Here is a 144,179-nt window from a genome sequence, read left to right as displayed (position 1 = left end):
TTCGGGGGGGGGATCCAAAACCATCCGGACCTTCCCCCTCGCTACTTCACTAACCAGACCTAAAGTAATCTAATTTAAATCTACAATAATTTTGGAGACGTAATAACTACGCCAATTATTTGCTCTTCAGTACTGTGCTACACTGTATATCGATACGTCAACAATGGAAGAACATAGAAGAATTTTACTTACCGGGTACTTACTTAAAAGTACTAGTAATATTGCGATTTTAGTTAGTTAACTTTACTTAAAAACACACGATAAAAACTGCTCCTCAAACGGAGAGTGGAAGTTCACTGTGGTCGACTGGAGTGAGTTGAGTGGAGGGGGTGGTGGGCGCCAGACACAATTCAAGTCTTGACGCACTGGGTAGCATAGTTAACAAAGTATTCACAATGTACGAACATGCCTCTGTACCCAAATAGCCATAATAGGTCTCGCCTATTGTTTGAATATGCTTGGAATGAGAGCGCTCACGGTGGATAGGCAGTGACCAAAAGCTTAGGCCCACAATGAAACATCATATTTAGCATCACAAAGCGTTATGGAAAAAGTCAACAAATGAAATACTGAAAAATGGATTTAATTCAATCTTGCTTGATAAAATGCTGATACTTCTCTCCTTCTTTATGAGCATCATATTTAATGGAATTAAAATTTCCAACGGAAAAAAAGGATGGATCTAAAATGTGGTCAGCCAATAAGACCCAAGCGATCGATTGTGTGATGTCAGATTTTGCTATTATATCTCAGTCATATGCACAGAAACCGTCTATTACACTTGCTTGAATTTCATTCGATTGCCTCTGCTAGTGTCCGGTTCTGTTATTCATTCTCTAACTTCGATAATCAACCTGGATGATGGTATTCAAGTGAGAGAAGTATGTTTTCAGCGAGAGAAGAGCTCACCCCTAACTAAGCTACAGGTGTAAAAGCCGCTATACACGGTGAATAATCATGCGCATGATCATGCTAATGAAATCATTTGCCGTGTATAGCGGCCTTAAGAGTTTCACGAATTAAGAATAGGGTGGCATTGGGACAGTTCCTTTCTCTGGATTACGGGCCTGTTTGTTATGGCACGTCCGAGGGATTCAAACTCGGGACATTCCCATTAATCGCCAAAAAGCCTCGAAGGTAAAACGCTCCCTAACCTTTTGACTGGAAATCTTTTATTCAAACAGGCACACTCAGAGAATTCTCCGCCTCACACTCCTCCGACGCACTCCGTTCGAGTGAAATTGGCACGCGTCCTCGTCCGGCTCTGGACTGGGGATTCCCCGACGAACGAACCTGTATGCCCACATGAAGGAGCATTGCCCTCGCACGGTGATATAACTGGGTATGGAGCCAAGTCAGGTGGGAGAAAACTCGTTCCAATTCCATTCTTTCTATCGTTTTTATTTTGCGTGCGTCACATGTGTACGAAGGACGCAATGCAACGAAGGTTGTACGCAAGAGAAAAACATTGAGAGGCCCCCGATATTTCCCGAATTGTAGCTTGATTTACGCTGCCACTACATTCAATTTTTAAATTATGAGCGCAGGTTATTATATAGCGCAAATATCCATTCATTCCCAAGTACTTCAGTTTAGTGTAATTTTATGTAAAAATAAAATGCAAAATTTTGTGCATGAAATCTCAAGAAATAGCGCTGAAATGCTTTGATATAGATATGATAGATTACATCGTCTCGAGAATAAATTTTGGCACAATTTCCCTTTTTTTCCCCAGTAAAAATTTGGATCGTTCTACATTTTAAACATCCGTGGTTGCATGTCTACTACATTTTATTGTCGTCACGCACCTTTTTTTTCTGGAAATACCCGTGAAAAAAGGGGGTGCTCGGCTTACACGAATCCTCAAAATTTTAAAGTAAGCCGCGCAACATTTTCCGTCAAACTCCTATCATTTGCTTCTTCATAGTTAAGCATTGGTGTTCATAGGTATCTATATAAATTGGTAAGTGTGGCGCAGTAGTGAACTTGTATAGCATTTGGAAGTTATTTGAAAGAAAAACCGTCGTTCATCTAAGTCTGGGCGTACAACGATACTAAAAGAAAGGCTACAACAGAAATACTACGCTGCAAAGTTTTAATCAGCTGTGTGTATATCCTACGAAATATGACACATTTTAGGACTGATATATATTCATATCTGTTTATACATTGTATCCTGTTAGCTCAAAGCTAAGTCAATTCAAAGTCGTAATCGGAGTTTGCTTCGGAATCTGCGGCAAGAAGTCTCACGTAATAGTTTGTCACTTCAGCGTAAACATTAAAGCTACATTGATAACACAACAAAGTATTAGTTTTGTAGTGCCAAGACTCGTATGCTATGAGATTATAACTTATTACTTTCCGCGCCTTCCGTTTTAAGCGTGAATTCATTTAATCATTGAAAATAATTGCAAATACCATCCTAAAATTGATTTCTGAAGTGAAAATACGATATTATCCTATGATTAAAAAACTACCTATTATAAGCGATGCTGACAAAAATTGGAAATCGTGCAGCAGGAAGGAAATATGGTGGGTCTGAATCAAGAATCAGAGACTGGAGAAAGATGAAGGAGATATAAAGTAGACTAGAATAACCCAGGGCATGATATAATCATAAATAGAATACTATTTAATCAAGAAAAATGGTTTTGATGAAATCACACCAGGGGAAAGTGTTGGATATTAACGATAAGAAATGGGTTGGATATAAAATGTAATCGATAAAAATTCGAACGCATTTAGTAAATGCAGAGTTGAATTGCGTTCTATTTCGACAAAAAATACTTTTATCGCCACTACGATCCTTGTCGTTCAATTCAGTTAAGCATTTTGAGTCCATAGATATTAAATTACGAATTCAGGATGAATGAGACTACCAATTTCCGTCAATAAGACCAAATGTATCTCCGATTCAGAGTAAGATCATTGCCCTTCATCGAATAAGGAGAGCTAAAATGTTGGAATGAAATTTTGTCTTTCGACTGGCGTCCTGAAATTTTGCTTTTATACCAAGTTCAAGCCTTGATATCACACCCAAATATATTTCCATAAATTCTCCGAGATGAGGGAAAGGTTGGAGTTCACGTGAGACATTTATCGCAGGAAACAATGACAGCAGCACATATGGAAATATTCGATCTCGAAGACTCATTTCACGAGTCATAAAAATATCAGCTCTGTAATGTAAACATTTTCCGGTCCACCCTCGAGCGTTTTCATTCATGCAGGGAGAAAAAAAGTTGTTGAACGTGTCGCTTTCCTGGAGAAATATTTGCCTTCCGGGAAATTTACTAAAATTAGACCGAAGTTTGAGAGCGAAATTAGTATCTGGATTAGGATTCTGCTTGCTGAAAATGCGAACCATAAACTCAATAGAGAAAGGACTAATTCATGTCTGAAATCTTTCAGGGAAATATCTTGTGGAGATAAATTAAAATCTTCTACCCGAAATACATCATTCGATTAGAATACTTTTCTATCAAATAAAAATCACTCATAAAATACATAAAAATTACCGGATGTCGGGGAATTCAATTCCCTAAATGTGAGTGAAAAAATTTCCTGCCGCATAAGCTTCGGTGAAGTTGCGAATAATAATGTTGACATTTTGATCATATATGCTGTGTAATATTACACCAACTTAAGCAAAAACGTAAGAAGCCATCACAAAAGCCAATACAGAAGGCTAATTGGAGTTATTTGAGTTCTTTCTCATAAAATAATTATAACCTAAGCGGCTAAATGCAATTAAAACAACCCACAATTCCACCTAACAATTTCTAGATGTGAAACAGGAGCAAGCAAACAAAAAACTCATAATTTTTCTGAAATACGACAGAGAATTTTGAAACACAACATATTTGATGTGGTCTAATTATAAAGATGGAATTTTCACCAATAAGACCAAAAAAACTTGATGCTGTGGAATGTGAATCCAATGTACGAGCATTCTCTCATACCTGATGAAGAACACCTCGTCATTGCCAAAGTTTACAAGCTTACTATGTAATGAAACTGATTGGACCATAAAAAATACATAATAAATCATTACAAAGAAATATTTATTTCACATTTCCCTCGAAAAAAGAAAGTCGTCGGATGAATATTGCAAGCAAGAATATTTTCTACTGAAAATGAGCGTCATTATAATTGGCTCATGCAATTTAAAAGTTTTGAGGCTTCGCAAATTGCAGAGTAAAAATTATAAAAGAAATAAATTATGTATTCAGTTAATAGGCATTCAAGGGGTAAACGCTTAGGCAAAAAAATAAATGTTTATAATATGGTGAATTTTCGCACTAATTTCCCGTATAAATGGAATGAAAGACAGCTTAGAGTGAGATTGTGGAAGTAAAATACGGATAGATAAGTGTACTCGTACAAATGGAGGAGGAGAAGTTGAGTAAGTGGAGAGATGGAGGTTAGGGAAAGAAAACATGGAGAGGAAAGTGGACTTGAGTTAGTGGAAGAGATAAAGAGATGGAGTTATGTTAACAGAAGATATATACGAGAAGGCTCAGTAAAAAGATTTACTATCATCGATTTTTCTGTGAAGCTGATCAGTCAGTAAAATCTAATTCCCTGAATACACATCGTACATTCTTTCTCAATAGGAAAATTTTGATTTAGATCCCTCTGAACAAGCTTTCACATTCGAGGCACTTAGTTCTTTAGCATTACTTCAATGAAGTATATCACTAAAATCAACTTTTTCTAGACTAGTTAGCGATGCTGCAAATCTAAGATCAGGGATAAAATCGAGAAAGTATTCGAAAAAGTGTTAATCCGCACTTAAAGCCAATAAAATATTCGTGCTGGATAAAGATCTCATTCATTCCAGACCTTAGCGACACCATTACAGACTGGAAAATCACAAAGCCCATGTCGGAAAATTTCTTAATTATCATGTAATAACGATTGAAGGAAAACTCCAAAAGTTGAGTAAAAGCACTTTTCATGAACTTGAGAAGTGACTACACTCTTTCTTGCGAGATATTACGAACTATAAATAAATATTTTAGAGATTAGAATTTTGAAATTTTACAAATAAATGGTAAGAATGCTACATAGAATCTTAAAATTAAATTGAAATTGTCAACAGTCCTCATGTTTTAAGCAATAATCATTTCCTCCAAGCCCATTCACCCACTCAATATAGGCGTAGCCCACCCGAAGCCAGTTATCGGCCCTAGGCGCTAATTATCAGTATTTCCCATCGATTACTCGCCATCCTTCCTTTAAAACTCTATCATCATCATAAACCATCTATTGACGGAGCCATCGACCCAACCCCATATCAATTCTGATCTCTCCCACTTTAATCTTATTCTTACACGTTCATCCGAAAACAAATGTTACCCAGATAATAGAAGAACAGGTAAACTGAAACCTAAGTCACTTTATAAATTTGAAGAGTGGGTTTAAAACTAAATATGTGTCATAATGAATATTTATTTGCATTAGATTTTTTCCGAAAATTAATAAATCAAAAGAACAAAGGATGAATATGTACGATATGAATAATGAGAAACATGGAATCACCTTTTAAACTGGATATTATCCCCAGAATAAACACTTTGGCAGCATTTTATGTCGAGTGCAGATGGGAAGGGCGGCGAGAAAGAGAGGGGGGAAATGTGTTGATAGCGGTTATGAATGATGAAATAAATGAAGCTGTATCAACAGAAAGGGCACTGGGGGGTTCAAAAACAAATGGTAGTCTTAATGGAAAAGATAACGTGAGGAGGAGGAGGAGCAGGGAGATGACATAAAGACAAGGTGGACTGTTTGCATGAAAAACTAAATAAGTGTGGGTGATTTCGGGATAATGAACGTGTAAAACTCACATTAAAGAGCTGGTTCAGAATGAGTTATTTCCCCCACCTCATCGCAGAAATTATTATATTTTCTCCATGAACGGAACCTGGAATTGAATATGACTCATCAAATGCGAAGGAGAAAAGTAAAGCAATTCGAGTTACAAACTTGAAAGAAAGCGATGTATGCCATTCGACAAGGAATTTTTTATTGAACAAAAGAAATATTTCCATTTGAAAATCAATACTCTATTGAAGAACTTTTGAGACCAATGCTATACTTTAACATTTAAAAACGCAATTACACGTTCTAAACGCCAAAGCTCATAAAACTAAAAGTATCGTCATCATGGGTTTTTACTCATGATGCGCTTACCCATACATTTAATTGTATTTTACCTCAGGGTATTCATCAGGTACCCCTCATGATTCAATAGGCCATCGATTTCCTCCCAGGGAAAACCACATTCGTTATTCGTGGCTGGGCAACGTACCGCACTTCATGTGAATGGGGTCATCTCCATAGAATGTATGTACCCACAAATTCAAATTGGCCTCCAAGACGGAGAAGTACATATATGTTTTCTCAAGGCAGGGAATGTTTCCGCTTCCATAAACTTTGCCTCTAGAATGCGGTTCGGTTCACTGGACTGTGTCAGACCTCTCGACCGTACGAAACTACTTCATATGAAGCCGGCGGAAATTTTCCGTCGAACAACCTAAATTATGTAGGTTTTCGTTGCTTGCGGTTCTTCGCTTAGGAGAGTATTCCATTGAAATATACTCAAATGAGAAATTTCATTCCAAATAATCCATGAGGCAGTTGACTATTTGCAAAACAAATTGTATAAGGCATCTACACTTCACTAGTATCAACTGCTACACTAACACGGCCATAGGTCAAAGCAATTTCATTCACTTGAAATTAAATTTCTTACTTCAAGCATAGCGCCATAGATTAGGTTGATCCAGAAATATTTCCTGAGGAACTAGGTATTTTATCCATCGTTTTACAGTCAAATTTTTTCTCTAGATCAGCCTCGGCTATGATTCAGTAAGATTCCAAATGATCAAACATTTCCGCCTGCAAATTCTCCAAATCCTGAACATATTTGAGGCTAACGTCAACTTTTCACTTGAAATTACGGGACAGGAATAGAAGTCAAAATATTGAATTTTCTATAGAATATCTCATCTCTCCAGTTTTAAAACGGATTCTGAACAGAGTTTTCGTTTTCGAAAAGTGAGATTCACGCCTAAAAAATTATTTTCCGCTGAAAAAAAAAGGATTCACAAAATAGAAAACAAGCAAACGTATCTTGCAAGTTAATAGCCCACCTGAGGCAATGTATACCAACTTTTGAGAGCATTGCTAGATTGTAAAAACAACGAATACCGACACTCAGAAAATAACCTCCAGAATTTAAATATAACTTTCAATTTTCATTATCATTTTGAAATAATGAATCCCTCAAACAATGCATTCGCGTTCAGTACAATCACGATGGTATCATGGCCGAACGCTCTTGCATTCCCCAGTGAGAAAAGTCCTTAGATACCTTCCTTTTTTTAAATTTCCCATTATTTTATGCTTTCTTCAATAGCGTATTTTTAAATTACAGCAATTTACAATATTTTCCGCTAGTGAGGCATTATTTTGTATCCCTTTTAATCCTTAAATTTCTCTTGCTATTTTTTTAGATAATGTTTTGCAAGACGATCGTTATCCCCGAAAAACTCCAGTCATAATCAAAAAGGGAAAGAAATAAAAACAGATTCAATATCACTGTCGTTGATGAGACATTACGGACTGTCAGTACCACCAGTATTCTAACCAAAATATTCACGTCTTCGAATGATGACTTAAAATTTATTAATTACCATAACGGATTTCTAAAGCAAATACGAGTGTTATTAGATATATATTCTAAGCACGAATTACACAAAATTTTGTGAACAATATATCATTTTATTACTACGATAAATATAGGTAAACTATAAATGCCACTTTTCAGCATAATCATGGCAAACATTAGAGAATTTATCACACCGGAGGATGATATATGCCCTCTTCACAATGGCTGCCGCAAGTACAGTAACACAGGATTAAGAACAGATAATGGAGAAAGTATTCAGTAGGACCATTGTCTTGGATGGAAGAAGAGAAAGAAGCATAAATCGTCGTGTAGCCCAAGATAAGAGGGCATTCATAACTAATAGGCCGCTATTCTGCACCAAAAGTATTATATTACAAGAGCATGCGAAAATATCCCCCATTCAATTTTCAAGTCTGAAGAGGCTGAAAAAATAATACCCGAACATGTTATTTTTCCCCAATTTTATTCCCTTCTACAATTTACATGGATTTCAAAAATATTTTTACGACAACTGGTTTACTTACAATAAGCAACGACGGTATTCCTTATCAAATCATGGGAATCACTCCAATGCCTCAAAATCTTTTTAAAGTTAACTTTAATTTATAGATAGGGATTAATAGGGATCAAACAAGGCCAAGAAATAAGCGATAACGTACATTTCAGACTAAGTCAGTGGATAGCAAATTGAAGTCCGCACGGCATAAAAATCAGCAGGAATCCCAGCCATAAATAGCCTTACGAGCAGATGATAGAAAATATTAATCAAGCTCTACACCTAATTGAATTATTTAAAAAATTTTAAAGAGCAATGGAGTATAATTCACAAATTACTTCAAAGGAGGTGGAGGAACAGAATGACTTCTCAATATTCCGATGAATAGGGAGGCGCAGAAAATTTACTCGAATTTTATCAGGTCTCCGTAATAATGGGGCAATTACGTGGTAATTAACTGAACTACCGCTACTGAGGCTACGTTCCGATCTTAAATTTTTTAAGCGAAAAATACATTATACCTTAGAGATGGATCAGATCGGAGAATTTCGAAACTGAGCGCATTGTGGCTAACTTAAGAGGAATCACAACTCCCGTTTGACCATTCTTTTTTTCAACGAATCACTGATTAAAAAATTACAAAATTGTTTAAAATTTCACAGGGTAAAGATTAAAGAGCCTTGGTATTATTTTCCTAGAACTCAAATTTGAGATTTTACGGGGTAAATTTCTCATAGAATAAAATTCTTCCAAATCACTATAATTCTAAATAATAGATTACTGTTGAAAAAGCTTTGCATTATATACCCTGTAAATTTAAGAGGGAAAATATATGTTAAAAAAATAATTTTCAATAAAAAAGACAAAATACGGTCAGAGGATCAGATGTGAGGGTAATGTCAGATTAAGAAGTTCATTGATATTCATTATCGAACGATTGTTATAATCTTGGTAAAAGGCCACTCACAATAAGTACACACTCAGAGAGCAGGAAGCTTCAAAATTTGCTTATTATTTCTTGGCAGACAGTTTACGCTCTGGGATGAGAGAAGAGGGTTTTTTTCAGACAGGTCAGCTCGAAAGTGACAAAGATCAAACTTGATTGCATAGATAACGCGGACCCGATGAAAAAAGCATAAGAATAAATGAAGGCCTAATGCTTGCACTGCAATCATCGGCTAACGACCAATTCGCAAGAGAAAATTACGTCCACACTGCCGCCTCAGTTCCGAGAAGCAGTGTCGATCGGTCGCCTTCCGCATTTGCTCCCGAACATACAGAAGGGTCGCCAGAAAGAGGAAAAGCTACGCAAAAGTTTCCTGAAACATGATAACGTGAATTTTTATCCAGGTCCTTTCGTCCCATCTATCGAATTTCATACTTTAGTTATTAGTTTGATTGGCAAACTCAGTAATGTATGCTTTGCCTAGAGAATTTCCTGTGGGCGGATATGATCAATATAATGGGATTTTTGGAGGACATTGAGAGGTAATGATATTGGAGCAAATAAAACTATTATAATTTGGTAATTATAGACTTCTAGTTACGATTAAGGCTTGAATACTTCATCAAATAGAAATACAAAGAAAAATTGATCAAAGTCCTTTCAAATTTATCAACAAAAAATATTTCCACTAAATGATATTTCATAAAATTAAGTTATTTTTACACAATAAAACTACCTACAGTGTGATTTTTAATCGAGCAGAGGAGTAAATTTGATTTCAATCGGAAGTTAAGGTGCACAGCTACAAACACATAATTGTTCTGATCTTACTCCTAAAATTCAAAGTTACATTGTCATTAGAAAGAAATATAAAATTAAACAGACGAATATATTTTTAATTTTTGCCAAAAATGAAAATTATGATTCCTCTAAAATTACATTTAAAGGCAGAGAATCATGCATGTAAGTTGTCCGGTGAATGGAAACATTTCCTGAAATAAAATACATTGCATACCTCAGTTGATGGCTTGCTGTACCCAGAAGATGGAGTGCTGCATCGCCTCCAAAACTTCGGTCAGGTATGTGGATAGTGACAACTCAACGCGGTTTCACCCCCAAGACAGAGATAATGCAGTGAAAATATTCGTGATATGTGAAGATACTCGTGTTTGATGAAAAAATAAAGGAAAAGAATGGTAGTCAACTTCTATTAGCTAATAGTCTAGAGAGATATTGTTCCAAATTAAATGACTTGACACATAAATAAAGGGGTGGAATAGTGATATGACCATAAAAATCTGTTCTACATACCTAAAATCAAGCGCCACTGTATTTATATGTATCTACAATGCATAACAACTAGGTAAATTTTTGATCAGGTTTACGGAACGCATCGATTTCAATCGCTCGGTTAGATCCCTTGCTAAAAAAACCCAATTTTTATACTCTTTCTGAAATATAAAACTTCTCGAGAGTAAAGACCAATATCGTATTGATATTAGAATAAAATATATGCGTAATATATTTTATCTAAAAAATCGAAGGAATGATAAAGATATTAAAAATAATTTTTTTATTGACAGAAATGAATAGAATTGAAAGCACTTCGTACGCTATATCAGTATCCCTCGTATACTGAATGATTCAACATGTATTTGTTAGGTTGAAGCTATATTAGTATATAAGTGAAATAATTTATGGGCCTCCTTGCACTGTTCGCCATCCAATGCCTAACTCCAGTAGTCATTACTACTTAATTGATTTAATAATTCACAATATGTCGTACAAGTCCGGCATAGATAACTTTTTCATTCATTTAAAAAGATGATTGAATAATATTTGTTCACCCTTTGAGCCTTCTACATAAATCGCAGGACAAATGTCAAAAATTTCTATTTCCTCTCTCATTATAGTTCTCCTTTATTATTCCTTTTGAATATCAATGAAATCACTACAGTTGTAGCTAGTACAACTCGACTATTCGCCCTCGACGATGTCTGAGTGAAGATGCTTTATGATTCTCAATGCTTTAAACCGTTGATGTGGCACTTGGCAATTAGAGTTAAATCCAAACAAATGTCTATTAACGAATTTTTGAAAAAAAAAACTTTCCCAACGAAATTTGTTCAATTAATCATCAAAAGTTTAGCTAATTTCGTAGAGAGAGATAGTGTTCCGAATTGTATGACTTGACACAAATTCGAGTGTAGGGAGTATTTAGGAGAACCTCTTAGTCAGGACTTATCTTGGGGAAATGAAATTCAGGAAATTCGTGGGTCGGCAAATCGTAAATTGGGAGTTATTAAAAGTATTCTGGACAAATACGATGCAACAGTAAAAGGAATGATGAAATTATTCTTTCGTGAGACTCCATTAGGAGTAGGTACACCCCTAGTGTATGGGACCCGTATGAAAATGGAATGGTTTCACATATAAATAGAATACAGGAGCAGGCAGTATCGATTTTTTTTATTGCTACGATAAACATTGCAGTGTTACCGAATTATTAGGAATTAAAATATCAAAGGGAAAACTCTTTAGTTTCCGTTACGATGACGTGTCGTTAAGCTGTGTGCATAGATTGTGTCCGTCAGGTAGCGCATTTCTGATAAAAGCAAGGATGAATGCTGCATTCATGATGTGGATTGACCCCGCGCGATGCACCCTGGTGGTGGCTCTGACGGTACCTCGTGGATGTAGATGAACGTTTGAAATGCGAATTATCATACTCCATCAATACCATAAAATGTTAACGCGTTTATATTTTCAATTTTTACACTCATTACTAGACGGAATTGACGGAAAGACCCGGCTTGTTGGAAATTAACAGCATTCGCGTAAACAAAGAAAATGATCTACCTTCAGTGTACTTATTGTTTACTATGACTCCGCTAACGTTGTTTTCCCCAATTTAGGGGTTGCGTAAAAATGGAGGGTGATAGAAAAAAACGGAGGTCATTTTCGGATTCAGCGACCAAAAATTAGCCAGAAACATCGTACATTGTAGCGAGGCAATTTTTGAACTATTGTTTTGCAGAACAGTGTAATCAGCTTATTTAGCGCTTCTTATAATTTTAAATGCAAGAATATAGTGTGACACCTGGTCTTTAGAGTAAAATTAAGTCTTTAATTAAATGTCATGGCTTGGGATAGTTCTGTTGTGCTCATAGGTGTATCGAGGGGTTTCAGAAGATTGTTAGTACTTCCATCAAATGTGGAAAACGTGTATACTTTAGTTTATATTTATTTAAATATATTTAGGATTCTCCATATTTTACACTAATTTAATTTTAAGCTGCAGTGAAAAACCATACCTATCAAGGAATGTGATGAGAGCATTATCTTAAGGTCTTTCCACAGTTGTTCTACCCTATTTGTGATGTGCTTGAGCATCGTGTATAAAATACTTTAGTTCTATGAAAATGTTTAAATAACACTCAAATATGAAAATAAAACTCAGATATTTTGTCTAACCAAGGCTGTCATACTCTACTGAGATGTTTACACTATGCTTGAAGAAGCAGTTCATGTTTATCATCTTTATCTTTCTACCTTCCGTTGACACACTGACTAGGCCTAACGGCGTCTGGGTAGGAATGAGACTTATGGGCGAGCCCATCAGGGCGCGGTCTCTCTCGGCGATGTCTTCTTGACGCGAGTCGGCGTTGGGCGAGCGGCCGAAAGATGGCCCAGGAAAACTTGATTGAACTATCCCAAGCCATGACATTTAATTAAAGACTTAATTTTACTCTAAAGACCAGGTGTCACACTATATTCTTGCATTTAAAATTATAAGAAGCGCTAAATAAGCTGATTACACTGTTCTGCAAAACAATAGTTCAAAAATTGCCTCGCTACAATGTACGATGTTTCTGGCTAATTTTTGGTCGCTGAATCCGAAAATGACCTCCGTTTTTTTCTATCACCCTCCATTTTTACGCAACCCCTAAATTGGGGAAAACAACGTTAGCGGAGTCATAGTAAACAATAAGTACACTGAAGGTAGATCATTTTCTTTGTTTACGCGAATGCTGTTAATTTCCAACAAGCCGGGTCTTTCCGTCAATTCCGTCTAGTAATGAGTGTAAAAATTGAAAATATAAACGCGTTAACATTTTAAATAAATAAATACAAAACCAACTAAATAAAAATTGAAGAGATTTATCTTTCGGGAGAGATGCTCTTGAGGAGTTCCATGAACACCTGGTCAGTATTTATGATAACATGATGTTCACCAAAGAGATCTAATGAGACGTCTCCTTATCGTTTCTTGATGTATTAGTGTAGAGGGAGTGGAACGGTGGCTTGCGATATTCTCTCTATGGAAAGAAGACTTACACAAACAGGTACTTGAATGTGGTTTACCATCACCTAAGTCGGAAATACTGCGTTATGGAGACCTTAAGAGTCCTTGCCGTATCTGATGAAGAAAGCGTTGACAATAAAATGGAACATCCCTTTTTAATCTTGAAAGTAAATTGTGCTAAAATTCCACAGAGAAAAACTCGTTCGCCTAGACCAGGATTCGAACCCGGATTCCCCGATTTCCGGGCCACTGCTTTAGGCAGTTAAGTTACCGAGGCGTCATTCTTCCCTGTGGAAATTTTAATCCAACTCAAAATCCAATTTAAAATTGAGTATCACTCCACGCAGCGATAAGCCCGAAAATGGATGATACTACTAAATAGTCCATAAGGTTTACGAGTAGTGCATGCATCTTTATTATTTTCCAAAGGGTAAATTTTAATAACAATTTGCTTGTGGAGCATAATCAGGGCCTGAGAAACACTGCACAATTGATCGCGCAGTCATTATTTTTGCTTTGAAAAAATTTATGATGGCTTTGAGGTCTTTCTTATCGTTTACGACGTAGAAATTACAGCTACGAAACAGCCATGCTAAGATGTCCGAAACCTATTTCGGGAATATATTTAGTACGTCTAAATGGGCTCCTAAATTATTGTGCTTTTGCACCCTTAAGGCCGTTTTACACGGGGCACGGAATCGCGCAGGTTGGAGCAGCATTAATTTCTAAAATGGCGTGGAATTGCACGAATGCGTGAACGAAATTAGAACAGGGGCTATTTTGCCGTCTCGCATCCGCGCATTCTCGCATGTGTTCTAGCAATTCACCGCTTTACACGACGCAATTTTGATTGCGCCTTCGCACGTACGTCAGATTGCGCAATTCTTAGTACCGTGTAAAACGGCCTCTACCCTAAGTCTGAAAATAATATTATAAAACTAAAAAATTTAAAAACGTTTTTCTCGACTACTTAAAAGAAGGAAATAAATTTCTCCATCCATATCTCAGTATCGGTATGAATTGTTACTCAAATGGTGACATACTTTATGACAACCATTACGACCAAGACGAAAAACGTTGGGCGCATGTAAGGTTACATTTAGTGTTTGCAATAATTATGAATTTGGATTAATATCATTCCCAGTTGGGTTTTCCATCGTTAAGTATGTAAATTGATAGTATCTGCTACTATTTGATACTATTCACTATTAATGTTATTAATGTTATATCACTATTATTAAGGTTATTTAAAATTCAGTTTACATTGAATGAGAAAGTAAAGCTCAGTACTTACCATCTGAACGTATTATAAATTATCACCTAATGAGTTGATTGATTAATGTTAATATTCAAGAAGTCGTCAGTTAATGTTTAATTACTCAGCAATTATGCATGAATTTGTTATTACCTGACACGCTAAGTTTGAAGATTTAATATCTGAACGTTTTTGATTTAGTTTTATTTCTCAAAGATCTACTATGCGAGCATTCAACTACACGATTGTGTTGATTTTAGATGATAATATGGTTGGTAAATCAAGTCGCAGTTTAGCAGGAATTTTCAAGGGTAATGTCACCTATTGCAAATAATAAATGTAATGTTACATGCGCCCAACGTTTTTCGTTTTGATCGTAATGATTGTCATAAAATATGTCACCATTTGAGTACTAATTCATATCGAGACACGGATATGGACAGAGAAATTTATTTTCTTATTTCTGGTTGGCGAGAAAAACGTTGCTTAAACTTTTTTAAATTTATAGTATTATTTTCTTCTTTTTAATTTTAAATGACTTAACTATCACTAACACAATATAATAGTTTTAATTGAATCAAAATACGCATTTTATATTATATTTTGAATAAATTTGTCACACATTTCTTAAAATATTATAATACATTATTTTTATAAAATTTTTCTGAGAAATGCGCTTATATGTTGCACAACATTCAACATGTCACTTAACAAATTCGCTGAAATGTGATTGCAGCGGCACCGGTGGCAAAATGTGGAATTAATTTTCCATACCAAATTAATTTTGCTAATATTTTTTTAAATCTAGCCAGAGTCATGAGAGAAAGCATATAATTATGCATTGTCATCAAGGTCTGAGGTATATATAAAGTTTCAATGCTCTAGCTAGTCGTTAAGTGTGTTAAAATTGAGTCACAAAATTCCACCATAGCAAATATACGGACACAAAAGTAAGTTAAGAAAAAGAAGCGTTGTAATAAGTAGAAATAAATGAGCATAGTAAACAATAGTGTTATTTACGAGTAATTTTACTCCATGCAAATACGTGTTCTCTAAGAATAATTTCGAAATATTCTGATAACTAATCAGATTAGACTTTTTACAAGAAAAATGGTGCATAATGGAAAGCGAAGAGTAATTTTACTCCATGCAAATGCGTGTTCTCTAAGATTAATTTCGAAATATTCTGATAACTAATCAGATTAGTCTTTTTCCAAGAAAAATGGTGAACAATGGAAAGTGAAGACCTTGATCTGGCCTATAGACAAAGAAATCGTCAAATTATGAATTGATTTCAATATCTACAATCTGTTATATAAAAAAATCCAATGTACTCCGAAGTTACATTCTATAAGTGGCACACGAAAATTAGAAATACAGGTAGCTTACATATTCTCAGGATCTGGTAACATTTTTCTTGTATAAAAATAAGTCCTCTCTTCAAGATTGCGAAATTCAGGAATCGATTTTTACTGTACGCCTATACCACAGCTGCACAAAACAAGAATTTAAAATTAGCAACCCCTCAAAATCTTTAGAAATACGTTGAATTTCATGTATTTGGTCACATTATTTATCATTTATGTGTCAATAAAGATGCGTCACAATTTTAACTAGGCCCAGGAAGTAACTGCAGCTGATTCGACGAACAGTTCAAAAGCGTCATGAGACCTTTTACTCCATAAAAATCCTCGTTTAATACGCAGGATATCGAAATATATCGCTTATCACTTCCCGACTTCCAGGAAATGGGTTGCGGTAGCGACAGCAGAAGCAAACGTTTATTTTGTCATTGAGATAAAGTACAAGTAGGATGTTAGTTAAAGCCATATAAAAATAGATTCAAGTGTTTGCTAACAATTTTAAAAATAAATTCGAATGTTATACGCAGTTATGTTACGTCAGATGAAGTCGGAGTCGGAAGTAGTGACGTGTTAACATTCTCTTGTCGTATTCGTCCACAAGAAATACACCATGACGTTCACCCTCCGAAAAAAATATTGCGGCTTCTTAGTTCTCTAGGGATACACAGCAGTTATAGTTCAAAAGAGATAAGATACCATTCGAGCACATGGTGATGACATTCGACCATCACTCGAAACGGCAAGAGGTAGGTGCGTTTTTTGCACAGCATAATCCAAATAATGAATGTTAAAGTAGCTGCTTCACAAGTTTTCTTTGCTTGGATGAAAGATATATGCAATATGGCATCATGAAATTTTTAGTTGTTTTGAGAGCAAAACGTACAAAAAAAAAGTTCCACGGATGGAGTCCTCTTTCAAAGTCTTATACAGTGTTTCTCAGGCCCTGATTATGCTCCACAAGCAAATTGTTATTAAAATTTACCCATTGGAAAATAATAAAGATGCATGCCCTACTCGTAAACTTTATGGACTATTTAGTAGTATCATCCATTTTCGGGCTTATCGCTGCGTGGAGTGATACTCAATTTTAAATTGGATTTTGAGTTGGATTAAAATTTCCACAGGGAAGAATGACGCCTCGGTAACTTAACTGCCTAAAGCAGTGGCCCGGAAATCGGGGAATCCGGGTTCGAATCCTGGTCAAGGCGAACGAGTTTTTCTCTGTGGATTTTTAGCCCAATTTCCTTTCAAGATTAAAAAGGAATGTTCCATTTTATTGTCAACGCTTTCTTCATCAGATACGGCAAGGACTCTTAAGGTCTCCATAACGCAGTATTTCCGACTTAGGTGATGGTAAACCACATTCAAGTACCTATTTGTGCTAGTCTTCTTTCCATAGAGCGAATATCGCAAGCTATCGTCCCACTGCCTCTACACTTATAATTCAAGGAACGATAAGGAGCCGTCTCATTAGATCTCTTTGGTGAACATCATGTTATCATAAATACTGACCAGGAGTTCATGGAACTCCTCAAGAGCATCTCTCCCGAAAGATAAATCTCTTCAATTTTTATTTAGTTGGTTTTGTATTTATTCATTAAATTTTTGAATCCAGGAAAACAACGGTCAGCATTACAACTAAAAAAACCGAAGAAAAACTGCCTACATAAAAACGGATTAGTCTTCAGTCTCTAGATGACGTACCCTGCAGGAGGAACGAAAGGTTGAGCAATAAAATTTCATTCCACGCAGCAATAAGCACCAAAATGGATCATACTAGTGCATAAATCCTTGCTATTTTCCGGAGGGTAAATTTCAATGACAATATGCTCATGGAGCATAAGCAGGTGACTGTGAAAGAGGAATCGATTCGCGAAACCTTTTTCTTGTACGTTTCGCTCTCAAGACGGCTAAAAATTTCACGTTTTCATACTGTATAAATCTTTAATCCAAGCAAAGAAAATTCGTAAAGCAACTAGTTCATCAATTGGACTAAGAGGTGCAAAACTCCGACCAACCGCTTGCCGTCTCGCGTGCTGTTCGCATGTCATCACAAAAGGCTCGACTGGTATCTAATCTCTTTTGAGCAACAACTGCTGTGCATCCAAAGAGAACTAAGAAGCCTCAATATTTTTCTGAAGAGTGAACATCATGGCGTAGTTCTTGCGGGGGAAATGCTCCCACAGCATGTCAACGCATCACTACATCTGATTCTGACTTAATCTGACATCATAGAACTTCGTATAACGTTCGAAATTATTTTTTTATCAGTTCAGGAACACTTGAACCAATTTTTATGTGGCCTGATTCAACACTCAACTTGTTCTTTATCTTAACGGCAAAACAACATTTTTCCTATGATGTCACTAGCGCAATCAATTTTCTTGGAAAAAAGAAAGTAATGATTCCTATATTTCGATATCCTACGTATTAAACGTTCGTTTTCGTAGAGAAAAGTCTTATGACGCTTTTGAGCTGTGCAGTGAGTCAGTTGCGGTTACTTTTGAGGGTAAAATAACTTGATATTACCACAATAGTTATACTTTATTGGAGATGTGCTCATGCATTGTTTTCAAAATTTTACTTATCTAGAAATATTAAATTTAAAAAATTCTTCCGTTTGAAAAAAGTCCTCATTTACAACGTTATAGACGGTATATACCTGGTTTGTGTGTTAAATCTGGTTTTCCTCTCGCTTTTCAGAGGAAGTGATTTCCTCATTCCAAGTAATACTCTACTATTTTATCGAACCAAGGACATCATACGCTACCGAGATGTTTACTCTATGCTGTAAGGAGCAGTTCGTGTTTGTCATCTTTATCTATTTGCCTTCGGTTTACACACTGATTAGGCCTAGAAGTGTCTGGGAAGGAGTGACACTTATGGGCGAGCCCGTCTTGGCGCAGTCTCTTGACGCGAGACACTGTGGCGCAGGGAAGCGTTGTGCAAGTGATCGCATAATCATTACTTTTGCTTTTCTACGATATTTAATGATAGCTTTGAGACTTTTCTCGTTGTAATTTAAACGGGCTCGTCAAAATTACCGCGATGAAGTAATTGATGTTATACCATTTATTAGCGATCATTCAATTTAGCACGCCTAACTTGACGATGTCCAATAAATTTAGTTTTGCCTGCAGTAGTAATAATTTGACTCTTATTAAACTATCTCTATTATTGACGTAGGTTATTTTGTAATATACCGCCTCCATCATCTTCTTTCCCCATTGCACTACAACAAATACAATCATCTGCAAACATAAAAATAGGGCTCTTTATATTCTCACTCATATCATTTGGGAAGATTATGAATATTTAAGGTCCCAGCACACATTGTCGCAGCTCCCCGTCCTAGCACTTTACCTTATAATTGAAGAGGGAACGGAATTCAATACCTTAAGTATGTTTATACATCACTAACGCTACATTTCCTTTATCGGCTGATAATATGAGACAGTTATTTTGTACAATAATTTCTTGATGGCGTATATTAAGGCTTGTTTACACGATATATTTACACGTACGAGTTAGGTACGTTACGTTACGTGATATGTACGTTTGCGTGAATGATTTCGGTGGACCGGAACGGAACATGTACGAATGCATGAACCAATTTAGAACAGGTTCTATTTTCTGTGCATGCATTCGCACAAGTTGGGTGGTTACATTTTGGCGTTCATTCTCGCGTTCATACATTTAGACATTAACTCGTACGTGTTAATGTAACGTGTAACCAGGCCTTTACAGCCGCAGGTAAGTTAGGTGAAGGTGGCTTCCTTTTTTGCAGAGTTTGAACACCTTCATGGCGGATATATTCTGCTTTTCTAAAGGAAAGTACGCGTATTGCTGATTCCAGAATGCATTTGATGCCGAAACATTTGCAATGCGACCAATAAGATTCCAATTGCCTATCGATAGAACACTCGATAATTGTAAATGTAGGTCGGAAAATTCCTTAGAGTTATTCAGGAGAGGCGTGAAGAAGGTTTTAGTGCTTTCGTACCATGGGCAGTATGTATTTCAGGAATCGTAATGTGGCTGTAGCGTTCCATCGATTGTGAGCACCACCGGGGAATAAGAAGGATCGATAGCCAATGAATGAGATCAAATTACTAACTAATGAAACTAATCAGTAGAGCGGTCAAGACCGACCGCCTCTATGTGGTCAAAGTTTGGGCTTTTCTCTCCGGCTGTGGCGCTGTGCCCAAGATTTGGACTGCTTGTGGCATCATATGCTCAGCAGTCCAAAAGAAGATTTAAGGTATATTTTCATGAATGCGTCTGGGGCGCACGCGTGCGACGAGACGCGTGAACTGTTCTCATGAATGCGAACCTACGCGTTGGAGTCTCGCGCGATCTTCGCTTTCGCGAGTCTGCAGCAGAGAAATGATAATAAAACAAATGAAACGTGACGACCATGAATACTTGCACAGTGGTGGTGTTGTAATTATCTTATGATAATTATTTTTTATCCTTATCTTGACCTCTTTTAATTCATGTTAAAATATTTCTTGGAGTGTAGGTCAACGTACGTTATGCAAAAAAGTTAAAGCCAACGTTTCTGTTTATTTTAAACCATCATCAGGGCTTAACTTTGTACATATTTACTGATAAAAAAAGAAACATATCAATACATATGATAAATATAAATAACTTTGTATCTATAATAATGCAATATAAATTTTGTAATAGTACTTTTGTAATATAACTTTGTACATATCTATAAATATGTACAAAGTTAAGCCCTGATTATGGTTTAAAATAAACAGAAATATTGGCTATAACTTTTTTGCATAACAAACGTTGACCTACAGTCCAAGAAATATTTTAACATGAATTATCTTCTGTGGATCATCCAACCCAAATAATAAAAATTCTTCCATTTCTCTCGTAGCCCATTATTCTCATCCACACGTACAAGGTGTGATATTAGTCACGTAGAGACTTTCATCTGCAGCTCGATTCTGTAAATGTGATATGGCCGTCACAAGCGGATTTCGTCAATGTATTCACGGCTTTCACGCTGGAGTGATTCTGAAACTTTTTAGTGACGTCACTCTCACTGCCGCGTCCGTGAAAGTATTCACGCCCAAGAGGGCCCGTGGTAGCTTCGTCGCGGCAATGCGCTCTAATTTTTCATTATGAATTTACGCTGTGATTGATAATTAATAGCACATTATTCATTAATTACGATGGTGACTATTTTATATAGTCACTTCCCATAAATAATATGTATTAAAAACAAATAAAAGAAATGCGTAAAGTTAAATTTACATCCGCGTACTATTTTAATTGATTGGCCTTTATTGCGATTGAAGTTGGTGAGAAGTTAAACTTTGCGCTGAGGGTTTGACAATTATCTTATATTTGTGCATCTGCTAGAATGTACAAGTCAAACACTCACAACTTAATGTTCATAATAATTTGGAGTAGAACCAATGGTAAAAGTATTGTACGGTATTGAATGTTAACAGATTTATTTAATATTTGTTTCGTAAGTTCAAGCCTTCGATTTGTTTTTATTAAGGAGAATGGAGGCTCTTTACATAGCTCCGCTACTGTTGCATGAGCATCAATGTCGACGGAGGCAATAGATGCACGTACTTCAGCGGCAGATACGCGATATCAACAATCCCTTCGAGATGCGGGAAGAGGATTCAAGAGGTTTGTCCCGCGTATCTCGAGGATTGGCGATGGATATTGTCACTGAGCTCACACCACTATTAATTCGTAGACGTTTAGGTGGCTTGCCGGGGCATGATTTAGTACGTTAAGGTAAACATTAATCATCCATTCCATCTCTTCTATGCATTATTGCTGCCGACGTTCAGTAACACGACCAACATGATTCTTTTTTCTGTTGACATAATAGAAATACTAAGACATGTAAACATCTCGTCCTCTAGCAGAAACTTTTAATAATCAACTCGTATTCGCGCCAGAAACATTTTCACCAGTATAAATCGTGAATAGTGGCATGTGCTTGCACAATCAGACATATTTATATATGCACCACAGCGCATTTAGAATTATTTACTGAAATGATGAGAACAGCTCAAACGCAAACGAGAATGAACCATTATTAAATAATAAAATAACACTTGTTCTCATTCCGCGTAAGTATTTGCTCCATATTATGAGAAAATTAGTGCTAATTGTGCAATTACGAGCCTGCTACGTGATAACTGGCTTTGATACGCAGCACTTGGCAACATATAAAAGAGGTAATATGCAGTTATTAGCTATAAACTAATTAAGCAACCGTAACTTATCAATAATAGGTACTTTTAAAAGAAAAGACCTCACTCAAAATTGAGTGAAGAAGTATTATTTACTTTGGGAGTGAATATTCCACGGCATTGTATATGTTTCTCTATGGTAACTGAAGTTGCAGTTGGCCGCTGAAGTAAGTTTGTGTCGGAGATTCTGATTCGTTCCTCGCATCCGCACAGCTACCAACATAAGAAACTGAAGTGATCGTTCGCAATCCGTCAAATATCTCACGACACAGGCTTGCAGGATCGCTTGAACGTCTTTCACGGTGAGAGGCGTGAGAACTCCACTGTGGTTCGAAGCACGCGAAGCACAGATATCACATTTACAGAATCGAGCTGCTGGCCGACACACCTTTCACTGCTAAATCCAGTGATGTTACTATTCAAGCTTCAACATTCATGGCCTTAGGTAATCATCAGAAATTTAAGTTCTCCTTACCATCCATTCCAACAGATACTCCAATCTCCCGTCAGGCTTTCTCCCTGAGATTTATGTTTCCGTTAAATTGTATACGCAAGTATATTTCTCCCTAATTTCGGATATAATGAATTCATCAATAGAATAAGACTCACGCAGGCAGCCATGTTGGCGAGTTTCGCGCGTCGAAAGTGGAGAAGATTTCAACTTCGGGCGACGCGTCTCCCTAGAACTCACGCGAAGGATTCCACGCTGACGCTGACGCTGTATTGGTAACTGCATTGCAGTTATGTTTCCGATGTTCAGCCGTTGCTGGTAATCGTCGTTTTGGCGTTATTTTTGAAGTTGGCGGTTTTGTGTTAAGTGGCTTTTATGAGATTATTGCATCGGGTGTGTAAGTGCTGTTTTAGATCTTTGGTGTTTGAAGTGTGGATTGTCTGTGTAGTTCCATAGAGGAGTCAGTAGGTTGTTTTGTGTTTTATGGAGTGATTGTTCGAATGATTTTGCTATGTCGTTTAGGTATTGTGTCATTGTTTTAATTTTTAGGTTATCGTGTATGTAGGAATTTCGAACGAACCAGGGAGCTCCCGTGATTGTTCTTAGTGTTTTGTTTTGTGTTACTGTGAGTTTATGTGAATGTGTTTTGGCTATGGATCCCCACGCTGGATAGCCATATGTGAGTATCGGCCTGATCATGGCCGTGTAGAGTATTTTCTTGGTGTGTAGACCCAGGTGGGGACTTTTGAGGAGTGGGAATATGGCTGCAGACGCACTCTTTGCCTTTTGCACTGCTGCTTTGGTGTTTGCGCTCCATGTCAGCTTTTCATCCAGGATAACGCCCAGAAATTTGGTTGTGTTGCTGCGTGGAATACGGCTGTTGCCGTAATAAATCGGGGTTGATAGTGATCGTTTGGTCTTTTTGGCGAACTGCATCACTTGGCTTTTTGCCGGGTTTAGCTTCAGTTTCCAGGTTGACATCCAGTCTTCGATGTCGTCGAGGTGTTCCTGGATCCGGTCCGCGGCCGTGTCTGGGTCGAACGATTTGGATATTATGGCAAGGTCGTCAGCATAGAGGAAGGTTTCTGTATTCGGATGGGAGGGAATGTCGTTGATGTAGATGTTAAAGAGGAATGGGGAAAGGATGGAGCCTTGTGGGACTCCGGAGGAGATTGGTTGTAGTGGGGATTGTGCGAGGTTAACGGAGGAGAAGAAGGTACGGTCGGATAGATAGGATTGAATAATTTTTGTTAGGTACATGGAAATGGGAGTGGAGTGGAGTTTGTGGAGGAGACCTTTGTGCCATACACGGTCGAAGGCCTTGGACTGGTCCAGGAAGACACCTACGACGTACTTTTTGATGTTAAAGCTGAATTGGATTGCTTCGACGAGCCTGGTAATTTGGTGAGCGGTGGAGTGGCTGGAGCGAAATCCTGCCTGCTCGTCCCGGATGAGGTGATGTTCTTGAAGTTCTGGGAGTAATCGGAGTAGGATGGATTTTTCCAGTAGTTTGCCGAAAACCGATAGTAAGCTGATGGGCCTATAGTTGTTCGGGTCATTTGGAGGTTTCCCCGGTTTCGGAATATGGATAACCTTGGCGGATTTCCAGTCTTTTGGAAAGTATGACATCTTGTAACAGGTATTGAAGAGGTGGCGAAGGTAGAGGAGAAAGTTCGGGGGGAGCTGTTTGGTCAGATGGTTGGTAAAGTTATCCGGTCCGGGGGCTTTCTTCTTTGGTAGTTGTTGAATAAGTGACTGGAGTTCGGTTGGAGAAACTGGAGGGAATGTTGGGCTAGGGCAAAGAGAAATGGACGAGTTGGACTCTTCGCATTCTTCATTAGCGTCAGAGTGTTCAGCGTCACGGAACGTTTCCGCCAGTTGTTTGGCGAATAGATTTGCCTTATCTTCGTCCGTGGTGGCTTGTGTGCCGTTGAAGTTCACCGGGGGGGGGAGGGGTTTTTCGATTGCGGAGGGATCTGGCAAGCTGCCATACGGAATGATCCTTGTGGGACAATGATGCAATTTTTTCGTCCCACAGCTTCTGTCGGTGGGTTCTTATGGCTGACGTTACTCGGTTCCTAAGGGCCTTATATAAGTTCCGCACGATGGGGTCTTGGGTGCGTCGCCATTGTTTCAGCGCGCTGTTTCGCTTTTGGATAAGTGGAAGAATGGACGGCGGAAGTGATGTGTCGATCAGTGGCGTAGGTTTGGGGGTGAATGATGCTTCTTCTAGGCAGTGATTGAGACTGGCGTTGAGCAGGGAAACGTGTTTTTCCACGTCCTCCGTTGTGGAACTGGAGCGCGGATCCGGAAAACTGATCATGGTTGCTGAATCCTTGAATTTCTTCCAATTTACTTGCGGGGGAGGAGGAATGGTTGGGTAAGAGAGCGGGAGGTTTAGAATTATAGGGGCATGATCGGATGCTGTAAGTGGCAAAGTGGACGGTAGGAGGAATGGAGAGAGGTTTTTGGTAAGAAAAAGATCAAGGATGTCGGCCGGGTGATTTGGGTTTGCAGTAAAGTGGGTGGGGGATGGTGGGGGTAAGACTGTGAAGGGAAAGGTAAGTTCGGCGTGATGTAGATTCCGTCCTTTTTGGTTGGTGTTTTTGCAGCCCCAAGCGCTGTGCTTGGCGTTTAAGTCTCCGCCCAGAACCGTGGTGGAGGAGAGGATGGAGTGGATAGCGTCCAGGTCTTTTTGCTGGATACCGTGTCCTTTCGGGGGCAGGTAAGCGCTCCAGACATTGAGGTCACCTTTTGCGGTGGCAAATTTGGATCCGACAAGTTCTAGGGCTGCAGTGGGTGGAGCTTTAAGGGGGGTTTCTAGAAGGTGTTTTTTGTAGAGGAGCATCACTCCGCCGCCGGTTCCTTCCTTCCTGTCACTTCGCCGAGTGGAGTAATTCGGGATGTTGAAGACGTCTTTCGGTCGTAGCCAGGTTTCTTGAATGAGGGCTATGTCTGGTTGATGGGAATGTAATATATTTAAAAGTTCGCCCTTTTTTGTTTTGATGCTGCCCGCATTCCACGATAGCAGCTTAAGGTGGTTGAGAGTCTTGTATGTTTTACAGGCCATTGACGAGCAGCATGGCGCCTGTGATGATCTCCTCTAAGAGGATATCCATTCTGGATTTGCCTTCGGCTGGGTTTATTATTTTCCGGATAAGCCCTGATAACCAGGCTTTTAAATGGGTTTTCCACGAGTCCGTGGTGGCAGTGGGGTTTTGCGGAGCCGGAGTAGGTTGGCTTTGTGTTGAGGTTGATGGTTGGGAAAGGTTTCTGACAGGTGGAGTGGTGCTCGGTGCGGTCCGAGCTGTCGGTTGGGGATTGGAGTGGCAAGGGATAGATTGTGAGGTGGAAGGTTGGGATGGTTCGGAGGTTGTTACAATTGCTGTAGGGCGAACAGTTTGTTTTCGTGCATTCCATGCATTTGCTGGCGGAGGCGGTGCTGGAAAGTTTACTTCATCTAGAGTAGGTGGAGCTGCGGCCGGAGTTTCGTTGGTTGTTCTAAGACGTAAGAGGCGAGCTACTTCCTTGTATTTGGGGCAGCCTTTATATACTGCAATGTGCGCGCCGTTGCAGTTGGCGCATTTTCCGGGTGCGTCTTTTGCCTTTGTGCATGTAGTATAGAAGTGAGGGCCAGCGCATTTAAAACATTTTGGTTCTAGGCCGCAGGTCTTGTGGGTGTGGCCGAAGTTCAAACAGCGGCGACACTGAATTGGCCCCGGGGATTGCTTGAAAGGAACGACTTTAGCGCTGAGGCCGAAGATGTCCTTCATTTGTGTCAGCCTGGCCCTTTCGTCCGGGCAGTCTAGCCGTACTTGAAACATCGGCAGCGGGCGCAAGGGCAAGGATGGTAGAGGCGCGGCAGGGTCGGCTTGACGAAGCTGAGTTCGCTTTCTGTTTTCCGCTGCTGACGGTCGGGAGGATCGGAGCTGGACGATATGCTCCGTTGTGATGCCTTTTGCAGCTAACTCGGCTTTGACCGTGTCCGGAGTGGAATCCGCGGGCACACCTTTGATGACAAAATGGGGCTTTTTGTCAGTTTTTAGCTGATAAGTGAAGTGCGGAATATTGTTGTCGGCTAGGATTCTGGTAGTCGCCCGGAAGTCGTCGACTTTTTGACATTGGATTAGAATGTCCTTGCTGCGCAATGAAGCAACGGGCGGGAATGCGCAAACCGAGTAAATTAATTTCCTCTTTGCAATCCAGTTCGTAGTGTCCCTAATGAATATGGGCGGGATTTTGGAAGTTGGCTCGGGTTCCGGTGCTTCCTCTTCCATATCGTCTCCGTCCTGGCTAAGTACCTCATAGCGGTTGGTATTCAGTATGGGCGAAGTCGGGCGGGAAGCAGAGTTCGATGGAGGCGGGGTGTTCGCCTTGCGTTTTTTGGAACTGCTGTCGACGACGGTAAAGGCGGGCGGTGCAGTGAAGGCAGTAGTGGCTGCAGCCTGTTCGGCGAAAAATGATTTTAGCTCGGCGCCGCGTTCACTCAAGAGGGCGAGGAAACGCGGATCTTCGGCGAGTGGAGCCATTGGGACTGTCTCCGGAGAGAGAGGTGAGTCAGTGTCTAGTGCGGTAGCCATGTTGGTGTGTCTGTAGCCTAGCGAGGGGACCCGGCGGGTCCCCCAAGGCGTGCAGTGAGGTTGCCCTCTGCCTTGGGGTTGCCGACCGAGAACAACCGAATGTAGGACCGGTCAAAACGCCACCTGGGGATTGCACCCGCCTCCCCCCAGGCGCCTTTGCCGGGTGAATGTACCTAGTGTAGTGTTGTGTCGGGTAATGTTGTTTATGGGCAAGTGGAGTGGCGAATTACGTGTAAAATTCGTGTAAGGCCCTTAAGAGGGCCAATTTGGTCAGAAGTTCTGTTTTTATACGTTACCGGGCAGTCTGCCGACTGAACCCGTGAGGGCGCTTGATGCCTCTGGGTGTGCTGGAGCCTTTCCGATGACTTCTGGCGAAATCTTGGAATCCGCCGAAAAGGTCCTCTTAAGGGCCTCGGAGGCCGAAATCCTTGAGGGCGCTGCTCTTCTAATGATGTCCGGGTGCCGTTTAGCTGGTTTGCAGATAAAAAGTTGGAGTCCCCAAAAAAGGTCCTCTTAAGGGCCTAGGCGGCTCTTCAGGTAGGCGCAGGAAGTCCTACGATGGCGGAGGGTGTGGCAGGAGAACGCCGTGGGTGTCCTCGACTGCCGGCGGTGATATCGCAGAGTTGCGGTGGCGGCTTTGCCGCAGGCTGTTGCCGCGGGCTGGCGGCGACGATGGCTGGCGCGAAGCCGTGGGTGAGGGCGTGCTGTGTTAACCAAGTACGAGATGTCCCCAATCTCTTTTGATAGCATTAGGAGTCATTCTATAGCCGAGATCGAGATAGAATCGCGAAGGATTCCAGGCGGCACATGGAGTGTCCGCGCCGAAGGCGCGTCTGATTAAACTGTACCGGTGAGTCAGCCTCACCACAACCAGTCAGACAGAAATTACAATAATACCATGACGTGTGTATAGTTCTGTTGTTGTGTGCTATGTTGTTTGTGTGAATAAGAAACTTAACTACTATGGATATGGCATTGAAAATTGACACTAAATATATTTAAATTTATGCATGATAATTGAGTTGAAATATTTAAACACACATATTTTTTTTATTAAATAACTATTATAGTCTATATATATTTTTTGTCTAAGATATTTTTGGATTATATCTTATTTTTATTTCTCTTTTTTTTTATGTATTATTTTGTTGCTTATTTTTGTCATTTTTTTTAGGGTCTTTTTTCTGTTTTGTATCATTTTTTTTTATCTATGAATTTTTTATTTTTGCTATCTTTTTATTTTTATTTTCATATATAAATATATATATCTATATATTTTTTTTTCCTCATTTGACTTACCCAATAACCACATTTAATTAGTTGATATTGAAACAAGATAATTTAATAAAACTGAAAAACGGTATGATCTAAAACCTATGGAAGAAGGAAAGATATAGAAAAGACTCATAGACGAGTGATTTGTAGAGGCAGTGTGTATGTGGTGGGGATACTTGGATCGTAGTCCCAAATGTCTTTAATTAGTGAATTACCTGTGCCCTTCAGCCTGGACTTAAAGTTATGAACGAGATGGTTAATGAAGTTATTAATCGACGGGAGATTGTGCGCTGCACGGACATGATTAATGTTAGTTAATTGGCCTATGTTCAGAAGGATTCCAGGCTTCTGCACCCTTATTATATAACTGTGAGAAGGGTGAGAGCGATGCCGTTGCCAGGGGCAACGCGATTCCCACGACGAAAGGTGATAGCAGCGATTATGAAACCGTGATCGCACTCTTTATCACGCTGCGAGCGTCATCGGCCTATCACGTTCGAAACCGATACCGACAAGCATATTCTGACATATAAACGAGCACTTATTGCAAACATTAGCAAAAATTATTGTTTATTCAATTTCAAAATGCCCTATAATCGAGTAAAAAACCAATAAAATTATTAATTATTTCTACTGGAGCGTTCTCTTGACATCATTAGTTGTCCACGTTCTTCAATTGTTATATGCGCATGGTGGTGAATTGGATTGAGCAGCTTTATTTTCACACAGCAAATTGGAAATTACAGTTAATTGAAGTACATCCGTAATTTAAACGTCAATTACTTTATATCGAAGTTTAATTATCAACATATGCCAAGTACGTTCTCCAATATATCAGCATCGCTAAACTCCTTTTCGATTTTTTAATCATCATAAATCAACTACTAACTACTTACATTCAAATTGCTAGCGCGATTACACTTCCATTATCATTTCAACATTAATTAGTTTCAATCCAAGGTCACGACTTTTCGACCTCTATCTACGATAAAGCAAATATAATGACTGCCGCATCTCCCAGCGACCATTAGCATAATAGATTACGTTATCACACATCGAAAAGTAATACTATCACTTTCCCCATAACTTTTCCATAATACGAGTATTTTATCATAATATTACCTATTGGCGAAACGAAGTACTTAGCCTTGAACTGCCTCCATTTTATGTTTTCGTTGTTTGTTATTGTTGTTACAAATACTCCGCAGACGACGCATTCTTGGACAGAGATGTGTCGAAGAATTTCATTGGCTCTTCAGATTTCTCAATGATACCAACTTCGCGCGATCGTACCTATACGATACGCGCGATGACGGTGGCTTCCATGATATCATGACACAGCGGAACGTGATAGGAGAACGTGATGGTCATCTATCGCCGTCGTCGCTGCCACATTTACATAATCGAGGTGCTGATTGGCTGAATATCCCGTTTTCGCGTCTCTTCGCCTGAAACGCGTCCATGAAAAAGTACCTTTAGTGCTTTCCCGGCGATTTGACAACGTGAATATTTTTCGGGATCTCCACCGGGTCAGGAACCATTAATGCCGATGTTTTACTGTCCGATGCCGCCATCGTCCTCAGGCTGTGAGTAGCTTTGAGCCCAGAGGACGATGACCTAGTTACTGACTCGGTGGCGATCCCGAGAACTCTTCACGCAGAGTAAAACGTGTTAGCCGAACCTGTTCCCTTCGTAGAGGTTGGCTGGCGTTCTCCAAAACGCTCTTTCCTTAAGTAGTTTGGATGTAATGTTTGACTTGCACACTGCTGGTAAGAGTATTCGAGTCTCGGCATCGCTGTAGAAAGGTGAGGGAAGTCTTAAAGAGTGGCTTTCTTCTTCCGTAGGTTTTCCAGCTTCTTATCTTCTTGTAAATATCCTCCCTGGAGCAGGGTAGCAGCTAGGAAATAAGTATGGTATGGTATTTGGAGGAGGCGGCCGACAGCTGAGGTCATTTGCGCCATGAGGGAAGGGTAGGTAAGGAAGGGTGGAGAGAAGCCCGGCGTCGGCATTAGCCTGCTCTTAACGAAAGGCGCCAAGGGGACCACGGCTTAACGTCCCATCCGACGGACGGAGTGTTGCGCTTGAAATGTCCTCCACACAACACTCAAGCAGGGATCGGGCAGTCTCTAAAAATTCTCTGCCACCGCCGGGATTTGAACCCGAGTTCTCCGGGTGGGAAGCCAACACTCTAGCCACCACACCAATCCGATCCCCGCTAGGAAATAAGGCTGGGGGGTTTAGGTGCAACTAATACCGGGGTTTGTGGGGGTATGGAATACCCACAAGGATAAGCGGTAGGTGCGAGATTGATAAATTGCGGAATTTTAAGATAAATGGTTCAAAATGGTGAGTTTTACGGCTTTCTGAGGGATATTTTATTAATCCTTACCCTATTCTATTAGTAATAGCAATCCAATTAAGTAAATTGGATTAAACTTAAAACTTATTTGAGCTATGGGGGGGTTTTATCCCCCAAAACCCCCCTCGCTGCGCCACTGCCCTGGAGAGGGTGCTAATTTTTGTCCTCAGTGAATAGATGTACTAGATGCGATCCTTTTTCTGGTTAAACGCGGCGTGAAGTGAAAATTTATTGCTCACGGTTTCCTTCCATCAGTTGGGAACGCCACCAAGAGGCTCGACTCGAGAATTCTCGACTACCTCTATAATAATACGCGGATAATACGCAGATTTTCTCGCAATGACTTCGGCCTCATGTAGAAGGATCCTGTGAGACATTGAAGATTTGGAAAAACTGTCAATTTTAAAGTTGAAATTTAAATTTTTACAAAAAGCAACGATTAAAACTTTGCTTAATATTACACCACGTGAGATCCTTTAATTTTTGCTACGGGCGTAATATTACGCCATCCGTCTTTTGAAAAATCGTAGTTTGTCATTTTTCAACAGAGTGGTACTAGCCTCTAAATAAATGAATGAAAACAAGCAAAATTCATTCTTTAAAATGTTACCATACACCTATTCCTCACATCAAAGGTCGCTTGTCAAGAAATAACACAGAATTATTGAAAGTGGCCAGCATGGAACATATCTACAGTGCTAACCAGTGGCGGATCTATGGGTGTGGGGGTCTAGGAGGGCTATAGCCCCCACTTATAATCCCCCCCCAATTTACGGTAGATAGATTGGTAATTTTCCCGACCCCCAGTACTGCTGGAATTTTAGCCCCCCCTTGTCACTATCCCGGATCCGCCAATGGTACTAACGTCAGCACGGTAAGTTTTGAATAAAATCTTGATTAATCTCAAATATTGTTTAATCTTTGATCCCTGCCACGATATAATCACTCTAGTGGAAATGTACACGACGATTCCGCCTGCCTAAGCGCCTCGATAGCGATTAAGCAAACACCCAAGCGCACGTGCCCCTCCGTCTGCAAGCGTCTCCGTCCTCCACGGCAAACACTCCGCCAATTCCCCAGGGGAGAAAGGAACCGTATGCTCGCTCACGGAAACGCACTGCGCTCAAATCTAGACATGCGAGCGGCTTGGGAATGAGGAGAAAAAAGAAAGGAATGATAGGGTGAGGCAATAAATACGTCATAAAATTGAATTTAGGCTAAAATAATCAAAGTAACTTTCTGATATTTATTTCACTTTTCCACATATTCACCCTGTACATTCAGGGACTTCTTCCACCTCTTTACAAGTGCATGAAAGTCAGCAGCCTAAAAGTCCTCTAGGTGCCGTCGCAGGCAACGTGTAACCGCATAGATTACGGCATCATCTGTATCAAAATGATGGCCACCCAAATGATTTTTTTATCACTGGGGGCTAAGTTTATCACAGATGAAAATCACTGGGGGCTAAGTGAGGATTGTAAGCTGGATGGATCTGCTGGCAAAAGATTTCAAATTTTAATCGGTGTAAGGCACACACACGCTTGCGAATTATTTCGACTAACCCTCGCATAACCACGACGAATTATTTCAAACACCACGGACAGTCGTAAAATCAAACCAATTACAACTGTAGGAACAAAATAATTACACTGAATAGAGTGCGACCATTACATATTGATAACACTTGGGAACAATTTTTAACACATAATTTTAATTTAACACATGACTATAATTTTTCAGCAACTTTACACGCTGATTTCAAAACCGTAGTTAGTATTCTTCTTATACGTCATGTTTGTTCACTATACCTTGTGTGTGTTTGTGTGTGTTTTTTGAAATTATTTTTATTACAAACTTTTTAATAGATTACCAACAAATTTCCTGTACGGGCATTATATAAGGTAAGATTTCCCTTTATATTCCTTCATTTACATTTTTTTATGACACATGAGACAAAAGGAGCGTATCCTGAAGTTGAAAAAGTTGAAGAGACGGACAAAAACTCCGACAATTTTCTTATTCAGTAGCCATACGGTAGTCAAAAAAAGTCGCAGATTTGAGACAACAAAACTACTGCTCCTCAGTGTAATTAATGACTGTTGAATACTGATATTGATACTTGTTTTAATTATCAAATAGTAGACGATTTTTATTTTTATCGATCCAACTGGACTCGATATCTTTAACAATGACTACTACAACGGTGGAGAAAATGTAGGTGAAGGCATGAAATAGCCGTCGAATAGTCCTGCTTTAAATGCTATAAAATGATCCAAGAGCCATTGAGTACTATTCTAAGTGATAGTAAGCTACATGGATTTCTAAACCCGGGGTGATATCAGCATCAAATTCACATCGAGAATTACTTCCGCTAAACAAGTTCAGCAGGTACCATGCTTGATCATCCGACGAAACCCGTTGTCAGAAATAGGCAAGGCATGGTCAGAAATATTAAGAACAGTTCAATCTATAAAAAATTAAAATCGTCTACTATTGGATAATTAAAACAGATTCGCACAATATTCATTGTAATTATTTTGTACTTACAGTTGGAATCGGGCTCTATTTATTGGTTTTATGAGTGAGCAATTTGATCACATTAGTTGGCTATCGATCCTCCATATTCCCCAGTACTCACAATTGATAGAGCGCTACAGCCACTTTACGATTCCTGAAATACATACATACGAACAGCAAAGGTAGGCCCCGGTTTCAAGACACCAAAAACAAAGTATGGAACATAAAAGAAATTTAGTTTACAATTGAATCCAATTACCGTCACAAATTTAATTTATATGAAACTATGAATTTCACGTAATCAATAATAAAAAAACGAGAGGTAGACATTGTGGCTAAGCTTTAACTCTTCTACATTACCAATTTCATTAATAAATTTCATATGAACCCGGAAATGAAATGTAATTTGCTCGCCGTGAAAATAGAAAGGAGGCAGATAATATTTACGGGCTGCTATCAATGCATTAATACCATGGGTCAATATCTTTATTCCATAATTTCTAAGTGCAATTTAAATTTATTTCAGGATGAAACTCAACCCAGGATAGAATGAAAACCCAAATTGGCATATGAAAGAAACTGAAGATTTTGCTTACGTAAACATTGTTGTTTACAAACTATTCGGTCCCGATCCCATGCGTCACAAAAACCTCATCTCCAATCCAACGTTGTTTTCCAAGACCAGTTATCAGAATATTTAGAGTAGCTGAAAAATATAGCTTTGAGAAATTAAAAAAAAATATTTAATCTTTATCCAGGATTTGTGGGAGATAAATAGAACACTCTTAAGGTTTGAACGAATGTTTATCATTCGTCGCCAAAAACGGGCACGGAAACATTATAATCTAATCTAGCCAACCACGATTTCCGGGACTCCTTTTTTACAAGAAATTTGCACTCCCAAGCCCCAAGGTCCTCAATTCCACTTTTTTGCCACCACGAGTGGTCACATAAGTGAAAGTTTTGAGAATCCGCACACAACGCAACGGGATATTTTACGATGAATAACAAGTGGGGGAGGAATGACAATCGATTTTGACACTATTTTCGTTCGAATTCAGGGAGGCCAATACATTATCCCAAATAAAGGTAACATTAATAGAAAAACAAGCTATATATAAAATGCAGAAAAATATTTTTTAAATAATAAATTAAACAATGTTATATTATTAGGGAAAACAATTTACGAAAAAAGGTACTATAGGTCATAGGTCTCATTTAAAAAGAAATATAATTCATATATATTACCAATTAAGGTTAATCAATGGCGTAGAATACCTATAACTAAAACAAGAGAAATTTTCAAAGCTGCTTTACTTCTATTTTCACTGTTACAAATTTCAGACAAAATATATAATTTCAATAAATAATCCCAATGCTGTGCTTAAACATAATTTCTCTTCACCAATGCACTTGTATTACACAAGTATTTTTAAAAACATATTCTGAATGAAATAACTGCACTTACAACACGGGAAATTAGAAGAATCTCGAAAACCACGAGCAATCGAAATACTTGCACATGATCCGAAACTTTAATATCCAACGTTTAACTAGTAACAATGACAAGTATCAATAGTTGACTTATGTGAAATCAACCCTTCGTCACTAAAAATTTCACGATATTTGCCTTCTCTTGCCTATAAGCAGAGATTAATCAAAGTAAAACTATAGATATATTCGAATAGTTTTTTGTAGAGAGAATGGTAGATATTCAGTATTTTAGTACAATAAAACAATGAAATACAGGTACATCATGGTAACCTCATCCCTTAAAAAACATACAAGGAGTAGCCAGCAGCATAACTCAAATACGCATAAATAAGTATTTTCTTGAAGACCGTACATTAACTTTTTTCTCTAAGTACTACTGTGATTACTGGTTTTGCAAAACACCACTAGTTTGGAGATGAGGCTCCTGTGACGTTTGGGATGAGTACTGAATAGTTTTAGGGAATATAATAGCAATAGTTAGTTTGCGAACATCAATACTTTTGGTAATTAATCAGAGATTAGGGATTCATGAAAAGCAAAGGGTACTGAAAGAGTGCGAACCTTTCGTAAGCAAAATATTGAATTCCAATCTAATTCCTATTTCGGTTTTCCTTTTATCCTGGGTAAAGCTGCATTCTGAAGACTGTACATTCTTTAAGCGTACTGTATTCTTCAAACCGAGAAATTCTAATTCTAAATAATACTCAGGCGCATTGAGGGAGTTCTCCACGTTAGTCTCTACAGTAGTTTCATTTCGGTCCCTACCCTAAGGCGGCATGAAGAGAAAGCAAACTCTACACTTGCTTTTCAGCAATCCTCTTCTTGACACTCTGCGTGATAAAAGCGTATTCATTATCACAAGTATCGGACATAATCCTCGGATGGCATGACGTCAAAATGCCTGCGAGCAGCTGCATCTCTACGTAAACATTTTATGCTTTTGGTAATTACTTTCCGCGGACGCCTTTGACCTCTCATTTAGATTTCATTACATTAACAACAACTCCGATAAAAATTGTTTTTTTTTCTTTTAATAACACCAAATGGCATTGGTTGGTAGTAGGTGGGAAATGGTAGGTATTATGAGCAAAAGCTAATTGAATTTTAATCCAGAAGTTAAAAAACACTTCCACTGACAGAAATGGGATTTGGTGTCGCGCCTCCCCAACCCAGTGATCTTTTAAAACTTTGTTGCACTTCCTAAACCCTTCAAGTGAGATTAAACCGATCATCCAATGCTGAGTTTAACTTCAAAATATCGATCTTAATTTTTTTAAATTAATTGGATTTTAAGATTGCTAATTTTAGAAGAAGCACAGTACACACATTTACTACATAATATATCATGCAATATTATATTAAATATCCTGGTATCCACGCAAAAACATACCATGCTTGGAACATGCATATTTCACTGGTGTTTGTAAAATTTATGGACAAAATTTAGAAGTTTCGATGAGTTGAATTTTTGTTTCTTCATTGATGATCAATTCGATGTTAACAGCGATATGAGGTTATGGTTAAGTGAAAATATTTTAATTTGAATAATAATTTTTGCCGGAGTCGCACTCGCATATTCTTTTTCATCAGGTTTTTTATTTCCATCTATATTCAATTTCTTGATCCCGATATGAGGACTGTTGCTTGCTTCTATTGATGGCTTCCTTTGCCAATTTATTATCAAAAAGTGAATAACAATATATTTTATAATGAATATACACCCCAACCTGGAGATTTTATTAAACTTTGTTTCACTTCAAAACGCCTGAAAGTGAAATTCAACAGGTTATCCATTTCTGAGATTGATTCGGGATCATAGATCTCAATGATGATAACAATAATAACAATAATAATAATCAATACGATAAGAATAAAATATATGAAGATTAATTTATAAGCAAAACCATAAATGTTGGAACTTTCGAGTTACGGACCCCTCATCATCTTCCATTTGGGAGAGGAGAGTCATCGAAGATATATTTTTCCCGAGACGAGTAAAAAAATATGACTTTAATTCTTCTTTATTTTGACTCGCGCAGGAGCAAACGAGCCTCGTCAACGACAGAGATTAACGTTAGGTCATCCAAGCGGAAATCTAATCGACGATGTCTAAAGGCCTAAGAAAACATCAAATTTAGCTAACAACGTGGCCCTCGATCACAGCCTGCAGCAGTGATTTACAGACTGCGATGGAGGTCCACGTTGAATAGGTTGAGCAAAAGTTATAATGCTACTAATACCTTCTTTTTCCCTTCAATTTTTGCATAAATAAATCAAATGAGTATTTTTTTAAACATAATACGAGCTGTATGCACAAACAATCATTAAAATAGGAGAGAATATTTACATTTTGCTCTTCCTTCGTATTCTACCATCGCACCGTCACTTTTTATCCGTAAGAGAAGGCTAGAATTTCTTCTACATTCTAATATATTTAGTTTACTCAGAAAATGACGCAATTACTTCCATTACTTTGCTTTCTAAAAGCATGTTTATCTTCTGCGAAGCCGTTTCACCGAAAAAACAGGCGACTAGCTTTATATGTTGCAGCTAAACGTATTGGGGATACTTTGTAGTTGCGACGCTCAGTCATAATTTTTTACCATCTAACTTTTTTTAGTAGCATACAATCAGTATTAATTATAATTGCAATACCATCTCTACGACCATATATGATTATCTCTATCTTTTATGCGAAGTAAGAGATCCTTAAATTACGAGGCGTGTTTTTAAAGTAGGTAAGTACCGTTTTGACATAAAAAAACAACAAGTAATTTTTTTTCAAAAATAATTTATTCACTTGAAAGGCCGTACTTTACTCTACTTTTCTACATAATTCCCATTACTACTGAGGCATTTATCGTATCTTGGGACCAGCTTTTGCATGCCATCGTCAAAGAAGCTTGCCGCCTGATTAGACAACCACTGCTTCACGGTCGTTTTCACTTCGTCATCATCGGAATGGCGCTGACCCGCCAGATGCTTCTTCAAGTGCATAGACAAATGGTAGTCGCTCGGCGCTAGATCGGGACTGTATGGGGAAAATGTACAATTTTTTAAAAGTGCTTTAATAAGAAGGTCCCTACCTCAAATGTACTCGCCGAAAATTTCGCGGATGAATAATATTTTTTAGCCGAGTTATGAGTCTTTAAAAATTAATCTTCATCGGCTTCTTGATGGATTTATTAATTCTTAATGGACAAAAATAAATATTTAAAAACGTTCGTAATGTAATTTTGATTAACCGCATAATTATTTACGTGCTTGTTTCTACTCCACGCATCGCGCTAGTGACGAAGCAATCACTGTTTTTCAGAAAATCAGTCGCAATATAAAGGAGTCGACCAAAAGTAAACTGTCGTATTGTGCCTTCTTAAATCCTTCTTAAGTTAATTTATCCTTTGAGGAAATACTACAACGCTCAAAGATGAGTTTTACTTCGATATCTTGCATTAAGGCTCTGCGACTCTACTCTCTTTGCGAAAAGAATGGCGTACCGTGCGAAGACGTAAGAAGGCGTTTCAGGTCACGTGATTTCAAGCGATATCCGAGCACTTTTAATTAGCATTTACTGACATTTGTGGAGTACTAGGAGAGTTTTGGCTTATATATTTGGAATCGTGAGAAAATTGTCTATTCAATGAGACTTAATAGCATGATGAAATAATTTCATGCATGTTCCCCATTGTTCCTAGCCAAAAGAAGTGATAAGGTCTTGTGTTCGATTTGCTGTGTGTGGACGGGCATTATCGTGGAGCAAAATGACACCTGCACTCAGCATGCCACGCCTTTTGTTTTGAACAGCGCGGCGCAGTTCTTGTAAAGTCGCACAGTACGCTGTTGCATTGATTGTGTCGCCGCGAGTCAAAAAATCGACCAGCAACACACCCTTAATGGCGGGACAGCGCCATTCCGATGATGACGAAGTGAAAACGACCGTGAAGCAGTGGTTGTCTAATCAGGCGGCAATGCCTCAGTAGTAATGGGAATTATGTAGAATAGTAGAGTAAAGTATGGCCTTTCAAGTGAACAAATTATTTTTGAAAAAACTTTACTTGTTGTTTTTTTATGTCAAAACGGTACTTACTTTAAAAACACGCCTCGTACATCGAAACTTGAATCTTGCAAGTGGTGGAAGGGCTATATTATTAATAGCACACACTTTGTTACTTCCATCAGACCCGTGCTGGGCCGCCGAGACACGGGGGCGTATCCCGGTGCGCACTCCAACCTGGAAATCTTTGGCGCACTCCTGTTCCGAAACTGACACATTTTACAGTCAGAATACCAACATTGAGCAGTTAACTTGATTTCAGTTGTTTCTCATTTAACAGCATAATTAACACCGTCTTGATTAAACAAAATAATAATTTAAATAAACATATTTCAATCTTGTAAGGTTCAGTTAAATCTCAAGAGTGTTAGGATCGAAATTTCAAAATTGATTCATTATATTCCACACCCCCAGATCTCCCGGTGGTCCTACCCCTGCATAGTGCTGGCGCCCTCTGGCCTTGGCAGTCCACCGCCCTTACAATGAGTTCATCACGGGCCTGACTTCCACAAAATAATTTGTGAAAGTAACGAATTGTCTGCTATTGATAACTTAATTTACAAAAAAAACAGTGGGGCATCAATAACATTGAAGTTATGAGTACTCATATTTCAATCATATTGAATTTTATTCATTTAAAGTGCCGGAAGGAGATTTAAAAAAAAGCAATGCTTCGATTAATTGAAGTACATAATGTACCGTGATAGATTCCGCTGCGTGGATTGCAACTATTTTATTCTATTTTATTCACCGAGTTCCCAGCTCGCATTCCGCCAAGGACTGAGTCAACAACTGCACAACACTTGCTTCTCAAAGAGTCCAGCAGAGTCAAGTCCAAGATCTTCCGGCCTTCGTGACAGCGATAGGGGAAGGGGGAGCGCGTTGGAGGGAGCGGCGTCAAAGACTCTCGAGGAAAAGCAGCGATCACCCGATTGGCTCGCCGGACGGACCGCGGAAATCCGAGCAGATTGATAAGCCGCGATTTTCTTTTATTTCACCCTTCTCATTCCTGCCTTCTCTTTCGTTGATTTCTTTTTAACTCGACCGCGTCCGGGCAACACTTGTGCTAATTCCCAGCCGAGTACGAACGCCCTCTGACCGCACTATCGCGATTGGATGATAATTATCTGTGTACTTCTTGGTCGATCTGATACTAAGGATTGAATACCTAAAGTGTCAACCTTGATTTCACAACGCACAACTGAGTCAAGAAGGTGAATTGGAACTCGAACATAGGATTTATTGATTCACTTTTGCAAAAACACAATTACACGAAATGGCACATTAAATTTTTTACGAATGAAGCTGGTAGATACCCGGCGTCAACGTGCTGGACTTTAATCGATAGAGCTATTATATCATTCATAGCGGCGCAGAGAGCATAATCTTCGAACCTTACAGTGTTTCTTGGTCCCACAGAAACAATAAAATAAGGGAGAGATGTTTTCTTTACGGATAGGAATTCGTCTTCCCCGATCAATCAAGGCTGGGTAGGCCTTCGTGGTCAAACAACACCTACGGAAATCTCCTTACCTTCCCTTATTTTGCCAAGATCCTGTGTCACAGCGCCTATTGAAGCAACTTGCGTTATACCTATGCGAAAAACAAACTGAAAATGGCAATTGATAATAAGATATTATTCTAATTCTAAGATAATATTTTCCCAAGAAATAAAAATTAGAAAATTAAAATTGAAAGTTATTTACGTAAAAAAAAACAATATTCTATCTGAAGATAGATATAGCAATGCTGTTCTACTAGTGAAGGTACATTGGCATGGAGAATTTTGTGATTCATCCCAGTCTGTTATTGTTCAACTCCGAAAGATTCCTTACATCTAAACCACATAAGAGTAAATATTTCTCATTCCATCACATCCCCTACTGTTTTCTCCGTGGACTTCATAGCAGCACTTTCACTTCCTTTGAATTTCCTTTCAACGACTTCCTCTTACAGGCTCTCGTGGCTTCCATTATGCCCGATTCCATTGTCTGTCCTTTCGGTCAGGATTCCCATGAGAATCTTAAGTTATCCTGATTTTGTTTTTGAACCACTTCTTAGTTTTTCGCTCAATACCCTTGGTCTTGCACAGCCTCAATCATTTCCCTCTCAACGCCTTTATCGACCACGCCTCATTCGCGTCGATGAGAGCTCTTAAACGCTACATTCTGATTGAATGCTTCCTTGATTCTATGCTCGCGTTTTAGGCAATTATTTGATCTGCTCTGATATGAAAATATTTAGCTCCATCCTTTTTTTTTAAACGAACACATCTACATGGATGGAATTTTCAAGTATTCCAAATATAGCTTTACACTCTCTATCATGCCATGAGTAGGGCAGTTGTACCTAGGGCATAGTGTACCTAGGAGCATTAGGAACTATCGGTAAGTGCTTTGACCAAGGGGCTTTAGAGTAAGCTATTACGTGAAAGATGCGCTAGAGAGTAGCATAGGCCAATTAGAGTTCATTTGCGTTATATTTACAAAGAAGGCGCTATTTTGAAGTTTTTGATGATGAAAATTAAATATTTTTAGTTGCATATCGAAGTGTTTTACCAAAAATCTATCACACCAGCAGTGGTTATCGTAGCACAGGTGAAATTGAAATGTAATGGTGAGTAGTAAGAGCTATTTATTTGGTATTTTAGATGTAATATTAACCTGAAAAATCAGCCGGAATTCAAAATGGCTACCTCTTGTACCTAGAGACACAAGCACATGATGTACCTAGGAGCATGTTTTCATAGGATATATCTGTTACATATACAATCAAATACAAATATCAGTGGATTTAAGACTCCTGGAATTTTCCCCCTGGATCGTGGTGTATTCCCAAACGACGACTTTATGCCACCATATGTTAGTAATCGGCCCCTTCAACGGAAGATATCTGTTTTTGTTCTTGAAAGGATTTATATATTAAAATTGAGTTTTACCTAACTACATTAGTTTTATTTATGCAACATTTTAATATACTTTCAAATTTAATGAACATAATACAATTTGATTTCATTTTTCACGAGTTTCGTTGCTGTTCCCTCCAATCTAACTTGTGTTCCTTGGTAAAATAGGTAGTGTTCCGAGGTACAAGAACATGACGTACCTACCTAGAAGTATTTCAAACACTTTTAGAAGTTCTAACTAGATCTATTAATAATAAAGTTACAAGTATAAAACTGAAAACTTATGTGAAGTAATCATGATGGATTGAATTGCTAAAATTGCACTGAATCTTCAGTAAATATATTGTGATTTATATAAAAAAGTTGAAAAAGTGTTTCGTAGTACAACACTCTCCCCTATATTGAAAAAATCTGAGCTTTCAAACGTTAATATTTTGACATAAGTTTTTTTCCTGGTAGACCCTAATAAAAAAAAATACATAGGCACTAAAGGGCATAACGGAAATATAAACGCGTGAGCAATATGAAATTGAGTACGAACTGATGAATAAAACAGAATTAGATCTATTTAAACGGGTATGTACTTAACCGATGGAAGAATTAACGAAGGTAAGAGAAACAAAAGCGAATAAACAAGAAGATGAAGAACATGAATAAATGGGCGATAAATTGGCAGAGAAAACGGAATGCTGGATATACCAATAAAGAAAAAAAAATAATTGGCTAAAAAACTGCGACATTCTGACGGATTACACCTAAAAAGTAAAGTAGAAACTTAAGATCGAGAGAGAGAGAGAGACCTCATAAATAACTAAGGCGGAGGGAGAGAAACGAGAGCCTTGTGTGGCGCTGGGAAGCAGAATGGGTGGACTGACATCATGGGTAGGCTGAATCGGGCGTATTTTTTTTTAAGTTGTCGTTGTTACTTATGTTTCCCATCCATCTCCAGCATGCTTTCAAAGAATTGCAATTTGGGATTATGGTGAAAGAACCTTTTGTTGAAGGCATATGATAAATGACAAAGTTGGCCAAAAATCTTTTAAAAAATACCCCTTGCCGACGACTACTGGTGTTTTTTTTTAATAGACTATTCCAATCTCAAAATCGGTTACCTCACAATGCAGTAAGTTTTCATGGCGAATGTATTCAGTTAATTCCCCACCCAATCTGAAATGTAATGCCTGGGGTCGGGAAAAAAGGAATGAAAAGGAGTTTAGAAAAGGAGGAAAAACATTGATGAAAAACTGGAACCTTGACTCACGGGTTCCTGAGGTTTGAAGACCCTTCCTCCCCCTCGGTCGTCTGATGTTTCTTGGCCGAGCCACCTATTTGTAACTCGCGAAAGCGAGACAATTTTTCACGAATTCATGGCAGCTGAAAATGCCTTTTTGTAGGGATGTGCGAGTACTCGAAAATTCGAGACGAGTCGAGTAGTTGGTATTCGACTCGAGTGATTCGAGTAGTATTAGGAATGTCGAGTCGAGTAGTTACGGTTTTAGAGCTGTCGAGTCCAGAAGTCTTACGACTGGAGGTGCTATCATGACACTCGTGTAATAATATCGTTCTTAAAGCCAATAAGTTGTTCTAGTGCCTAGACCCTGGAGTTTCATCTTACGGTATTCGCTGCAGTCAGTAGTCGACGTGGGCGCCGGATACCTTTTCGTCAGCTAAGGTGACCGACCGTCTTCCAACTCGACGTAATTCAAAGTAATCGGAGCACAGGAAAGTGTGAGTTAAGTACTTACCTGTGCGTTTACCCTACCCTACCCTCTGAACTCAAACGCCAAAAGAATACGTAATAATTGTTAAGATTTCAAAGAAAAAAATATGTAACTTCTAGGTTTTAATCGACAATGCCGGTTTTTCCCGGTGTTTTAAATCACAAGTAGTGCCATCTTTTAGCGGTTTTGAATACTACTTACGTCTGATATTAATTTTCGATTACGAGGGTAGCCTTTTAAGTGTATTTCAATTCTTAACAAATATTGATTTGTTAACATGTAAATATCGCATTCCTTTGTTGTATTTAGTTTCCTTCTTGAATTTACAAAAAAGGAGTTGCTAAGGTTCATTAAACAAAGTGAGAAATTAAGAATTTTTTTTGGTCCACAAAGGTAATGCTAAGTTCTATAGTTCGTTCGCTTCGTCCAATTCCATGAAGATTCAAGATACATAAAAATCCCTGATATATTTTTTTATAAAAATTCGTGCAGTTACAATATCTTGCACTATTGTCGAGAAAGTACTTCTCCAGCCATACAAGTGTGTCGCGTAAGACAATTTCCTGCAGGCAGTAGCTAATGCTGTAATATGGAGACGTCAAAACCTGCCACCTGAGCATTGGTTTTTCTGCATGAGAATTTGAAAGGATCAAATATTACATTATTCAGTTATATATTTCATATTTATTACAATTTTACAAATGCTTGGACCCAGGGCTCTTCCGACCAGTTAGGACACATTTATAAATTTAATTGACGGCATATTACTTGAGGTTAATTCATTTCAATTGTGCTTAAGGTACTGTTTAAGATACATTAATTTTCATTACTCTCCTAATTATGGCACAATTACCATCAACATTCGTCATTATATTTTTTCTTTCACCTTAAGCTAAGCATTCAGAGTAGAAAATTCCTTATGGGGTTAAAAAAATGAGAATATATTGGTGCATCCAGAATCTACCAAACTCGACTCGACTCGATAGTCGCGAGTAGTTTTCAACTCGACTCGATACTCGACTCGAGATCAAAAATCACTACTCGCACCTTTTTCTAAGATTTACTTAGTACTAATTAATTCAAATGAGTACCCGGCATTCGCAAATTCTAACCTCCGAACGTGCATGCATTCTTCATCTCAGCCTCGTTTTCGGCCGCGCAGAACTTACGCAGACTAGCGAAACTAGCGCATTGAAGAAAATAAGACAAAAAATTTCTATAAATAAGGGGAGGAAATATTCTCAGTCACAGTGCCATCTGAGCAACTCGAGCATTTATTCTGAAAAACTATTCCAGTACCCTGTCTCACGATTACATAAAGAAATACTTCCCAACATTAGAAACGCCCTGAGAGAATACTACGACTTTACATTTGTATAAGACTCTTCTCAAATCTTTCGAATACATTTCTAAGCGACTTTTACAGTAGAATTTTAGTAAGTAGCTACTTAAGATGTGCTTTCATCGAATTCGCAGGTATAAACAACGTCCCAGCTGAAATTGGATTCCTTAGAAGAAATTTTCCAAGGCAATTCAAGTATGCCATTATTCAGAGACCCATTTTTCGAGTTAAATCTATAGCTGAGGACCCGACGTGGGTACGGTAACTTCATATCCAATTTTTATTTGCTGTTAAAATTATCCTCTCTTAACAAAATCTAGCGAAAAACTTCGAATTGCATTTTAAATATCTATTTTATGTTTTCATCATAATTATACCTACTCTCTGTTACAAATTAAAAATTACTTAGCATTTTTCGCTTTAAGAAAAAGTGAGTACAATCTTGTACCAATTCATCTTCTTAAAAAAAACGCGAGGAATTCTCAACGAAGTTTTGCCTACAAATTATTTTATTTAACGCATTTTTATCTAAATAAGTCACATATCTAAGTAACAATCATTGATGACAATACGTCCATATACATGAATGGGAAGGACGAACTTTCAATGCTCACCAAAGGTGTTTTCCATTTACATAAATAAAAGTATCATCGAATTACTTGGAAAGACGTAATAATATTTGATGAGGAAGAATGGATTTCTTTTAAAGCTGAAAGGATACATTTTGATAAAAATAACAAACGCATAATTTTCTGTCATTGACTTATTATCCAAAATGTTACCCTTGGTACAGGAAAAGGCCAAATATCAATTTTCCACAGCAATGATATCCATAAAACGAAAGGCTTGGAGAAAGTTCAGGACGTGGAGTGCCTTAAGAAATAAATCACGATCAAAATCAAGTTTCAGGAGTTAGTTTGGACATAAAGTGGAGATATTGGAGGGAAAAACTTTCCACATCCGTAAATTAGATTAATCCAGGCGAACGAGGACTTTCATCTCAGCTCATGGTATAAAAATGCAGTGCAATTACGTAGGAAATGGTAGGAATACCAATCCCCAATAATCACATGCAATGAATATTTTTTTTCATGGTCGTAAAACAACATAGCACATTTCGTTAATGGTTTCGAGGATAATTCTGTTTTATTTTTTTCTAGGTTCATCGTCACACTTAAAATTAGTAGCGAACGCTGCGAATGATTTTCTTTATTCTCCAACAGGCCGATTCCAAAATTCATCACATCAGTTCTCCCAGGCGTAAAACTGATATCGAAAATTTTAAAACAGAGGAGGTCCAGGGGATGAACGTTATCCATGAAACTAAGCGGGGCATTCGGAAGAGATAACAATTTTTTTCATATTTTCCGTTGAAATCAATTTTTGAGCTGTTAGAGAGTGAAATGAGAATGCCGATTTCATAACTGTAGTCAGTTTTCTTCTACCACTTCAAGTTTTTTCACTACACTTTGGGTGATTGTGTCCACTCTCCGCTAGGGCGTCGATCACAAGAGGCATCATTGCTCTCCAATTGGCTGACATTACCCTCATGCGACTGTTACTGGGGGCTATAGGAGGCCAGAGAAGGTGAATAATTGTCTAGTTATGCAGGAGATACTATAGTGAGACGCAGACAAGTACATGGGCGTACCCAGCGAGCGGCAAGGGGGGGCAGCTGCCCCACCCAAGAGGCAAAAATCGCAAAATCCTTTAAGCAAAATCAGTACTGAATTGAAACGAAAGCATTCAACAAACTTTCTTTAAACCCACGAAAAATCATATGCATTAGTATAAGATATGTAACGAAAATAAAACTATTTTTTCAAGGAAATAATCTCATAAACTAATGTGATAACATGGTTTGCCCCTCCTACAGACGATGGCTTCCTCCCCCCCCCCCCTTGTTATGATCCTGGGATGATGATTTTCTTCGTAGGGAGATCCAGTGTAAGCGGGTTGCATGCACTGATATAATGTTGTCAATTTTCACGTATCAGTAAACCATTCATTTATCGGTAACAATATTCCATTTAAATTCCTTCATAAGCAAATACTGTAAGGCATGTGATACATATATAGAGTATCCTCTATCATAAAAAGTTGACGTGATATATTACAACTGACGTTATTTTCTTATGCAGACGCCAAATGTTTGTCAAAAACAAGTCGAAAAAACAAAAAATAAACAAACAAACATCAAAAAACAAAATCTAAGAAAACCAATTGCTTTTTCCCCAGTATAATAAGTACCTACTCTCCACAGAGTAACAAACCCATATCATACATTCCATAATTTCAAGTCAGGAACATATAGCAATAATTACTGAAGAAAACACCAGTGAACTAGCTAGGGCTAGCCTTTACGGAGTCACCCGCAAATGCACTTATAAAGCAAAAAATACGCAGTTGAAAAGTCATTTGTCTTGACAGGGATTCGAACATGAGTCTCTTGAAATCGCGCCACTTATTCTGCCACTTTAACTACCAAAGCATCTTCAGGTAATAACGCCCTGAAAGTAATGGTAAAGTACTGGCATTATACCAAGAGTTAAAATGAGTAAAATAGTTAATTTAAAAATATATCAGCGATGAATAGAGAGAAATCAAGATAGAGTTTCATTAAGTCAAACTGATAGGAATGAAAATTGCTTTCAAAAATTTCCTTCTAAAAAACTGAGTACATTTACAGAATTCATAAAGTGCCAATTAATTCTGTTACCCAATACGTCACGTGATTTGCGCCACAACTTTGTCTCCAGTTTAAAGTGTGTACGCAATGATAAGTATGAAACTAAACACTCTATGATCCTAAACTACAAATACAATGTGACGCTCAATGATATAAAAAAATGGAATCGCAATGGAACATTTAATTGCATTATTAAATATTCAAAAACTTACTTTCGTAAAAGGATATTGTACGAAATTCTCTAGGTATTTCATTTAAATACAATTTCCGTTATGCTGCAATTTTTCAATATATTATTCCATCACTGAGGAAAAATTGTATTTTGCCTCGTCTATACCTTTTATTTACATTATATAAATGTTTTTGTGAATTACAGTTTGCTTTTAAGTTCGTTTACCGAGAGAACTACATCTAGCGACATACGTTGCGATTCCTCGTAGCTAAGCGCTCAATAAAGGTAAATATCCTGAATTTAGGATTTTTCGAAGAGGCTATTTCCTTAAGCACTCAAAGGACTTAGAATAATATTATGCCCATCTTCGCGAGAATAAAAACTCTATTTAACTTCTGATTCGTATAAATCCGTATTATTTTAACTCTATTAGTTATATTTAAAAGTCTAGTAGCATGGTATGCTGTAATTTTATGATTAAAGGATCATATAATGAAAATATTAATTAAACCATGTCACACTGTGAAAAATTGTAAAAAAATAAAACAATGGAAGTCATAAAAGAAAACTGATGAACAATATTGTCGATACTAACTTCCAAATGAAGTTGAGCAATTCCTTATGCATTTATGTGTCAGTCTTTACTAATTTGCAGTATTTCACTATTTTTACTCTTAATTTTATATTTACTTTGGTGCAGTATCGAGAATTTATCAACGAGATGACACAGTACAAGGTTATGAGTTGATTGATTTAAAATATCATTATCATTCATCATAAGCTTTGAATAGGAAAATATAGGTTTCCTGGATATCAGACAATTACTTATACCACTTATTTTTATCAGGGCGCGACCCGGGTTTCAATGAATTATCATCATCTAATTTGCGCCTGAAGATGATGATATTTCATTGAAACCCGGGTCGCGCCCTGATAAAAATAAGTGGTATAAGTAATTGTCTGATATCCAGGAAAACTTATAATGGAATATCACAAAGTAAATCAAGAGTTGGTGAATTTTATTGGGGAAAATATAGTCTGAAACAGCGCTATATCGTAATGACAAACTTCATTAGGCTCCGTAAAAAGAGCCTTACTCTAAATCATAGAATATCATCCAGATATGATACCGATGACTGCCATCCAGGTTTAAATTTTCAAGTTTTTAAGGACAGATAATCATGTTAAATGAAATAAATTGCATATTTTCCCACTTTAAAGAATTTTTCATGGACAAGGGAAGTGGGTTTGAAACGATAAGCTCCGTAATTCCTTTGCGCTCCTTAATTCTTTATCTTAATATCAGTTTTCCTCTCTTCCTTAACATTGAAACCTTTCTCACGGATGCATCAACTGGAAAATTGAAGAATAAAAACACCGGTTTCCCAGAAATTACTGAAAAATCGGGAAATATAGCATACCAGATTATTTCTTTGTGAATCATGAAATCATCTTTTCCATACCTGGATGGTAAGAAACAGAGTGAAATTGACATAGTATTTTGAAATACATGAAAATTCCCTGAATTCACCGTATTATTTGCTCAATTACCACCAGCAATTCAGCGCTACACACTTAAGCCAATTGCGGTTGCAACAATAATTTTGTTTTGTTATTATTTAATAAATTTTGCATTCTCAACACAGCGAGAACGATGTTTTAAAGATTGTCCCTCGACAAAATAAACTCTTTTATCGTGCTTTAATTTGGATTATATTTTCTTTCCTTGATTTTCATTTGATTATAAGCAAATTCATAGGTATAATAAATGGCCTGCATGAATTTGTCTTTTTCCCACAGTTTAGCGTTATTCCCAGGCTCAACGTAAAGATTACCTATGATACGAACACTATCACGTGATTGCCTAACCACTAATTACTTCTAAGATATGACTGGTTGGCCTCCTGTTGTTCAGCAACAGTTTTTGAGTTTTTTGCTTTGATATGATATAAAATTTGCCGTCAATACACGAAGAGTGATGCAGGTATACTATGAAGTGTTGTACTTTTCTTTCCTTGGCATAATTTCCATTTTGGACTTTATTGTCTGTATGGATTTTATAGACGTCTATTTTATATTCTTACTCAAGCAGTTAAGTTTAAATTATAAAAAAATGCAGTACAGGCCAATTAAAAATTTTTTGTTAATAAGTGAGCAGGCAACCCTAAATCGAGGTGAGAGTGTCAAAGGATGTCTAATTCCTGATTTTTGTTCATGCGTCCTTCAATAATAATAATACTTATTATTATTATAATATAATATCTCTGCTACCGGTTTCGTCTCAAAACTTTTCCAAATAGTTTAAAAATACCCAACCCCACATCCAAATACATTCATCAAATTGAAAAAGACCGTAATAATTTCAACTTGCCATAGCACGAGAAAATTTCTCAACGCAATAGAACAGTGACGAGTTTCCTTGGGAAGAAGCTGTACGACTCTTTACAGAAAATAAACTCAGTTATAACTGGGGAAAATGCAATGACAAAGATAATAATAATACTTTCCTGTCACAGACTAAATAGGCATTAATAAAAAAAATCAAGAAAAAGATATCAATAAATTTCAAAAGATTTCAAGAAAAAAGATATCAATAAATTCACCTGGTCAGCCAGGGGTCACCGATCCCTAATTGATTACATAATTGTTAACCGAAAATTAGCCTCGAGGATAACTGATACACATGTATGTAGAGGAGCAAATATATGCACCGATCATTTCCTTGTTAAGGCAAAAATACAACTATGGGCAAGGTGGAAAAAGCATAATACGGAAAAGAAACAATGTCAAGTAAAGAAAATCTTCAAAACATACCTTTTGAAATAGAGTAGTATTCGAAAACTGTACCAACACAGGATTACACAACTGCTCGAACAGATAAAACCAGAACATGACATCAACAAGGAATGGGAAAATCTTAAGAAAGCTATTTTACAAATAGCTAATGAAGTTTTGGGCACCAGAAATAAAAAGAAACGGAAAAGAGGTTTAAAAATCTGGAGCGAAGAGATAGCACAGGCCATCGAAAATAAAAACAAAGCATACAGAGAATACCTACAGAGAAAAACAGAGGAAACGAAAGAAAAATATCACAGGGTCAGAAACCGCACGAAAGCAATAATAAGGAATGCACATATGATATCATGGGATAGATTTATAAGTGGAGTAGAGGATGATATTCATGGTAGGCAAGAAATAGCATATAAACTGATGAAACAACTTAACAAATCAGAGAAAGATACTGCCCAACTAAATGTTATACCGAAGGAAGAATGGATAGAACACTACAGGAGATTATGGTATGATCCAACATTAGATGATACGATCAACACTCCAGAGGAAACAATAGGAGTAGACCCTATTGACTTGAAAGAACTAGAGTATGCTCTGAATAAGACAAAAAATAGGAAAGCTGCTGGCATAGATGGAATTGAATCAGAGCTGATAAAATATGGAGGTACATCCCTACAAATAAGAATCCTCCATCTATACAACATGTGTTGGAAAAAGCTTGAAATCCCAAAGGATTGGAATGTGGCGAAGGTTGTTTCATTGTTTAAAAAAGGAAAAAGAAATAATCCAGAGAATTACAGAGGTATAAGCCTACTAAATACTGCATACAAAATTTACAGTAGAATAATAAATACTAGACTACAAGCTATCTCTGATACCATTTTATTAGAAGAACAGGCTGGATTTAGGAAGGGAAGATCTTGCATCGACGATGTTTTTACTTTAAAACAAATAATTCAAAAACGAAGAGAGTTCAATCTGGAAACGCATCTGGCATTCATAGATTTTGAAAAAGCATTCGATCGTGTAAATAGAGAAATGTTATGGTCAGTTATGCAGAAAAGAGCGTTTCCTAGACATCTGATAAAAGCTTCCCAGAGTCTATACAGAGACACCAGAATTGTAATTGACACAGGGAAACAGATCACCCAAGACATTATCATTAACCGAGGAGTTAGACAGGGTTGCAGCCTATCCCCAACCTTGTTTAATCTATACATAGATGACGCTCTAAGAATGTGGAAAGAGAATAATGTATCACCAGGCATAGAAATAGGACCATCTCAATACTTAAATACGATGCTGTTTGCTGACGATCAGGTTATAATACAAGATAAAGAGGACAAACTCCAGATGGCAGTACACAGACTACACGAGTTGAGCAAGCTATACAACCTGAGAATTTCAAAAAACAAAACAAAGACTATGGCATTTTAAGGAAGCAACCCGATAAGAACAAAAATTGTTATTGAGGATCAAGTCCTGGAGCAAGTGTCGCACTTCCAGTACTTAGGATGCGACATAACATATGACGAGGAAAAAGATATTATAAATAAGGTTAACACTTTCCAGAGAATATGTGGCACTATCAGAAGAACTCTAAAGAACAAAACAAGAAAAGAAACACAAATAAAATTTTACAAAGTGATGGCAGTCCCTACTGTACTCTACGGATCAGAATGTTGGGTAACAAAAAAGAAGGAATTAAGGCAGATAGAATCGTCTGAAATGAAATTTTTAAGATCAGTTAAAGGTTGCACAATATTGGATAAAATAAGAAACACTCAAATAAGAGATGAACTGGGTGTCCAAGCAGTCACTGACAAATTAAAAGAATACAAACATAGATGGAAAGAACATTTACTTCGAATGCCAAATGAAAGAATTCCAAAGTAAGCAATGGAATATCAACCATTTGGCAAGAGAAGTATAGGAAGACCAAGGAAAAGATGGTGATGTGGAGCCGGAACAGGCTTAGTAGCCTAATCCTGGAAGGAAGAAGAAGAAGAAAAAAAATCAAACCATGTACTTACGCACTGATTTCGTACGGAAAACAATTTATTAAAAGGAAAGAAAAAGAAAATAAAAAAATAGCTGAGCTTGTTTTCCTCCTCTCACACCTTCTCAAACAAAACATACGTGGGCACCATCATCTCCTATTAAAGCAGCGCGGATTTTCCAGGAAAGCCAATGGAGAGGCGTCGGCCTTGAGCGAAAAAACTGGATGCTAAGGCAATGAAGCAAACACTTCCTCGGAGTTCCCCTCTTCACCGGACCACCGACTCACCAGGCTTCGGTGACTCACCTCCTGTCTGGAATCTCTCGCGTTTGGAAACCAAGGGTTACTCTCCCTTGACGGCAGGACATAAACAATGTTGGAGCCAGCTCTATCGGCGCCGTCATTATTGGAGGGGAGCAATGACCCACGTTGCCATTGGGCGCGTGGGTTGACTTCAGACCTAGATACTTCAAAATCAAATTATCTACATACTTCCCGGCAAGCCGCCTAAAATGGCGTGCGGCAGGTGGTGCTAAGACACCAGCCGTTTAAATATAAAATATAAAAGCTCAAACAAAATTATGTCCAACAAATATTTAAGTCTCTTGTGGTTCGGGGAAAAACGAATTACCACATCAATCCGTTCGGCAAAATATCTCTCTTAATTTAGCGTTTCTGTAGTTTCTGTATTTTAAAACTATTTTGTATATGTTTGGGATGATACCGGAAGCAGAGATGTGTTATTATTATTATTTTATTTTTCATAATAAAAGTAAATGTTGAAGAACACATAAATATAGTGGTGCTCTAATATGATGTTCTCTTTGTCGCTCTTAAGATTATCAATTGCTCAAGCAATCTAAAGCGCCCAGTCTCCGAGTCTCTAGCTGCTCCCAGCCTAATTTGCTTAGCACATTGAGACCGAGCGTCATCTATAGATGACGCGCCGTACTCCGTCCATATCCGAGAGTCATCAATAGATGACGGCGGACTACGCTACTAAAAATTTTCGGATCTGGGCTTTGTTAAATTTTTTTCCTTCGGGCTGAAAGTGTTGACATCTATGTAACGCTTCCTGTACTCCCGTTGCTGTTTTTGACGAATCGCGCAGCTTACCATTGTATTTATCGAGTACAAAATACTCACGACTACTTCTAGCAAGTCGCTAAAACGAGGAATCCCGAGCGCAGAGAAGAAAGCGGCACTGGCCTTTTCATATTTACCTAGATAATTCAAAAGTAAGGTATCGACTGCAAGGTACTCACTATTGTTTAAATATTAAAGATCGTAGCACTTTTCCACAAGATTTTTTAATGCTTACAACGCGTTTTGGCTCACTGAGACATCATCTGATACAATACTTGGCTCAGTGAGCCGAAAAGCGTTGTACAAAGTAAAAAATTGTGGAAAAGAGCAGCGATCTTTTATTTGTTTAAATATGTCTAACTTCCTACTAATGAAGCCTAAATCTGTTAAAATTACTCACTATTACTTCTATTATGCGGATACAATGAGGAATCTCGACTAAGGTGTACTACTGTGTAAGGAAGATGGAGATGCCCCACCGGGAGAGATGCCCCGATCGTGGTAGTTTCCAAATAAACCATCAGATTGCTCTGCTGGTGGTGTCCGTCAATTAGTTGGGCAACTGATATCAAGCTGCAAAAGTTTCGCAGTGATTCGTTTATTTTAAGCTTGTTTAGAACATCATTTCAAGGGAGCACTCTGAATTTTCCGCTCTGTTATAAGGCAGGGCATAATGGTTCTGGTCGGCATCAATTAAATTGTTTGAATACTTTGAATTAACGGGTGAAAACTTGTAGCAGCATGTTTATCAAATGTCCAAAAGCAGCGACAAGTCATCTTAGACCATGTGTTGGCCCGCTGGCTGTAAGGGCAACTCTCCCGTACTGAAAGGAGAGACGCCCCTCCTCGGGATAGATGCCCCACTGCTATCTTACGGTATAGATGCCCTACCTGTATTGTTTTCAATTAATTATAACCAAGAAGAAGAAATTATGGAAGCAGTGGCTGATCTATCGCCCCCCCCCCCCCCCTTGGGTATCCAATTTACAATAGATTGAATGGTCATTTTTTCCGACCCCCACTACTGCTGGAATTTTTAACCTCACTAAGTCCCCCCTTGTCCTTATCCTGGATCCGCCACTGGATAGAAGTAATATTAGTAAGTACGTCAGTAGAAAAGTGCCTCCTGATTGCTTTGATACAGTCTGATTTGTGGAGATGGGTATAGAGACGATCTCCACGATTATCGAATCAGTTTATTAGAGCTTTTTATGCCATGTCCCTTACAATCTTAGTCCATGACTTATTGCCTTAAGCATAAACAAATCAGCAAGGCCTCCTTGGCAGTAAAATAAGTAATGATAGAACCATTCGCAACAGATTCATCATCATCTTCTAAAGGTAATCACTTGTTGCAGATGGCACGTCTCTCTTCTCAGCACTGCCTCCTCCTGACCAGCGTAATGTTTAAATCCCATCTCCATTAGTGATTGACTAAGTCGTTCGTTTAGGTGATGTCGATCATCGCTCACTATTCACTTGAGTGATTCAATCGAATGTTTATCTTTTTCACTTTCGATAATGTCGAAGAGCAATTTAAAGAACCTCTCACGAGGCTGAAAGCAGGTGATAGCGGAATAAGTGAGGCTGCGAGGTACTTATAGCCCCCTCTCGGACTCTTCGCCGATGCAGGATGAGGGTAATGCAAGCAAAAATTTCTTTTGGTCCATTTGGCATGAAGCTGGAAAAGCGACTTATCAGTCATAATCAACGCCTGGAAAAATCTAGGTTAGCACCTGATTGAGAGACTAGTATATCAATAGCCTATCAGTTTGCTGAAAAGTTTGTCCTTCAATGCAGAACTGAAGATGTCGGGTTATGACTGGCTTAATTCATTTTTAAGGAAAAATTAGTGCTAGGCAGTCTTAAGGGTTGTCAGCTGGTAGAAGTGAAGGTATGAATTGAGAAAGCGTTAGTCACTTTTCTAAAATACTCTCAGAATTATTACAGGAGAACGATTTCTTTACCAGGCCGGCCAACGTCTACAACATGGACGAGTGTGGTTGTTGGCTGAATAACATCCTAGGGAAGATTTTATCCACAAAAGGTACTGAAGATGTTAAGATTCTGACATCTACGGAGAGAGGAAAAAACAACACCGTGATTGCGTGCTGCAACGTTGAACACCAAGTTCTTCCTCCGGCATTAATTTTCAAAGGCATTTGACTGGAAAAGGAATTTTCAGACTCTGAATGGACTCCCATCAAGTTCTGGTTTCAGGGAGATAGACATATTTCCTATGGACCCATCAACAATACCTTAGCACTTCTTCAACATAAGTTATGGAATAATAGCGATAGAAACCCAAAGCTGACCGGAGTACCCTAGTTCAACGCCTGGCACATCTAGAGAAGCCTTTAAGAAACTTTTAAGTGGTCAAAATATCATCGGAATTCAAAAATGGCACCTACAAAACCGTTGAATCTAATATCACAATTCCCCACCTTCAAAATGAATTCGATAAAATTGAAACATACAGCGAAAGTACTGACGTTCGGCGAACACGTAAAATAAGGAAAGATAAGTGCAAAGAGTAAAAAATAAAACGTTTCAAAAATAGTAAAATTGGAAAAGAATGAGGAAAAACTGATCATTGATGATGACCAGAGTAGATTTTTGGTATGTGACGATAACTATTTTACCACAAAATTAACAGTAGACTTGATCAAATGTTCAATTACGATCTTTGGCAGGACGAATCATGCAAAATTTACGGAAATTTCTGCAAATAAACGTGAGTGCAGTATTTAAAGAATATTTTTAACTGGAATCATGCAATTCTGAACAATAATTTTACAAATGTTGATTCAAAGTGTGTTTAAATGTTATATTAATACCATAAGTTTAAGTTAATTTGAATGTGTTATTATAAAACAGGTTTAATTCAGATTGCATTCAGCTTGAGCTGCGTGGGGCATCTCTCCCGAGGAGGTGGGGCGTCTCACCCGGACAGTTGGGAGAGATGGCCAAATGCATATTTATGGAAAAGTTTAAATATTTTGGGGTGAATATTTTTTAATCAAAATTTGTAGGTATATTGTTAATAATCAATAAATGTTGTATTATATCGTGAAGTCCTACATTCATACTATTAACTCAGTCTTAGATATGAAGACATTTCCTTAGGTGGGGCATCTCTACCGGACTTACCTTATAGAGATTCGTCAGTGGATATGGATGCCGTGAGGTATCGCGAGTCCAATATAATCGCTACGCAGTACTTGGCACTAAAATGAACCAGCTTCAGTCGTAATTGATACCAGAAAATAATAGTTCAATCAGCCTCTGCCGTGAGCGCATCACTCCCGCTCGCCAGGTAGTAGGTAGTTTCACACAGCCCTATTTTCAAGTATAATTTTTCCAGGATAAAGATATGGTCGTCATTTGGGAAAAGGGATTTCAAAACATCGTCTTTGGAGCGCTGTACTCAATCATATTTGAAACATGATTGAAAAATTCAACTCAAAATTATCAGCTAAATACAGAATTACACACAAAATACAGACACCAAAAAATGATACCTCAAATACCGTCAACCGTAGGTAATAAGACTCAACGTGGCAGAAATAACAAGTCATTTCAAATAATGCAATAGAAGTGTCATTCCAAATCAATGTCTTACTGCTTGGGATAAAAAGGAAACTGCGCAAATCTGGATAAAATGTGGAGACTGAACTCCTACTCTTTTGAAGTCATAACATGAGAACTGTTAAAAAAAGGTCTTTTCTTTTTCTATTGCCATTTCGAATGTAAATTCCAATCCCATAATCCTATTTCCACCGCAAACTCCCCTCAGATTCTCAAACCACTCCGGCTTAAAAGGATGTCCTGGCTTTTATGCTATGTAAATGAATTTGGGAATCACATTTCTTTAAAAGTCAGCAGCCCAACCACCATTCTCCATTATTTCCATTGAAATGCTGCGAAACTGAGAATAAGTAGGCATGAGGGCTGTTTCTTTTCAAATTTTCCCCGAAAAATCATCATATAAGCGACATGGGTGTTCTGCGCGTCCTTCGCACCATGCGCTCAGTAATTTGTGAACACAATTTTGTAAGTTTAAGACGAGTCTCATAAAAAAAAAAGTCCGCTTCAATGGAATCTCCCAAGTATGATTTGCGGAGCGACAACTAGGTACCAAAAATTGGCCGAATGGCTTCTGCATTGACTTGTTTTAACATTAATGCCGATAACGGAGAAAATTTGTTTAATCAACTATAGATAGAGGTGAGAGGGAATCAATATGACTCACCTAAAACCAAGCAACAATCACAGCAATGGATGCACAAAAAATCACCGAAAAAATAATTCATGCCATCCTTCAACAATGAAAAGGTTTTGCTACCGCGTTACGCATCTATGCAGAGCCATTCGGAACAAAGCATGAGACATGCTGGCTACTGGAAGTGTTCTCATCAATGACAACGCTCGTCCTCACCGGACTGATGCAGCCCAACTGCTCCTTGAACAACTTCAAAGGCGCGTTTCTTATTCGCCGTGTAACCATGTTCTTGCACCGATTACCTCCATCTTTACGCTGCAACGAGAATGTAGCTGGGAGGAAAGCGTTTTCAAACGAACAACGAGCTTCAGGACAACGTTAAAATTCATCGACAATCATTGGCGGCAACGTTCCAAGAAGTTATAGTAAAACTTGTCCATAGGCACGACCACTACATCAGTCGCCAAGGCGATTATGTCAAAAAGTAACTAAAAGTGTACTTAATGTCTAGCAGTTACATAATTTTGAACGATATTTTTTTCCTTTCCTTTTGTATTCTATTCATGACTTATCGGAGGTTAAAAAACAACCCGCGCAGAAAAATCGAATGCCTACGACTATATTATATGGAAGGCGTCAAAAAATATCTGCTTACTACATTGAATGCAGCCGGAAATTTTTCGAAATTATTAAGGCTCTATTTTTAAGAAAACAGAGCAGTGTCGCACATGATTGAACCATTTACTTTGAACGATTAATTTCAAATTAATTAAATTTAATTGAATTACGTCATTTGTGTTAAATAGTTCATAGTGAACTGAATGGCTCATGTGGTTCAAGTCGATCATGTGGCTCTAGGTTATCACGTGGTTCATGAAGAACCGTTAAATTCTTCAAGAGGGGATATGGGATCACATGGAAAAGAAGTTGGCCAGTTAGGATCCTATTCCACACTAAGGATTTTGGGTCTAACTCGGTGGTATTTAGATAACAATTAGGAATAGAAAAATGACAGAAGATATTCAATCATGATCTTACATAGAAAGATTTAAAAATGATAACTCAGGCAGATTTTTTCATTACTATTTCAGTTGGCACATTAAACATTTTACAATCATGTCAGTAAATACATTTTTTCTTTCGGAAATACTATTTTTGATATTCTACTCAAAAATAGAGGTATTAGTGTCATTCAGGAGATTCACCATCGACATGACCTACAGCAATCGACGCACAGTCATTGATGGATTTGTTGCTCGTCGTATTATTTTCGATCACTGTTATCATTTCGATCGCAATGTTCATTTTTATCGGCATTGTTCAGAGTTTACAGTGTTTATTGGGCCCACGTTTCTCATAACAGCAATTTGGTACATTTTGAACCGTTGGAAAGAACAATTTATTTTCGCAAACCCAAATACGTGATTCGAATCACGGATATAAAAGGACATCCCAACCTCTATAAGCGAATTATAAATTGTTGGCAAGCCGCATTCCTCGTGGCCCAGCCATCCTTTCCTTCTTCCCTTAATTAGGTGGTGATAACCACTGAAAATCTAGACGTCGCGAGGCCGAGGGTGGTCGTTTTTCGCAAAATTTGTTCAACTTTGACCTCGAATGTATTTTTAACGTGAAGACAAAGGAAAGAAATAATCCTACAAGGTATGTACAATTTATTTGAGAATATGTTGAAATTTCAAATTCCTAGCAAAAAAATCGATTTTGAGGCTTTGGACAGCTTTTTTCGATTCTAGCCCACTGTGCGTCGTCGCGCTATCGCAGGAAATGCTGCGTCGTCTTACTGGGGCAGATGCTTCCCTAAATCATAACCAGTGTCCTCGAAGGCGCTGAAGGCCAGACCTGCTAATCCAGATCAAAGGGGAACCTCATCGCATCTAATCCCTTTCAATCTCGAGTGTTGATAGCGAGGAAAGGATTACTCAACTCTAGACAGCCAGTTAGGCCATTTCATGGGGCGCTCATTCGTTAGAAAAGCATATTTCGACCATTTTCCCCCCTCCCATCCCCCTTGTTTACAAATGTAACCATTTTCCGAACCCCTCCCACATGCATATGTAAGGTTTTTCGACTATCTTGCTTTACTGGTTCTTGCTTTGTATTAAGAAAAACCAATAATTAATACTATTTTTGAAGTGTTTCTATATTTGTATTCCACGGCAAGTATAAGATGTTAATTATATTTACAATACCATGTATAGCAGTAATATTATTTATTGATATAAAAATTTTATTAAAGTATTGATAAATAAATCATATTTCGCATTCCTAATGCAATATACTACCTAGGCGTTCTCTATACTCTAGAAAAGTTTACTTAGAGCGAATAACCAAACGAGGGACAAGATTCGACCACTACTCTTTGTTGGACCAAAGAAGCAAGACCTTCCTTTGCAATTATGCAATGCTATGACGCCCCCCCTCACTTTTCACCAAAAATAAGCTAACTTGTTCTCCTTGAGGTGCTTACGAAATACTTGAACGTCCCTATATTTCTACCACCAATAGTTAGTTATGTCTACCGCACAATCGGTGAGATCGAGAGAAGCCGATCAAAACCCCAAATTTCGACATTTTTTAAAGACCCACACGAAGTAATAAAAAATAGAACCTATATTATACTCTAGAATATCCTGACACCCAAAAATAGCTATCGTTTTTCATTCAGGTGCATTCATAGCACTGAATATTATTCTTTAAAAAATGACAAGATAATGCTCCCTCAAATTTGCGATTCTGTTTCTTCACCTGGAGTGCGATTAAAACAAGAAGAGAGTTCTCTCGGAGAATATATTAAGGATAAATGAGTCAATTGCGTACTCGCGTCACGCCACAGTAAATTTTTCACCAACGCTGGTAATTGGTACGCCGCGGCGACAGCGAGTCTTCTCACAGGCGCGCCTAACCGCCCCTGACTGTGAGAGGACGCGTCGTCGTGAAATAACCCATCAATCAGATTAAGAGAATACTATGATAACTCCTCCCCATTTCTCATTGAGATGACATGTTGAAAGCAAGCTTTTCGATATCGTCAATTTTTAAAAAGAAAGAAGGAAAGTATTTAGTCAATCTTCTCTTAGCGAAAAAAAACTGTTGAAATTAATTCAACAGTTAATTGGGACCTCTGCTGGATCCAACTGTGGCAGCTGAATTCATCAATAACACTGTTCTGCAAAAAAAATAGTTCAAAAAATGCCTCGCTACAATTTAGGGTGTTTCTGGCTAATTTTGGGTGATACTACTCGTATACCCCCCTTCCCCTCTTACAAAGACGAAGAAAAATGATTATTTTAATGTTTTTTAAAGTTTTTTTTCAATATTTACCCCCTAAATCTTTTCAACCCCAGTGAATTTTGTCTCTCTCTTGACCCTAATTGCATTCAAACGTCAGTTTTTTTTTAATCAGAAGCAGATAACATTAGTAAAAGTCACTTGAAAAACGATAAGTTTATATAAGGGGTTGTTTTCCTCAATTTAGGAGTTGCGTAAAAATGGAGGGTGATAGAAAAAAACGGAGGTCATTTTCGGATTCAGCGACCCAAAATTAGCCAGGAACACCCTAAATTGTAGCGGGGCATTTTTTGAACTATTTTTTTGCAGAATAGTGTATCTGTTGAATTTATTAGTTACTGTCAGATTTAACAGTTATTGTTAGTTTTAACAGTTACTGTTAGTTTTGAGAGTAGTCCCAATTTACTGTTGAATTCAACAGTTACTGTTGGATTCAGCAGTGGTCCCAATTAGGTGTTGAAATTTCAACAGTTTTTCGCTAAAGGCCGTTTTACACGGTACACGGAATTGCGCAGGTTAGAGCTGCATTAATTTCAAAAATGGCGTGGAATTGCGCGAATGCATGAACGAAATTAGAACAGGGGCTATTTTGCCGTCTCGCATCCACGCATTCTCGCACGTGTTCTAGCAATTCACCGCTTTACACGACGCAATTTTGATTGCGCCTTCACAGGTAAGTCAGACTGCACAATTCCGTGTACCGTGTAAAACGGCCTTAAGGGTTGACTTAGTCGGAAGTTGAATGTCACAGTACTCATTACATCTCTGGAACAGGGATAGGATTAAGATCAGAAATCAGGATAGTATTGCTCACTAAGAGACAACAGCTGCTATGTTATGGTCATGTAGAAACATTTTTAATTGAGAAAATACGCTAATTAATCACCAGTCTCAAGATGAAAGAGTCGGAAAAAGAAGAATACCTTAGGGACATAGAGGAAGACCTCAAAGCAAAGGGAATTATGGGATAGAAGGAGAAAGCAATGAGGGAAGTAGTTGACAATGACGATGATACGGAGCGACATTGGTCAGCCAAAAGATTCCTGGAGTGGAAATAAATTGTTGTTAAACAATAAATTTTTATTATGCACTCACGTGGCAAAGGAAAATCTTAATGCTGTTTAAATAAACCGTTGCAAATTTTTCTACAGAATTTATTTTTCACACGTGCAATGAACGTATATCGTGTCGCAAGTGATTGCTGAACGAGTGTTACCTGCGTTCAGCGCGAGAGGCAAATCCGAGCAATTGGGTTGTTAAGTACCAAAGAGTAAATATACTAGAGCCTGAAGGAAGGAGAGAGCATATATACATGCTACAGAATGCTATATACAGGCATAGCTTCCGGCTGCTTCTTCGTGTCACCCACACAATAACCGATTTAAATGGGGTTTAAATCTAGCATACACTGCTAAGTCTAGGCGGGGAAGGAGGAGAGGAGTGGCGGAGATATTTCTAGGAGTTCACACAGCTGTGGTAAGAGTGCCACACAAGAGCACCATGTCAAGGGTCAGGACATCTGGCCCCGCACTTACTAAGCCTTACAAAGTTATCTGCCGCATGAGGCACAAGGCATGAGGGGGCATATAGAAAATATCGGTCACCCAACTAATCATAACAGACGGGTTAGGCATTTCATTTATCCCGTCCTACAAACAGGGTGTCTCCTACTCCACTCCAGGCCATAAGGCACGGTAATGAAGACACCTTACCATTGCACATTACATACGACGTTCTTCGTTGCACACCTTTCACTGCACTTTGCGGCGAATCGTGTCTTAATAATGCATTTGATTACGTTGTTAAATCTATGGAAACGCGACATGCGTACACAAATTCTTCGGAAAAAAATGAAGACCTAAGTTGCATACTTTTTGTCACCACCACGATATTATTTTTATTATTCCCTTCCAATTTCAACAAAGCTCAAAAATGTATAGAAGATTTTTATCTTAATTTCATTGTCAATGATGGACGCGAATACGTTTCTCCAAGAACGCATAAAAACGTCAAAGCGTCTCGGAAAAGAAGAATATAAATCATCTACGTACAAAAGCCCTATTAGGGAGGCGTTTACGGTCTTATGATTCCACGCAGATTCGACATACTTTTTAGGCCTTGGTTATGTACACTGAAACCTGAAGTGCGATAATGGGGAAGGGAATGGGCAAACATTCTCCTCCTGACCTACGCCAAAATTCGCCGAAATTGCACAATGGCCTTCAACCTCTCCGTTTGCTTAAGGCCAACAATTGTCTGCCTTGCGCTGGTGGTCTCTGTATTGACAATGGCAAAGTCTGTTTTCATTGTGCGTAATATGATAGTGGTCCTTATGTTAGAATTAAATGAAAAACAAACTTAACTAATGAGTAAACTTGAAAAGAAAGCCTTGTTGATTCAACAGGCCGTATTTATCCACCAAAAAAATTGGTGCTATCATCAAATTCTACCGTCAAAAGGTGACTTAATAGAAAGTGAATCGCAGATTTTTTCAAACTGATAATGGTAGGTGAATCTAATAAAAATATTGCATATATCATATAATGGTAAAACATTCGCAACTGAGCTCCTCATTTGTTTTCCGTTGAATTTGTATACGCACGACGCGTTCCACTATCCTCATTCTAATTCGCTTCGCTAAAAAGTACAAGGAAAAGTGAACAACGAAGGGCGTCGTGCGTAAAATAAACTTCGTAGAAAAAATTCCAAATCCCCTTTTAAACAATGTTAAGACTAACATTGTTAGAAGTCGAGAAGACTTCATGATACAATGACAAGGATTTTATTACGCATTGAAAATAACGACTAGGGTACTAGTACATTTCTGGTTACTCTATAGTAAGATATAATAAGAATAAATATATGAGTAGATAAATACTGTCAATTACAGAAAATACATATTTTTCCAACATTATCTCATGCATGTAATCAGTTACCTTCCAAAAAAGAGGCTTAATAACTCCATGATTAAAGATATTCATTATTTATTAATTGACGAAAAGAGTTCGCTTTGACTAAAGCCGTTTCGCAAAGTAATATTAAATCATAAATGAAGATTAATAGTGAATGAAGTAAGGCGAAACTACTTGTGTGCAAATAACACGAAGACTAACGAACGAAATAACATCTAAATCAGGGTAAATAATAAGCACCTTCCTATGCATCGAACACCTTTCTTCACCGTCGAATTTTCCATTTCTTATACCTGCATTCTTATTCCTTCACTTACATGTTTTTAGGTGATTTTAAATCAGTGCCAAAAAATGCAGTAGGAAAGAGCAATAAAGCGTTCACTGCCCTAAGTACAAATTTGATCGACCTAGTTAAGTCAACAGTCATAGATATTGCAAATATAAGCCGAACAATTAACATTGAAACATGAAGCTCAAATCTCAATATATAACTGTTCTGAGAAAGGAAAAGTAATTCTTTACCACCGTTCAAATTACATTTGAATGGCCAAAAAGCTGCATCCAGGACAGTTTATATCTACGGTTTCCTTAACTATTTGCCTCGGATAAGCAAATAAGCAATTATTTAATGGAGGTGATTGTTTCATGACCACAGTTGCAGATGAAATGAGTTCATCAAAGGAAATTCAAATGTTTTTACAGTGAATTAAAAAAAGACACAAATTAGGACAGAATAAGTGTTCATTACACTGAATTAGCTTTCAATAGCATTAAAATATGATAACAATCTAATCATTTAACTTTTCAAATGTGAACAAATTTGGCAAGTTATAACATTTAATAGCTTACAACAGCCATAAAATTTGTTCACAAAGCCCTCGAAGTTTACAAATATGCTGCACAGATACTGACGAGCAAGCAATGCATCATGTGAAGTGCCAACCAGAATATACGTCATTCCTGCGTAGCCGATCTTTGTTCATGACATGTAACTCGTTTAAAATTAATGCCACTATTTTTTTACGAGATTTCAGTGCGTGGAAGAGGCCCTTGTTAATATTTGCCAATTAGTTAGTTAAAAAAGTTAGTGTAATTATTTTCTCGAAGGCGAAATTTTTATTTTTCATGTGCAGGAAAATGTTGATAAATGCTTACTGTATAAACGTTGAAATTTTAAGATGATAAAGCTTTTTGGGAGCTTTTCGACACAAAATAGGAAATAATACGCCCGGTTGATAGGAAACAATGCTGAAGTACTAAGTAGCAAATTAAGTTACAAATTACTGATCAAATTCATGAATGTGAAAAAGTAGAAAAGCTTCTGCTCGCTTCTCTGCTAGATGCTCGCTGGACTAATGGCAATCGCATCGCAATGTCAGACATCGCTGTACGATGGCTGACACCAGGGGCGCAGCTAGGAATAAAGGCTAGGGGGGGTTTCAAGCGAAAATAATACTGGGGTGCCTGGGGGTGTGGCATACCCGCCAGGGTAAGCGGGAGGTGTGGGGGCACTCCACCATAAAAAATAAAGATAAATGGTTCAAAATGGTGAGTTTTACGGCATTCTGAGAGATTTTATTAATCCTTAGAACATTCTATAAGCATTTTTAATCCAATTAAGTAAAATAGATTAAAGTTAAGAATGTCATTAAGGTCTGGGGGAGGGGGTTTACCCCCCAAAGCTCTCTGCGTCACTGGCTGACACATCAGCGGGTGAATTTCTAAGTCTGGCGCAAAACGGGACAACAAGCAGCTAATATTGCAAAATCACTATTTGCCTAGAGCGACTGCGAAAGGCGTGCGAAAAATTTCCCTCCGCTGCCAAAATGTTTAAAAACAAACACACTGACGTTCCTCCCAAGCTTCCATTTCCATTCTCTCCACTGCGATAGTCAGACCGACAAAGAGCAAAACTGCGCAATAGTTCACCTACTAGTCTCTTTAAAGAACGCCTAAGGACTTACTGCCACTATTGTGCAAAATAGTAAGACATAGGAGGGAGGATTTCATGAATCCATTCAATGGTAACTCAGTGCTTCAATCGGGAAGTTCGTGCGAATGAAAATCCTTATACTATCGCTTTTTTCCTGGATCAAACAGTAACACCCGAATAAAGTTCCCAACCGAATCAATGATTTTATTTCCGAATCGATTCATATACTCGATCAGAATTTTGCGTCAGAGTTTAAAAATTTTTATTTAATATTTGTGGTTATAGCCATTATTTTTCATACAATGAGACTTCATCTATGGTGAACAATAGCATTAAAAGCTCGATGCTCTCATTAAATACCTTTTCTATTCAATTATTCGAATAAGTGAGGTGCCCGAGGAGGACCTTGTGAGTAGCAGGAAAGCCGCAACGCTTATTCTATTTTTTCCTCGAAATCTGCATTAAACAAGCCAATAAAGGCGAGCTCTAAAGACCATGAAAGAGAATTAGAGGAAAATATAGTTGTGATAGTTAAAGGAGACTGGGAATTTGCCTTACTATTAGTGCTGATACAAGGGAAAAATCGGTGGCAGCTGGCCAGGGAGTAATGGCATTTTCAGTAACCCATCCCATTCCCCATCTCGTCAATTTAAATATTTCATCTAATGGGTTAATTGCTGTTCAACAGAGAAAATGCGGGTTGTTATCGAGGATAGCTATCTGCATTTGATGAGGATCTGGCGTGCACTGTATTTCGCCACCTGATCGGTGAAAAAAGCAGCATATTTTTAACATCTTTTGTTTTTACCACCGAAAACCATCACAAATGATGCACCTTCAAATAAAAAATATACCAATCCTGACGGGAAAGTAAATGAGGAATTGCCTTTTGAAGCAATTTAAAATCTAAAAAGCAAAAATATTCTGAAATGGTATATTTAGGTTACGAAATAAAATTGCTTCTTAAATATTAATACGGGTAGGCGAGCTTTTCCGGGTACCACAATTCACCCTGAGTAAAATTATTATAACGAGGTAACCTAATCTATTATGATACAGAGCACACCTCGTGGTAATCAACAGGCATGTTACCTACTCTATGTATTAAGGGTAGAGGAACCACCACACAACGCGAAGTTTTGCACCTATTTCTACATCAAAATAATACCCTGCGAGCCACCTCTAAGGTTTATGGCAGAGGATGATCAATACTTAACATGCAGCACGCAATATGATCGTAACATGTACACCACACGGTCATAAAATATTACGCATAATAACAAAATATACGTGCGCCTTCATGAAAAACTTGCCAATGGTTAGTTATTGCCACAGCAAATCCATGCAATATTAGAACAACGGAAAAAAGCATTCGATTAGTCGACCTAGCGAGTGACTCCATTAATTGAGTCGCATTGCTATCCATAATAGTACAAGGAGAGAATTCTGTTTTGCAGTGCATATACTTTTCACATCGTCTTAACAAAAATCTTCTCCGAATTTACTAACAAAAGTAAATTTGGCCTATATTTACTATACTTTCCTGCAAAGATGCCCGCCATAACTCTCGTAACATATTGGAAACGCTTCACTTTTTGTCATAACAACCCATCACGAATCTGGCCGCCTTACTCTGTACTCTATTGATATCAACAATTAGTCCTACTTAGTGCATTGTGGACGGCCAAAGACTTCAAATGAATTGGGAACCTGGGGCCCTCCGGTTAGTAGCCAATGGCTCTACTCTCCTACGCCAACACATTGCTCAGATTAAATTTTATTCATGCAGGTCAAGTTTTTGACGAGCACATTCTTCAACTCCTTCATTATGTAAGCCATATTTTTTCTGTGCACCCAAGACTCTCTCAAAATAAGACCACCAAGCCTAACAAAAACACATGGAGGAAAGAATTTTCTCCGCAAAATTCGCTATGCATTCATTGCGGTCTTAAATATTGTGAGTAGCATTATGAATGCACACTTAGGTATGGAAAAGAAAATATTAGGCTATTGAAACTTTTAGATTGGAATCTAGTTTCGAGGTTTTAAAGCAGTAGAGAAGCAATAAAAAAATGTATATTTTATTCGCTAAGAAAGATAAAAAGAAAAGTTAACTCGTGTAGAGCTCGGACGCACATTTTCATCCGATAAATATAAAAAAATATGATGATAGAACTACTTGGAAGAGTAAATCTAAAGTAATAAATTTTACTCCATTACCTATTGATTTAACATCTCCCAGAAAAACATGCTGTAAAAATAATGCCTGTACCCGACGAAGGAATTTAAGATAGAGAGCAGTCGCAAAATTTACCTCAAATGCTTCCAATATTCTTTGCCTTCTCCTTATTATTTCTCTGAAGGCAATTTTGAAAGTGCAAATTACTAATCCAATTTATTTTCAAGTTTTCTTTAGTAAAAATAGCAATTAAAACACGAGTCACAGACATCACATGATGAAAGACTATGTCTAACAAGTAGTGAAATTTTTGGCCTCTATATCATATACCAAGAAATTAATATTTATTTAAGTAAATAAGTTATTACGATTATCAGGTGCAAATATTTTTAATGGGGTTATGCTTTAAGTATTAGCTCAGTTAATAGCATTTATCGTGCGAAAGATCCACAGAGAAAAAATCATTCGCCTTGACCGGATTCGAACCAGGATCCCCCGATTTCCGGTCGAGTGCTTTAGCCAGTTAAGCTACCGAAGCGTCATTCTTCCCTGTGGATATTTTCGGACACTACCGGACAAGATGTAACTGGACCGCTGAGCATATGATGCCACAAGCAGTCCAAATCGTGCGCACAGCGCCACAGCCGGAGAGCAGGCCCGGACACAGAACACAAAGAGGTGTTCGCTTTAGACTAGTTTAAAGTATACCGGGACTAGCCGCGGTGATAACTTTTACGGGAGTCACCCGCAATGTCATCTTTCGCACGATTGTGCATTGCGGGTGACTCCCGTAAAAGTTATCACCGCGGCTAGTCCCGGTATACTTTAAAATAGCATTTATGTTAGAAATTTCTTGAAAACGGGCGAAAAATGGAAAACATTCGAGCGAATGGTGCGTCCGACAGTATGGAATTGTCCAGGTAGTAGAGAAAATATTCTGAGCAAAGAGAATGGATTGCAACTTGAATATACTCCAGTTTTCAGAATGTATAGCGAGGTACATACTCATGTATGGAATAGAGCCTACGTGAAGTATACGTAATCATGCACACAATTGGAAAATGACTACGCATCCAATTAGGGCGTTTTGAATATCACGGTTATTCATGACTCTGCTTCAAGAGTATCAACAAAAAAATCCAACGCTTCTCTTTTTAAGGCAAGCAAGTGAGAAACCCATGTATTTCCAACCTAAAAAAATCCAGGTGTCTTGAGTGTTCCCATAAATAACATAGTAAATGTACTCCAGTGATTTCAAACTATAGCTATTCAGTCTTCGTGTTACCATCTAAATCACTACAGAAGTGAGTGCGGCGTGAGAAAAAAATTAAATCACCATGAAAACCTATACGGTACACTAAATGCCATTCTGTGACTCATGCAAACACAGAATGTCGATTCTCAAACGAAAAAAAAACAAACATCTCCAAAATAAAATCTCTAGCTTTTTTCTGAACAGGAAAAGAAAGAAACTCATAGAAAGCAGACCTGTATAAAGCTATACTTGCCTTCTGATTCAGAGGCTGGGAGCGTGAGAAGTTTATCCTAGAAGTCTAACCATCGTAAATTTCACAGGAGTGATTATTTAAGGAGAGATCAAAGAATTTTCAGTGCTTCCGGAACGAACCATTGTGCCAGTTAAGAGCCGCATAGCTAAATATTTATCGAAAACCGTATTCACATACTCTATTTTTAGCTAATTAAAAACGAATTAGATGGAGAGGCGACACGCCAATTAAAATTAAATTATATACACTAATACAGTGCACAAGAATTTTATTCATCATAAGCGACATCTACTAAGGTGAAAAGCAAAAATAAGACACATATTCTGATTATAAAACTGTTATGCCCATTTTTTGGTAATTAGGTACTTTTCCCGGCTATTTGAGTCACAGTATTTATTAGCTGGAAACTAAAACACTAGTTGCATAGTGCGTCTAACAAGTTATATTTCATAGTAATGCATAGGATATTGCGCACCTCTTACTAATTATGTAACATACAATATCAATGAATGCAAACAGAACGTCTGCTAACCTAATTTAGATTTAATCTGTATCGAATGACCTTTCTTCGTAGCGTATAAAACTTGTCGAACGCATTAAACTTTTAAAAAATCATAAGCCATGTTAAAAACTTATGCTGTTATCTTGAATGTTTTAGGGTATAAACACTAGATCATTTTTAACATTTAGCTGCATCCGGAAATGGAAAACTGACCTATGGTTTCTGAGATATAATTTTTTTTATTAGAGATACAGGGAAAAGTTCAAGAAGTTCATCTTCGTACATACTGATAATTTCAAAATGATGGCTAAATTTTTAAAGAATTGTGACCCCAATAATAATTATTTTTACTTTAAATATCACATAGATACCTAGGTAGGTGATTCAACCGCAATTCAACCACAAACGATCAACCCTTGAACTGTCAGATTATGATGAGAATATCAGGATGGGTATCCATTATGGAGTTCCTTATATTACAATAAATATATTTATTTCTCATCCGTCATGTAATGTCGTGCGCACATTAATTAAAAATTATATCTTATATGCTTAACTTCTTTTAAACATGATTTTAGCTACTACTGGCCCTTAACGTCAGTAGATTATGAATTTTTATCTCGATATATTTCATCAGTAAGAATAAATGGTTTTGCTTAGAATACTATGTAATCATACTTCACAAAGAAGACGTTTATATATGACTCATATAATTTATAACATGTTCCAAAGAATGGATGTTGAAACCTGCTTTGAATTGCTCTAAAGCTAACTTGCATATCAAGTTAGCTTTAGAGCAATTCTTGCATAACAAGAATATATATCAAGTTCTCAGGCTTCAGTTGGTGGAACCACATATCTAATGTGCGAAATAAATCACTAGTTTATGTTCCAGACAACTTTTATTGTTCTTATCAGGATTTCGACTCGAATATAGCGAATATACCTCGACTAGAACATACCATGGTAGTGACTTTATTCTAGTCGAAACCCTATATATTTTTAATACATTTATATTATATTTTCGCCCCAATCCACGGTAATTATAAAATAAAAACGTGTGCGAAATTTCACAAAAATCTGCGCTTTATTTATTAAACGCTTCAGCCAACTGAAGAAGGGTGCACATCTGAGCTCCCCGAATTCAGCTCCAGCAAACCCAGTGACCTTCTGCTGGGGCCTCACTCCCGTTTCCACGGCAACCGTCGCGGGGGATGTTAAACAGACGCATGAGTGGCAAGGCCCCAGCGCCGCTCCCTTTAGCTGAGGCTTCTAAGGTAGGAAGCTCCCTCCGACGATACATAAGCCATCGTAGCAGGTGAAAGACTAGGTGACCGCTTGAGAAGGCTTCTTTGGCATACGAAAGAAAACCTCTAATAAGGGCTGAAGAAACACTCGGAGCCCTTAAGTCTCCAGCAACCCTATCACGAAGTTGCACAGCAATAAGCAGAAGTTGTGGACATTTTTCTGTAAGTTTCTAAATTAGTCTCTCGTTTTCTTCCAAAAAGGTAGCCTTCCCATTCAATATACTACAAAAATAAGATAAGATCGGAATTTCCATATAGAATTTATAGGTTTTTCAGGAGTAACTAAAAACGTAAATACTGTTTCTTTCGCGTCCTAAAATAGAAAATAAAGCCTGAGCCATATTTTTAGGAAGCCTTGAGAAGCCTTTAAGTCAAATTAATGCAATTTCTTAAGGTGTAGTGTAAACAGGCTATTGCGTCTTTTTTTTAATGTGTAAAATCATCCTCCTCATTTCACGTTTCCCGATCAGTATTTTTTTCAATTAATTCATTCATTTTTTCCAACTGCCCCGAAAAACAGCACATAAAGGCCTTTTTAACGAAGGATTAACAAAGCACATCACAAACATCCATGTTCTGTCAAGGCCGTAGCCAGGGGAGGGATCAAGGGGGATTGATCCCCCCCCGAAATGAAAAAAATTACATAGATACTTTATGCTCGCTGGGTGCTCACACGACGATATTATATAGCGGCGACTATTATCTAGTAGTCCAATGCGACTTAAGTCAATAATTATCTAAGCGAATTTGTAGGTGCAGTGTGTGTAGTTGTAGTGCAGTGTGTGAAATAATAGTGCTGTGAATTATTAGAGAGGTGAGTGATGTATGAGCCTCCTGAGGGACCGCAGAGTTGACATCAACACCGAGGAGTTAATTCATTTGGTCACCGCAAAAAAAGCTAGAAGGCTAGATTCAATTTTATAATAATATTTTTATATTTTACTTTAAGGGTTTATAATAAATGTGTATATTTAACCGTATACGCTATTTTATCTTATAAAAATAATTTTATGTTTGTCTACCATTCCATAAACCCCCCCCCCCCGAAAATACTTTCTGGCTACGGCCTTGTGCCCTGGATAGCGAACACCTACTCAAGCGGGCTTCGAACCCACGACCTACGGTATGACAGGCGAGGACTTATACCACCGCCACCGAGGCCCGCCTGCCCGCCGTATCAATTATCTCTCGAAAGCACGGGCCATCAGCTCAAGAGAGATAATGAACTCCCAAGGCCGCACCCAATATAAAAACTAGGGGGGGGGGGGGGGGATAAGCCAAAGCCGTTCAAGTTCTAACATTTTAGCACAGAAAAGGTGAATGAAACCAAAATTTTAGGAAAACGATAATAGTCCTTCATTTGTTTATAAAATTAATAGCTTGAATAAAAAAGTTTAATTTTTTTATATTATTATTTATACTAATATAATTTTTCATGCGTTTCAATAAAACTTATGCGATTTTTGCTTCTGGGGGGGCAGCTACCCTCTCTTGCCCCCCTGCTGAGTACGCCCATGTAAACTCCGAATAACTTCTTCCACAATAACTTTCCCACCGAATAAGACAAATTCCTCCTTAAGGATCAAAACTGATTACAACTACAACTACAACGAATTTTATACTTCATTTGCTCTTTATTGTTTCAATCATTTCTGTGGGAAAAATTGGTTTTCCAATTTAGTTATTGAAAAACTGCCAAGGAAAAATGACCTCCTGCGTTCTCACTGGGAATGACACACTATTGTAATATAATAATACTATACCGTGGAGTAATTTGGCATGATAATGGCTTCCAATCATATCAATTACTAGTGTTAATAGAGGCCGCAGGGGGGCAAGTAGGCTTCAGCAGGGGGGCATCAGGGGCCGTTAAGACTCATTAAATACGAAAATATAGAGACCCCTCAAAATTTTATTTTCCCCAGCATGTTCTATGAATAATTCATCCTATTATCAATACACTGACAGCCTACTTCCCGATTCATCGAAGATTCCTTTATTTAACGTAATTAAAATCGTTACTTACTATACAGTTGATATGCAAAAGGTCTGATAAAAAATTTAGAACTAATAAAATTTAAATGAATAGCCGAGTTTGGAGTCTCATAGCCCTAATATAGAATACTCATTTATTACAAAAACAAAACTTCCCTTAAATGCATCTTTTTTATACTTAATAAGATATCGCGCCATGAATACTAGGAAATAGCCTAAATTTCTTTATTAGTCACACATTACGGGGAAATATTACGTAAAATAAAATTGTACGTAATGGCATTGGAGGGTTTTGCGTTGCAGTAAGCAGCTATAATGGTGTTTATTGTTTCTTACTCCGGATGATAGGTGAGCATGAAAACAAACGAACATGGAAAAGAGGAAAATTGAGAAAAATGCAGAAGTAGGTAAAATGTTTATTAATTACTCTTAATTAAGATTATATACAGGATAAGCGATAGCTTTATCTGCTATAATACAGCTATGTCAACGTGTTGCTTCAAGCAGTATTTTTCAAACCCGCTTACGGTGAGGGTTTCTTTTTAGTGATATATAAAGATAAAGATAAAGGTATTTGTTGTCTGCCATTGAATACGATTAGCGCCATGTATGAAAACAAATTATTTACGTCAATAGGGCGATTAAATGAAAAGTGAAAATTTTCAAGCGCGCGAAAACGCGACGCGTAAGTATGAATGCCGGGAAATCTCTCCGTGTGACGTATTTCTGGTTCCTGCTGCCCCTGCTGCCGCCCTTTGAGGTGACCTTGAGGCGAGGCTTAGCGCTGATACGACGCAGGCTTCTAGCGGGTAGCCTAGTACCCTGCTGGCTGGTAGCGCTTGGCTTAAATAAGGATTATTAATACCTTATCAAACGAAGAAAACTTTCCCATCTTAGCCAGTTTTAATAAGTGATTATTAAGACATGTTTCCCTGAGCTCTGCGCCTCATGCATGCATTGGTAATCTCAGACGATGTAAAGCTCCTATCTACTCGTGTAGAAACTAGGTCCCTGTGACGTCACGTGGAGCGGCATCGCATGGGCGCCAATCTGGCCCTTTTCAAATGAGGATAAAAATGGACCATTGCCATTCGTCTAAACCGGTATTTCTAAAACCAAATAATCTGTATATTATGAATACAGTAATGGTGGGTAACGAATCGCAATCAATGTCTATCGTTTTCTTTGTTGAAGGAAACTACCCTATTGAGGGATGCACTTTAAGATAAATTTCAAGATCAAAACTATTACGCCGAATACATGATATCACAGGATCACAATTTTAGCCTGAATGGTGAGGTAGTGCACTTCAATATATGTTAAAGGTCGTTATATATAGGTATAGCATCCATGGCAACTAAAATTTCCATTTGCACGGTACAGAACCTTCGACTAATTTCACTAGCTGATGACGTCAGCCAGATTCGGGGGCCCATTTGTACGTAACATCTGCTGCGTTTTTTCGTGGGACTAATAAAGTGATGAATATGATTCAATTAATTAGATGAAAAAGGGTTCAACAGCAAGTTTTGAAATAACTGAGAACAGCATATATCTCATTTTGAGCCAGGATAGAGGGAGGTAAAGCGGTAATTCGGAAGTGGACAAAACATAAAAAAAAACCTCACTGCTTAATAGGTGGCAGAGGGCTTTACAGGATGGCTTAGCTGATTAATATTTCCTCGATATTCTAGCGGGATGTGAAGAAATAAGAAGGAAGCGATAATCATAGTCTGCGTTATGGAGAGCACTACCATGATAAACGGATAAACGATCAACAAAAGCCTTTTCCTCACGGTCCCACTCAGAATAGAAAGTAGGTCAGTCATGGAATGCATTACCATAATTATACTTGATGAAGAGAATAATGGAAGACGTGCAGTGCACTACCTAATTCAGCGTAATAATGAGCTCTCCCACTACGACCCATTCCCTAAATTGGATTCATAGATTCATTAGATGGACGGATGTGAGTGGATTTTGAGCAAAAGCCTTCTTTTTAATCCCGCAAGTTGCGGATTATTAAAAAGAAAAAATATGTCGCAGCAATATGGGGGTCACTTGACGAGTTCAAGTAGCCATTATTGATTTAGGAAAACATAGTAATGAGAATGCAGCGAAACAGCCACACTGATGGCATCGGCCACGACCATTACAGTAGAGAATTCTTCAGTCGGCCTAGAGACGATTTGTCATTCACGGTGCATTAAAATGATTAATACATAATTGTCGCCACTAACGTCGATCACGGGCATATCGATTCCAATTTTTCGGAGAAATACGCCAAAATTAAGGCTGTTTACTGTTTATATCTGCGATTAAGTGATATTTCAAAGTAATGGCTTTCCAACCAATGGCGGATACATATGGGGGTCGCAGAGGGCTCCCCCCTTTCGAGGCCGCCCTCATTGCCAAACATTGCAGAACCAAAATTGTAACTTTTTATATCATATGATGGCATTGTCTTGTACATGTGTATAATCAGTTTACATAAAACTGTCTTAAACTCTTACTCTTTGCATGTATTTTGATTATTTTTTTATTAAAATAAAATTAAATGTACCTTAAGATATCTTTTGTGCCCCCCCTCGCGAGTAAAATATTCTATTTTTTAAATTTTAGGAATACATGGATCGATTTGCATTTATTGCCACGCCAATTAGGTGAACGATCCAATCAGTGATGATAATATATTATAGCTACTGTTCGTGAAACCTTGTCACGAAAAGTCGATAGGTGCACCTGATTTTCCTCCAAATTTATTGATGTATAGTGCATAATACATATAGCGTTGCGTCACTCAGGTCGACATAAGCTCTGACTTCATTAGAAAGTAACTATACCTTACACTCTCCGGCTCATACTCTCCTTTGCCCTGCAATACCTGCCTTTTCCAAACTAATACTATCGTACAATGTTATAAAAATTTTTAAGATAATTATTTTACAGAATACCTTTACGTAAGACTGGTGCATAGGCATATTAAATGGATCCGCCATTGAATTTTACTGCAGACATGTTTTAACCAGACATGTTTCATCAATTTCCTTGGCATTTCATGACTTTACAGAAATTTTCTATCTTTTCAAGTTTGGTCTTCTTCATTCCTGGTTTTTCAAGGTCTTATGCCGAAATATCATAAAGTTGTTTTATTTGAGGAATTTGATATTAAGTATCATGCTAGTGGAATTTTGAAACGTTTTTGGCTCCAGTTAAATGTGAGAATGGTCGTGAACCAGAAACCAGAAACCTTCTCCCTCAATTTTCAAGGTAGGGGGCTGGTCCTTTATCTAAACTATTAAACTTCAATTTCTATCCCTATTCCAATCCGCTAAGGCCCTTCGACCGCCTCAAAGAGCGCTTCTTTCCGACTTCCGAAGCTCCGCAGAAGAGGGATCGACATCGACATCACATCATCGGTTGGGTCTGTCCAAACTGATTTACGCTGGTAGTACTGGTCACACGCCTTTCATCGAGCCTTGACACGCCATCATCTCCTGCCATCGCTCCGCAGCAAGAGAACGCCGATCGCGGCAAGAAGAAAGCGCTATTCCCATACTGCCACCGGCAGTAGGCCCTTAAAGGGACCTTTTTTGAAGAAGTCAAAAATTTTCCACATTCTACGCCAAAACCTTCCAGACACCAAGGGAAGTCGAGCGCCCTCACGGACGCAGGCCTCCGAGGCCATTAAGAGGACCTTTTTCAACAAACAAGAAGAAAACGCCATTCCCTAGTCGCAAAGAGGGCGCCCGAGGGGCTGCGGTTGGCTGCGTCTGTACCTACCATCAGGCGTAGTCACTGCGGTTCTCACCTTCGGGTGGCGCCATACTTTACAAGCGACAATTCCCTTGGTCTTCTCGGCCGTTAGTACCCGGGCTTCTGGGCCGTCAGCATCGCCCATAGCACCCCCGGAGAAAGCGGCCGGGTCCACTTCTTAGGGACCCCAAACTGCCCTCCCTGCCCTCCACCACTTGAAATTGGCCGCCATGGACTCCATGGCGGCCTCTGCCGCCAACGATGGAAATGAAGAATCCGTCAGCAGAGAAGATGAAGACATGACGTATACTGACGAAGAGGTCGACTACTTATTCTCAGAAGCAGCGCAAAAGCCCCATACGAACCAACTAGAAAACGGAAAAAGCCGCCAATCAAGCCCTACTCCACAAACCTCAACTAACATTTCAACCCCCGCACCACCATCTTCAGCCACTTCTGCACCATATAGAAAGCTTATAACCATTACAGTTCCTGAAAAACTCACCCACGATCCCCGTTTTCGCAATTTTCTCAACCTACCTGCAGAGGCAATGCCTGAAATTACCTCAGATTCTGAACGGCCCCCTTTAGGGCCTTTTACAACTCCGTCTAAGCGTAGGCGGGTTAGAAACACGCCTTCGCCACCGTCTCCGGCTCCCATTTTGCTACAGAACCAGTTCGCACCTCTGTCAGCAGACGATACTGCAGCCCCTGCAAAAGAAACAACGCCACCCGCGCAACCAAGACTTCAGAAAACAATCCCACAAAAGAAATCATCAGTCCCGCCCATCTTTTTGAAGGAGCCCACGGGCTGGTCCGACAAATACCGAGCCATTAAAGCCGCCTGCGCATACCCACCAGTGTGCCACTCCACCGGCTCCTCGGTAAAGATACAAACATCTTCATCAACAGACTTCCGCGCTCTCGTGCGCCTTTTTACTGAAAAACAATGGGCGTATTTTACCTACCAACTACCGGAAGACAAAAAAACATTCCTGGTCATTCGCGGACTCCGCATAGACACGCAAATCAGCGAAATCAAAGATTCCCTATCAGAAAGGAACATCCAAGTTCAGGAAATCCGCCAGCTAAAAACCACCCGGCCCACTCAAAAACAACAGAAAGAACTGGAAGCCACTCCAACCGACGATCCTGCTTACCGACAGCAACAATACCCACCACGGAACCTTCCGCTGTTTCAGATTAAACTAATCCACCCAAACGACGTAGAACGCATAAAAAACGTCTCTTATCTCTGTGGCCTTTCGGTAACTATAGAAGATTACAAATCATCACCAGGACCGCCCCAGTGCAAGAAATGCCAGCGAATTGGGCACACAGCTAATTCCTGCGGCCTTCAAACTAGATGCGTACGCTGTGGCGGCCCACATTCCCACAGAGAATGTACAGTTGCAAAACCGGAACCGGCTAAATGTGCCAACTGCGGAGGGGAGCATCCTGCAAATTACCGGCAATGTCCAGCGTACAAGTCGTATGCCGAAAGACTGCAATCCGCCAAAAAGCAATCCTCTACCCCAGAAACGCCTGACGTCAACTCCACAACAACCTTCCCTTCTCTTCCGTCTCCTGCTCCTGCTCCCATTCAGCCACAACCACAACCCCCTGCTCCACCACAACCGACCTCTCAACCTTCTCTTCAAGAAACAATTGCCTCCTTCTTCACTCCTTCTATCAAATCGAAACTGTTCTCCTGGCTAACTAACCTTGTCAAAAAATTAATAACTCCATCGGAAAAATCCAAGACAGACATACTACTTGAAGAAATCATCCAGGCAGCGCTGTTATTCATCAATGATGGATAAACGCAAGGCCATTCAACTAAGAGCACTGCAATGGAATATGAATGGAATTGGATCAAAAACAGAGGAACTTATGAACATTCTACATGAACATGTAATTGATATTGCAATCATCCAAGAAACATGGCTAAATAACAAGAAAAGAATCTACACCCCCGGGTACCACCAACTTCGTCGCGACCGCGAAGAAAAACAAGGCGGTGGCGTATTAATTTTAATCAAAACCTGCCTTATCTTCAGCCAAATTCCATTCCCAGAATTGGAATCCTTGGAAGCAGTCGGCGTAACCGTCGGAACCAACATTGGTAACATAAACTTTGGGAGCCTCTACTATCCCCCCAAAAAGATCAATATGAATGACCTCAAATTTATAACAGAAACATTAACAGGAAGAACCTTCGCCGGTGGCGACTTAAACGCGAAGCATACCAGCTGGGGAGCTTCAACCACCAACGCCGCTGGTAGAAAAATTCATTTCATTGCCGAAGAAAGAAATGCCAAAGTTCTCACCCCATCTACCTTCACCCACTATTCCGTCCATGGCTCCGCTGACATCCTCGACCTAGCTCTCACAACCAACCTCCCTGCAATAGAAAACCCCATCACTCTGGACTCATCTGCCTCCGATCACCTTCCACTCCTCTACTGTATAAACTGCTCCGCATCCGCCCGTATTCCAATCCCGAGAACTGGCATCAACCTTAATAAATTCAACCGTCTGGTTGCTGATAATATCTACAAGCTCGAAAAACTTCCGCTCTCCACCCGCACTGATGCCGATGCCTGCGTTGAACAGCTCACGGCAACAATCCGCGACTGCGCCGACGCTTCCAAATTTTCCATCCCAGAAGACAAAAATCTGGATGCTCTTCCACTAGAAATCCTCCAAGCCATTAAAAACAGAAACAAAGCCAGGAAACTGTGGCAAGCAATCAGAACAAAGGAAAACCACGACCACTTCAAGATACAGCGAAACAAAGTCAATCGCCTCCTGAAAAACCACCGCCAAAACCGTTGGGATAAAAAAGTCGCCTCCCTTTCCACGGAGGACAACTCAATCTGGAAGATGGCCAGAGCCTTAAAAAACCCCCTCAACCAGACTCCACCTCTTAAATCCGGAGACACAACTGCCTCAACAGACTACGAAAAAGCAAACCTCTTCTCGGACATGCTCGAGGCGCGATTCACAAACACCCTAGAATCCGAGCTTGAAGAAGAAGCAGAAGCACATTGGATGAGCCTAAGCTACTGTCCAAACGACCAGCCAGCTCTCACTTGCGACCACGAGATCATCGAAGTAGTCAAAGGACTCAAAAGGAAATCTGCGCCTGGCCCTGATGCTATATCGAATAAGCTACTAAAAAACCTTCCAGCCTCTGCCTTTTCCTTTCTTGCCACATTCTACAACTTCCTATTTCACATCTCCTATTTCCCAACAGCATGGAAGCGCGCTAAAGTTATCATGCTGCCTAAACCTCAAAAACCTGCAACGAATCCTTCCTCCTATAGACCTATTTCTCTCCTCTGCACTCTTTCCAAACTGTTTGAAACTCTAATCCACAACCGCCTCAAACACCACCTATCCCTAGAACATAGCATCAGGCCAGAGCAAACAGGCTTCCAACCAAAAACATCCACAACACACCAGATCCTGCGACTCACTGAGAAGATTGCAAATGGTTTCAACGCCCGACTCATCACTCAGGCAGTCTTTCTTGATCTAGAAGCTGCGTTCGACCGGGTTTGAACCTTGGGCCTCATCTTAAAAATCTCATCCTTCCCCATCCCAATGTACCTGCAAAAAATAATCAAATCCTTCACCACAGACAGAACCTTCTACGTTAAATTCAATACAGCCTCTTCTATTACCCTTCCAATTACCTCCGGCGTCCCGCAAGGCGCCATCCTATCCCCCACCCTATTCAACATGTATGTTAATGACCTTCCCTTAATTCCCGGCAACGAGGCTTTTCTTTACGCAGACGACACCACCTTCATAGCTCAAGGTTCAAACCCGCGAACAACATCTGACTTGCTTCAAAGACAAATAGACGCATACGAAGACTGGGCAGACTCGTGGAAGCTGACGGCAAATCCTACCAAATGTATTCATATGACCTTTAGCAGGCGCCCAAAAGCGGGCACCGGAAATCCCATATATTACGGGACCAAAGAAATCAGACGGCAAGAAACATCTAAATTCCTAGGTGTAACCCTCGACAGAAAGCTGATCTGGAACCACCAAATCAACAACACCATCGGAAAAACCAAAGCCGCTGCAGCAGCGCTTGGGCCACTGCTCCAAAAAAGGTCGAAATTATCGCTAAAAACTAAATGCCTTCTGTACAAAACCATGCTAAAACCACTCCTATCTTATGCTTCCCCAGTCTGGCTAATGGCTTCAAAAACCCACCTATCAAGACTACAAAAAACAGAAAATGTACTACTACGGAAGATCGTGGGTGCCCCATGGTACATACGGAACAAAGATCTGAGGAAAGACCTCAAAATAACTCCGCTATTAACTGAATTGAAAGCAAACCTTCCCATATTCAAAAGGTCTCTCATACGCACAGGAAACGAAAAATTAATTGATCTCTGGGAATATACCCCAGATCATCACTTTAGACATCGCACGCCTCTCTCTGCCCTAATCCCCGACCACATCCCCTCCCCATGAACAAAAATAAGTAGAAACACTGAAATATCAATGAAAATATAAACAGTAGACGTGAACCCTGAAGAAACCCACTGGAGACAGCCAAAAGGCTGGGGCTAGTGACTCATAAAAAAAACAGAAATTCCGGCGAGGCGAGGCGAGAAGAGGGATCACCACGGCAAATGCCAAAGAAACGATTCATCTCTTTCCGCCTTTTCTCTCCGCTTCCTCGCCCACGTAAACACTTCAGACTTCCCGGTCGCTGGACCGAAATAAAAGATCAAAACACTGGCCGTCGACATACTGCTTGCCACATCCGCCAAAGAATGGGACTCGTGAGGAACACGGCTCCACGAGGAAAATACAAATTAGCAAGGCGTAAATTCGCGCGCATTCCCATGACTCAAAAAACACCCTCCGTAACAGCGCGCGTCTGATTGTGTGGGCTAATAGAATGGTTCCTGACAGATCACTCGATAATAGACGCGAAACAGTGCTAAGCTGTAGAAAAATGCTGCACGCCAGTAATATTTTCAAAATCAATTTGCCGAAAGTAAATAGAATTCTTTATTTTTCATTTATTAAAAACCTTTTGAATACTTACGTTGTCAATTTTCGATGGTAGAAAGCAATTATGCATGAAAATTAATAAAAAGGAGTGGAAGCGATTAAAAATGCCACTGAGAGACGAAATAGCACAGGGAATTGGGTAAGGTGTGAGTGAAAACGTATCACTGCTATCTGGAAGTGATATTATTCGCGAATAGAGGCGGAAGAGTGCTTGGTCACGGATGACCTAGGGACACACATGTGGAGTAGCGACAGAGAGCGATTTGGTGAACGGGGAAGTTTAACATTGATATATTGTCAATCAGTTCAGGACAGTCAATGACATAGTTAAGGATTCCATGGATGCTTTTCAGCTCCGTTTAGAGAAAATGCACGATAATACAATTCACTTTGTACATTCCATACTAAATATTTATTGACATCGAGCATGGTTCGATACTTTCGTACCATCTGCTCCCCCTAGCAAATGCATCGAACAAAGCAAAGAAACGATGCAAAGTATCGAACCATGCTCGATGTCAATAAATATTCAGTATGGGACTGTACAAAGTGAATTTTCTTATCGTGCATTTTCTCTAAACGGAGCTGAAAAGCATTCATGGAATCCTTAACTATGTCATTGACTGTCTTGAACTGATTGACAATATATCAATGTTAAATTTCCTCGTTCACCAAATTCAATTTAATGGTATATGTCTAAGGACGTACCCTGGATCATAACTAGCGGGGGGGGGGGGGGGGGGGCAAGCCAAGTTGTGCCATTTTAGCGTGGAAAAGGTGAATGAAACATTTTAAGAAAATTATATCAGCGCTTCATTAGTTTATGAGAGTATTTCCTTGAAAAAATTGTTTTTTTTAGTTACATAACTCATACTCATATATCATTTTACGTGGGTTTAAATAAAATTTGTTGAATACTTTCGCTTCAATTCAGTACCGATTAAGCTTAAAGATTTTGCGATTTTTGCTTTGCTAGGGGGGGCAGCTGACCCCCCCTGCCCCTCGCTGGGTATGCCCACGTCTATCTCAATAAATACTCAGTTTTTGAACGAGAAAAGGACATTTTATTTCCCTTTATCGTGGTTCCACAAAGTGAAGCCGGAAACTTCAAACGATGTTTGGTGGTTTTTTGAGATATGACGAATAGATAGTACGAACACCTTAGGCCTAACGGAAGGAGTTGTTACATTGTGTAAATGAGATTTTATAGGTTTAATTACCTGTAGAAGACGTAATTGGCTTTGAAGGTCATACGGGCGAAAAGAGATGAAAGCCCAAATGGGGGAGAACATTTTTATTAATGAAAAGGAAATAGCAAAAAAAAGACAAAGTGATTCAAGTGGATTTTCAATTTTTGTGACGCGGTGGATAAACATTCATAGCAAATCGTCGGTAAGTTTTAATGCAATAATATGTTAGAATTCCTACAGATTGAACCTTAAGCAACTCTCTACGGCCTGGTCAGAGCATTTGAGTTTGTAGCCCATCTAAACGGAAGGATCTGTAATGGAGCAGAAGCCATTGAGTTTTAATGCACCAACTAAAATGTATGCTCGTGATTCATGGCTAGATAATTATAGCGATCCACATCAACTTATTGTTTAACTTAGTTAGATTGAATGGATGGGGAATAGATAGGCAACGGCAGGTACCTTGGCATAAATAACTTACTTGATGATAATGAATTTCCCTTACAAACGGGAAAAGAGCACCACGGCTTAGAAAAAAAATGTTCACCCTTATAACATTGAATGCTTACCAAACATTCAATGTTGTATGGTACCTACTCTCTTCAGTGATCGGGTAGCAAATATGGCTTCATCCTGGCCAAATTTATGGAATAAATCCTCCATGAATTTCAGCATCATATGTAAAAAAAATTATTGCACAAAGTTGCGAAAATATGGGTCCGGTGTAATTAATAAAGTTCTTATTAAAACAGTTATTTATAAAAAAATCTCTTTAGAAGTGGCCGCAAATTCTATCTTTTCCAGACTTCATGAAAGGATGAGGAAAAATGACCTTTTGAATTATATATCTAACACGATTTAATCCATATTTTGTAGTCATTTTCTCTGACATTCTATGACCTTTCCGTCGGCAGACTTTTTCTTAACTTCACCTTATTTTTTTAGGAAGAGTGGTCATAACCACCATGCCATATTGATGGCATGAGAGGCATTGTCTGTTTTAATTTAAGTATGCAGATTTTATTCCAGCAGTTTTGGTGAAATGGATATATTTATGCAACTATCAAATTGATATAAATGACTGAAGCTCAGTACAATATACGGCAACTGATATAAAGTGCTCCGCGTCAAATATGAAAGGACACTGACTAATAACTGGATTTTGTAAGCCTGCTCAATAAAAATGATAATTGTATAAACATGAAAGGTCAATTTTAATCTTATATTTTCGTAATTATGTATGTATTATCTGGTACTTAATTCTCACCATTCATCTTAACGAATTCGTTGTCACATCATGGGTGATTTATGAGCCAAAGTGGAAGAATTGTATACTACGGAGTGAAAACCAGCAGTCAGGACGATTTATACGTTTTATACTCACTACAATGTTGCATACTCACGGTTATTAAGCATAAATATTTGTTTGGGGAAGGAACAAGGCACAATGAATAATCATTTGAATGAATCTTGGGTAATAATCATTTTGAATGAGATTATAATATAGAGAGAAAAAAAAAAATTCTCCAATCCAACAGTTAGTAGATATTTTGCCTATTCCGAGGAATGTGTGAACAGCAGGCTGCTTCCTCGCTAGGGACACCACGATTCCATCACTGTTACGAAAAAAAATTTCAAACACACCTGGAAGCATACCTACGAGGCAGCGGCAGCTCCACCTAGCAATAATTTCTAAATGCAGTAGGTTTATACAACTGCAGGAAAACACCTACTTATAAAAAATTATAAAATTGAAAATTACCAACTGGGTTATAAATAATATAATTCGCGGAAGCCAGCACAAGGCTGGAATCAATTTAAGGCTAAACATTTTCCATGCAAAAATATAAACACTATTTAATAAATAATATAAATTTTCTATCTTTTCCGTGAAAGTATTTACTTAATAACTGTAATGAGAGATAGACTTCTGAGAAGCCAATTCAATATTCAATCGTACCATCCACCAATATTCCCTATTTTCCTGCCGTGAGTAACACTGCGGTACTTGTGATACATGTATAACATATATAATTTGAATAATTATACGCTTCCAATTTACTCAGTTAGCTCATCACATTAACATTGCTCTTAGCTCAAGAAACATTACCAGCCTACCGCATGTTTCAAATTGGAAACACAACTCTGGTGATCACGATGCCACTGAAAAAGAATAACAATGTATTATATATAATCGTGCAAAAAATATAGAAAAGAAAATTATGCATTTAGAAAAAGAGACCATCGGTGGCACAGATCCACAAATCTAATCATCAAGGAAACACCAGAATTCGAGAAACGTAACCACATCCATCAGAATAACATTAATCCCACATACAATCTCGCAGCAGATTCATTGGGGATTTTCGGGGATGGAATCGTCCATTTCCTCGGAGTCAGAGGCAGGCGAGGGGGAGAGGTGGCTGCTCCTAGATGCACTACCCGGAAATTCTACCGAGCAAAAAAAATTAATGATTAATTTTAGGCCACCAGTGCATTAGGAAGAAGGCTTCCGCGGCCTTGTTTGAATTTAAAAAATGTACATGTTTTTTAGAGGGCTTCGGTCCTCCAGAGTCTAAGCTAGACATCAGTAAAGGTAAAGTAATCATACGATTTTAAGCAAAAACATGATATAACTCGGTTTTTGAAACATTTCACTGAGTCAAGTAAGAAAGAAGGATTTAATTAGGGTAAATCGGGGAGAAACGTCGTATACGGGATATACTGCGCACCTCCCTTAGTTTCGGCGTTTCGTGACAGATTGCGGGCAGATGCCAAATGCAGTGACGGAGTAGGTACCAGGGAATAAGTGAGTATGTCCCGTTTGTTTTAAACTGCTCTTTCAGATTTTAAAGCGCAAATGCTGAGATAAGTCTGTTAATTTACCTGCAAATTTTTCCTCGCCTTGCACTTAATTCGTATCGGACGTTTGCGGCTTTTTTTGCCGCACTTAAATACTTTTGGTTTTCCTAAATATACATTAAAATTTTAGGGTATTTTGACGCATATGGATAACTTCTAATATATTAATTAAAATCACTTGTAAATTTTCTCTCTTTCATTAATAAACAAAAATAAAGCGTATTAATATGCAAATTTCTTGAAGAATACTTTGAGTATTTTTCTTAAGGAATTGCGGACGATAATGTTCATGGTCGACGGAAAATTGCAGAAATAGAATACCTAAGTGTACCACCAGTAATCCATACACAGCACACGCGCTATTTCGAATTTTCTGAAAATGCGGCAAAATCCCCGCTTAGCGTGTAACTGAGGGTCAAATGCCATAGAACTACGAAATTGAGGCGTCTCACCCGTAGAGAAAGGGAGTCACGCTTCACTGAACTTCGGTAGGTAATTATACCGGATGTCTCTCGTGCAGGATATTAGCCCCACGAAATGAAAAATTATTTAAAATGAATTATAACACGTTTTTAACAACGTTATCACTGTTTTAGTGTGAATACTAAAACTAAAAATTTGTGTTGTGTAGCATTTAATCATTTGAACACATATTTTGAACATTAATATGCTAAGTTTGAAGGCAACAGCAAGTTTTTACTTATGTAAGGTATAACTTAAATTAATTGCCATAATTTATTTTTCGCCTTGTATTTTGGAATTATAAAAATATTTCCAAATCAAGTCTCTGTTAATTGAATTTCTTCGATTCACCTTGCATTTTTGCATCGCCCGGGGCCCCGAACTAATGGGGTTTATACAACGCTCTACCTTGAAGCGGCCGGCATATGGTGGTTACGTCACTTCTCTCACTGACGCGCGCTTGTTGCTAGCCATTTTTTTCCCTCCCTCACTCTTCCCAATGTCTCCAGTTCCCTAGCGAAACCCGATATCCCCGCAGCTGTGTTTCTGGATAGTTGACACCCCAATTAGGTCACCGAAAAAAAATATCAGTTTACAATGTGTTTTTACAATTACGCATCTCACTTGTCTGAATGCTTACCTGAGCTTGAGAACTTGCGCGATGCGTAATTGTAACCACACATTGTAATCTGATATTTTTTTCTCGGTGGCCTAATTGGGGTGGCAACTATCCAGAAACACAGCTGCGGGGATATCGAGTTTCGCTAGGGAACTGGAGTCTTTGATTGAGGGGCATCATGGACCGTGAAACTCACAATCAGTGTTGCGGACAGGATGTAAGGAAGGAAGAGATTCTTGAGGGGTGTATAGTCACGCAAGGCGCAACTGTTCTGCATTTTTCCCCACATAGATCGCAAGGTCCTAGATTGTGCAATGATTGCTAGTTTGGTTAGTAAGAGAGTTTTTTGTTATTTAAAGTGCTAACATGAATAGTGCATTCAAAAGCGGTGCGCAAAAAAGAAGTGAGAAGAAGAAAAAAATTTGGATGTCAATAATTCCTCAAAAAACTTTATTACTTGGCTGAAGAAGAGCAGTGGTTTCAGTATAAATACGCAGTTGACATCAATACACAAGGAGAGTTTAGATTAGTTAGAGTTAACTTAATTAGAGTTAAAACAAAGCACAGTATAACGGATAAAAAATAACTTTAGACCATTTCATTATTTATGATCGGAGTTCTTCGTGTTTTATATCATTCTTCTCAGCTTTTTTAGTAATTTACAAGTGTGCCATTTAGATTGCGATATTATGAGAAAGTGAAAATAGTTAATTATTCTATTAAAGGAGCTAGTTGCCTTCGTCGGGGGGAGGAAGGAGACGGGCGAACGGACCCGCCAGCTACCTGTGTCGGTCCCATACAGTTTTTTTTGTCGGTCCTTTCCTCTCCTCCTTTGCTCGCTGCTCAGGTACTTCGCGGTCCCTAGTGCCAACTTACGATATTCACACTATAAGGCTAGTATTCAAAATTATTAAGATCGCAGTCTGGAATCACAGTGAAAAAAATGAAAACTAAAATACTTAAATGAGAACAGCTGAAATGGGTTAAAAAATAATCTAATTCAGTCCAATAGGATTCATGTTCGGTCTTAAGAGTGATAACTACACTGGTTATTGCGGAAAAAATACGTTATACTAGCCAGGACATCTAGGTTACGAAAATATTTTCAAATTTAATTAAAAATACATAAGTAGGCAGAATATTTATGAAAACCAATCCAGCATATCAAGTTGAAAATAAAACGGTAAATTCTAATATTTCTGTATATTTCACGCCAGATTCGTTTTTCAAAGAATCTCAATACAAGGGCACTTACTATAAACTTGCATGCAAAATTTTCCCCCAACAGCAAAAAGAGAGTTAGGCCGCCCGCACTCCGGTAACGGAATGGCACGGCGAGACGTTTTTCCTGGATGCGCAGCATGCGACGTGTTTTGTTTTGGTTTTAATTGAGGAGCCGCACACGGCATCGGACACGATAAGGCGAAGAAGCGCCGCATTTCAGCATTTTGATTCATTTGAAGTGTGCCAGCGATTATGGCGGAAGATGGCTTAAGATCACTCCTGCCCAAACAAAGCTACGAATTCCTCCGGAGTGGGCCATCTCGATCACTACTTGGATATATTAAATGCAATCACCATAATAAGGCTTCAAAAACTAAAAAACCTTAATTATTAAGAAATTGTAAAAATAAAAGGAGGAAAATATATAGGGAATACAATTCGGATACGAATTAAAAACTTACTATTACAATTTAGCAGGGCAGATTTTGAAACATTAAAACGAATTTAGTAAAATATGATGCATAGATGATACTTCAATGCTCTTCTAACATTTTTAAGGCAAATAGCGATTACAGCGATCGATATTTCATCAATATTCTATATTAAGTAAGAGCTCCGAAAAGAAGTTCAATACGTCATAACATTTGTCCTATTAACATCAATAAGACATTTTTTGTAATTTTTTTAGTGGATTTGGGTTGCATTGCACGAGGACTAAATCCCCAAAACATGTAATTTTCCGAAATAATGATCATAATTAGAACCACTTAATATATATTTGCACTCGTGTCAAGAAATGCGTTAGATTACATTAAATAGATCTATCAACAGTTAATGATGAGTATTATTTTAGTCAAATGCACTTAAATTGGTAGTTTCTTCATTAACTAATTCCATGTCTGATTGATAAACGCATATTAGCACTAAATTTAAAATAACATGGTAATTATGCATTTACGTTGGGAGGTATGTTGTTTTACTCCAAAAATAAGCATTTTGAAAGAGCTTATAATAATTAATATTATGGAACATATGTGATATTGAAGCATATTACATTTGTAAAATAATTTCTGAGGATTACAAAAATTCTAAGATGATTCCGTGTTGTTTTCGTAATAGTATAGGAGTTAATTACATTTAGCTTTTTATTTTTAAAATAGATATTATCTCCTAACATACGGCTTTCTGCGAGTACTTATGCGAAAATTTTTGATGGATTTGTCAATTCGATAAGTACTTAATTAAGCGCGAAAACGGCGCAACAAGAATATTAATGACTTGCGGTCTCCAATCACGTTGAGGTCAGCTGGAAGGATGACGCATGGATACTGAAGGTACGGCATTTAGAGATCTCAGATAGGCAGGCAGTCGTCTAAATAGTTAATATGGGCCGGTCAAGCTGTGAGCCGGGTGCCTCCCTAAAAGAGATAGAGAACTGGCAGATGCTCACAGCATCTCCTTACGCAGGGCATTGCCAAGGAGGAGGTGGAATGGGATCAACACGAATGGTTGCGACGCCTAAGTCCACAGTACTGAATAACACAGCACGAAAACCTATCGAAACAGAAGGTAATGAAGGACAGATTTTCGAGGTCACTGATAACAAGTTTGAACACGGAACCATAAACGAATTAATTTTTCAGTGAATGCTAAAAATCTAAAATTGTTTGCGGCTATTCTCTTGACACTTGGAAAGTTTACCCAGTGTACCCTATAGGAAGATTTGTTTTAAAAATGTTTACTTTTTTCCAAGTATGGGAGCTTGATCAACATATAACATTCGACATTAGGAATTATTAAAAAGGACACAAAATATGTACGACCAAACGCCTTGTTCTAACCTACTTGTAATGGCCATACGCATGGTGCAACTAAAGCAGGTGCACGGTTTGAGGTCGCCTTCATTTTTTTACCGTAATTTTCGTACTGTAGATTTTTTCGCGGGAACAAATATGAATTTTAGCTTAAACCATATAAAAGAGCTTGCAACAGTCGCATTTGCGAATAGATGAGTTTAAAGAATACGGCACTTTTGCTAAATGCTTACCTTTCACTTTCAGTACTATACGTTCGCACTTAATCATAAAAAAGGCATTTACCATACGCCAATAATGCGTTGACTTAAACTCAAATAGTAAGATTAAAAGAAATGATAAAGCCTTTTTAAGAAAAGGCCTATTTCGCTGCACACTTGGAATGCACTTACTGTCACGAAAGTGAACACTTTCAAACTTGCCCGTGGCGTATTGTATATTCCCAAGCATGTGTTACCACAACCATCAGCAGGAGTAGGGATTTTCCTAACGCTCCTTCCTAGTCGAACTTTTAGCATTGGAAGTTTATTTATGGGTCGATGATTAATAGGGCCGGGTCTCTGGACTGTGCGTCTCTGAGTTACACTTCGGTGACCAGGTCGGAAATTCGATGACTTTTCTAATCAATGTCCACAGGGGTGGCTGGCTCATGAGGAGTATAAAGAGAAAGGGGATCTCGGTGTGAAGGGCACGACTACTTCCCAGGGTTTGGACAAGTTCAGAAAGTTTGGGAAGGGAGATTCTCGCACCGAAAGTTCCTATGATCTAACATAATATTCCCTATCCTCATTGGTCACATGTCAAGTGACCAGAGAATCTCTAGAGGAAGGAGTCAATTAATTTTCTCGTGAAATGATTAAAAAATTAAGAAAGCTTCGCGCTGCAAGGGTTTTCACCCATAAGAGACACTTGAATGGAATACCATTTCCAAGTCCAATTTGAAATGCCAAAAAAAATTCTAATCAGTAGGCAAAAATATCTTTCTCTAGTCGAATGTTTTATTTGGTGTCTACTATTTTTTATGATCACGTTAATAAATATCCTGGAATATTTAAGATAGGTAACCTTAGTGAAAATAATGGTCACGATTAAAAAAAATTGGGCAACAAGTATTATTAGCCAGCTTAACAGTTTTTTCAGCCCACTCCACAGCCTGTACCACAAAGAAACAAAACCTGATAATTTTATTGTACTCAGAGAAGGGAAGAAACATTGAACCACTATATGAGACAGGATGATACACAGATGAATATATAGATAAACGAGGAATGGATGAGATGTTTCTTGGATCCTGGGAAACCTAGTTTGACTGACAACTGGGTACCTATGCGAGTGAAATGGACGATGAGTGGCCAAATGCATGCCAGATAATGTAAAAATCAAGGGAAGACCTCTTTCTTACCTGAACGTATTACCTAATAAATAAGAGTTCATTCTATTTAACAATTATAACATGAACGATGAACATGAAGATCATACCGTTAAACGAATTAGATAATAATTGCATGAAAACTCCAACCTTTGAAATTATTATTTTACTCCACAGTCACGGCACGTAGGTAATCCTCGAGCGGGCAGAACCTAACATAACGTTCTCAAAATAAAGAAAACATAGACAAGCATATGAAAAATTTCAAAAGAAAACATCATAAATCCAAAAAGAGACTCCTGGGTCATTTAGGTGGCAGAATGAAGTGGTGAAACTTTTCTGACAATGTCAAACAAAATTAACCAACGAAGCTAAGTAATCCCGGACCCGGATCTTTTCAAATGATACATGAAATAAAATACTTTACGCGCCGCGAAAATGTAATTTAATGTTTTAACTGTCGCCGCTTGGCCGGTTACATGAGGACCCTTTCGATGGGTGTTTTGCGAGAAGGAGAACTTTCGTTAGAATTACCCATGTTATGTAAGTGTGTGCGTGAATGTGTGCGCGTGTGGAGTTCGCGTGTGAGTGAGTCGTCTTCTTTCCCCCTCCCCCTCTCCTTTCCCCAACCTCGCATACCCATATCGTATGCCCGTTAGTGATAAACAGAAGAAAGAAGAAGTGCATTCCCCACCCCTCTGCCACCTTGCCCTGCGACTCAGCTCGGCGGTTTTCAAATCCCAAAACTTTCCCTACCCACTATGAAGAGCGTTCCCCCCACTCCAAATTGACGGCAGAAGAATGACTTGTGTTTTTTTTTTCTCCCCGTTTTCCCTCCATTCCCCCCCCCCCCCATGATTTCTACTCCCCCCATGGGGATATATAATGCTTGTGCGCGTAAGCTACAAGGCAGATATTTATGGCTGATTTTTGTGTCTGATTTCCATGGCGGATTTTTATGGCTCACGTTTATGGGTAGTCATTGCTACGAGTAATCAGTCTTCTTCACGGCTCTTCATCATTCGGCCCTTGACTATTTTTCATCGTCATATTGCCGATCAACATTGTTGGGAACGCCTATCTCGACATAAGGGTACGAGGACGCCTGTGGAGAAGGGAATAATTTTGAAGCGACGTTTGGAGATTGGACCGAAAATGAGGAGGCAGCTTTTTGGAAATAGGAGACAGTACGGGAGATTTTACAGCACCAGAAAAATGTCAACCTCACGCACTTCACCAGCAGCTCTTTCCACCACGTTAGAAGGCGAAACAACCAAGGATTACGAACCACAGGAAGAATCTGTTTCCCAACGATTACGGACCAAAGGCCTGATAAGTACAGTCCATGCCCCGAATCCCAAATCACATCCCTAGAAAATAAACACTTCAATGAGAGGTCCCCATCAGTGCTACTTACTTATTTCAAATATACCTCCCCCAGTGTTCAAGAAGCCCCCCCCCCCCCCCAAAGGAGCGAAAAGCCGTCATTCCCCTGTTTCAAGCTATTATTCTGTTGTTTCTTTCCCTTTTTCTTTGTCCCTTATTTGAGTGATGTGTGATTGCGAGTGTGTGTATCGTTTTATTTCATTTTTCTTGTATCTTGTTGTTATTTAAATGTCATATTCCTGCAATGACTAATAAACAAATATTCATTTAATGAAGAGTTAAGAGTGAAATGAAATATTGCATAAAATTCAATTGTGCACTATAGGAAGGGAAATTTTTCTCTATTTTTGTGTTTGTATTTTTTTTGATATCGTCATTCTTATAAGCTTTGTTTAATTATTTACGGTAACGCTAGAAGTGTTACTCATGTGTGTTTCCAGTGTATTTTACGCAATTGAGAGATAAAATTAAATTGTGTCAAACGACAATCTCATGTCGGAAGTTCTCTTTCTTTCAAACGCACCAGTCACCGAAAGGTCGCAAAATTCCCTTACCCATTTTCTCCTGTTCTCCCGTTTACATCCCATCCAGGTGCTTCGGGATCTCCCGTGCGTCCCACGCCTCCCCCTATTTACCCAAGCACCTCAAACCCTCCCATTTTTTCCCTTGAACGTACGACCTCGCGTCACCCACCCCACCTCTCGGCTCGATTATCAACCAAGAAGGAGAAGGGGGCGAGAGAGCGAGGTTACAATATACTGACCCGAAAATTAAATTGCACCCTGTTGAACATACCAACTTCATTTTACGTAAGATCACAGTTCGACAAGGTCACGCCAGAATCCATTAAGTTAACTATCAGTCGATGCAAAATTATATTCCCATCTTATTTCATCAATGCATAAATGAAAGTACGAGTTTTGTCTGAGCAAAATACCTTACTGCACAATAAAAATTTATGGCACTTTTGCACACGATTTATTCAATACGACCGGTTTCGTCACAGAGGCGACATCATCAGGTACAGAAATAACAATAATGATACTTATCGCCTCTGCGACGAAACTGGTCGTCTTGAATAATTCGCGTGCAAAAGTACCATAACTTTTTATTGTTCAGAATGGATTTTCACAAAGTAAAGCCAGAAATAATCGAGTTTATTGATACCTTACTGCGCTAAAAATCGATCATATGCATTCGCGTGAACGTACCGCATACTCGAGCCAGACTTAACGCGCTTGCAAATGAGAGGTGTGGGGACTGTCACAGCATGTTTTCGCCTCCAATTAGAATCCTCTCATGAGGAAGTTGTACCTGCGCCAATGAGAAGCGGTCCATTGACTCAGACGAGGTGGAGGAATAATGAAAGATGTCCAGGGAGGGAGAGGGATGGTCCGAAAGAAGGAAGAATCTATCTTGGGGCTATCCTCGAAGCGATTGCAGGGGAAGTCAAAGGCAGAGAGGGCTTAATGAGAAGCGGGGTCGCAGCAAGGGTGAGAGGGAGGATGGATAAGGAGCCGGCATGGGGGCACGAGTTAGGGATGAACGGGGAAAAATAATCCACATGTCCACTCACACCAAAGTAGTTCATCCCAGAGATCAGGGGCATAAAGAAAGATCAAAAGGGTTGGTCGCGAATACATATTAGAATGATAGAAGACAAAAATTCTGTCACTCGCTCTCCTTTTTTCATTAAAATATTTTAATGATGATTATTATCTCGGAGTGTAGGTGTAATACTTTATGTCTAGACCTATACTCCGAGACATTAATTTTCATTAAGTAATTGAAGTCAAGAAAGAGAAATCGATTAATTTTTTTACTATTGAGACATTTATGTGTTCAAAACGACCTTAATGCATAAAATTCTTTTATGAATTTATAAATTATTAATTTATTATTGTTTTTATGGAAATATGTATTCCGTGAAGGTAGCCTTTAGTTATTTTAGAATTTACCAATGGATTTCGATAAGAGTTTGTACGAAATCTGTGTTATCTTCCAGTGAATGTTTCTTTGGTAATTAATAAGCTCACTGTCGATGTACGTACACATTAATGGTTAATTCAGAATTTGACTTAGTTCAAAACGGTTCCCTTGTTGCCCAAAATGTTGGACAATTTACTTACCCACTTGCTAGCGCGTTCATGTATTTTATTTGGGCTACTCAACAAAGTAGGGAGTCAATTCCCAAAACTACTTTTTATTAAATATTGTCACCCAGCTAATAACGTGCTCAGTCACTTTGCTCGTAAACATTGATTATAGTTACTACTTTCTAGAAAAATATAACTTTTTTAGCACTGAAAGTTGAAAGTAAGATTCGCTGTGCACGGAGAGAGCATTCAGCATACATTTCTTGAGCAGACATAATTTCCAGACACTCGAGCCAAAGTCGTCGTCAATTTCCAGGAGGTAAGTGATGGATGTTTACTTTATCATAGCATTAATTTACTCAAGGCACAAAATACGTACAGGGGGTGTCTAAGCACAAATTTTACAAATATAAAACACTAAGACAACTTTTATATCAGCTATGTCTAATTAAAATAGACCCTCGCGACCTAATATGAAATGAATAGTCAAACTAAAGCTCATCATCATCACAGGTAGATACTCCTAAGATTGATGACTTCTCGGTCATATTGGCCTACGTTTCGGATGACGACTTTTCTCCTACTTTCAAGACGTCTTACTCAATGAAAGTCCAATAGGGTGGTTTTCCATTTCTTTTTTACTGCCTAAATCGAAAGATTATTACTCCTGAAGTACGCATTTCACGCTTTTAGATTTTTTAATGACGATATATATATTTCCATACTAGGCTAGGATAGTTAATGGCGTAGTGGAACTTGTCTAAAACTATTTTTAATGTTCTGCCACGAATGGCCAGACATAAATCTTTGCGGGTTTCAGCAAAATTTCAGCGCCATTCTGCGGAGTAATCTGTTAATAGCGTAGATGGATTAATAGAGGCTGAGCACAATTCCGAGTAGACCAAGCACGACCTAGCTTCTAGCTCCAATTAGGGAATATAAGGATGAATACGTGTTTTCTTGGTTTATGCTGAAACCTTTACCACGAACCTTTAAACCACGAACGTTATTGGGTTACCAGCCCGATCTGGTAGTAGGACGTACACATGTATTGGATATGCAGAATTAATCTTTCTAAGCCGTCAAAAAGTATAGTAACTTCAAAGACATACAAAGAAAAATCAAAGAGAGTGTTTATCAGTTATACCTTTGATTCATAAAAGCCAAAGTCGCCAGCCAAACAGTATGGACATTTTTAAGCTTTTCTTGAGATTATTATACAAGCATGATTCAAAAACATGGGATATAAGGTCGGTAAAAAACTAAACAAGTTCTTGCATGAGTTTGGAATGCTAATTACCTACAAGCAGGTACTGATAATATAGCCGAATGCATCTTCTATTCCTTCTATAAAACGAGTCGATTGGGCGCTTGAATTCATCAAGCGGGTAATTAGGGGGGGTGGAAACATAGTTGTGTCACATATTTTCGAGTCATGTGCCCATAAGTGGTATAATATTCAAAAATTTCCCCGCCGTTTTTTGAAAGGGTAAGGAACTAAATTTTTCACTGTTAGAAATATTTGTTATTTTCAATATGATTTTATTTGACGGATAATTGATTCTTTGATCCATTAAGTTAACCATTGACACATAATCGGAATAAGGTTTTAAAAATTTCAAGAGAGTGTTGATTATGTGGTTATTTTTCAACTGTTAAAGTCCATAAGCATTGTGATAAGCCACTCTTGAAAATACAACGCAGATTCTTTAGAAAAATATATAAAGATATTCCACTTGCAAAACGAATGTCCATAATGCAGTTTGTAAAATACTGAATTGTAACGATTCCTCTAATTTCTTTGGTCTTAAAAAATAGTTATTCCAATTTGCAAAAAAGATTTGGCATATTAGCTATCATAATCGTATCGAATTATCAAGTATACTGACACGTGCATTGAAAATACGCAATCCGATTGATTTACCTTCCAATCTTTGATCATCAACACTAAAATTCCTGGTCGACTATGTGCGTGCATGCAAAATCCTATGTTATAACGATTCGATATATTTTAAGAAAAAGCATATTCGATATGCATCAATCGTGAGACTACATGCAAAACATATTATTACCTTTGGGAATTGTGAGGAATACCAAGATGTACCAAGCACCAAATTTCATTGGTCCAACGGATACACTATTCAACTTGTGCCAATGTTATGTATTTGTTATAATAATCGAATCCATTCTTCGATTATACTGGCATTTGTATTGTTGAATCCGCAATGCTATCGATTTAACTTACAGTCTATGGCTATCTTCCACATAATTATATTGGTCAACTATGTCCTTGGATGCAAAATCCTATATGTTATAGCAATACGATATATTTTAAGAAAAAGTAGATTCGATTAATACCGAACGTGAGCCTATACACAAAATATGTTTAATTTGGGCATTGTGAGGAATACCAAGATGTACCCATTTGCCAAATTTCATTGGTCCAACGTATAAACTAATCAAGTTTTGCAAATTTGCGTATTTGATAGAATAATCGAATCAATCTTGCGATTACACTGCCATCTGTACTGTAAAATCCGCAATGCTATTGGTTTAATTTTCAGTCTGTGTATCTACTATACAATACCTGGCCAACTATGCCCTTGGATGTAAAATCCTATATGCTATAGCGGTTCGATATATTTGAAGAAAAAGCATATTCGATATATATCGCACGTTAGACAACATACAAAGCATATTTCTGTTGGGCAGTGTGAGGATTACAAAGATGTGCACATTCGCCAAATTTCATTGGTCCAACGGGTATACTTTTCAAGTTATACCAATTTGTGTATATGCTATAATAATCGAATCGATTTTTCGATCATACTGACATCTGTACGGTAAAGTCCGCAATCCCATTGGTTTAATTTTCAGTCTATGGGTATCTACTATTTAATACCTGGTCAACTATGCCTGAGGATGTAAAATCCTACATGTATTAGCAATTCGATATACTTTAAGAAAAAGTAGATTCGATATATATCGAATGTGAGACTACGTACAAAACAAATTTTCATTGGGCATCGTGAGGAATACCAATATGTACCCAATCACCAAATTTCATTGATCCAACGGTAAATCTATTGAAGTTATGCCCATTTACGTATTTGCTATAATAATCGAATCGATTTTTCGATCATACTGACATCTGTACTGTAAAATCCGCAAGGCTATTGGTTTAAAATCCAGTCAATGGGTATCTACTATTTAATCCCTAGTAAACTATGTCCTTGGATGTAAAATCCTACATGTTATAGCAATTCGATACATTTTAAGAAAAAGTAGATTCGATATATATCGAATGTGAGACTACGTAAAAAACAAATTTTCATTGGGCATCGTGAGGAATACCAATATGTACCCAATCACCAAATTTCATTGATCCAACGGTAAATCTATGGAAGTTATGCCCATTTACGTATTTGCTATAATAATCGAATCGATTTTTCGATCATACTGACATCTGTACTGTAAAATCCGCAATGCTATTGGTTTTAAATCCAGTCTATGGGTATCTACTATTTAATCCCTAGTAAACTATGTCCTTGAATGTTAAATCCTACATGTTATAGCAATTCGATATATTTTAAGAAAAAGTAGATTCGATATATATCGAACGTGAGACTGAATACAAAACATACTACCATAGAGTATCGTGAGGAATACCAAGATGTACCTGTTTACCAAGTTTCATTGGTCCAACGTACACACTTATCAAGTTATGCCAATTTGCGTATTTGCTATACTAATCGAATCGTACTTTAGACACTGCTGACATCTGTACTGTAAAATCCGCAATCCTATTGATATCCCTTCTATGGTCACTCCCTTATCCCTGCCTTCTCTAAAATCCCCGCTTTCAAAATTTAGCCTATGTTCTTATATTGGTGACGTAGACAGACGGGATGCGTGTATTTCTTACGGGGGCCTAATACAAAAAGATATAAATTCAAATCGATGTATCTTCATTAGGAAACATAATTCATCTAAATAATTTATGTGTGCGCATAATTCATTTTTTTCCCTACATATTGTTAAAATTTTTATTTCCGTAACTATGTAAATAAGCCCAAAAAAGGCTCAATCGAATACAACCTTGTATCGATCATAACTTCGAGTCTAATCAATCGATTCGCCTGATTTAACTTTTGTCGGATGAATGACATTTTCAGTCGTATTTTGTATGACATTCATGTTCAAAACTTGATTAATAAAAAAGTTATTAGCGATTAAAGCGTATCCAAGGAGATTCGTATCGATATAACTCGCACATGAATCAATCGAGCGGAATGGTCATCATTGCAAAAGTTGACCATTTTAATAATATTATTACTCTGAAAATTTCATTCCTCTAGCTTAAACGGTTGCTAAGATATTCAAGATTGCATGCTCCACAAAAAAATGGCGACAATGATTTTTCGCTTGCAGGACATTTTTCGGAATTTAATTATTAATTAACCAAGAGGGATACGGCGAAAGTAAGCTCAAACGTGAGGGTTCGGAGAACCCTCTAACGGTTTTTCTTGGAGATTCCAAATTTTCATATGGCACATGTCTCAACGCCGAAATCCAAGATTGAAAATTCGACCACCTCTACAATGGAAAATCGAAATCGTTTATTCCTCGGAATTGTTTCGACATATGAAAATTCCGAGATAGCCAAAAAATCAACCAAAAAATCTAGTATCTTGCGTTTCAAGGAATTTGTCCTGTGATGATTGCAAGTTGGTCAAAAAAATTCTTTACGTAGTGCCATAAGAAAAGCATGGGGCACTTTCAAAAAATCATAAAAAATACTAAATATTAATGTATCGAAATGACAACCACACCAAAAAATCAACCAAAAAATCTAGTTTATGTCAAGGGATTGTCATATTCCTGACTCATTTATAAATACCGAAAAAAACCCAAAATATTTTAGTCCCATAAGGCTCCCATGTTAATTCAAGTCAATATATCTCGAAAACTAATCGACTTTTTCAACTTTTCAGATTTTTCCTCCCGATGAATATTTTTTTACTTTTACGTCCAATATTCCATATACCCACACATATCACAGTTTGGGCTGCTAATTTTGATGAATCACCCAATCAATGAATTACTTTCCAGCTTTAAATAGCGTAACGAGTCGATTGGGCGCTTGAATTCATCAAGCGGGTAATTAGGGGGGGTGGAAACATAGTTGTGTCACATATTTTCGAGTCATGTGCCCATAAGTGGTTTAATATTCAAAAATTTCCCCGCCGTTTTTTGAAAGGGTAAGGAACTAAATTTATCACTTTTTGAAATATTTGTTATTTTCAATGTGATTTTATTTGACGGATAATTGATTCTTTGATCCATTAAGTTAACCATTGTCACATAATCGGAATAAGGTTTTAAAAATTTCAAGAGAGTGTTGATTATGTGGTTATTTTTCAACTGTTAAAGTCCATAAGCATTGTGATAAGCCACTCTTGAAAATACAACGCAGATTCTTTAGATAAATATATAAAGATATTCCACTTGCAAAACGAATGTCCATAATGAAGTTTGTAAAATACTGAATGTAACGATTCCTCTAATTTCTTTGGTCTTAAAAAATAGTTATTCCAATTTGCAAAAAAGATTTGGCATATTAGCTATCATAATCGTATCGAATTATCAAGTATACTGACACGTGCATTGAAAATACGCAATCCGATTGATTTACCTTCCAATCTTTGATCATCAACACTAAAATTCCTGGTCAACTATGTACGTGCATGCAAAATCCTATGTTATAACGATTCGATATATTTTAAGAAAAAGCATATTCGATATGCATCAATCGTGAGACTACATGCAAAACATATTACCTTTGGGAATTGTGAGGAATACCAAGATGTACCAAGCACCAAATTTAATTGGTCCAACGGATACACTATTCAACTTGTGCCAATGTTATGTATTTGTTATAATAATCGAATCCATTCTTCGATTATAGTGGCATTTGTATTGTTGAATCCGCAATGCTATTGATTTAACTTACAGTCTATGGCTATCTTCCACATAATTCTATTGGTCAACTATGTCCTTGGATGTAAAATCCTATATGTTATAGCAATACGATATATTTTAAGAAAAAGTAGATTCGATTAATACCGAACGTGAGACTATACACAAAATATGTTTCATTTGGGCATTGTGAGGAATACCAAGATGTACCCATTTGCCAAATTTCATTGGACCAACGTATAAACTAATCAAGTTTTGCAAATTTGCGTATTTGATAGAATAATCGAATCGATCTTGCGATTACACTGCCATCTGTACTGTAAAATCCGCATGGCTATTGGTTTAATTTTCAGTTTGTGTGTCTACTATACAATACTGGCCAACTATGCCCTTGGATGTAAAATCCTATATGTTATAGCGGTTCGATATATTTGAAGAAAAAGCATATTCGATATATATCGCACGTTACACACGTACAAAGCATATTTCTGTTGGGCAGTGTGAGGATTACCAAGATGTGCACATTCGCCAAATTTCATTGGTCCAACGGGTATACTTTTCAAGTTATACCAATTTGTGTATATGCTATAATAATCGAATCGATTTTTCGATCATACTGACATCTGTACGGTAAAGTCCGCAATCCCATTGGTTTAATTTTCAGTCTATGGGTATCTACTATTTAATACCTGGTCAACTATGCCTGTGGATGTAAAATCCTACATGTATTAGCAATTCGATATACTTTAAGAAAAAGTAGATTCGATATATATCGAATGTGAGACTACGTGCAAAACAAATTTTCATTGGGCATCGTGAGGAATACTAATATGTACCCAATCACCAAATTTCATTGATCCAACGGTAAATCTATTGAAGTTATGCCCATTTACGTATTTGCTATAATAATCGAATCGATTTTTCGATCATACTGACATCTGTACTGTAAAATCCGCAAGGCTATTGGTTTAAAATCCAGTCAATGGGTATCTACTATTTAATCCCTAGTAAACTATGTCCTTGGATGTAAAATCCTAAATGTTATAGCAATTCGATACATTTTAAGAAAAAGTAGATTCGATATATATCGAATGTGAGACTACGTACAAAACAAATTTTCATTGGGCATCGTGAGGAATACCAATATGTACCCAATCACCAAATTTCATTGATCCAACGGTAAATTTATTGAAGTTATGCCCATTTACGTATTTGCTATAATAATCGAATCGATTTTTCGATCATACTGACATCTGTACTGTAAAATCCGCAAGGCTATTGGTTTAAAATCCAGTCAATGGGTATCTACTATTTAATCCCTAGTAAACTATGTCCTTGGATGTAAAATCCTACATGTTATAGCAATTCGATACATTTTAAGAAAAAGTAGATTCGATATATATCGAATGTGAGACTACGTACAAAACAAATTTTCACTGCGCATCGTGAGGAATACCAATATGTACCCAATCACCAAATTTCATTGATCCAACGGTAAATCTATGGAAGTTATGCCCATTTACGTATTTGCTATAATAATCGAATCGATTTTTCGATCATACTGTCATCTGTACTGTAAAATCCGCAATGCTATTGGTTTTAAATCCAGTCTATTGGTATCTACTATTTAATCCCTAGTAAACTATGTCCTTGAATGTTAAATCCTACATGTTATAGCAATTCGATATATTTTAAGAAAAAGTAGATTCGATATATATCGAACGTGAGACTGAATACAAAACATACTACCATAGAGTATCGTGAGGAATACCAAGATGTACCTGTTTACCAAGTTTCATTGGTCCAACGTACACACTTATCAAGTTACCCCAATTTGCGTATTTGCTATACTAATCGAATCGTACTTTAGACACTGCTGACATCTGTACTGTAAAATCCGCAATCCTATTGATATCCCTTCTATGGTCACTCCCTTATCCCTGCCTTCTCTAATATCCCCGCTTTCAAAATTTAGCCTATGTTCTTATATTGGTGACGTAGACAGACGGGATGCGTGTATTTCTTACGGGGGCCTAATACAAAAAGATATAAATTCAAATCGATGTATCTTCATTAGGAAACATAATTCATCTAAATAATTTATGTGTGCGCATAATTCATTTTTTTCCCTACATATTGTTAAAATTTTTATTTCCGTAACTATGTAAATAAGCCCAAAAAATGGCTCAATCGAATACAACCTTGTATCGATCATAACTTCGAGTCTAATCAATCGATTCGCCTGATTTAACTTTTGTCGGATGAATGACATTTTCAGTCGTATTTTATATGACATTCATGTTCAAAACTTGATTAATAAAAAAGTTATTAGCGATTAAAGCGTATCCAAGGAGATTCGAATCGATATAACTCGCACATGAATCGATCGAGCGGAATGGTCATCATTGCAAAAGTTGACCATTTTAATAATATTATTTATCCGAAAATTTCATTCCTCTAGCTTAAACGATTGCTAAGATATTCATGATTGCATGCTCCACAAAAAAATGGCGACAATGATTTTTCGCTTGCAGGACATTTTTCGGAATTTAATTATTAATTAACCAAGAGGGATACGGCTAAAGTAAGCTCAAACGTGAGGGTTCGGAGAACCCTCTAACGGTTTTTCTTGGAGATTCCAAATTTTCATATGGCACATGTCTCAACGCCGAAATCCAAGATTGAAAATTCGACCACCTCTACAATGGAAAATCGAAATCGTTTATTCCTCGGAATTGTTTCGACATATGAAAATTCCGAGATAGCCAAAAAATCAACCAAAAAATCTAGTATCTTGTGTTTCATGGAATTGGTCCTGCGATGATTGCAAGTTGGTCAAAAAAAATCCTAACGTAGTGCCATAAGAAAAGCATGGGGCACTTTCAAAAAATCATAAAAAATACTAAATATCAATTCATCGCAATGACAACCATATTAAAAATCAACTAAAAAATCTAGTTTATGTCAAGGGAATGTCATGTTCCTCACATATTTAGAAATATATTTTAGAAGTGAAAAAGTTTTAGTCCCATAAGGCTCCCATGTTAATTCAAGTCGATATATCTCGAAAAGTTATCGACTTTTTAAAGATTTCAGATTTTTCCTCCCGATGAATATTTTTTTATTTTTACGTCCAATATTCCATATACCCACAAATATTACAGTTTGGGCTACTAATTTGTATCAATCACACAATCAGTGAATCAAATCGCAGCTATTATAGGGACGTTAACGAGTCGATTGGGCGCTTGAATTCATCAAGCGGGTAATTAGGGGTGGTGGAAACATAGTTGTGTCACATATTTTCGAGTCATGTGCCCATAAGTGGTATAATATTCAAAAATTTCCCCGCCGTTTTTTGAAAGAGAAAGGAACTAAATTTTTCACTGTTAGAAATATTTGTTATTTTCAATATGATTTTATTTGACGGATAATTGATTCTTTGATCCATTAAGTTAACCATTGTCACATAATCGGAATAAGGTTTTAAAAATTTCAAGAGTGTTGATTATGTGGTTATTTTTCAACTGTTAAAGTCCATAAGCATTGTGATAAGCCACTCTTGAAAATACAACGCAGATTCTTTAGAAAAATATATAAAGATATTCCACTTGCAAAACGAATGTCCATAATGCAGTTTGTAAAATACTGAATTGTAGCGATTCCTCTAATTTCTTTGGTCTTAAAAAATAGTTATTCCAATTTGTAAAAAAGATTTTGCATATTTGCTATCATAATCGTATCGAATTATCAAGTATACTGACACATGCATTGAAAATACGCAATCCGATTGATTTACCTTCCAATCTTTGATCATCAACACTAAAATTCCTGGTCGACTATGTGCGTGCATGCAAAATCCTATGTTATAACGATTCGATATATTTTAAGAAAAAGCATATTCGATATGCATCAATCGTGAGACTACATGCAAAACATATTACCTTTGGGAATTGTGAGGAATACTAAGATGTACCAAGCACCAAATTTAATTGGTCCAACGGATACACTATTCAACTTGTGCCAATGTTATGTATTTGTTATAATGATCGAATCCATTCTTCGATTATACTGGCATTTGTATTGTTGAATCCGCAATGCTATTGATTTAACTTACAGTCTATGGCTATCTTCCACATAATTATATTGGTCAACTATGTCCTTGGATGTAAAATCCTATATGTTATAGCAATACGATATATTTTAAGAAAAAGTAGATTCGATTAATACCGAACGTGAGACTATACACAAAATATGTTTCATTTGGGCATTGTGAGGAATACCAAGATGTACCCATTTGCCAAATTTCATTGGTCCAACGTATAAACTAATCAAGTTTTGCAAATTTGCGTATTTGATAGAGTAATCGAATCGATCTTGCGATTACACTGCCATCTGTACTGTAAAATCCGCAATGCTATTGGTTTAATTTTCAGTCTGTGTATCTACTATACAATACCTGGTCAACTATGCCCTTGGATGTAAAATCCTATATGTTATAGCGGTTCGATATATTTGAAGAAAAAGCATATTCGATATATATCGCACGTTAGACAACATACAAAGCATATTTCTGTTGGGCAGTGTGAGGATTACCAAGATGTGCACATTCGCCAAATTTCATTGGTCCAACGGGTATACTTTTCAAGTTATACCAATTTGTGTATATGCTATAATAATCGAATCGCTTTTTCGATCATACTGACATCTGTACGGTAAAGTCCGCAATCCCATTGATTTAATTTTCAGTCTATGGGTATCTACTATTTAATACCTGGTCAACTATGCCTGTGGATGTAAAATCCTACATGTATTAGCAATTCGATATACTTTAAGAAAAAGTAGATTCGATATATATCGAATGTGAGACTACGTAAGAAACAAATTTTCATTGGGCATTTTGAGGAATACCAATATGTACCCATTCACCAAATGTCATTGATCCAACGGTAAATCTATTGAAGTTATGCATATTTACGTATTTGCTATAATAATCGAATCGATTTTTCGATCATACTTACATCTGTACGGTAAAGTCCCCAATCCTATAGGTTTAAAACCCAGTCTATGGGTATCTACTATTTAATCCCTAGTAAACTATGTCCTTGGATGTAAAATCCTACATGTTATAGCAATTCGATACATTTGAAGAAAAAGTAGATTCGATATATATCGAATGTGAGACTACGTACAAAACAAATTTTCATTGAGCATCGTGAGGAATACCAATATGTACCCAATCACCAAATTTCATTGATCCAACGGTAAATCTATGGAAGTTATGCCCATTCACGTATTTGCTATAAAAATCGAATCGATTTTTCGATCATAGTGACATCTGTACAGTAAAATCCGCAATGCTATTGGTTTTAAATCCAGTCTATGGGTATCTTCTATTTAATCCCTAGTAAACTATGTCCTTGAATGTTAAATCCTACATGTTATAGCAATTCGATATATTTTAAGAAAAAGTAGATTCGATATATATCGAACGTGAGACTGAATACAAAACATACTACCATAGAGTATCATGAGGAATACCAAGATGTACCTGTTTACCAAGTTTCATTGGTCCAACGTACACACTTATCAAGTTATGCCAATTTGCGTATTTGCTATACTAATCGAATCGTACTTTAGACACTGCTGACATCTGTACTGTAAAATCCGCAATCCTATTGATATCCCTTCTATGGTCACTCCCTTATCCCTGCCTTCTCTAATATCCCCGCTTTCAAAATTTAGCCTATGTTCTTATATTGGTGACGTAATTGGACGGGATGCGTGTATTTCTTACGGGGGCCTAATACAAAAAGATATAAATTCAAATCGATGTATCTTCATTAGGAAACATAATTCATCTAAATAATTTATGTGTGCGCATAATTCATTTTTTTCCTTACATATTGTTAAAATTTTTATCTCCGTAACTATGTAAATAAGCCCAAAAAATGGCTCAATCGAATAGAACCTTGTATCGATCATAACTTCGAGTCTAATCAATCGATTCGCCTGATTTAACTTTTGTCGGATGAATGACATTTTCAGTCGTATTTTTTAAGACATTCATGTTCAAAACTTGATTAATAAAAAAGTTATTAGCGATTAAAGCGTATCCAAGGAGATTCGTATCGATATAACTCGCACATGAATCGATCGAGCGGAATGGTCATCATTGCAAAAGTTGACCATTTTAATTATATTATTACTCTGAAAATTTCATTCCTCTAGCTTAAACGGTTGCTAAGATATTCAAGATTGCATGCTCCGCAAAAAAATGGCGACAATGATTTTTCGCTTGCAGGACATTTTTCGGAATTTAATTATGAATTAACCAAGAGGGTTACGGCGAAAGTAAGCTCAAACGTGAGGGTTCGGAGAACCCTCTAACGGTTTTTCTTAAAGATTCCAAATTTTCATATGGCACATGTCTCAAAGCCGAAATCCAAGATTGAAAATTCGACCACCTCTACAATGGAAAGTCGAAATCGTTTATTCCTCGGAATTGTTTCGACATATGAAAATTTCGAGATAGCCAAAAAATCAACCAAAAAATCTAGTATCTTGCGTTTCAAGGAATTTGTCCTGTGATGATTGCAAGTTGGTCAAAAAAAATCCTAACGTAGTGCCATAAGAAAAGCATGGGGCACTTTCAAAAATTCATAAAAAATACTAAATATCAATTCATCGCAATGACAACCATACCAAAAAATCAACCAAAAAATCTAGTTTACTTCAAGGGAATGTCATGTTCCTCACATATTTAAAAATATATTTTAGAAGTGAAAAAGTTTTAGTCCCATAAGGCTCCCATGTTAATTCAAGTCGATATATCTCGAAAAGTTATCGACTTTTTCAAGATTTCAGATTTTTCCTCCCGATGAATTTTTTTTTACTTTTACGTCCAATATTCCATATACCCACACCCATCACCATTTTGGCTACTAATTTGTATCAATCACCCAATCAGTGAATCAAATCGCAGCTATTATAGGGACGTTAACGAGTCGATTGGGCGCTTGAATTCATCAAGCGGGTAATTAGGGGGGGTGGAAACATAGTTGTGTCACATATTTTCGAGTCATGTGCCCATAAGTGGTTTAATATTCAAAAATTTCCCCGCCGTTTTTTGAAAGGGTAAGGAACTAAATTTTTCACTGTTAGAAATATTTGTTATTTTCAATGTGATTTTATTTGACGGATAATTGATTCTTTGATCCATTAAGTTAACCATTGACACATAATTGGAATAAGGTTTTAAAAATTTCAAGAGAGTGTTGATTATGTGGTTATTTTTCAACTGTTAAAGTTCATAAGCATTGTGATAAGCCACTCTTGAAAATACAACGCAGATTCTTTAGATAAATATATAAAGATATTCCACTTGCAAAACGAATATCCATAATGCAGTTTGTAAAATACTGAATTGTAACGATTCCTCTAATTTCTTTGGTCTTAAAAAATAGTTATTCTCAAGATATTCCATTTTGAAAAAAAGATTTGGCATATTTGATATCATAATCGTATCGAATTATCAAGTATACTGACACGTGCATTGAAAATACGCAATCCGATTGATTTACCTTCCAATCTTTGATCATCAACACTACAATTCCTGGTCGACTATGTACGTGCATGCAAAATCCTATGTTATAACGATTCGATATATTTTAAGAAAAAGCATATTCGATATGCATCAATCGTGAGACTACATGCAAAACATATTACCTTTGGGAATTGTGAGGAATACCAAGATGTACCAAGCACCAAATTTAATTGGTCCAACGGATACACTATTCAACTTGTGCCAATGTTATGTATTTGTTATAATAATGGAATCCATTCTTCGATTATACTGGCATTTGTATCGTTGAATCCGCAATGCTATTGATTTAACTTACAGCCTATGGCTATCTTCCACATAATTATATTGGTCAACTATGTCCTTGGATGTAAAATCCTATATGTTATAGCAATACGATATATTTTAAGAAAAAGTAGATTCGATTAATACCGAACGTGAGACTATACACAAAATATGTTTAATTTGGCATTGTGAGGAACACCAAGATGTACCCATTTGCCAAATTTCATTGGACCAACGTATAAACTAATCAAGTTTTGCAAATTTGCGTATTTGATAGAATAATCGAATCGATCTTGCGATTACACTGCCATCTGTACTGTAAAATCCGCATGGCTATTGGTTTAATTTTCAGTCTGTGTGTCTACTATACAATACCTGGCCAACTATGCCCTTGGATGTAAAATCCTATATGTTATAGCGCTTCGATATATTAGAAGAAAAAGCATTTTCGATATATATCGAACGTTAGACAACATACAAAGCATATTTCTGTTGGGCAGTGTGATGATTACCAAGATGTGCACATTCGCCAAATTTCATTGGTCCAACGGATATACTTTTCAAGTTATACCAATTTGTGTATATGCTATAATAATCGAATCGATTTTTCGATCATACTGACATCTGTACGGTAAATTCCGGAATCCCATTGGTTTAATTTTCAGTCTAGGGGTATCTACTATTTAATACCTGGTCAACTATGCCTGTGGATGTAAAATCCTACATGTTATAGCAATTCGATATACTTTAAGAAAAAGGAGATTCGATATATATCAAATGTGAGACTACGTACAGAACAAATTTTCATTGGGCATCGTGAGGAATACCAATATGTACCCAATCACCAAATTTCATTGATCCAACGGTAAATCTATGGAAGTTATGCCCATTTACGTATTTGCTATAAAAATCGAATCGATTTTTCGATCATAGTGACATCTGTACAGTAAAATCCGCAATGCTATTGGTTTTAAATCCAGTCTATGGGTATCTTCTATTTAATCCCTAGTAAACTATGTCCTTGAATGTTAAATCCTACATGTTATAGCAATTCGATATATTTTAAGAAAAAGTAGATTCGATATATATCGAACGTGAGACTGAATACAAAACATACTACCATAGAGTATCATGAGGAATACCAATATGTACCCATTTACCAAATTTCATTGATCCAACGGTAAATCTATTGAAGTTATGCCCATTTACGTATTTGCTATAATAATCGAATCGATTTTTCGATCATACTTACATCTGTACGGTAAAGTCCGCAATCCTATAGGTTTAAATTCCAGTCTATGGGTATCTACTATTTAATCCTTAGTTAACTATGTCCTTGGATGTAAAATCCTACATGTTATAGCCATTCGATATATTTTAAGAAAAAGTAGATTCGATATATATCGAATGTGAGACTACTTACAAAATAAATTTTCATTGGGCATCGTGAGGAATACCAATATGTACCCAATCACCAAATTTCATTGATCCAACGGTAAATCTATGGAAGTTATGCTCATTTACGTATTTGCTATAATAATCGAATCGATTTTTCGATCATACTGACATCTGTACTGTAAAATCCGCAAAGCTATTGGTTTAAAATCCAGTCAATGGGTATCTACTATTTAATCCCTAGTAAATTATGTCCTTGGATGTAAAATCCTATATGTTATAGCAATTCGATATATTTTAAGAAAAAGTAGATTCGATATATATCGAACGTGAGACTGAATACAAAACATACTACCATAGAGTATCATGAGGAATACCAAGATGTACCTGTTTACCAAGTTTCATTGGTCCAACGTACACACTTATCAAGTTATGCCAATTTGCGTATTTGCTATACTAATCGAATCGTACTTTAGACACTGCTGACATCTGTACTGTAAAATCCGCAATCCTATTGATATCCCTTCTATGGTCACTCCCTTATCCCTGCCTTCTCTAATATCCCCGCTTTCAAAATTTAGCCTATGTTCTTATATTGGTGACGTAATTGGACGGGATGCGTGTATTTCTTACGGGGGCCTAATACAAAAAGATATAAATTCAAATCGATGTATCTTCATTAGTAAACATAATTCATCTAAATAATTTATGTGTGCGCATAATTCATTTTTTTCCTTACATATTGTTAAAATTTTTATCTCCGTAACTATGTAAATAAGCCCAAAAAATGGCTCAATCGAATACAACCTTGTATCGATCATAACTTCGAGTCTAATCAATCGATTCGCCTGATTTAACTTTTGTCGGATGAATGACATTCTCAGTCGTATTTTGTAAGATATTCATGTTCAAAACTTGATTAATAAAAAAGTTATTAGCGATTAAAGCGTATCCAAGGAGATTCGTATCGATATAACTCGCACATGAATCGATCGAGCGGAATGGTCATCATTGCAAAAGTTGACCATTTTAATAATATTATTACTCTGAAAATTTCATTCCTCTAGCTTAAACGGTTGCTAAGATATTCAAGATTGCATGCTCCACAAAAAATGGCGACAATGATTTTTCGCTTGCAGGACATTTTTCGGAATTTAATTATGAATTAACCAAGAGGGTTACGGCGAAAGTAAGCTCAAACGTGAGGGTTCGGAGAACCCTCTAACGGTTTTTCTTAAAGATTCCAAATTTTCATATGGCACATGTCTCAACGCCGAAATCCAAGATTGAAAATTCGACCACCTCTACAATGGAAAGTCGAAATCGTTTATTCCTCGGAATTATTTCGACATATGAAAATTTCGAGATAGCCAAAAAATCAAACAAAAAATCTAGTATCTTGCGTTTCAAGGAATTTGTCCTGTGATGATTGCAAGTTGGTCAAAAAAAATCCTAACGTAGTGCCATAAGAAAAGCATGGGGCACTTTCAAAAAATCATAAAAAATACTAAATATTAATTCATCGCATTGACAACCACACCAAAAAATCAACCAAAAAATCTAGTTTATACTAGGGAATCTCATGTTCCTCACATATTTAAAAATACATAATAAAAGTGAAAAAGTTTTAGTCCCATAAGGCTCCCGTGTTAATTCAAGTCGATATATCTCGAAAAGTAATCGACTTTTTTAAGATTTCAGATTTTTCCTCCCGATGAATTTTTTTTTACTTTTACGTCCATTATTCCATATACCCACACCTATCACAGTTTGGGCTGCTAATTTGTATCAATCACACAATCAGTGAATTAGTTTGCAGCTATTATAGGGACGTTAACGAGTCGATTGGGCGCTTGAATTCATCAAGCGGGTAATTAGGGGGAGTGGAAACATAGTTGTGTCACATATTTTCGAGTCATGTGCCCATAAGTGGTTTAATATTCAAAAATTTCCCCGCCGTTTTTTGAAAGGGTAAGGAACTAAATTTTTCACTGTTAGAAATATTTGTTATTTTCAATGTGATTTTATTTGACGGGTAATTGATTCTTTGATCCATTAAGTTAACCATTGACACATAATCGGAATAAGGTTTTAAAAATTTCAAGAGAGTGTTGATTATGTGGTTATTTTTCAACTGTTAAAGTTCATAAGCATTGTGATAAGCCACTCTTGAAAATACAACGCAGATTCTTTAGATAAATATATAAAAATATTCCACTTGCAAAACGAATATCCATAATGCAGTTTGTAAAATACTGAATTGTAACGATTCCTCTATTTTCTTTGGTCTTAAAAAATTGTTATTCTCAAGATATTCCATTTTGCAAAAAAGATTTGGCATATTTGATATCATAATCGTATCGAATTATCAAGTATACTGACACGTGCATTGAAAATACGCAATCCGATTGATTTACCTTCCAATCTTTGATCATCAACACTAAAATTCCTGGTCGACTATGTACGTGCATGCAAAATCCTATGTTATAACGTTTCGATATATTTTAAGAAAAAGCATATTCGATATGCATCAATCGTGAGACTACATGCAAAACATATTACCTTTGGGAATTGTGAGGAATACCAAGATGTACCAAGCACCAAATTTAATTGGTCCCACGGATACACTATTCAACTTGTGCCAATGTTATGTATTTGTTATAATAATCGAATCCATTCTTCGATTATACTGGCATTTGTATCGTTGAATCCGCAATGCAATTGATTTAACTTACAGTCTATGGCTATCTTCCACAAAATTATATTGGTCAACTATGTCCTTGGATGTAAAATCCTATATGTTTTAGCAATACGATATATTTTAAGAAAAAGTAGATTCGATTAATACCAAACGTGAGACTATACACAAAATATGTTTCATTTGGGCATTGTGAGGAATACCAAGATGTACCCATTTGCCAAATTTCATTGGTCCAACGTATAAACTAATCAAGTTTTGCAAATTTACGTATTTGATAGAATAATGGAATCGATCTTGCGATTACACTGCCATCTGTACTGAAAAATCTGCGATGCTATTGGTTTAATATTCAGTCTGTGTGTCTACTATACAATACCTGGCCAACTATGCCCTTGGATGTAAAATCCTATATGTTATAGCGCTTCGATATATTTGAAGAAAAAGCATATTCGATATATATCGCACGTTAGACAACATACAAAGCATATTTCTGTTGGGCAGTGTGAGGATTACCAAGATGTGCACATTCGCCAAATTTCATTGGTCCAACGGGTATACTTTTCAAGTTATACCAATTTGTGTATATGCTATAATAATCGAATCGATTTTTCGATCATACTGACATCTGTACGGTAAAGTCCGCAATCCCATTGGTTTAATTTTCAGTCTATGGGTATCTACTATTTAATCCTTAGTTAACTATGTCCTTGGATGTAAAATCCTACATGTAATAGCAATTCGATAAATTTTAGGAAAAAGTAGATTCGATATATATCGAATGTGAGACTACTTACAAAATAAATTTTCATTGGGCGTCGTGAGGAATACCAATATGTACCCAATCACCAAATTTCATTGATCCAACGGTAAATCTATTGAAGTTATGCCCATTTACGTATTTGCTATAATAATCGAATCGATTTTTCGATCATACTGACATCTGTACTGTAAAATCCGCAAGGCTATTGGTTTAACGTCCAGTCAATGGGTATCTACTATTTAATCCCTAGTAAACTATGTCCTTGGATGTAAAATCCTACATGTTATAGCAATTCGATACATTTTAAGAAAAAGTAGATTCGATATATATCGAATGTGAGACTACGTATAAAACAAATTTTCATTGGGCGTCGTGAGGAATACCAATATGTACCCAATCACCAAATTTCATTGATCCAACGGTAAATCTATTGAAGTTATGCCCATTTACGTATTTGCTATAATAATCGAATCGATTTTTCGATCATACTGATATGTGTACTGTAAAATCCGCAAGGCTATTGGTTTATAATCCAGTCAATGGGTATCTACTATTTAATCCCTAGTAAACTATGTCCTTGGATGTAAAATCCTACATGTTATAGCAATTCGATACATTTGAAGAAAAAGTAGATTCGATATATATCGAATGTGAGACTACGTACAAAACAAATTTTCATTGGGCATCGTGAGGAATACCAATATGTACCCAATCACCAAATTTCATTGATCCAACAGTAAATCTATGGAAGTTATGCCCTTTTACGTATTTGCTATAATAATCGAATCGATTTTTCGATCATACTGACATCTGTACTGTAAAATCCGCAATCTATTGGTTTTAAATCCAGTCTATGGGTATCTACTATTTAATCCCTAGTAAACTATGTCCTTGAATGTTAAATCCTACATGTTATAGCAATTCGATATATTTTAAGAAAAAGTAGATTCGATATATATCGAACGTAAGACTAAATACAAAACATACTACCATAGAGTATCGTGAGGAATACCAAGATGTACCTGTTTACCAAGTTTCATTGGTCCAAAGTACACACTTATCAAGTTATGCCAATTTGCGTATTTGCTATACTAATCGAATCGTACTTTAGACACTGCTGACATCTGTACTGTAAAATCCGCAATCCTATTGATATCCCTTCTATGGTCACTCCCTTATCCCTGCCTTCTCTAATATCCCCGCTTTCAAAATTTAGCCTATGTTCTTATATTGGTGACGTAGACAGACGGGATGCGTGTATTTCTTACGGGGGCCTAATACAAAAAGATATGAATTCAAATCGATGTATCTTCATTAGAAAACATAATTCATCTAAATAATTTCAGTGTGCGCATAATTCATTCTTTTCCTTACATATTGTTAAAATTTTTATCTCCGTAACTATGTAAATAAGCCCAAAAAATGGCTCAATCGAATACAACCTTGTATCGATCATAACTTCGAGTCTAATCAATCGATTCGCCTGATTTAACTTTTTACGGATGAATGACATTTTCAGTCGTATTTTTTATGACATTCATGTTCAAAACTTGATTAATAAAAAGTAATTAGCGATTAAAGCGTATCCAAGGAGATTCGTATCGATATAACTCGCACATGAATCGATCGAGCGGAATGGTCATCATTGCAAAAGTTGACCATTTTAATAATATTATTACTCTGAAAATTTCATTCCTCTAGCTTAAACGGTTGCTAAGATATTCAAGATTGCATGCTCCACAAAAAAATGGCGACAATGATTTTTCGCTTGCAGGACATTTTTCGGAATTTAATTATTAATTAACCAAGAGGGATACGGCGAAAGTAAGCTCAAACGTGAGGGTTCGGAGAACCCTCTAACGGTTTTTCTTGGAGATTCCAAATTTTCATATGGCACATGTCTCAACGCCAAAATCCAATATTGAAAATTCGACCACCTCTACAATGGAAAGTCGAAATCGTTTATTCCTCGGAATTGTTTCGACATATGAAAATTCCGAGATAGCCAAAAAATCAACCAAAAAATCTAGTATCTTGCGTTTCAAGGAATTTGTCCTGCGATGATTGCAAGTTGGTCAAAAAAATTCTTTACGTAGTGCCATAAGAAAAGCATGGGGCACTTTCAAAAAATCATAAAAAATACTAAATATTAATTCATCGCATTGACAACCACACCAAAAAATCAACCAAAAAATCTAGTTTATGTCAAGGGAATGTCATGTTCCTCACATATTTAAAAATACATAATAAAAGTGAAAAAGTTTTAGTCCCATAAGGCTCCCATGTTAATTCAAGTCGATATATCTCGAGAACAAATCGACTTTTTTGAGTTTTCAGATTTTTCCTCCCGATGAATTTTTTTTTACTTTTACGTCCAATATTCCATGTTGCCACACATATCACAGTTTGGGCTACTAATTTGTATCAATCACCCAATCAGTGAATCAAATTGCAGCTATTATAGGGACGTTAACGAGTCGATTGGGCGCTTGAATTCATCAAGCGGGTAATTAGGGGGGTGGGAACATAGTTGTGTTACATGTTTCCGAGTCATATGCCCATAAGTGGTTCAAAAAGCGAAAGAAACACCCCAAATATCGTTTGAATGAGTGAAATATGCGGACAATACGCTCATTCACTGTCAACAATACTTAATCCCTTCTTAGTAACCACGGTGATCAATGCTTCGGGAAACCATTTTGATATGAATGAATTGCGCAATGTAGAAAAATATATAGTGTACGATAGATGAACTTATGAAATGTAGCAGATTTTTCTTATTTTAGCCCTTAACCTAGGAATATATCACCTTTATTTTTGATTTTTAGCGTTTGAATACAGCAGACTTAATGAAATTAAATACATCATTATTAGAAAATAAATGAACAGTGACTAATGAAATGATTATTCGAATAAATATGTCTCGAATATTGAAGTAATGTTAGGAATTCTCTGACGATGTATGTCTCTCAATGCTGTCATTTTTCTAGATCTAAGGAAGGTTTATAACAACAAAACGCATTGATTACAATAAATATATAAATACGGTTATGAAACTTAAATTGGAGAAAGAACCGAAGAATGTTCAACTGTCTCCGTTGATGTTTTATTTGGTAAGTAATAGCAGTTCGATATATTTTACAAAAGGTATATTCGATAGGTGTCGAATGGGAGCATAACAAACGAATATATTTCATTGGTGCAGCATGAACAATGCTTTAATAAACATATTCATAAAATTTCTTTTGTCTAACATCAGTAGTAAAAAAGATACGCAAATTAGCATATTTGCTACCATAATCATAACGAATTGTCAAGTTTACTCACATGTGAAAATATAAATTCGCAATCCTATTGATTTATCTTCCCATTAGGTCATCTACCCTATATTTCATGTTCAAATACGCCCAAGGATGTAAAATCCTGCATGTTATAGCAATTCAATATATATTTTAAGAAAACGCTGAATCGATATACATCTAATGAGACAGTAAATGGAAAACATATTCGATTGGGCTTTGTGAAGAATATCAGGATGTACACATTCACCAAATTTCATTGGTCCAAAGAATATACGAATCAAGTTATGCCATTTTCCGTATTTTCTATAATAATCGATTCGATCATTCGATTATACTGCATCTGTAATGTAAAATTCGCAATGCGTTTGATTTTAATTCCGGTGAATGGCCATTCACCATATTATTCCTGGTCAACTTTGCCCATTGATGTAAATTCCGATGTGTTATAACAATTCCATATATTTTAAGAAAAAGTATATTCGATATATATCGAATGAGAGACTACATACAAAAAATCTTCCCATTGGGCATTGTGAGGAATACCAAGTTGTACCCATTCACCAAATTTCATTGGTCCAACGCATATACTATTTAAATTATGCCAATTTGCATATTTGCTACAATAATCGATTCGATCTTTCGATTAAAATGCCATCTGCACTGTAAAATCCGCAACGCTGTATATTATAATTCCAGTTAATAGTCATCTACTCTATAATTCCTGGTCAACAATGCCTGTGGATGTAAATTCCTAAATTTTAACGCAAATCGATATAATTTGGATAATGAAGATTCGATATATATCGCATGTGAGACCATATACAAAACATATTTCTATTGGGCATTGTGAGAAATACCATGATATACCCATTCCCAAAATTTCTTTGGTCCATTTATATAGCAATCAAGTTATGCCAATTTGCGTATTTGCTGTACTTATCGTATCGATCTTTCGATTATACTGACATCTGTACTTTAAAATCCGCAATACTATTGGTTTAACTTCCAGTGTATGGGTAACTTCTTTAAAATTCCTGGTCAACTATGTCCCTACATGTAAAATCCTATAGGTTATAGCAATTCGATATCTTTTAAGAAAAAGTAGATTCGATATATATCGAACGTTAGACTACATACAAAACATATTTCCATTGGGCATTGTGAGAAATACCAGGAATTACCCATTCACGAAATTTCATTGGTCCAGCGGATATAGTATTGAAGTTATGCCAATTTACGTATTTGCTATAATAATCGAATCGATTTTTCGATCCTACTGACATCTGTATTGTAAAACTCGAAATGCTTTTGGTTTAACTTTCTGCCTATGGGTATCTACTATATAAAACCTGGTCAACTATGCCCTTGGATGTAATATCCTATTTGTTATAGCAGTTCGATATATTTGAGGAAAAAGCATATTCGATATATATCGCACGTTAGACAGCATACAAAACATATTTATGTTGGGCATTGTGAAGAATACCAAGATGTGCACATTTGCCAAATTTCATTGGTCCAACGGGTATACTTTTCAAGTTATACCAATATCTGTATTTGCTATAATAATTGAATCGATTTTTCGATCATACTGACATCTGTACTGTAAAATCCGCAAGGCTATTGGTTTTAAATCCAGTCAATGGGTATCTACTATTGAATCCCTAGTAAACTATGTCCTTGGATGTAAAATCCTATATGTTATAGCAATTCGATACATTTTAAGAAAAAGTAGATTCGATATATATCGAATGTGAGACTACGTAAAAAACAAATTTCCATTGGGCATCGTGAGGAATACCAATATGTACCCAATAACCAAATTTCATTGATCCAACGGTAAATCTATGGAAGTTATGCCCATTTACGTATTTGCTATAATAATCGAATCGATTTTTCGATCATACTGACATCTGTACTGTAAAATCCGCAAGGCTATTGGTTTAAAATCCAGTCAATGGGTATCTACTATTTAATCCCTAGTAAACTATGTCCTTGGATGTATAATCCTATATGTTATAGCAATTCTATACATTTTAAGAAAAAGTAGATTCGATATATATTGAATGTGAGACTACGTACAAAACAAATTTTCATTGGGCATCGTGAGGAATACCAATGTGTACCCAATCACCAAATTTCATTGATCCAACGGTAAATCTATTGAAGTTATGCCCATTTACGTATTTGCTATAATAATCGAATCGATATTTCGATCATACTGACATCTGTACTGTAAAATCCGCAAGGCTATTGGTTTAAAATCCAGTCAATGGGTATCTACTATTTAATCCCTAGTAAACTATGTCCTTGGATGTAAAATCCTATATGTTATAGCAATTCGATACATTTTAAGAAAAAGTAGATTCGATATATATCGAATGTGAGACTACGTAAAAAACAAATTTTCATTGGGCATCGTGAGGAATACCAATGTGTACCCAATCACCAAATTTCATTGATCCAACGGTAAATCTATGGAAGTTATGCCCATTTACGTATTTGCTATAATAATCGAATCGATTTTTCGATCATACTGACATCTGTACTGTAAAATCCGCAATTCTATTGGTTTTAAATCCAGTCTATGGGTATCTACTATTTAATCCCTAGTAAACTATGTCCTTGAATGTTAAATCCTACATGTTATAGCAATTCGATATATTTTAAGAAAAAGTAGATTCGATATATATCGAACGTGAGACTGAATACAAAACATACTACCATAGAGAATCGTGAGGAATACCAAGATGTACCTGTTTACCAAGTTTCATTGGTCCAACGTACACACTTATCAAGTTATGCTAATTTGTGTATTTGCTATACTAATCGAATCGTACTTTAGACACTGCTGACATCTGTACTGTAAAATCCGCAATCCTATTGATATCCCTTCTATGGTCACTCCCTTATCCCTGCCTTCTCTAATATCCCCGCTTTCAAAATTTAGCCTATGTTCTTATATTGGTGACGTAATTGGACGGGATGCGTGTATTTCTTACGGGGGCCTAATACAAAAAGATATAAATTCAAATCGATGTATCTTCAGTAGGAAACATAATTCATCTAAATAATTTATGTGTGCGCATAATTCATTTTTTTCCTTACATATTGTTAAAATTTTTATCTCCGTAACTATGTAAATAAGCCCAAAAAATGGCTCAATCGAATACAAACTTGTATCGATCATAACTTCGAGTCTTATCAATCGATTCGCCTGATTTAACTTTTGTCGGATGAATGACATTTTCAGTCGTATTTTGTATGACATTCATGTTCAAAACTTGATTAATAAAAAAGTTATTAGCGATTAAAGCGTATCCAAGGAGATTCGTATCGATATAACTCGCACATGAATCGATCGAGCGGAATGGTCATCATTGCAAAAGTTGACCATTTTAATAATATTATTTATCTGAAAATTTCATTCCTCTAGCTTAAACGGTTGCTAAGATATTCAAGATTGCATGCTCCACAAAAAAATGGCGACAATGATTTTTCGCTTGCAGGACATTTTTCGGAATTTAATTATTAATTAACCAAGAGGGATACAGCGAAAGTAAGCTCAAACGTGAGGGTTCGGAGAACCCTCTAACGGTTTTTCTTGGAGATTCCAAATTTTCATATGGCACATGTCTCAACGCCGAAATCCAAGATTGAAAATTCGACCACCTCTACAATGGAAAGTCGAAATCGTTTATTCCTCGGAATTGTTTCGACATATGAAAATTTCGAGATAGCCAAAAAATCAACCAAAAAATCTAGTATCTTGCGTTTCAAGGAATTTGTCCTGTGATGATTGCAAGTTGGTCAAAAAAAATCCTAACGTAGTGCCATAAGAAAAGCATGGGGCACTTTCAAAAAATCATAAAAAATACTAAATATCATTTTATCGAAATGACAACCACACTGAAAAATCAACCAAAAAATCTTGTTTTCGTCCAGGGAATCTCATGTTCCTGACGCATTTATAAATACCGAAAAAAACCTAAAAAAATTTAGTCCCATAAGGCTCCCATGTTAATTCAAGTCGATATATCTCGAAAAGTTATCGACTTTTTCAAGATTTCAGATTTTTCCTCCCGATGAATTTTTTTTTACTTTTACGTCCAATATTCCATATACCCACACCTATCACAGTTTGGGCTGCTAATTTGTATCAATCACCCAATCAGTGAATTAGTTTGCAGCTATTATAGGGACGTTAACGAGTCGATTGGGCGCTTGAATTCATCAAGCGGGTAGTTAGGGGGGGTGGAAACATAGTTGTGTCACATATTTTCGAGTCATGTGCCCATAAGTGGTTTAATATTCAAAAATTTCCCCCCCGTTTTTTGAAAGGGTAAGGAACTAAATTTTTCACTGTTAGAAATATTTGTTAATTTCAATGTGATTTTATTTGACGGAAAATTGATTCTTTGATCCATTAAGTTAACCATTGACACATTATCGGAATAAGGTTTTAAAAATTTCAAGAGAATGTTGATTATGTGGTTATTTTTCAACTGTTAAAGTTCAAAAGCATTGTGATAAGCCACTCTTGAAAATACAACGCAGATTCTTTAGATAAATCCCAGTGGGGAAAAGTTAGTTCAAAAGATATGCAAAGAATATTCTCCAGCGAAGCAACTTTAGTGCAAAGAATGTTCTTCTTGAACGTCCAAAGAATCAACAAATGGCGCACTATCCGAGTTCAAAGAACATTCTCCTGCAGTAGTGCAAAGGATGTTCTTTGGTTATTCATCTTGCACTATCTATGGCTAGATCGTGCGATAAGAAGGTTCAATGTTGCTTCATAGAACATGCATTGTGCACTACCCCTAGCTAGATGCTACACTGAGAAGGCTCAAAGTTGCTTCATAGGATATGCATTTTGCACTAACCCTGGCTAGATGCTACATCGAGAAAGTTCAAAGTTGCTTCATAGGATATGCATCGTGTACTACCCCTAGCTTGATGCTACATCGAGAAGGTTCAAAGTTGCTTCATAGAATATGCATCGTGTACTACCCCTGGCTAGATACTACATTGAGAAGGTTCAAAGTTGCTTCATATGACATGCATTTTGCACTAACCCTGGCTAGATGCTACTTTGAGGAGGTTCAAAATTGCTTCATAGGATATGCATCGTGCACTACCCCTGGCTAGAGAGAAGGTTCAAAGTTGCTCCATAGGATATTCACCGTGCCCTACCCCTTACCAGATCCTACATTGAGAAGGTTCAAAGTTGCTTCATAGGATATTCACCTTACACTACCCCTTACCAGATCCTACATTGAGAAGGTTCAAAGTTGCTTTATAGGATATGTTTCGAGCACCACCTCTTTGCAGAACCTACATTGTGAAGGTTCATAGTTGCTTCTTAGGATACGCATCGTGAACTACACCCGGCGAAATCCTACAGCGAGCAGGAACAAAGGTGATCCATAGAATAGGATATTATAGGATCCATAGGATAGGATGCATGACGCACTGCCTCTGGCTATGTGAATCCGTAAGAATGATCAAAGCTGCTTCAAGTTGAGTGCTATACAGAATAGGGACAGGCGAAGGAAGAATCTTATGTACATTCATTTTGGAAATAAATCCAAGAAGAAGGGAAGGAGGGTATAAAATAATATAATAGAGGTATATAATGTAAAAATTTATATTCATAAAAAATGACATTCATATTAAATAGCAAATATTACAGAAACAATGCGAAAGCAAGCGAATATAAGTAATTGAGGAATGATTGATGATGATGACACATAGCATGAAAAGAATAAACATATATACTAATTGTTTCCATGTAAAAATTGTTCCACGGCAATAGGCAAATAGGCAAAGCACGCATATGTTGAAGGGTTTCTTCATTGACCTCTTCCCCCATTGGCTCTGCCTGTCTGTACGTCCATGGAATGATGACTGGAGCACTGTAAGCCTACTTGGAAGCTGGTAACTCAATTTCTGTAACAAGAAAACATTGAAAAATCCTTGAGTTTCAAATAAGATGAAAGAAAGTAATACATTAATGATTAATTCCCAGTATAAAATGCATTGACTCAAAATAATATAGAACGTCTAATGTATACATATAAATGACTTTTATATTATAAATTACAGGCATAATTCGTAGAGTATTTATTGCATGTTGTCCACTAAAAAACGGTAAGGCTTTCCCAATATTTCAACTCTTACTGCCATACCCGATACTGGTGAGACTGCTAAAATTACTTCGCCCTCGACCTCGCGGTCGGGGTTATCCCATTTCCCGGTTTCTCGGAGGTCTTTTTGATGGGGCAATCGAGCGGGCGATGGCCGATTTCTTTACAAATTCCACAACACTGAAGTGGACATTCCTTGGAGAAGTGTGATTTTTCCCCCGCAATTGTAACAGCGTTGAGGTTACGAGCGACAGTATTTAGAAATATGACCTGTCTTTCCGCAAGAATAGCAGCTTCGGTTGGCATTTGGTGGGCGATCTTGAACGACAGGTTTATGAACAGGAGAGGGTATAGGAGTAGGGTGTGGGCGAAGACCTTGTCTTTCAGGGATGTGTTTCACTTGAGGAAAGCTAGAGGAGGAAAGGGAAAGTGAGGGTATTCTCGTGATTCTCCCAGCTTGGGGTGGAGGGATGTGGAAGGCAGGGTCATAGGGAGAGCTATCCAACATGTGCACATACTCAGCGTCTATTTTTTTGGTGGCGTAACTCTTCACATTTGCTTCCTCTTGCAGAGCATACTCTTCGGCCTCTAACATACTCTTTGGCTGTCTGACTTGTATGAAGCGCCCTATTTCCTCTCGTAATCCCGACAAAAATTGCAAAAGAAGCCTGTTTTCTAGCATCGCCGTGGCTACTTCCGAGGACGGATCCGCGAGTGTTTCAAGCAATTGCCTTGCAGTTTTCCGAAGCCGTGTTGCGTAGTTTGCTTCTGTTTCCAGAGGCTGCTGAGTGCAGCTGGAAAATAAGCACTGGAGTGTCAGAGGTGAAATGCGGGCAGAAAATCTCTGTTTTAAGTGCCTAAGAAAATCTCTGAAGTTTTTGACTACGGGTGGATTAGCCGACACATATTCAGCAGCGGAACCTGCCAAGCGTAAGCGCGCGACACATAGCGTTTGATGTTCGGTCCAAGCACTTAAATTACGAATTAAATCTAATTTTTCGAAAAAGGTTTCTATCGATACGTCATCATCTCCACTGAATAACGGAATAAAATATACTTGTCCCCCAAGAGTGTGAGGGATTGCGGAGTTAGGTGTAGGGAATGGCGGATGAGGTAAATTCTCTGAATCATTTGGGGTTATGGTATTAACGGATGGACAAAAATCAATTAAATCCGAGCTATGCTCCTGCCGAAATAATGGATTCGAGTTTCGTTCGAAAGGAAAATTGTCCTGTGGCCAGGCCATACTGAAGTAATATCAAAATTAAAACACACACAAAAATAAAATAAAATAACGAAAATAACAAAAAAATCGGAGTAAATTTCCTTTAGATTATTCACTGCAAAGTAAGCCCCCGAAAAGTAAAATGAATTTTGGATAAATTAATTTTTCACCTGACACCAAAATGTCGCGACGGGACGACACTGCTACCTACTAGTAGGTCTTCTGCCTGGATAAGGTCCCGAAGGGAGAGCGAATCAAATGCTCATTGGGAGTAACTAACTCAGCTTATATTGTTCGCTGTTATTCCGTTCATACACTTTCACGGGGGGGATTTGAGGCTGGCGCGCACGGAGGTGGAATGCTTGGGTATAGAACTTACGTGGCGGCGAGTAGGGAGAGGCGGTGCTGATGGTCGTGGACCTGGTTGTACCCGGTTCGATTCCCACACGAGTTGTTGTTCGAGAACTACCGCAGCTCCCGCGTCAAGGTCCCGAAGAGTCCCCGGATGGAGATTCGCAGAAGTCCTCGAACGACGAACTCGTCCAACCCAGGCACCAGCAAACGTACTCACTGTACTGCCAAGAAAAACTGTCCACGCGGGACAGAATTTCTGCTCTATATGTCCACTTCCCGGGGGTGCGCGTGAGGGGGAAGGGGTCGCAGTGGGAAAGGGTAGTGTACCCCAGTGCATGGTCCAAATTCTCGGAAATGCCCCTTGGACCCACGCACCCTAGGGCGGGAAAAGTAGCGTCACGCCTCCTTTCCCGCCACTCAGAGTATCCTCCGATCACCACAAACCGAATATGCAACAAGTGAGCTTATGTGTGGAGTCTCGCAAAATTCATACATCTAATCTGAGAACCAAAAATTGTAATAATAATAATAATATAAACTAATGAAACAAATTTAGTAATATGGTAAATACTACGTACTCACCTAGAATAAATCGGCGTTAGTGGTCACAATTGATAGCTGCCTCTTCCACTCCAGTTCCTGGGGTCCCTTCTCAGCTCACAACTGCATTCACCACGAGTTCACGAAAGAGTGACGGAGTTGCAATTCAGAGTAGGTGGTGTCAGTTGAAGCCGCTAAAACAACTCCTGGGGAATGCTTCCGCGAACGTTATTATTTCTTTACAAACTTGAGATTCTCCCGTCTTCATTCTCCTCCCCTCCTTCACCTTCCCCGAACTCTTGTTACTTTCACCCGTAAGGTCTGCAGAGCCGTTAAATCGCATCATATACATTTTGGCTCTTATAATAAGAAGAAAGTTTTTTTCCCTATTATAAAACCTAGCTTATTGCTTTGCGTGCCAAATTTTTAAAATTCAGAATTTCCGTGAATTTTAAATTATATAAAGGCTTGAGTAATCAAGTGACCATCGCTCGCACCTTGTGTAGACATTTGGGGGGAAAATATGGAATAATCTTCGAGCTCCATGTGAATTGGGAGGTGTTCTGTAGAATCCGTTGGCATCTGAGATCGTACAACCCGCGGACATCAGTAAAATAATGTACAAAATGAACAATCTTTGAATTAGTTCCGTAATTTAGTTCAAAGAATGTGCTGAGAATGTTCACCTTGCACATGTTCAAAGTTAGTGCAGCGGGAAACGATCTTTGCATGTTCTAAGCACGTTCTATGCACATTCATTCTGAATTAATATAACTCTGCACGTACTTTGAAGTAATTCATACTTAATTCTGCACAAACTTTCCCCACTGGGATATGTAAAGATATTCCACTTGCAAAACGAATGTCCATAATGCAGTTTGTAAAATACTGAATTGTAACGATTCCTCTAATTTCTTTGGTCTTAAAAAATAGTTATTCTCAAGATATTCCAATTTGCAAAAAAGATTTGGCATATTTGCTATCATAATCGTATCGAATTATCAAGTATACTGACACGTGCATTGAAAATACGCAATCCGATTGATTTACCTTCCAATCTTTGATCATCATCACTATAATACCTGGTCGACTATGTACGTGCATGCAAAATCCTATGTTATAACGATTCGATATATTTTAAGAAAAAGCATATTCGATATGCATCAATCGTGAGACTACATGCAAAACATATTACCTTTGGGAATTGTGAGGATTACCAAGACGTTCCAAGCACCAAATTTAATTGGTCCAACGGATACACTATTCAACTTGTGCCAATGTTATGTATTTGTTATAATAATCGAATCGATTCTTCGATTATACTGGCATTTGTATTGTTGAATCCGCAATGCTATTGATTTAACTTACAGTCTATGGCCATCTTCCACATAATTATATTGGTCAACTATGTCCTTGGATGTAAAATCCTATATGTTATAGCAATACGATAAATTTTAAGAAAAAGTAGATTCGATTAAAACCGAACGTGAGACTATACACAAAATATGTTTCATTTGGGCATTGTGAGGAATACCAAGATGTACCCATTTGCCAAATTTCATTGGTCCAACGTATAAACTAATCAATTTTTGCAAATTTGCGTATTTGATAGAATAATCGAATCGATCTTGCGATTACACTGCCATCTGTACTGTAAAATCCGCAATGCTATTGGTATAATTTTCAGTCTGTGTATCCACTATACAATACCTGGCCAACTATGCCCTTGGATGTAAAATCCTATATGTTATAGCGGTTCGATATATTTGAAGAAAAAGCATATTCGATATATATCGCACGTTAGACAACATACAAAGCATATTTCTGTTGGGCAGTGTGAGGATTACCAAGATGTGCACATTCGCCAAATTTCATTGGTCCAACGGGTATACTTTTCAAATTATACCAATTTGTGTATATGCTATAATAATTGAATCGATTTTTCGATCATACTGACATCTGTACGGTAAAGTGCGAAATCCCATTGGTTTAATTTTCAGTCTATGGGTATCTACTATTAAATACCTGGTCAACTATGCCTGTGGATGTAAAATCCTACATGTATTAGCAATTAGATATACTTTAAGAAAAAGTAGATTCGATATATATCGAATGTGAGACTACGTACAGAACAAATTTTCATTCGGCATTGTGAGGAATACCAATATGTACCCATTCACCAAATTTCATTGATCCAACGGTAAATCTATTGAAGTTATGTCCATTTACGTATTTGGTATAATAATCGAATCGATTTTTCGATCATACTGACATCTGTACTGTAAAATCCGCAAGGCTATTGGTTTAAAATCCAGTCAATGGGTATCTACTATTTAATCCCTAGTAAACTATGTCCTTGGATGTAAAATCCTACATGTTATAGCAATTCGATACATTTTAAGAAAAAGTAGATTCGATATATATCGAATGTGAGACTACGTACAAAACAAATTTTCATTGGGCATCGTGAGGAATACCAATATGTACCCAATCACCAAATTTCATTGATCCAACGGTAAATCTATGGAAGTTATGCCCATTTACGTATTTGCTATAATAATCGAATCGATTTTTCGATCATACTGACATCTGTACTGTAAAATCCGCAATGCTATTGGTTTAAAATCCAGTCTATGGGTATCTACTATTTAATCCCTAGTAAACTATGTTCTTGAATGTTAAATCCAACATGTTATAGCAATTCGATATATTTTAAGAAAAAGTAGATTCGAGATATATCGAATGTGAGACTACGTACAAAACAAATTTTCATTGGGTATCGTGAGGAATACCAATATGTACCCAATCACCAAATTTCATTGATCCAACGGTAAATCTATGGAAGTTATGCCCATTTACGTATTTGCTATAATAATCGAATCGATTTTTCGATCATACTGACATCTGTACTGTAAAATCCGCAATGCTATTGGTTTTAAATCCAGTCTATGGGTATCTACTATTTAATCCCTAGTAAACTATGTCCTTGAATGTTAAATCCTACATGTTATAGCAATTCGATATATTTTAAGAAAAAGTAGATTCGATATATATCGAACGTGAGACTGAATACAAAACATACTACCATAGAGTATCGTGAGGAATACCAAGATGTACCTGTTTACCAAGTTTCATTGGTCCAACGTACACACTTATCAAGTTATGCCAATTTGCGTATTTGCTATACTAATCGAATCGTACTTTAGACACTGCTGACATCTGTACTGTAAAATCCGCAATCCTATTGATATCCCTTCTATGGTCACTCCCTTATCCCTGCCTTCTCTAATATCCCCGCTTTCAAAATTAAGCCTATGTTCTTATATTGGTGACGTAATTGGACGGGGTGCGTGTATTTCTTACGGGGGCCTAATACAAAAATATATAAATTCAAATCGATGTATCTTCAGTAGGAAACATAATTCATCTGAATAATTTATGTGTGCGCATAATTCATTTTTTTCCCTACATATTGTTAAAATTTTTATTTCCGTAACTATGTAAATAAGCCCAAAAAATGGCTCAATCGAATACAACCTTGTATCGATCATAACTGCGAGTCTAATCAATCGATTCGCCTGATTTAACTTTTGTCGGATGAATGACATTTTCAGTCGTATTTTGTATGACATTCATGTTCAAAACTTGATTAATAAAAAAATTATTAGCGATTAAAGCGTATCCAAGGAGATTCGTATCGATATAACTCGCACATGAATCGATCGAGCGGAATGGTCATCATTGCAAAAGTTGACCATTTTAATAATATTATTACTCTGAAAATTTCATTCCTCTAGCTTAAACGGTTGCTAAGATATTCAAGATTGCCTGCTCCACAAAAAAATGGCGACAATGATTTTTCGCTTGCAGGACATTTTTCGGAATTTAATTAAGAATTAACCAAGAGGGTTACGGCGAAAGTAAGCTCAAACGTGAGGGTTCGGAGAACCCTCTAACGGTTTTTCTTAAAGATTCCAAATTTTCATATGGCACATGTCTCAACGCCGAAATCCAAGATTGAAAATTCGACCACCTCTACAATGGAAAGTCGAAATCGTTTATTCCTCGGAATTGTTTCGACATATGAAAATTTCGAGATAGCCAAAAAATCAACCAGAAAATCTAGTATCTTGCGTTTCAAGGAATTTGTCCTGTGATGATTGCAAGTTGGTCAAAAAAAATCCTAACGTAGTGCCATAAGAAAAGCATGGGGCACTTTCAAAAAATCATAAAAAATACTAAATATCATTTTATCGAAATGACAACCACACTGAAAAATCAACCAAAAAATCTAGTTTTCGTCCAGGGAATCTCATGTTCCTGACGCATTTATAAATACCGAAAAAAACCTAAAACATTTTAGTCCCATAAGGCTCCCATGTTAATTCAAGTCGATATATCTCGAAAACTAACCGACTTTTTCAACTTTTCAGATTTTTCCTCCCGATGAATTTTTTTTTACTTTTACGTCCAATATTCCATATACCCACACCTACCACAGTTTGGGCTGCTAATTTGTATCAATCACACAATCAGTGAATTAGTTTGCAGCTATTATAGGGACGTTAACGAGTCGATTGGGTGCTTGAATTCTTCAAGCGGGTAATGAGGAGGGTGGGAACATTGTTGTGTCACGTGTTGTCGAGTATTGTGTCCATAAGTGTTTAAAATATTCAAAAATTTCCCTGCCGGTTTTTGAAAGGGCAAGGAACTTAATTGTTTACTTTTAAAATTATTTGTTATTTTCAATATGATTTCATTTGACGGATAGTTCATTATTTGAATAGGCTAAGTTTAGCACTGAGACATAATTGGAATAAGGTTTTTAAAATTTCAAGACAGTGATGATTTTGTGGTTATTTTTCAACTCTTAAAGTCCAAAGGTGTTGTGATAAACGAAACTTGAAAATGAAACGCAGATTCCTTAGATAAATATATAAAGATGTACCACTCGCAAAACATATGTCCATAATGCAGTGTGTAAAATACTAAATTGTAACGATTCCCCAAATTTCTTTGGTACTAAAAAATAGTTATTCTCAAGATATTCCAATTTGAAAAAAATAGCTTTGGCATATTTGCTATCATTATCGTATCGAAGTATCAAGTACACTGACACGTGTATTGAAAATTCGCAATCCTGTTCCAGTCTCCGATCATCAACCCTAAAATTCCTGGTCAACTATGTACGTGGATAGAAAATCCTGTATGTAATAACGATTCGATATATTTTAAGAAAAAGCATATTCAATATATATAGATCGTGAGACTACACGCAAAGCATATTTCCATTGGGCATTGTGAGGAAGACCAAGATGTACCCATTCACCAAATTTCATTGGTCCAACAAAAATACTAATCATGTTATGCCAATTCGCGTATTTGCTACAATTATCGAATCGATCTTTCGATAAAACTGCTACCTGCACTGTAATATCCGCAATGCTGTAGATTTTAATTCCAGTTAATAGAAATCTTCTCTATATTTCCTGGTCAACTAAATACGCAATATGTCCTGCATGTAAAATCCTATATGTTATAGCAATTCGACATATTTTAAGAAAAAGTAGATTCGATATATATCGAACGTGAGACTAAACGCAAGCAATATTTCAATTGGGCATTGTGAGGAATCCCAAGATGTACCCATTCACAAAATGTCAGTGGTGCAACGAATATACTAATCAAAATATGCTAATTTCAGCATTTGCTATAACTATCGAATCGATCTTTCGATTATACTGACATCTGCACTGTAAAATCCGCAACGATATTGATTTTATTTCCACGCTATGGTCATCTTCTATATAATTGCTGGTCAACAATGCCCGTGGGTGTTAGATCCTAAATGTTATAGCTATTCGATATAATTTATGAAAAAGCAGATTCGATATGTATCGAATGTGAGACTACATGCAAAACATATTTCCATTGGGCAATGTGAGGAATACCAAGATGTACCCATTCACCAATGTTCATTGGTCCAACGTATATACTAATCCAGTTATGCCAATTTGCGTATTTGCTAATATAATCGATTCGATCTTTCGATTATACTGACATCTGTAATGTAAAATCCGCAATGACCTTTTTTTATATCCAGTCTATGGTCATTTACTACATAATTCCTGGTCAAGAATGCCCATGTGTGTAAAATCCTAAATGTCATAGCTAATCGATATAATTTGTGAAAAAGCAGATTCGATATGTATCGAATTTGAGACTACATGCAAAACATATTTCCATTGGGCAATGTGAGGAATACCAAGATGTACCCATTCACCAATTTTCATTGGTCCAACGTATATACTAATCCAGTTATGCCAATTTGCGTATTTGCTACAATAATCGATTCGATCTTTCGATTATACTGACATCTGTAATGTAAAATCCGCAATGACATTTTTTTTATATCCAGTCTATGGTCATCTACTATATAATTCCTGGTCAAGAATGCCCATGGGCGTAAAATCCTATATATTATAGCTATTCGATATAAATTGTGAAAAAGCAGATTCGATATATATCGAATGTGAGACTACATGCAAAACATATTTTCATTGGGCATTGTGAGGAATAAAAAGATGTACCCATTCACCAAATTTCATTGGTCAAACGGAAACACTATTGAAGTTATGCCAATTAACGTATTTGCTATAATAATCGAATCGATTCTTCGATCATACTGACATCTGTTCTTTAAAATCCGCATTGCTATTGGTTTAACTTACAGTCTATGGGTATCTCCTATATAATTCCAGGTCAACTATGTCCTTGAATGTAAAATCCTATGTGTTATAGCAATTCGATACATTTTAATAAAAATTATATTCGATATATATTGAGCGTGAGACCACAAACAAAACAAATTTCCATTGGGCAAATTGAGGAATACAAAGATGTACCCATTCACCAAATTTCATTGGTCCAACGGAAACACAATTGAAGTTATGCCAATTAACGTATTTGCTATAATAATCGAATCGACTTTTCGATCATACTGACATCTGTACTTTGAAATTCGCAATGTTTTTGGTTTAATTTCTGGGATATGGGTATCTACTATGTATTTCCTTGTCTACTATGTCCTTAGATGTAAAATCCTATATGTAATAGCAATTCGATATATTTTAAGAAAAAGTAGATTCGATATATATCGAGCGTGAGACTATATACAAAACATGTTTTCATTGCGCATTGTGAGGAATACCATGATGTACCAATTCACTAAATTTCATTGGTCCAACGTATACACTTATCATTTTATGCCAATTTCCGTATTTGCTATAAAAATCGAATCGTACATTCGACTATACTGCCACCTGTATTGAAAAATTCGCATCCTATTGATAACCCCTCCATTCGATGGCCATACCCTTATCCCTCTCTTCTCTACTATCCCCGCTTTCAAAATTTCGCCTATGTTCTTATATTGGTGACGTATATAGGGCCATGCGTGTATTTCTTACGGGGACCTAATACAAAAAGATATAAATTCATATTGATATATCTTCGTTAGGAAACAATACTCATCTAAATAATTTATGTGTACGCATAATTCATTTCTTCCCTTACATATTTTTATAATTTTTATCCCCGTAACTATGTAAATGGGTCTGAAAAATGGCTCAATCGAATGCAACCTTTTATCGATCATAACTTCGACTGTAATCGCTCGATTCGCTTGATTTAACTTTTGTCGAAGAAAAGACATTAACAGTAGTATTATATATGACTTTCACATTCATGCCTTGATTTAGGAAAAAGTTATTAGCGATTTAAGCGTAACCAAGGAGATTGGTATCGATATAACTCGCACATGAATCGATCGAGCGAAATGGTCATCATTGCAAAAGTTGACCATTGTGATAAAAGTATTACTCTGAAAATTTCATTTCTCTAGCTTAAACGGTTGCTAAGATATTCAAGATTGCATGCTCCACAAAAAAATGGCGACAATGATTTTTCGCGTGCAGGACATTTTTCGGAATTTAATTATTAATTAACCAAGAGGGTTACGGCGAAAGTAAGCTCAAACGTGAGGGTTCGGAGAACCCTCTAACGGTTTTTCTTGGAGATTCCAAATTTTCATATGGCACATGTCTCAACGCCGAAATCCAAGATTGAAAATTCGACCACCTCTACAATGGAAAATCGAAATCGTTTATTCCTCGGAATTGTTTCGACGTACGAAAATTTTAAGATAGCCAAAAAATTAACCAAAGAATTCTCTAACTTTTTGGCAAAGGAATTTGTCGTACGACTATTGGAAGTTGGTCAAAAAAATTCCTAAAGTTTTCCCATAAGAAAAGCATTGAGAGCATTCAAACAGTAATAAAAAATACTAAATATCAATTCGTCGCTATGGCAACCACACCAAAAAATCGACCAAAAAATCTAGTCCATGTCCATTGAATATCATGTTCCTCGGACGTTTAAAAGTACAAAATAAAAGCGATAAAGTTGTAGTCCCATAAGGCTCCCATGTTAATTCAAGTCGATATATCTCGAAAACTAATCGACTTTTTCAAGTTTTCAGATTTTTCCTCCCGATGAATTTTTTTTTACTTTTACGTCCAATATTCCATATACCTACACCTATCACAGTTTGGCCTGCTAATTTGTATCAATCACACAATCAATGAGTCAGTTTCCCACTTTATAGACGCAACGAGTCGATTGGGCGCTTGAATTCTTCAAGCGGGTAATTAGGGGGGTGGGAACATAGTTGTGTCACATATTTTCGAGTCATGTGCCCATAAGTGGTTCAAAAAGCAAAAGAAACACCCCAAATATCGTTTAAATGAGTGAAATATGCGGGCAATACGTTCATTCACTGTCAACAATACCTAAGACCTTCTTAGTAGCCACGGTGATCAATGCTTCGGGAAACCGTTTTGATATGAATGATATACGCAACGTAGAAAAATATATAGTGTACGATAGATGAACTTAAGAAATGTAGCCGATTTTTCTTATTTTAGTTCTTACCCTAATATTGTATCACCTCCATTTTTGATTTTTAACGTTTGAATACAGAAGACTTAATGAAATTAAATACATCATTATTAAAAAAGAAACGAACGGAGACTAATGAAATGATTATCCGAATAAATATATCTCGAATAATGAAGTAATATACGGATTTCTCTGACGATGTATGTCTCTCAATGCTGTCATTTTTTTATATCTAAGGAAGATTTATAACAACAAAACGCATTGATTACAATAAATATATTAATACGGTTATGAAACTTGAATTGGAGAAAGAACGGAAGAATGTTCAACTGTCCCCGTTGATGTTATATTCGGTAAGTAATAGCAGTTCGATATATTTTACAAAAACGTAGATTCGATATGTGTCGAATGGGTGCTTGGAAAGCAAATATATTTAATTGGTGCAGCATGAACAATGCTTTAATAAACATTCATAAAATTTCTTTAGTTTAGCATGAATAGTTCGACAGATACGAAAATTTTCATATTTGCTACCATAATCATATCGAATCATCAAGTATACTGAAACGTGAAATGAAAATCTCGCAATCCTATTGATTAATCTTCCCTTCTGGTCATCTACCCTATATTTCATGTTCAAATACGCCCGAGGATGTAAAATCCTGCATGTTATAGCCATTCGATATATTTTAAGAAAACGCTGAATCGATATATATCTTATGAGACACTGCATGCAAAACATATTTCCGTTGGGCTTTGTGAAGAATACCAGGATGTACACATTCACCTAATTTCATTGGTCCAAAGGATATACGAATCAGGTTATACCAATTTGCGTATTTTCTATAATAATCGATTCGATCATTCGATTATACTGCATCTGTAATGTAAAATTCGCAATGCTTTTGATTTTAATTCCGGTCCATGGCCATTTAACATATAATTCCTTGTCAAGTTTGCCCATTGATGTAAATTCCGATGTGTTATAACAATTCCATATATTTTAAGAAAAAGCAGATTCGATATATATCGAATGAAGCAATACATACAAACAATGTTCCCATTGGGCATTGTGAGGAATACCAATGTGTACCCATTCACCAAATTTCATTGGTCCAACGCATATACTAATCAAAATATGCTAATTTCAGCATTTGCTATAACTATCGAATCGATCTTTCGATTATACTGACATCTGCACTGTAAAATCCGCAACGATATTGATTTTATTTCCACGCTATGGTCATCTTCTATATTATTGCTGGTCAAGAATGCCCATGGGTGTAAAATCCTAAATGTCATAGCTATTCGATATAATTTGTGAAAAAGCAGATTCGATATGTATCGAATGTGAGACTACATGCAAAACATATTTCCATTGGGCAATGTGAGGAATACCAAGATGTACCCATTCACCAATTTTCATTGGTCCAACGTATATACTAATCCAGTTATGCCAATTTGCGTATTTGCTATAATTATCGTATCGATCTTTCGATTATACTGACATATGTACTTTAAAATCCGCAATACTATTGGTTTAACTTCCAGTCTACGGGTATTTTCTATATGATTCCTGGTCAACTATATCCTTGGATGTAAAATCCTATATGTTATAGCAATTCGATATCTTTTCAGAAAAAGTAGATTCGATATATATCGAACGTGAGACTATGTACAAAGAATATTTCCATTAGGCATTGTGAGGAATACCAGGATATACCCATTCACGAAATTTCATTGGTCCAGCGGACATAGTATTGAAGTTATGCCAATTTACGTATTTGCTATAATAATCGAATCAATTTTTCGATCATACTGACATCTGTACTGTAAAATCCGAAATGCTATTGGTTTAACTTAAAGTCTATGGGTATCTACTATATAATACCTGGTCAACTATGCCCTTGGATGCAAAATCCTATTTGTTATAGCAGTTCGATATATTTGAAGAAAAAGCATATTCGATATATATCGCACGTGAGACTGCATACAAAACATATTTCTATTGGGCATCGTAAGGAATACCAAGATGTGACCAATCGCCAAATTTCATTGGTCCAACGTTTATACTTTTCAAGTTATACCAATTTGTGTATTTGCTATAATAATTGAATCGATTTTTCGATCATACTGACATCTGTACCGTAAAATCCGCAATGCTATTGGTTTAAAATCCAGTGTATGGGTAACTTCTTTAAAATTCCTGGTCAACTATGTCCCTAGATGTAAAATCCTATATGTTATAGCAAATCGATATCTTTTAAGAAAAAGTATATTCGATATATATCGAACGTGTGACTACATACAAAACATATTTCCATTGGGCATTGTGAGGAATAGCAAAATGCACCCATTCACGAAATTTCATTGGTCCAGCGGTAATAGTATTGAAGTTATGCCAATTTACGTATTTGCTATAATAATCGAATCGATTTTTCGATCCTACTGACATCTGTACTGTAAAATCCGCAATGCTATTGGTTTAACTTTCTGTCAATGGGTATCTACTATATAAAACCTGGTCAACTATGCCCTTGGATGTAATATCCTATTTGTTATAGCAGTTCGATATATTTGAAGAAAAAGCATATTCGATATATATCGCACGTTAGACAACATACAAAACATATTTCTGTAGGGCATTGTGAAGAATACCAAGATGTGCATATTTGCCAAATTTCATTGGTCCACCGGGTATACTTTTCAAGTTATACCAATTTGTGTATTTGCTATATTAATTGAATCGATTTTTCGATCATACTGACATCTGTACTGTAAAATCCGCAATCCTATTGGTTTAACATCCAGTGTATGGGTAACTTCTTTAAAATTCCTGGTCAACTATGTCCCTAGATGTAAAATCCTATATGTTATAGCAATTCGACATATTTTAAGAAAAAGTAGATTCGATATATATCGAACTTGAGACTGAATACAAAACATACTACCATAGAGTATCGTGAGGAATACCAAGATGTACCTGTTTACCAAGTTTCATTGGTCCAACGTATATACTTATCAAGTTATGCCAATTTGCGTATTTGCTATACTAATCGAATCGTACATTAGACACTGCTGACATCTGTACTGTAAAATCCGCAATCCTATTGATATCCCTTCTATGGTCACTCCCTTATCCCTGCCTTCTCTAATATCCCCGCTTTCAAAATTAAGCCTATGTTCTTATATTGGTGACGTAATTGGACGGGATGCGTGTATTTCTTACGGGGGCCTAATACAAAAAGATATAAATTCAAAAGGATGTATTTTCATTAGGAAACATAATTCATCTAAATAATTTATGTGTGCGCATAATTCATTCTTTTCCTTACATATTGTTAAAATTTTTATCTCCGTTACTATGTAAATAAGCCCAAAAAATGGCTCAATCGAATACAACCTTGTATCGATCATAACTTCGAGTCTAATCAATCGATTCGCCTGATTTAACTTTTGTCGGATGAATGACATTTTCAGTCGTATTTTGTATGACATTCATGTTCAAAACTTGATTAATAAAAAAGTTATTAGCGATTAAAGCGTATCCAAGGAGATTCGTATCGATATAACTCGCACATGAATCGATCGAGCGGAATGGTCATCATTGCAAAAGTTGACCATTTTAACAATATTATTACTCTGAAAATTTCATTCCTCTAGCTTAAACGGTTGCTAAGATATTCAAGATTGCATGCTCCACAAAAAAATGGCGACAATGATTTTTCGCTTGCAGGACATTTTTCGGAATTTAATTATGAATAACCCAAGAGGGATACGGCGAAAGTAAGCTCAAACGTGAGGGTTCGGAGAACCCTCTAACGGTTTTTCTTGGAGATTCCAAATTTTCATATGGCACATGTCTCAACGCCGAAATCCAAGATTGAAAATTCGACCACCTCTACAATGGAAAGTCGAAATCGTTTATTCCTCGGAATTGTTTCGACATATGAAAATTTCGAGATAGCCAAAAAATCAACCAAAAAATCTAGTATCTTGCGTTTCAAGGAATTTGTCCTGTGATGATTGCAAGTTGGTCAAAAAAAATCCTAACGTAGTGCCATAAGAAAAGCATGGGGCACTTTCAAAAAATCATAAAAAATACTAAATATCAATTCATCGCAATGACAACCATACCAAAAAATCAACTAAAAAATCTAGTTTATGTCAAGGGAATGTCATGTTCCTCACATATTTAGAAATATATTTTAGAAGTGAAAAAGTTTTAGTCCCATAAGGCTCCCATGTTAATTCAAGTCGATATATCTCGAAAACTAATCGACTTTTTCAACTTTTCAGATTTTTCCTCCCGATGAATTTTTTTTTACTTTTACGTCCAATATTCCATATACCCACACCTATCACAGTTTGGGCTGCTAATTTGTATCAATCACACAATCAGTGAATTATTTTGCAGCTATTATAGGGACGTTAACGAGTCGATTGGGTGCTTGAATTCTTCAAGCGGGTAATTAGGAGGGTGGGAACATTGTTGTGTCACGTGTTGTCGAGTATTGTGTCCATAAGTTTTAAAAATATTCAAAAATTTCCCTGCCGGTTTTTGAAAGGGTAAGGAACTTAATTGTTTACTTTTAAAATTATTTGTTATTTTCAATATGATTTCATTTGACGGATAGTTCATTATTTGAATAGGCTAAGTTTAGCACTGAGATATAATTGGAATAAGGTTTTTAAAATTTCAAGTCAGTGATGATTTTGTGGTTATTTTTCAACTCTTAAAGTCCAAAAGCGTTGTGATAAGCGAAACTTGAAAATGAAACGCAGATACGTTAGATAAATATATAAAGATATACCACTCGCAAAACATATGTCCATAATGCAGTGTGTAAAATACTAAATTGTAACGATTCCCCAAATTTCTTTGGTACTAAAAAATAGTTATTCTAAAGATATTCCAATTTGAAAAAAATAGCTTTGGCATATTTGCTATCATTATCGTATCGAATTATCATGTATACTGACACGTGTATTGAAAATTCGCAATCCTGTTCCAGTCTTCGATCATCAACCCTAAATTTCCTGGTCAACTATGCACGTGGATAGAAAATCCTGTATGTAATAACGATTCGATATATTTTAAGAAAAAGCATATTCAATATATATAGATCGTGAGACTAAACGCAAAGCATATTTCCATTGGGCATTGTGAGGAAGACCAAGATGTACCCATTCACCAAATTTCATTGGTCCAACGGATACACTAATCAAGTTATGCCAATTTAAATATTTGCTAAAATAATCAAATCGATTTTCCAATTATACTGACATCTGTACTGTTAAATCCGCAATGCTATTGGTTTAACTTCCAGTCTATGGGTATCTACTACATAATTCCTGGTCAACTTTGTCCTTGGATGTAAAATCCTATATGTAATAGCAATTCGATATATTTTAAGAAAAAGTAAATTCGATTTATATCGAACGTGAGACTATAAACAAACAATATTTCAATTGGGCATTGTGAGGAATACCAAGATGTACCCATTTACCAAGTGTCATTGGTCCAACGTAAATACTAATCATGTTATGCCAATTCGCGTATTTGCTACAATTATCGAATCGATCTTTCGATAAAACTGCAATCTGCACTGTAATATCCGCAATGCCGTGGATTTTAATTCCAGTTAATAGAAATCTTCTCTATATTTCCTGATGAACTATGTCCTTGGATGTAAAATCCTATATGTTATAGCGATTCGATATATTTTAAGAAAAAGTAGATTCGATATAAATCGAACGTGAGACTAAACACAAACAATATTTCAATTGGGTATTGTGAGGAAACTCAAGATGTACCCATTCACAAAATTTCATTGGTGCAACGTATATACTAATCAAAATATGCTAATTTCAGCATTTGCTATAACTATCGAATCGATCTTTCGATTATACTGACATCTGTACTGTAAAATCCGCAACGATATTGATTTTATTTCCACGCTATGGTCATCTTCTATATAATTGCCGGTCAACAATGCCCGTGGGTGTAAAATCCTATATGCTATAGCTATTCGATATAATTTGTGAAAAAGCAGATTCGATATATATCGAATGTGAGACTACATGCAAAACATATTTCCATTGGGTAATGTGAGGAATACCAAGATGTACCCATTCACTAATTTTCATTGGTCCAACGTATATAATAATCCAGTTATGCCAATTTGCGTATTTGCTACAATAATCGATTCGATCTTTCGATTAAACTGACATCTGTAATGTAAAATCCGCAATGACATTTTTTTATATCCAGTCAATGGTCATCTAATATATAATTCCTGGTCAACAATGCCCGTGGGTGTAAAATCCTATATGTTATAGCTATTCGATATAAATTGTGAAAAAGCAGATTCGATATATATCGAATGTGAGACTACATGCAAAACATATTTTCATTGGGCATTGTGAGGAATAAAAAGATGTACCCATTCACCAAATTTCATTGGTCAAACGAAAACACTATTGAAGTTATGCCAATTAACGTATTTGCTAGAATAATCGAATCGATTCATCGATCATACTGACATCTGTACTTTAAAATCCGCATTGCTTTTGGTTTAACTTACAGTCTATGGGTATCTACTATATAATTCCTGGTCAAATATGTCCTTGGATATATAATCCTATGTGTTATAGCAATTCGATATATTTTAATAAAAATTATATTCGATATATATCGAGCGTGAGACTACATACAAAACAAATTTCCATTGGACATTGTGAGGAATACAAAGATGTACCCATTCACCAAATTTCATTGGTCCAACGGAAACACAATTGAAGTTATGCCAATTAACGTATTTGCTATAATAATCGAATCGATTTTTCGATCATACTGACATCTGTACTTAAAAATTCGCAATGTTTTTGGTTTAATTTCTGGTCTATGGGTATCTACTATATATTTCCTGGTCTACTATGTCCTTAGATGTAAAATCCTATATGCTATAGCAATTCGATATATTTTAAGAAAAAGTAGATTCGATATATATCGAGCGTGAGACTATATACAAAACATGTTTCCATTGCACATTGTGAGGAATACCATGATGTACCAATTCACTAAATTTCATTGGTCCAACGTATACACTTATCATTTTATGCCAATTTGCGTATTTGCTATAAAAATCGAATCGTACATTCGACTATACTGCCACCTGTATTGAAAAATTCGCATCCTATTGATAACCCCTCCATTCGATGGCCATTCCCTTATCCCTCTCTTCTCTACTATCCCCGCTTTCAAAATTTCGCCTATATTCTTATATTGGTGACGTATATAGGGCGATGCGTGTATTTCTTATGGGGACCTAATACAAAAAGATATAAATTCATATTGATATATCTTCGTTAGAAACAATACTAATCTAAACAATTAATGTGTACGCATAACTCATTTCTTCCTTTACATATTGCCATAATTTTTATCCCCGTAACTATGTAAATAAGCCCAAAAAATGGCTCAATCGAATACAACCTTTTATCGATCATAACTTCACCTGTAATCGCTCGATTCGCTTGATTTAACTTTTGTCGAAGAAAAGACATTAACAGTAGTATTATATATGACTTTCACATTCATGCCTTGATTTAGAAAAAAGTTATTAGCGATTTAAGCGTAACCAAGGAGATTGGTATCGATATAACTCGCACATGAATCGATCGAGCGAAATGGTCATCATTGCAAAAGTTGACCAATTTGATATAAGTATTACCCTAAAAATTTCATTCCTCTAGCTTAAACGGTTGCTAAGATATTCAAGATTGTATGCTCCACAAAAAAATGGCGACAATGATTTTTCGCTTGCAGGACATTTTTCAGTATTTAATTATTAATTAACCAAGAGGGATACGGCGAAAGTAAGCTCAAACGTGAGGGTTCGGAGAACCCTCTAACGGTTTTTCTTGGAGATTCCAAATTTTCATATGGCACATGTCTCAACACCGAAATCCAAGATTGAAAATTCGACCACCTCTACAATGGAAAATCGAAATCGTGTATTCCTCGGAATTGTTTCGACGTACGAAGATTCCAAGATAGCCAAAAAATTACCCAAAAAATTCTCTAACTTTTTGGCAAAGGAATTTTTCGTACGATTATTGCAAGTAGGTCAAAAAAATTCCTAAAGTTTTCCCATAAGAAAAGCATTGAGAGCGTTCAAACAGTAATAAAAAATACTAAATATCAATTCGTCGCTATGACAACCACACCAAAAAATCGACCAAAAAATCTAGTCCATGTCCATTGAATATCATGTTCCTCGGAAGTTTAAAAGTACAAAATAAAAGCGAAAAAGTTGTAGTCCCATAAGGCTCCCATGTTAATTCAAGTCGATATATCTCGAAAACTAATCGACTTTTTCAACTTTTCAGATTTTTCCTCCCGATGAATTTTTTTTTACTTTTACGTCCAATATTCCATATACCCACACCTATCACAGTTTGGGCTGCTAATTTGTATCAATCACCCAATCAATGAATCAGTTTCCAGCTTTAAATAGCGTAACGAGTCGATTGGGCGCTTGAATTCATCAAGCGGGTAATTAGGGGGGGTGGAAACATAGTTGTGTCACATATTTTCGAGTCATGTGCCCATAAGTGGTTTAATATTCAAAAATTTCCCCGCCGTTTTTTGAAAGGGTAAGGAACTAAATTTTTCACTGTTAGAAATATTTGTTATTTTCAATATGATTTTATTTGACGGATAATTGATTCTTTGATCCATTTAGTTAACCATTGACACATAATCGGAATAAGGTTTTAAAAATTTCAAGAGAGTGTTGATTATGTGGTTATTTTTCAACTGTTAAAGTCCATAAGCATTGTGATAAGCCACTCTTGAAAATACAACGCAGATTCTTTAGAAAAATATATAAAGATATTCCACTTGCAAAACGAATGTCCATAATGCAGTTTGTAAAATACTGAATTGTAACGATTCCTCTAATTTCTTTGGTCTTAAAAAATAGTTATTCCAATTTGCAAAAAAGATTTGGCATATTTGCTATCATAATCGTATCGAATTATCAAGTATACTGACACGTGCATTGAAAATACGCAATCCGATTGATTTACCTTCCAATCTTTGATCATCAACACTAAAATTCCTGGTCGACTATGTGCGTGCATGCAAAATCCTATGTTATAACGATTCGATATATTTTAAGAAAAAGCATATTCGATATGCATCAATCGTGAGACTACATGCAAAACATATTACCTTTGGGAATTGTGAGGAATACCAAGATGTACCAAGCACCAAATTTAATTGGTCCAACGGATACACTATTTAACTTGTGCCAATGTTATGTATTTGTTATAATAATCGAATCCATTCTTCGATTATACTGGCATTTGTATTGTTGAATCCGCAATGCTATTGATTTAACTTACAGTCTATGGCTATCTTCCACATAATTATATTGGTCAACTATGTCCTTGGATGTAAAATCCTATATGTTATAGCAATACGATATATTTTAAGAAAAAGTAGATTCG

This window comes from Ischnura elegans, chromosome 2, assembly GCF_921293095.1.
Source record: "Ischnura elegans chromosome 2, ioIscEleg1.1, whole genome shotgun sequence".
NCBI lineage: Eukaryota > Metazoa > Arthropoda > Insecta > Odonata > Coenagrionidae > Ischnura > Ischnura elegans.
Note: the sequence above shows the minus strand (reverse complement) of the source record.